The 131,301-nt window shown below is 42.7% G+C and overlaps 6 protein-coding genes across 13 annotated transcripts in view; 4 read left to right on the top strand and 2 right to left on the bottom strand.

Annotated features, from left to right (window-relative positions):
• The window catches only part of LOC133536009 (2-oxoglutarate dehydrogenase complex component E1-like), a 58,829-nt gene extending 53,508 nt beyond the window's left edge, over positions 1-5,321 (top strand). The window contains exons 19-24 of one of the 2 annotated variants that reach the window (XM_061876159.1): positions 1,608-1,679; positions 1,754-1,879; positions 1,946-2,018; positions 2,081-2,244; positions 2,312-2,466; positions 4,937-5,321. In XM_061876159.1, coding sequence (XP_061732143.1) covers positions 1,608-1,679; positions 1,754-1,879; positions 1,946-2,018; positions 2,081-2,244; positions 2,312-2,466; positions 4,937-5,060 — 714 coding nt within the window. In that variant the 3' untranslated portion in view covers positions 5,061-5,321. Of the gene's footprint in view, positions 1-1,588; positions 1,680-1,753; positions 1,880-1,945; positions 2,019-2,080; positions 2,245-2,311; positions 2,467-4,936 lie in introns of those variants that run through there. The other variant, XM_061876160.1, reaches the window with a different exon arrangement.
• A 6,844-nt stretch (positions 5,322-12,165) lies between these two features.
• On the top strand, positions 12,166-48,577 carry LOC133535998 (zinc finger MIZ domain-containing protein 2-like). Of its 4 annotated transcripts, none has more exons than XM_061876131.1 (19): positions 12,166-12,477; positions 30,427-30,509; positions 30,836-30,953; positions 31,446-31,645; positions 31,757-31,910; positions 33,756-33,971; positions 37,506-37,709; positions 37,774-37,857; positions 37,935-38,112; positions 38,175-38,316; positions 38,394-38,604; positions 38,679-38,784; positions 41,022-41,179; positions 41,249-41,316; positions 41,388-41,456; positions 41,526-41,767; positions 46,156-46,271; positions 47,554-47,745; positions 47,815-48,577. In XM_061876131.1, the coding sequence occupies exons 2-19, from the start codon at positions 30,460-30,462 to the stop codon at positions 47,920-47,922; spliced, it is 2,616 nt and encodes an 871-aa protein (XP_061732115.1). In that variant the 5' UTR covers positions 12,166-12,477; positions 30,427-30,459; the 3' UTR covers positions 47,923-48,577. The 4 variants fall into 4 exon arrangements, with proteins under 4 accessions (XP_061732115.1, XP_061732112.1, XP_061732114.1 ...); XM_061876128.1 differs by having other exon boundaries at positions 47,551-47,745; XM_061876130.1 differs by lacking the exon at positions 12,166-12,477 and adding an exon at positions 12,569-12,713 and having other exon boundaries at positions 47,551-47,745.
• Positions 48,217-81,820, bottom strand: LOC133536004 (dual specificity protein phosphatase 26-like). The gene is made up of 8 exons (XM_061876154.1): positions 81,637-81,820; positions 78,297-78,480; positions 73,405-73,616; positions 58,040-67,208; positions 54,963-55,010; positions 52,852-52,923; positions 49,081-49,205; positions 48,217-48,952 (listed from the first exon to the last, which is right to left on the bottom strand). Exons 2-4 carry the CDS (start codon positions 78,473-78,475, stop codon positions 66,997-66,999), a joined length of 603 nt encoding a protein of 200 aa, XP_061732138.1. The 5' UTR covers positions 78,476-78,480; positions 81,637-81,820; the 3' UTR covers positions 48,217-48,952; positions 49,081-49,205; positions 52,852-52,923; positions 54,963-55,010; positions 58,040-66,996.
• On the top strand, positions 49,885-58,645 carry LOC133536005 (peptidyl-prolyl cis-trans isomerase-like). Of its 2 annotated transcripts, none has more exons than XM_061876155.1 (5): positions 49,885-50,040; positions 50,136-50,166; positions 50,338-50,426; positions 58,052-58,224; positions 58,304-58,645. In XM_061876155.1, the coding sequence occupies exons 1-5, from the start codon at positions 49,972-49,974 to the stop codon at positions 58,437-58,439; spliced, it is 498 nt and encodes a 165-aa protein (XP_061732139.1). In that variant the 5' UTR covers positions 49,885-49,971; the 3' UTR covers positions 58,440-58,645. The 2 variants fall into 2 exon arrangements, with proteins under 2 accessions (XP_061732139.1, XP_061732140.1); XM_061876156.1 differs by having other exon boundaries at positions 49,890-50,040; positions 50,136-50,170.
• A 2,903-nt stretch (positions 81,821-84,723) lies between the features above and the next one.
• On the top strand, positions 84,724-115,289 carry LOC133535991 (G protein-coupled receptor kinase 6-like). 2 transcript variants are annotated; one of them, XM_061876114.1, is made up of 16 exons: positions 84,724-84,936; positions 85,227-85,316; positions 85,383-85,495; positions 96,056-96,133; positions 96,208-96,305; positions 96,387-96,479; positions 96,544-96,607; positions 111,153-111,293; positions 111,373-111,563; positions 111,629-111,666; positions 111,833-111,922; positions 113,201-113,409; positions 113,487-113,624; positions 113,690-113,827; positions 113,899-114,028; positions 114,094-115,289. In XM_061876114.1, the coding sequence occupies exons 1-16, from the start codon at positions 84,885-84,887 to the stop codon at positions 114,120-114,122; spliced, it is 1,692 nt and encodes a 563-aa protein (XP_061732098.1). In that variant the 5' UTR covers positions 84,724-84,884; the 3' UTR covers positions 114,123-115,289. The 2 variants fall into 2 exon arrangements, with proteins under 2 accessions (XP_061732098.1, XP_061732099.1); XM_061876115.1 differs by lacking the exons at positions 84,724-84,936; positions 85,227-85,316; positions 85,383-85,495; positions 96,056-96,133; positions 96,208-96,305 and having other exon boundaries at positions 96,434-96,479; positions 96,544-96,612.
• Positions 114,094-131,301, bottom strand: part of ash2l (ash2 like, histone lysine methyltransferase complex subunit) — a 43,534-nt gene continuing 26,326 nt past the window's right edge. For both annotated transcript variants that reach the window (XM_061876112.1, XM_061876113.1), the window contains 7 exons: positions 119,748-119,965; positions 119,501-119,668; positions 119,231-119,424; positions 119,082-119,174; positions 115,639-115,737; positions 115,510-115,569; positions 114,094-115,439 (listed from right to left, as the gene is read on the bottom strand). In XM_061876112.1, coding sequence (XP_061732096.1) covers positions 115,332-115,439; positions 115,510-115,569; positions 115,639-115,737; positions 119,082-119,174; positions 119,231-119,424; positions 119,501-119,668; positions 119,748-119,965 — 940 coding nt within the window. In that variant the 3' untranslated portion in view covers positions 114,094-115,331. The remainder of the gene's footprint in view (positions 115,440-115,509; positions 115,570-115,638; positions 115,738-119,081; positions 119,175-119,230; positions 119,425-119,500; positions 119,669-119,747; positions 119,966-131,301) is intronic.

Here is a 131,301-nt window from a genome sequence, read left to right as displayed (position 1 = left end):
ACAGGCGCATACTATATACCCGGCGGCAATTCAAGGAAATACGGTACCTTTTTACCCGCACGCTGCCTCCTGCTGTCGGTTGCATATTGCGATCGCCACAAACCATGTCCCCGACATCTACAGAACAATTAGCTACCTGCTGCCACCTACTGATATGGATGAGTATTACACGGTTACTCTGCTGAATTCCAGACAGCACCGACACCCAACAACGGCACGTTGTCTACGGATTATAATTACTTGTTTGCAAAAGAGATTTTGAGACTTAGACAAACTTAAAAGGCCTACTGAAATGAGATGTTCTTATTTAAACGGGGATAGCAGGTCCATTCTATGTGTCATACTTGATCATTCCGTGATATTGCCATATTTTTGCTGAAAGGATTTAGTAGAGAACATCCACGATAAAGTTTGCAACTTTTGGTCGCTAATAAAAAAGCCTTGCCTGTACCGGAAGTAGCAGACGATGTGCGCGTGACGTCACGGGTTGTGGAGCTCCTCACATCCTCACCTTCTTTATAATCATAGCCTCCAGCAGCAAGAGCTATTCAGACCGAGAAAGCGACAATTCCCCCATTAATTTGAGCGAGGATGAAAGATTCTTGGTTGAGTAAAGTTAGAGTGAGGCACTAAAAAAATTTTTTTTAAAAAAGCGACGACTCCGGGTGGCGGCAGTGATAGCGTTTCAGATGTAATTAGACACATTTACTTGGATAATTCTGGAAAATCCCTTATCGTGTTAATAGTATTTTAGTGAGATTAGTTGAGTAAAGTCATACCTAAAAGTCGGATGGCTGCGGTGAACGCCAGTGTCTCAGAGAGAAGCCAATGAGGAACCAAGATCACAGCTGCCTTTTTGACAGCTACAGTAGAAGTTCCTATAATCCACTGCAGTCTCCGGTAAGAGCCGACAATTTTCCCATGCAAAAACTAGCTGGTTTACGTGGAGAAACATGTTCGCTTGACCACTCCGTGTTAAAGCTTCACAACAAAAACAAAGAAACACTGGCTGTGTTTCGGTTGCTAAAGGCAGCTGCAATCCACCGCTTTCCACCTACAGCATTCTTCTTTGACGTCTCCATTATTCATTGAATAAATTGCAAAAGATTCAGCAACACAGATGTCCAAAATACTGTGTAATTATGCGATGAAAAGAGACGACTTTTAGCCGTAAGTGGTGCTGGGCTAAAATGTTCGCTCCAACCAATAATGTCACAAACACCAGTCATCATTCCGCGACGTTTTTAACAAAAAAGTCCACGGGAAATTTTAAATTGCATTTTAGTAAACTAAAAAGGCCGTATTGTCATGTGTTGCAATGTTAATATTTCATCATTGATATATAAACTATCAGACTGTGTGGTCGCTAGTAGTGGCTTTCAGTAGGCCTTTAAAGACTCACAAGGGAACATTTTGCACTCAGTACTCAGTTACAAAGGATGGAAAGGATTGTGCACACAAGGGCACAAAAAAGTGTAAAGTAGACCTAAAATGTACCAATTTTTAACCCAATTAGGTGAAATGAGATAATCTCCCACGGCACAGCGGTTGAAAAACACTGGTTTAGATGATGTGATTGCTTTCACAGCTAAGTGATTGTGGTTCAGGGTCCCGAGCATTCTTCCGCCCGCCCTGAGAGATTCCTCCAGATGTGCAACGACGACTCCGACGTCTTCCCGGTCAGTTTGGGTCTAACCTCCTGGTCTGGTTCCGTCCAAAGTTTCCCACCTTCATCCCGCTCACCTTTCCCCAGAACGTGCGCGAGGACTTTGCCGAGCGACAGCTGTACCACTGCAACTGGACCGTGGTCAACTGCTCCACGCCCGCCAACTACTTCCACGTCCTCCGCCGCCAGATGCTGCTGCCCTTCAGGAAGCCGGTGAGTGGCTCCGCCCCCCACACGCAAAAAGTGTCACACCTGAACGAGCGCTCTCCTCCGTTCCAGCTGATCGTGTTCACTCCCAAGTCGCTGCTGCGCCACCCTGAGGCCAAGTCCAGCTGGGACCTCATGCTGCCAGGTGAGCACAGCCGGGAGGGCGTCTTGTGCGGCGTGCCCGCTCACACGTGCTCCGCCCCGCAGGCACGCGCTTCCAGCGTCTGATCCCAGACGAGGGTCCACCCGCCGCCCTGCCCGCCGACGTGAAGAGGGTCATCTTCTGCTCCGGAAAGATCTACTACGATCTGGACCGCGAGCGCAAGAACCGAGCCATGGACGCCGCCGTGGCGGTGGTCCGCGTGGAGCAGGTAGCGCCAGTGTGACGCTGGGAAACATGTCGATGTGACTATTCAAACGTTCCGCTGCTCGCTCTAGCTGTCGCCGTTCCCCTTCGACCTGGCGAAGGTGGAGACTGAGCGCTACGCCAACGCGGAGGTGGTGTGGTGTCAGGAAGAGCACAAGAACCAGGGTTACTACGACTACGTCAAGCCCCGCCTCCAGACCACTGTCGGACCCAGCCGCCCCGTCTGGTGAGAGAGCGCTGCCTTGATTGGCCGTGTGTGTGTGTGTGTGTGTGTGTGTGTGTGTGTGTGTGTGTTCTTGTATTTCTACCCTTCTTGAGACATGAAGAAGGAAAAGTATCTTCCATATGAGGAGGTGTGAACAAGTGATGACATAAATCATGCTCCCAATAACATTGCATCTAATAGACAATGTCTCATTTGCACCCCTGCTGGTGACATCTAGCAACATGAGGGTGCTCCCAAAAAAGGACGGATTTGTCAAATTGACTGTGTCACTTTTAAAAGTGCGCCCCCTCTGGTCAACATATGAAATAACAAGTGTGTATAAGAAAATGCAATCAATCAATCAATCAATGTTTACTTATATAGCCCTAAATCACTAGTGTCTCAAAGGGCTGCACAAACCACCACGACATCCTCGGTAGGCCCACATAAGGGCAAGGAAAACTCACACCCAGTGGGACGTCGGTGACAATGATGACTATGAGAACCTTGGAGAGGACGAAAGCAATGGATGTCGAGCGGGTCTAACATGATACTGTGAAAGTTCAATCCATAATGGATCCAACACAGTCGCGAGAGTCCAGTCCAAAGCGGATCTAACACAGCAGCGAGAGTTCCGTTCACAGCGGAGCCAGCAGGAAACCATCCCAAGCGGAGGCGGACCAGCAGCGCAGAGATGTCCCCAGCCGATACACAAGGCAAGCAGTACATGGCCACCGGATCGGACCGGACCCCCTCCACAAGGGAGAGTGGGACATAGGAGAAAAAGAAAAGAAACGGCAGATCAACTGGTCTAAAATGGGAGTCTATTTAAAGGCTAGAGTATACAGATGAGTTTTAAGGTGAGACTTAAATGCTTCTACTGAGGTGGCATCTCGAACTGTTACCGGGAGGGCATTCCAGAGTACTGGAGCCCAAAATGAAAACGCTCTACAGCCCGCAGACTTTTTTTGGGCTTTGGGAATCACTAACAAGCCGTAGTCCTTTGAACGCAGATTTTTTGCCGGGACATATGGTACAATACAATCGGCAAGATAGGATGGAGCTAGACCGTGTAGTATTTTATACGTAAGTAGTAAAACCTTAAAGTCACATCTTAAGTGCACAGGAAGCCAGTGCAGGTGAGCCAGTACAGGTATATATGTATGTATATATGTATATAAAGGTATATACAGTACAGGTATATATGTATGTATATATGTATATAAAGGTATATACAGTACAGGTATATATGTATGTATATATGTATATAAAGGTATATACAGTATAGGTATATATGTATGTATATATGTATATAAAGGTATATACAGTACAGGCGTAATGTGATCAAACTTTCTTGTTCTTGTCAAAAGTCTAGCAGCCGCATTTTGTACCAACTGTAATCTTTTAATGCTAAAATGCGCCCCCTTTGGCTAAAATTAATAATAAAAAAAAATGTATATGGAGAAATTAACTTGAAGTAAATAATGAAGATTAAAAACCAGTTGCAAACTAAAAAATCCCCCCAAAAATCATTAACTAAAAGCTTATGTTTTTTTTTATATGTGCATAGTATGTATATACCGTATTTCCTTGAATTACCGCCGGGTATATAGTATGCGCCTGCCTAGAATTACTGCCGGGTCAAACTCGTTTCGCAAAATATTATTTTTATTAGCGCATGTCGAGAATTTCCGCCAGGTTTAACTCGTTTTGCCAAATAATTAGCATATGCCTAGAATTTCCACCGGGTCAAACTCGTCACGTCACGAGTGACACTTCACCTGTCATCATTTTCAAAATGGAGGAGGCTGATTTCAATCATTTGAAATCGTATAAAGGGAACAAAATTAAGAGCTATTCAGTCAGGTCCACGCTATTGAATATGCTAAAAAGAACAGTAAGCAGCTATGTTTCATTAATATACCGTAGCTGTGTGTGTCAAATATGAGTCATTAAATGACTCCCGCTTCCTGGTGGTAGAGGGCGCTAGTGATCCTTCTTGCTCGGCTGCATAAGAAGTGACAACAAGCAGCGATCGTTAATTTTTTCCTCTCACTTGCACTTTTAACATGGAGGATTACATATCTAAAATAAAACTGTTTTCTAAACTGGACTTCCAATGGAAGCAGGAGGTAATAAAGGAAGATCTCCATCGAGACAGAGCGACTTTTAAAACTGAAGAAAGATAAGGAAGACTTCTATAAACAAGTTATCGATGCTTTTGATCAGAAGGAGCTGCGCATGGACTTCATTTATAAGTAAAGTTAAGACCATGATAACGTTTTTTTTTATTAAATGTGCTTTTCATGATGGTATCCTTACATCACACTCAAATTTTTAAGCGCACGCGTTAATTTACCGCATGCCTTTGGTAAACGGTTTTAAATTAATTCGCGCCCCGGCAGCAATTCTAGGAAATACGGTATTATTAATGTTGTAAATACAAATGTAGATGTGTGTAAGGACTAGAAGAATGTGTGTGTGCTGACAGGTATGCCGGCCGCGGGCCCGCTGCTGCCCCCGCCACAGGTAACAAACACACACACCTGGCCGAGCTGCAGCGGCTACTCAACACCGCCTTCGACCTGCACGCCTTCGCGGGGAAGGACTCGTAGCGACCCAAGAGCACGCCGACCTCCTCGTCCGGCGAACATTACCGCAAGTGAAGATGCGTACTTAGAATGTAAAACGAGTAACTATTATTCTGTAACCATAGCAACAACAGCTCAGGTAACAGCACTCATGCCAGCACACCTTTGATCTGTTTATTAGAAGCTTATGTTTTTTTGTTTTTTTTATTATTTGAATTTTGATGTCATGGAACTGAATATTTTCCTGAATGTCATTTAAGACAAAATAAATGTAAAGACAAATAATGTCAGCTCCTTGAGATGAAATGTAAATATTAATGTTGATGTTTTATCGCCAACACCAGCCTCACCTCGGTAAACTTTAGTGTGAATTTTTTTGTGAATTATATTTATATAGCGCTTTTCTCAAGTGACTCAAAGCGCTTTACATAGTGAAACCCAATATCTAAGTTACATTTAAAGCAGTGTGGGTGGCACTGGGAGCAGGTGGGTAAAGTGTCTTGCCCAAGGACACAACGGCAGTAACTAGGATGGCACAAGCGGGAATCGAACCTGCAACCCTCAAGTTGCTGGCACGGCCACTCTACCAACCGAGCTATGCCGCCTTTACTGAAAGCCACTACTATGCAGTCTGATAGTTTATATATCAATGATGAAATATTAACATTGCAACACATGCCAATACGGCCTTTTTAGTTTACTAAATTGCAATTTTAAATTTCCCGCGAAGTGTCGTGTTGAAAACGTCGCGGTATGAAGATGCGGACGTGTTGTTCCAGCCCAAATCCAAGCTAAAAGTAGTCTGCTTTAATCGCATAATTACACAGTATTCTGGACATCTGTGTTACTGAATCTTTTGCAATTTCTTCAATGAATAATGGAGACGTCAAAGAAGAAAGATGTAGGTGGGAAGCCGGTGTTTCCTTGTTTACATTCCCGAAAGATGACGGTGAAGCTTTTTAAGGGACGGCGTGGCGCAGTGGGAGAGTGGCCGTGCGCAACGCGAGGGTCACTGGTTCAAATCCCACCTAGAACCAACCTCGTCACGACCGTTGTGTCCTGAGCAAGACACTTCACCCTTGCTCCTGATGGGTTCTGGTTGGCGCCTTGCATGGCAGCTCCCTCCATCAGTGTGTGAATGTGTGTGAATGGGTAAATGTGGAAGTAGTGTCAAAGCGCTTTGAATACCTTGAAGGTAGAAAAGCGCTATACAAGTACAACCCATTTAAGCTTTACTACTACTTTACACGGCTAGGGACGGCGTGGCGAAGTTGGTAGAGTGGCTGTGCCAGTAATCTGAGGGTTACTGGTTCAATCCCCACCCTCTACCATCCTAGTCACGTCCGTTGTGTCCTTAGGCAAGACACTTCACCCTTGCTCCTGATGGGACCTGGTGAGCGCCTTGCATGGCAGCTCCCGCCGTCAGTGTGTGAATGGGCGAATGTGGAAATACTGTCAAAGTGCTTTGGGCTCCTTAAAAAGTGCTATACAAGTAAAACACATTTACATTTACTATGGAACAGAGCGGTCAAGCTAACATGGTTCCCTACCACGTGTCAAACGGCAGGTTTCGGTGAGACAATTGTGGTAATAAGTCGGCTCTTACCGTAGACATGAGCGGATAACTTGCGTCGTTCCTCCTGCACCAGTCAAAGAGCGAAGTGAAGGCAAGTGAATTATATTTATATAGCACTTTATCTCTAGTGACTCAAAGCGCTTTACATAGTGAAACCCAATATCTAATTTTTACATTCAAACCAGTGTGGGTGGCACTGGGAGCAGGTGGGTAAAGTGTCTTGCCCAAGGACACAACGGCAGTGACTAGGATGGCTGAAGCGGGGATCGAACCTGCAACCCTCAAGTTGCCGGCACGGCCGCTCTACCAACCGAGCTATACCGCAACTGTGGACTCTCTTGCCTCCTCCGACCAGCCGCCCCCAAACATGGAATGCTTCCACCGTGGAGGAGGGGGAAAAAAGCTCAGCCTGGCGCCAACGGCTGCCTTCGCTTCGCCTCATCGAGAAACGTGGCTTCCCTCAGAGACTTTGGCGGTCACCACACCCGTGGCCACACTCCTCCGACTTTCAGGTACCATATAATCTCACTAAAACACTAGTAACACAATAAGCAGATAAGAGATTTTCCAGAATTATCCTAGTAAATGTGTCTAATAACATCTGAATCGCTCCCACTGCCGTATTTTTTTCCTTTTTTTTCTAGTCCTTCACTCTAACTTTCCTCATCCACAAATCTTTCATCCTCGCTCAAATTAATGGGGAAATCGTGGCTTTCTCGGACCAAATCGCTCTTGCTGCTGGTGGCCATGATTGTAAACAATGTTCAGATGTGAGGAGCTCCACAACCCGTGACATCACGCGCACATCGTCTGCTACTTCCGGTACAGGCAAGGCTTTTTTATTAGCGACCAAAAGTTGTGAACTTTATCGTGGATGTTCTCTACTAAATCCTGTCAGTAAAAATATGGCAATATGGCAAAATGATCAAGTATGACACATAGAATGGACCTACTAATCCCGTTTAAATAAGAACATCTCACTTTAGTAGGCCTTTAACGGACAGTTCTGCTTCCAGACGCCAGGGGGCAGCATGGAGCCAGAGCCAGCAGGAGGCTCAATGACAATGACATTTTCTGAGGTATAATATAATATTAAAATAACATCATGAGTGAAAACATAGTTTGTGGTGTTTTTTTAAATATAAATATTAACATCACGTGATACATAGTCTGGTGTTTTTGATAGGCTCCAGCACCCCCCACAACCCCGAAAGGAACAAGCAGTAGAAATAACTGGATGGAACATCATGTGATGCATTCTGGCCTTCACCTATTTATAAGGATGATCGACATTTCGCTCCGGGCTTCACGGTGGCAGAGGGGTTAGTGCGTCTGCCTCACAATACGAAGGTCCTGCGTAGTCCTGGGTTCAATCCCGGGCTCGGGATCTTTCTGTGTGGAGTTTGCATGTCCTCCCCGTGAATGCGTGGGTTCCCTCCGGGTACTCCGGCTTCCTCCCACCTCCAAAGACATGCACCTGGGGATAGGCCCCTCCCACCTCCAAAGACATGCACCTGGGGATAGGCCCCTCCCACTTCCAAAGGCATGCACCTGGGGATAGGCCCCTCCCACCTCCAAAGACATGCATCTGGGGATAGGCCCCTCCCACCTCCTAAAACATGCATCTGGGGATAGGCCCCTCCCACCTCCAAAGACATGCACCTGTTGATAGGCCCCTCCCACCTCCAAAGACATGCACCTGTTGATAGGCCCCTCCAACCTCCAAAGACATGCACCTGGGGATAGGCCCCTCCCACCTCCAAAGACATGCACCTGGAGATAGGCCCCTCCCACCTCCAAAGACATGCACCTGGGGATAGGCCCCTCCCACCTCCAAAGACATGCACCTGGGGATAGGCCCCTCCCACCTCCAAAGACATGCACCTGGGGATACGCCCCTCCCACCTCCAAAGACATGCACCTGGGGATAGGCCCCTCCCACTTTCAAAGACATGCACCTGGGGATAGGCCCCTCCCACCTCCTAAAACATGCACCTGGGGATAGGCCCCTCCCACCTCCTAAAACATGCATCTGGGGATAGGCCCCTCCCACCTCCAAAGACATGCACCTGGGGATACGCCCCTCCCACCTCCAAAGACATGCACCTGGGGATAGGCCCCTCCCACTTTCAAAGACATGCACCTGGGGATAGGCCCCTCCCACCTCCAAAGACATGCACCTGGGGATAGGCTCCTCCCACCTCCAAAGACATGCACCTGGGGATACACCCCTCCCACCTCCAAAGACATGCACCTGGGGATAGGCTCCTCCCACCTCCAAAGACATGCACCTGGGGATAGGCCCCTCCAACCTCCAAAGACATGCACCTGGGGATAGGCCCCTCCCACTTTCAAAGACATGCACCTGGGGATAGGCCCCTCCCACCTCCAAAGACATGCACCTGGGGATAGGCTCCTCCCACCTCCAAAGACATGCACCTGGGGATAGGCCCCTCCAACCTCCAAAGACATGCACCTGGGGATAGGCCCCTCCCACTTTCAAAGACATCTACCTGGGGATAGGCCCCTCCAACCTCAAAAGACATGCACCTGGGGATAGGCCCCTCCCACCTCCAAAGACATGCACCTGGGGATAGGCCCCTCCCACCTCCAAAGACATGCACCTGGGGATAGGCCCCTCCCACCTCCAAAGACATGCACCTGGGGATAGGCCCCTCCCACCTCCAAAGACATGCACCTGGGGATAGGCCCCTCCCACTTCCAAAGACATGCACCTGGGGATAGGCCCCTCCCACTTCCAAAGACATGCACCTGGGGATAGGTTGATTGGCAACACTAAATGGTCCCTCGTGTGTGAATGTTGTCTGTCTATCTGTGTTGGCTCTGTGATGAAGTGGCGACTTGTCCAGGGTGTACACCACCTTCCGCCAGATTGTAGCTGAGATAGGAACCAGCAACCCCAAAGGGAATAAGCGGTAGTAAATGGATGGATGGATGGATATTTCGCTCCTGTGTTTCCTCACTCCCTTCATCCATCCTTGTTTCCTAGCCCCTCCCCCCCCTACTTCCTCTCTCCTTCCCTCTGTTGCTCCCTCCCCCCGGCCCAATAAAAAAAAAAAAAAAAAAAAAGTCGTCGCCCCCACCCCCCAATGAAGCCGTGTGGCGTGTTATTCTAGGTCAGAGAGTTCCTTGGAATGCTGCGCACTCTCGCCAAAGTGCAGTGCGCACAATGTTGGTCGCCATGGCAACAGGCGGGCAAGACGCAATGTGTGCGTGGACGTGATCCATTTGTCATGTGACGAACATTTCAATTCGTCCCCAAATGTGCCCCACCCCCACCCGGCTGGAGGCTCAGCCCCAACAAGTCCAATAACAGCCTCCCACGCGCACGCGCACGCGCACTGGAAGTGACTCTGCTGTGACATTGTCGGATGACTGCAGTGTGTGTGTGTGTGTGTGTGTGTGTGTGTGTGTGTGTGTGTGTGTGTGTGTGAAGCTACTATGCGGCAGGTCGGGGGGGGGAGAGAGGAGGAATGCAGGGGGATGTGTAGTGAGGGGGGGGGGGGGGGGGGTTGATATGGATAATGTGGAGAAACATGAAGAAATAAAAAATCTCTGCATCTGTTTCCAGGGCAACCGAGGTGTGAAAAACACCAGCAGGGTCCCCCCCCCCCCCCCCTCACCCCCCCCCCCCCCCCCAGTGGAGAACACCACCCGACACATGAATGTAGTTGACGTGTTGGACAGCGGGCAAAGACTAGCTGATGTAAAAAGGATGTCTCACTCTGCTACAAATGTTTTATTTATCTTCATCTTCGAGTCACCTCGGCGCGAAGTGGCGGCAACGTGTGCGTTTTTGTTTTGTTTTTCTTAAATGTTTATGTATAAATTTCAACCTTAAAGGCCTAATGAAATTAGATCTTCTTAAACGGGGGATAGCAGGTCCATTCTAGGTGTCATACTTGATCATTTCGCCATATTGCCATATTTTTGCTGAAAGGATTTAGTAGAGAACATCCACGATAAAGTTTGCAACTTTTGGTCGCTAATAAAAAAGCCTCGCCTGTACCGGAAGTAGCAGACGATGTGCGCGTGACGTCACGGGTTGTGGAGCTCCTCACATCTGGACATTGTTTACAATCATGGCCACCAGCAGCTAGAGCGATTTGGACCGAGAAAGCGACAATTTAACCCATTAATTTGAGCGAGGATGAAAGATTCGTGGATGAGGAAAGTAAGAGTGAAGGACTAGAAGAAAAAAAAAAAAGAAAGACGAGGGAAGTGGGAGCGATTCAGATGTTATTAGACACATTTACTAGGATCATTCTGGAAAATCCCTTATCTGCTTATTGTGTTACTAGTGTTTTAGTGAAATTATATAGTCATACCTGAGGGGGGCCATTGAGGAGCCAAGAATGTCGCAGCTGCAGGAGGAACGACACAAGCTCCGCTCATGTTTACAGTAAGAGCCGACTTATTACCACAATTTTCTCACCGAAACCTGCCATGACATGTGGTAGAGAACCATGTTTGCGTGACCGCTCCGTTCCATAGTAAAGCTTCACAACAAACAAAGAAACACCGGCAGCTGCAATACACCGCTTTCCACCAACATCTTTCTTCTTTGACGTCTCCATTATTCATTGAACAAATTGCAAAAGATTCAGCAACACAGATGTCCAGAATACTGTGTAATTATGCGAGAAAAATAGACTACTCTTAGCCGTGATCGGTGCTAGTTGAACATGTCCGCTACCACCGGTGACGTCACGCGCACGCGTCATCATTCCGCGACGTTTTCAACAGGATACCTGGCGGGAAATTTAAAATTGCAATTTAGTAAACTAAAAAGGCCGTATTGGCGTGTGTTGCAATGTTAATATTTCATCATTGATATATAAACTATCAGACTGCATAGGAGTGGCTTTCAGTAGGTCTTTAACAAACAGAAGAGAAACAATAATCAAAATAGTTCAGCAACAGTATAAAACATTACAAAACATTATAAAAACAGTACAAAACAGCGTGAGGGGATTGTAAATTCAAAGTAACAAAAATCAAATATATAAAAAATAAATATATATATATTTAATAAACCAGGTGCAAAGCCATAGACTCCATCCCATCCATTTCCTACCGCTTATTCCCTTTCGGGGTCGCGGGGGGCGCTGTCGCCTATCTCAGCTACAATCGGGCGGAAGGCGGGGTACACCCTGGACAAGTCGCCACCTCATCGCATGGCCATAGACTCATTCATCTTCATTAAATAACTTAAATTTACAACACAGCATCATCGTTTTGACAGCTTTTTTGTTGTTAAAGGTAGAGAGCGTTTTAAAGTAAAGTTCAAAATCTTTTTTAAAGGCACAAAAAGACAGGTCGGGGTATTGAGAAACTTACATTTATGAATATAAGACTTAGCCAATAGAATAATGAGGTTGCAAAGGTAGAATTCCTCTTCAAAGTTGTGTTCATACGGCGTAAAACCAAAAATCACATCTTTTAAAGCAAAGCACCGCGCGCGTTTTTTTTTTACTACCTGATGGTTTCCTGCTGACGTCACCGTCACGTGACCTCGGCCGAGTGTGACTCGGGGAGGGCGGGGCTTGCGCGGTGACGTCACGTGTAGATGTCATTGTGCAATGGACGCCTAGGCCGAGTCGGCGTCTTTTTCCCCCTCAACGAGCGTCTTAATTGGCCTGGCTCGACATGACACCGGCCGGAAGTGGGGGCTTGATTTGAGACTTTTTAAAAAAGGCCGCTCGGCTCGCAAAGAGTCAAAGTTGACAGCTAGTCGCTGTTAGCTCACTGCGACACCACCTCGCTAGCTCGGCTAGGCTAGGCTAGGCTAACGCTAGTCTGGATTGGGACTCCGCGTGGACGCACGTGCACGCGCACGGGCAGGTAAGTGGCGTGTGTGTGTGAATGTCTCGCGCGCACGCTCCGGACGCGAGCACTCTCTGCTTACAAATTAGCAGCCGCGGTGCTAGCGAGGGCGCGCGCGCGCCTGGCGAGGCAGGTAGGCGGGTGCTCGTGGCGTGCACGCCGCTCGGTGCTTTGTTCTGTTGTTGGCGGGAAAAAGGAGCAGGTGCGTGCGCGTCGACGCTGACGGCGGCCGCGGCGCGTGCACACGCAGACAGGTAACCCTCTCACGCACGTTTCGGGGTCCCAGAACGGTCCGTGTTGTTGTGAAGCGGCGTGCGTGCGTGGCTCTCTTTGTGTTTGTCTTGTGCGTGCACGCGTGCGTGAGCACCTGTAGAACAATCTTGGACGCTTTAAGGAGATTTGTCATGTTTCTTTGTCATTTTGTTACCTAGAATATGTTTACATATCCCGCCATCGTGACTCCAATCATGTCCTCCCTGACAGATCACGTCCACGTTCACCCACGGGGAGATAGTCTAGTGTGACGTGGGGGATGATCTAATGTCACCTATTTGGGTTAAAAATATGTTTTGCAAACCAGTAATTATAGTCTGCAAATGATGTGTTGTTGTTCAGTAGATGTCAAACAGCGGGAGGCAGGGTGCAGGTAAAAAGGTGTCTAATGCTTAAACCAAAAATAAACAAAATGTGAGTGTCCCTAAGAAAAGGCATTGAAGCTTAGGAAGGCTATGCAGAACAAAACTAAAACTGAACAGGCTACTAAGTAAACAAAAACAGAATGCTGGACGACAGCAAAGACTTACTGTGGAGCAAAGATGGCGTCCACAATGTACATCCCAACATGACAATCAACAATGTCCCCACAAAGAAGGATAAAAACAACTGAAATATTCTTGATTGCTAAAACAAAGGCGTCACGGTGGCAGAGGGGTTAGTGCGTCTGCCTCACAATACGAAGGTACTGCAGTCCTGGGTTCAAATCCGGGCTCGGGATCTTTCTGTGTGGAGTTTGCATGTTCTCCCCGTGAACGCGTGGGTTCCCTCCGGGTACTCCGGCTTCGGCCCACTTCCAAAAACATGCACCTGGGGATAGGCCCCTCCCACTTCCAAAGACATGCACCTGGGGATAGGCCCCTCCCACTTCCAAAGACATGCACCTGGGGATAGGCCCCTCCCACTTCCAAAGACATGCACCTGGGGATAGGCCCCTCCCACTTCCAAAGACATGCACCTGGGGATAGGCCCCTCCCACTTCCAAAGACATGCACCTGGGGATAGGCCCCTCCCACTTCCAAAGACATGCACCTGGGGATAGGCCCCTCCCACTTCCAAAGACATGCACCTGGGGATAGGTTGATTGGCAACACTAAATTGGCCCTAGTGTGTGAATGTTGTCCGTCTATCTGTGTTGGCCCTGCGATGAGGTGGCGACTTGTCCAGGGTGTACCCTGCCTTCCGCCCAATTGTAGCTGAGATAGGCGCCAGCGCCCCCCGCGACCCCGTAAGGGAGAAAGCGGTAGAAAATGGATGGAAAAATACTGGCTAAAACAAAGTAGATGCGGGAAATATCATTCAAAGGAAGACATGAAAATGCTACAGGAAAATACCCCAAAAAAAGGAAGAAAAAGCCACCAAAATACGAGCGCAAGACAAGAACTCCAAAAAGTCCAAGTAAGTCAGGGCGTGATGTGACAATACACCTACTTTGAGACAAGAGCTATAGTCATGCATGCTTGGTTACAGCTGCACTTTGATAAATTGGCTGAAAATGAAAACAAGAGCCTTTAGTGTGTATTTTCCGGACCATAGGGTGCACCGAATTTTAAGTCGCACTGCCGATTAATCTATTTTTCATTTGTTTTCATATATAAGGTGCACCGGATTATAGGGTGCATTAAAGGAGTCATATTATTATAATTTTGTCTAAATGTAAAGGACTTCCTTGTGGTCTACGTAACATGTAACGGTGGTTCTTTGGTCAAAATGTTGCATTAATGATGTTTTACACATCATTTTCAAGTCGCTTTCTGACAGTCGCTTCAGGAGGCGCCGTTTTGTGGGCGGGGCTTATTTACGTGGCTCACCTCCGACAGCGTCTTCTCGCCGTCATCTTTGTTGTAGCCGTGTAGCGTGCAAGGACGGGAGTGGAAGAAGTGTCAAAAGATGGCGCTAACTGTTTTAATGACACCCAGACTTTACTTCAATCAATAACGGAGCAGCGTGTCCTCGTTCAATCCAATCCACTTTATTTATATAGCACATTTAAACAACACAATGTTTCCAAAGTGCTGCACAACAATGTTAAAAACAACATTCCAATACTATCCTGAGCTCCACCAATGACTGAATAAAAACAAAAAATAAAATATAATAATAAATAAATACATATACAAGCAATATAAAATAAATATGATTAAAAACGCTTTTAAGGGTGGAACCAATTAAAACAGTAAATAGAAAATCAAAATTTTAAAACACAGGGCAACAAGACCACACAACTCACGTAGTGTTAAAAGCCGGAGGGGGGGTGGTAGCGGGGTGTACAATGTAGCCCAGAATAGTCAGGGATGCATGGGATTCTGGGTATTTGTTCTGTTGTGTTTATGTTGTGTAACGGTGGGGATGTTTTCCGGAAATGTGGTTGTCATTCTTGTTTGGTGTGGGTTCACAGTGTGGCGCATATTAGTAGGAGTGTTATACGGGCACCCTCAGTGTGACCTGTATGGCTGTTGAACAAGTATGCCTTGCAGTCACTTGTGTGTGCCTGCAGAAGCCACATACTACATGTGACTGGGCCGGCCAGCTGTTCGTGCAGGTTGTTGAGGGTGTTTAGTGCAGTTCCCATCATAGCAAGCCTTTGTTTTGTTGTTTGGGTGAAATTCAGCAGACAATCGAGAGAATAATTGCTCTGAAATTCAGTAGACTTTGTCATGAATAAGTTGAGAATGGTAACTTTCCGATTGACTAAGGTCTGACATGTTTAGTAACTTTACCAGTGGCAGTGAATTGATTAAAGTGGACCCCGACTTAAACAAGTTGAAAAACGTATTCATTTAGTGGTCAATTGTACGGAATATGTACTGTACTGTGCAATCTACTAATAAAAGTCTCAATAAATCAATCAGTAGCCAGACCTGAACCCACGCAGTCACGGGGTGGACATGCAAACTCCACACAGAAAGATCCTGAGCCCGGGATTGAACCCTGACTACTCAGGACCTTTGTATAGTGAGGCAGACGCACTAACCCCTCTGCCACCGTGAAGCCCGAAGCGAAATGTCACATAATCTATTTCAAATTATTTTTTGAGGCTCCAATTACTTCATGTCAAAAAATCTATTTAAAATTTTTTTCGGGGTAATATATTGCATATTTTGTGTGCTTGCCATAAAAGCAAAGTTGGGTTTTTTTGGGACAAAAAAGGGCATAAAATAAACGAAGAAAATATCAAGAAATTACAAAAAATTATAATTGACATAAAGATCTGAAGTTGATCTTGGGCTTTAAAGGGGAACATTATCACAACTTCAAAAGGGTTAAAAACAATAAAAATCAGTTCCCAGTGGCTTGTTTTATTTTTCAAAGTTTTTTTCAAAATTTTACACCTCCCGGAATAACCCTAAAAAAAGCTTTAAAGTTCTTGATTTTCGCTATTTGCGATGCGACTGTCCATTTCCCTGTGACGTCATACAGTGCTGCCAACACAAAAACACATGGCGGTTACCACAGCAAGATATAGCGACATTAGCTCGGATTCAGACTCAGATTTCAGCGGTTTAAGCGATTCAACAGATTACGCATGTATTGAAACAGATGGTCGGAGTATGGAGGCAGATAGCGAAAACGAAATTGAAGAAGAAACTGAAGCTATTGAGCGAATAGCTATTGACGCTTTTCGGCCATAGCATAGGTGTACCTAATGAAGTGGCCCATAGCATGGCTGCCTTATTAGCATCACCGGTAAAATGTGCGGCCCAAACGATCAGGACTTTCGCATCTTGTGACACTGGAGCAACTTAAATATGTTGATTGGTAAGTGTTTGTTTCGCATTAAATGTGGGAATCTAGTTTCAAATGTACATACAGCTAGCATAAATAGCATGTCAGCATCGATTAGCAAGGCATGTTAGCATCGATTAGCTGGCAGTCATGCTGCGACCAAATATGTCTGATTAGCACATAAGTCAACAACATCAACAAAACTCACCTTTGTGATTTCGTTGACTTTATCGTTGCAAATGCATCTGCAGGTTATCCATACATCTCTGTGCCATGTCTGTCTTAGCATCGCCGGTCAAATGTGGAGACACTCTGGTACATTCAATGGGGGTCTGGCGGCAGATTTTCTTGCCAGTGGTGCAACTTGAATCCCTCCCTGTTAGTGTTGTTACACCCTCCGACAACACACCCACCAGGCATGATGTCTCCAAAGTTCCAAAAAATAGTCGAAAAAACGGAAAATAACAGAGTTGAGTCCCGGTGTTTGTAATGTGTTGAAAATGAAAATGGCGGGTGTGTTACCTTGGTGACGTCACATTCTGACGTCACCGCTAAAAGACCGATAAACAGAAAGGCGTTTAATTTGCCAAAATTCCCCCATTTAGAGTTCGGAAATCGGTTAAAAAAATACATGGTCTTTTTTCTGCACCATCAAGGTATATATTGACGCTTACATAGGTCTGCTGATAATGTTCCCCTTTAAGTGTTGAAAGTAAAAAAAGAGGTTGGTAGATGAGAATAAATCCAAAAGTTAGAATGTAGCGCAACCATTTGCAGGACACGTCTTGATTTACTCAATTTTATCTCGTGTCTCTATCCGTGTTGGCCCTGTGATGAGGTGGCGACTTGTCTAGGGTGTACCCCGCCTTCCGCCCCAATGCAGCTGAGATAGGCTCCAGCACCCTCCGCGACCCCGAAAGGAACAAGCGGTAGGAAATGAGCTCGCATGTCAGCACTATCTGCTGATAGAAATGTTCCTATTTTTCCCCTCAAAGGTGCTCACATGCCTGGAAATGATCAGCAAAATTCCCCCCAAAAGTGCAGTTTCCCCTTTAAGAAGCCAGAAAAACAACAATCACTATTGCATCCCAAAAGTCTCCTTTGGCAATGTTCTGTTTTGCTGTAATATTTATGACAATTTGTGGTGGATTTTACTTGTTTTAGTTATAATAATTAGTCCGGGGGTCAGCAACCCGCGGCTCGAGAGCCGTGCGGCCCTTTGCCGCCGCCCTAGTGGCTCCTTGTAGCTTTTTCAGAAATGTATTAAAAAAAATATTCTTTCTGTAGGAAGACAAACATGACACAAACCTTCCTGTTTGATATGTTTGTGTTAACACTTCACTGGTGAGAGTATTTGGAAAGGTCATTTCAGCGCTCATTGAATTTGCTGTGGTTGTGTGGACTGTAGGGGTGTAACGATGCGTGTGTTTGTATTGTGTTTGTATTGAACCGGTTCGGTACGCGGGGGTATCGAACGAGTTGGCTCTGCTTTCTGCCTCTGTCTGTCTGAGCAGTGAGCACCCAGCATTGTCCCGCCCACACAACCATCTGATTGGTTACATACAAAGCCAATCAGCAGTGGGTATTCATGCAGTCAGTGCTCCGACGTCGAGATGAGCGGACATCGTACTCTCCCCAAATTATACTAAACACTTCCCCGTCACAACTACTACTAACATCACTATGAGCCCGTTGACCTTCTAGAACAGGGGTCGGGAACTTCTTTGGCTGAGAGAGCCATACAAGCCAAATATTTTAAAAAGTATTTCCGTGAGAGCCATTTAATATTTTTTTGAGACTGAACACAAATAAATGCCTGCATTTTTAAGTAAAACCAACCTTTTTAGAGTATAATAAGTCTCTTATTCTTTTTAATAACACCGTTCATCTGAAGTGAACCAACAATACATTAATGTGACTTCTTAAACAGGTGTGGTAGAAACCAGATGGATGGATTAAAATGTTTTATATTTTGAACGTTATTTTTGACACAATGACTGCCAGCGGAATTATTTATTGCTTATCGTGTTAAGCATGAATTGATTAACGTGGACCCCGACTTAAACAAGTTGAAAAACTTATTGGGGTGTTACCATTTAGTGGTCAATTGTACGGAATATGTTCTGTACTGTGCAATCTACTAATAAAAGTTTCAATCAATCAATCAATCAAAGCAATGTCAGCTAAGATTTATCTGAAAGCCAGATGCAGTCATCAAAAGAGCCACATCTGGCTCTAGAGCCATAGGTTCCCTACCCCTGTTCTAGAAACTTAAACTGCAGCTCAGCTCGCTCATAGTTCTGGCTTGAGGTGAAGGCTAATTAGCTTTTAGCATTACGTTAGCTCATTTTGCTGTGTGTGTGTGTAATAAAAGTAAACTACAGGCTTTCCAAATGCTGTAATAAACTAAGCATGATGAGTTGACTTGAAACTGTTTAATGTTGCACTTTTTATATGTAGAGGAAAAGTTTTGTCATTTTATTTAATCCGAGCAACAACTTCAGGCAGTTTAATGTGGATTAACTTGGGCAGAATTATTAGTGTTCCCAATGTTAAAAGGATAAAGCCTTTGTTAACAAATTTGGTAAATAAATAACCAAAAAATGTATATTTTGTTGTTTTTTTAACTGTGCCGAAAATGAACCGAACCGTGACCTCTAAACCGAGGTATGTACCGAACCGAAATTTTTGTGTACCGTTACACCCTAGTGGACTGTGACGCAACAATTTGTTTACATGTATAACTTTGTCCGACGTTGCCACAGAAAGACGTTTCTTATGCCACTCCTTTGTCTAAATTTGTTCACCAAATGTTTTATTCTGTGCGTGAATGCACAACGGTGAGCTTTGTTGATGTTATTGACTTGTTGGAGTGCTAATCAGGCATATTTTAGCTAATTGATGCTAACATGCCATTTAGGCTAGCTGTAGGTATATTTGATCTTATTTAATTTCCTTTTCTTATGTCCTCTGTGTATTTAATACATATTTGCATGTCCCATGACACATTAACTGTATGTAACATTGGTTGCATTTGTGTGCCATGTTGTTCCAGACCACAGCAAACGTTACCGAGCTCGCAAAGATTGATAGAATCTATTAGAAAAAGACAGCCTGCCATTTCCTTACCTTGGACACACTATACATTCTGACTTTCTAAGCCAGTAATTTCCAGGAGTTCTCTCACCTTCTGAGAAGTTTCCATTTTACTAAAGTTTTCCAATGTTGTAAAAATGTGTACAATAAATATTACGGTAAATTTCACTATTTCTGTCAACAAAGATTTGCGTCAGCCTGCAACACACTAATGTAGACATTTAAATCACGTGTTGCCTTCACTATAACATTTATATAAGGCATTTAATTTTCTGGGGCTCCAGACAGATTTTTTTGTTGTATTCTTGGTTCAATATGCTTCAAAATGGCTCTTTAGTTACACACAGAGATGGTTGTTGAAACTGGCAAACACAACAAAACATGCCCTAATAATTCAGAAAAAGGTATTTTGCATGCTCATATTGTCATACAAATTCACTGGAGCAATAATACCAATCCTACTTTATTCCAGTCCAATGTTATGATGCTTCTGTTTCACTCGGGGAATTTCAACTTCACTTGCGATCACTACAATTTAAGGCTGCATGTAAATTTGGAAAGTATAGCAAACATGATGAACTGAAGAGTTCAAATATTAGGGGTGTAACGGTACACAAAAATTTCGGTTCGGTACGTACCTCGGTTTAGGGGTCACGGTTTGGTTCATTTTCGGTACAGTAAGAAAACAACAAAATATATATTTTTTGGTTATTTATTTACCAAATTTGTAAACAATGGCTTTATCCTTTTAACATTGGGAAGACTATAATAATTCTGCCCAAGTTAATCCACATTAAACTGCCTCAAGTTGTTGCTCGGATTAAATAAAATGACAAAACTTTTCTTCTCCATATAAAAAGTGCAACATTAAACAGTTTCAAGTCAAGTCATCATGCTTAATTTATTACAGCATTTTGGGAAGCCTGTATTTGATTTTTATTATGTAAATGTTATATTTTCTCAACATGTGATAGCAGGGACCCTGCCATTCAAAACTAAGCTGCTACATTACTAATGATTAATGTAACTATAGCTGAAAAAATTGTACAATACCAATAGGAGAGACTATTCATCCCTGAACACCATGGAGTTCAAGTGAAATAACTAACAGGGCTTTGCTGCCCCTAACACACACACAGCAAAATAAGATAACGTTACTCCAAAACCTATTTAGCCTTCACCTTAAGCCAGGACTGTGAGTCATCAAGTCATCAAGTCAAGTCATCATGCTTAATACAGCATTTGGGAAGCCTGTATTTGATTTTTATTATATAAATGTTATATTTTTCTCAACATGTGATAGCAGGGACCCTGCCATTCAAACTAAGCTGCTACATTACTAATGATTAATGTAACTATAGCTGAAAAAAAATAGTACAATACCAATAGGAGAGACTATTCATCCCTGAACACCATGGAGTTCAAGTGAAATAACTAACAGGGCTTTGCTGCCCCTAACACACACACAGCAAAATAAGATAACGTTACGCTAAAACCTAATTAGCCTTCACCTTAAGCCAGGACTGCGAGCAAGCTGAGCTGCAGTTTAAGTTTCTAGAACATGGGTGTCCAACTCTGGCCCGCGGGCCAAATTTGGCCCGCCGTGTAATTTCATTTGGCCCTTGAGGCAATATCAAATTAACATCAGAGCTGGCCCGCCGCTGTAACACCGCATTCACCGCTAATACTCACACTCGTCAACCCTCCCAATTTTCCCGGGAGACTCCCAAAGTTCAGTGCCCCTCCCGATTTCCACCCGGACAATAATAGTGGGGGCGGGCCTTAAAAGCACTGCTTTTGGCGTTCTCTACATGTCGCCACGTCCACTTTTCTTCAATAAAAACAGCGTGCCGGCCCACTCACATAATATGTGCGGCTCTTACACACAAGTGTATGCAAGGCATACTTGGTCAACAGCCATACACGTCACACTGAGAGTGGCTGTACTAACAATGTTAACACTGTTACAAATATGAGCCACACTATGAACCCACAGCAAACAAGAATGACAAACACATTTCGGAAGAACATCCGCACCGTACCACAACATAAACACAACCGGACAAATACCCAGAACCCCTTGCATCACTAACTCTTCCGGGACGCTACAATATACACCCCCGCTACCACTAAACCCCGCCCCAACTTAAACCTGCCGCCGAAAAAAGGCATTACATTTCTGTTTTTATATAATTTGATATGCTATTGATATTTTTTAATTATTATTATTTGAAACTGGATTTTGCATTTCACTATAAAGTTATATAAGCCTGGCTTGGTCAATATTCAATGCAAAACTTGTTTGGGTCCTTATTAAAGGGTTCATTTGTTCAACCTCGGCCCGCGGCTTCGTTCAGTTTTAAATTTTGGCCCACTCTGTATTTGAGTTTGACACCCTTGATCTAGAACGTCAACGACCTCATAGTGATGTTAGTAGTAGTTGACTGGGAGGTGTTTATTATCATTTGGGGAGAGTACGCTGCCTTATGCTCCCCTGCTAAACACCTTTCTGCTCGACGCTGAAGCATTGACTACATGGGTTCTGAATACGCACTCCATTCTGTCCACTAAAGACGCTGAGATCATTATCCATGCGTTTGTTACGTCTCGCCTCGATTACTGTAACGTATTATTTTGGGGTCTCCCCATGTCTAGCATTAAAAGATTACAGTTGGTACAAAATGCGGCTGCTAGACTTTTGACAAGAACAAGAAAGTTTGATCACATTACGCCTGTACTGTATATCTTGCCGATTGTATTGTACCATATGTCCCGGCAAGAAATCTGCGTTCAAAGGACTCCGGCTTATTAGTGATTCCTAGAGCCCAAAAAAAGTCTGCGGGCTATAGAGCGTTTTCCGTTCGGGCTCCAGTACTCTGGAATGCCCTCCCGGTAACAGTTCGAGATGCCACCTCAGTAGAAGCATTTAAGTCTCACCTTAAAACTCATCTGTATACTCTAGCCTTTAAATAGACTCCCTTTTTAGACCAGTTGATCTGCCGTTTCTTTTCTTTTTCTTCTATGTCCCACTCTCCCTTGTGGAGGGGGTCCGGTCCGATCCGGTGGCCATGTACTGCTTGCCTGTGTATCGGCTGGGGACATCTCTGCGCTGCTGATCCGCCTCCGCTTGGGATGGTTTCCTGCTGGCTCCGCTGTGAACGGGACTCTCGCTGCTGTGTTGGATCCGCTTTGGACTGGACTCTCGCGACTGTGTTGGATCCATTGTGGATTGAACTTTCACAGTATCATGTTAGACCCGCTCGACATCCATTGCTTTCCTCCTCTCCAAGGTTCTCATAGTCATCATTGTCACCGACGTCCCACTGGGTGTGAGTTTTCCTTGCCCTTATGTGGGCCTACCGAGGATGTCGTGGTGGTTTGTGCAGCCCTTTGAGACACTAGTGATTTAGGGCTATATAAGTAAACATTGATTGATTGATTGATTGCTGATTGGCTGTTACCGCTTTGTATGTACTCAATCAGATGGTTGTGTGGGTGGGACAATGCTGGGTGCTGAGACAGAGGCAGAAGCAAAGCAGCTTGTTAAGACTCTATGTTAGAAACTCGTTCGGTACACCCCCGTACCGAAAAGGTTCACTACAAATACACGTAGCGTTACACCCCTACTAAATATACAATCAGCGATAAAGCCTAAGTAAGTTTCCTGTTTGACATGTTGACAGAGAGACTTTTTACAGCCGTGCAGTGTGGGGACTATGATTGTAATACATTCATTCATCAAGATAGTACATATTGTACTTCACATGCATGTTGGTTTTCAAAGTAGTATTAGTACTTACTAACACTATTGTTGCCTGGACTTCACCAGAGAAACATATTTTTGGGGAGTGGCTTCGTAGCAAACGATGAGAACCAGTTACTATCTTGTACTATTCTGTGAGTCCCGTGAAAGAGCCGTTCAAAAAACTCAATCGTAAGGCCAGCCGATGGTCGGACATATTAGTGTCTCGCAGTTCTGGTAGCTCCCGAGCGAGCAGTTTGAGTACCGTGTACTTCCTGGGTGTAGAACTGTACATCAGTCTTTTTCAACCTTTTCTCAGCCAAGGCACATTTTTTTCATTGAAAAAATCCCGAGGCGCACCAGCAGCAGAAAACAATGAAACTCAGCAGCCGGTATCGACAGTTAAAGTCGTTCTCGCAAATGTTGGGTATGAATTCAAACCGTAACCAAGCATGCATCACCATAGCTCCTGTCTCAAAGTAGGTGTACTATCACCACCTGTAACATTGAGTTGTTCTGTGTGTGGTGTTGTATTTCTTGTCTTGCGCTCCTATTTTGGTGTTGTCATGTACGGGTGTGCTCCACACGCTGGAAGTCTTTGCTGTCGTCCAGCATTCTGTTTTTGTTTACTTCTCAGCCAGTTCAGTTTTAGTTTGGTTTTGCTGAGCTTCAATGCCTTTTTGTTTATTTTGGGTTTAAGAATTTGATTTTTTTTTTACCTGCACGCTGCCTCCCGCTGTCATCTGCATATTGTGAGCACGACAAAGCATGTTTCTGTCATCTACAAGGCAATTAGCTACCTGCTGATATGGAAGAGTATTACACGGTTAAAGGGGAAAATTATCACAATTTCAAAAGGGTTAAAAACAATAAAAATCCGTTCCCAGTGGCTTGTTGTTTTTTTCAAAATTTTACCGGTCTCGGAATATCCCTAAATAAAGCTTTAAAGTGCCTTATTTTCGTCTCTCTGCGAAGACACTGGCCATTTCCCTGTGACGTCACACAGTGCTGCCAATTTAAACAAACAATGGGAATACCACAGCAAGATATAGCGACATTAGCTTGGATTCAAACTCGGATTTCAGCGATTCAACAGATTACACAGGTATTGAAACAGATGGTTGGAGTATGAAAATATTGAAGAAGAAACTGAAGCTATTGAGCGAATAGCTATTGACGCTATTCATAGTCATAGCATGGCCGAATAGCTGCGTTAGCATCGCCGGTAAAATGTGCGGACCAAACCATCAGGACTTTCGCATCTTTTGACACTGGAGCAACTTAAATCCGTCGATTGGTAAGTGTTTGTTTCGCATTAAATGTGGGTGGAAGGAAACGTAATATAGTTGCAAATGCATCTACAGGTTATCCTTACATCTCTGTGCCATGTCTGCTTTAGCACCGCCGGTAAATAGCATGTTAGCATCGATTAGCGTAGCATGTTAGCATTGATTAGCTGGCAGTCCACATCAACAAAACTCACCTTTGTGATTTCGTTGACTATCGTTGCAAATGCATCTGCAGGTTATCCATACATCTCTGTGCCATGTCTACTTTAGCATCGCCGGTCAAATGTGGAGACACTCTGGCACATTCAATGAGGGTCTGGTGGCAGACACTTTGGCATCTTGGGGCCAGTGGTGCAACTTGAATCCCTCCCTGTTAGTGTTGTTACACCCTCCGACAACACGCCGACGAGGCATGATGTCTCCAAGGTTCCAAAAAATAGTAAAAAAAAGGGAAAATAACAGAGCTGAGACCCGGTGTTTGTAATGTGTTGAAAATGAAAATGGTGGGTGTGTTACCTCGGCGACGTCACATTCTGACGTCATCGCCTCCAGCGCGATAAACAGAAAGGCGTTTAATTCGCCAAAATTCACCCATTTAGAGTTCGGAAATCGGTTAAAAAAATAGATGGTCTTTTTTCTGCACCATCAAGGTATATATTGACGCTTACATAGGTCTGCTGATAATGTTCCCCTTTAAACTGCCAAGCTCTTGACAGCACAGACAATAATTACTGGTTTGCAAAAATACTTTTAACCCAATTAGGTGAAATTACATAATTTCCCACGGCACACCAAACAAAATCTCACGGTATACTAGTGTGCCGCGGCACAGTGGTTGAAAAACTCTGCTGCACATGACTGTCCTGTCCTTGTACATTTAATGGACGTGAACATCACATGTTTTACCTTCTTCTGTTTACCACATGCGTCCTTCCCTGCCGCCATTATTTTAGTCGGTTCCTCTCTTTCCGCTCGGTAGGCGAGATGGCGACCTTGGAAGTTTGTCCCTTTACTGTACACTCACCTTTTGGGGTTTTTGGAGTACAATATTTGGCAGTTTTACTTACATCTTAGCGTGAGTGCAGTTATATACTCCAAAGACTAAGTAAAAATGTGCCTCAAGGTTAAGCCTGCTCCTTCCCCTTCCAACTATCCTTTGCATTTTTACGTGCAACTCCAATAAATTCTAACTTTGCAAATGGGTGGCTTGTTCTCCCCGCACATCACTTGTGGTTTTGCACTCTTGCAAAGGCACCAAAACTATAAAAAAAACAGCGTTATAGACTAAGGAACTTCTCAGGTAAGAAAAATGTAATATGCAAATTAAAGCTGCAAGCAGCGAAGAACGGACCGACTTTTGCTGGTGTTTCCTGCCTTTACCCATTCAACATATCTTTACCTGCACATTACCTACCTTCCCTGCATCCTGGGGTCCTACTGGTGCTTCTTTCTTTCACCCATACACACTGGTGCTTCCTGCCATCACCCAGACAACATATCTTTACCTGCACAGTACCTACCTTCTCTGTATCCTGGTGTCAAACTGGTGCCTCCTTCTTTCACCCAGTCAACATATCTTTACCTGCACAGTACCTACCTTCTCTGTATCCTGGTGTCAAACTGGTGCCTCCTTCTTTCACTCAGTCAACATATCTTTACCTGCACATTACCTACCTTCTCTGTATCCTGGTGTCAAACTGGTGCCTCCTTCTTTCACTCAGTCAACATATCTTTACCTGCACAGTACCTACCTTCTCTGTATCCTGGTGTCAAACTGGTGCCTCCTTCTTTCACCCAGTCAACATATCTTTACCTGCACATTACCTACCTTCTCTGTATCCTGGTGTCAAACTGGTGCTTCCTTCTTTCACTCAGTCAACATATTTTTACCTGCACATTACCTACCTTCTCTGTATCCTGGTGTCAAACTGGTGCCTCCTTCTTTCACCCAGTCAACATATCTTTACATGCACATTACCTACCTTCTCTGCATTGTGTGGTCACGCTGGTGCTTCCTGCTTTTAAGCGGCCATCTTGAGACAGCAGCAGCGCAGCGGTTCTTTGAAGGCTCGTGAAATCAAAACTGGAGCAGTTCGAAAATCTCTTTGCGCAACTTTTAATCAGAAGGGGTTCAATCTCTTTCCTGTGCGAGTTTGAAGCTGACACAACAAACGCGCTCAGAGGAGATAATGTTTGAAAAATAGTGATGGTTTTTTTTTTACAAAGCTTTTGTTTTGAAGGGGTAATTGCCAACTGCCTGTTGATTTTTGCTGGAGGATGTCAATTAATGAAATGTAGGTCTAAGTGAGACCTACATAGAGGTTTTTGTTTCATGTCTCTTCGACATTCCTACCGGGAGTTACAAGCAGTTTTGTCTGTGTTTTCTTCCCAAGAGCAGTTTTGTCAGTGTTTTATTCCTAGGGGGCGCTAGAGTGCAATGTTGAGTTTTGGGGTTTAGTGTTTTTATTAAATCGCAATTTTCACCAGTACTGATGTGTGTGTCGAGTTTGAAGCATTTTAACAGGGTCAAATTACAGCTCAAAGAGGCAAAAATTACATTTTTTAGGAAACTTTTATTTTGAAGGGGTTCTTGCAACTTCCTGTTGATTTTTTATGAAGGATGTAAGTGTGTGAAATGTTAGTCTCAGTCAGACCTTCATAGAGGTTTTTGTTTCATGTCTCTACGACATTCCTAACGGAGGTTACAAGCAGTTTTGTCTGGTTTTTTTTTCAAGGGGGCGCTAGAGCGCAATTTTGAGTTTTTTTTTTTTTTTTTTTGATAAGATCGCAATTTTCGCCAGTCCTGATGTGTGTGTCGAGTTTGGTGAGTTTTGAAGCATGTTAAGGGGGTCAAATTACAGCTCAAAGATGCGGCGATATAATAATAATAATAAAATACCTGAGAAATACAATAGGGTCCTCCTGTCTCAAAGGGACATCGGTCTCTAATTAGAGCACTTCAGGGTTTCCCCTAATGCACATGAGCCACCACACCTTTTTAGGATTTGTTTATTTTATGTGAAAACTAAATAAAATAATATCATGCATTGTAGCATCCAGAAGAAGTCACACAGAGTCTGACGCTCTTTTTTAACTTTTATTGCCAATCTTAAGCTAACAACGGGCCCACTTCCATCAAGTATTTCCTCCCTAGCACACACATCCGCCTCTGTTTCATTCCTAGACACGCACTTCTTCATTCTCCACCGACAAGGTGTGCTGGCAGACCGTGGGGAAAATGAACATAATGACACACAAACACACACGTTAATATGAGCAGATAGTTACAGGATATATGTAGTTTATACCACCTACTCAGTGGTCTAGTGGTTAGAGTGTACGCCCTGAGATGGGTAGGTTGTGAGTTCCAACCCCGGCTGAGTCATACCAAAGACTGTAAAAAAATGGGAGCCATTACCTCCCTGCTTGGCACTCAGCATCAATGCTTGGAATTGGGGGTTAAATCACCACAAATGATTCCCGGGCGCTGCACTGCTGCTGCCCACTGAAATGTAGGTCTAAGTGAGACCTACATAGAGGTTTTTGTTTTATGTCTCTATGACATTCCTACTGGAAGTGATGGAGGGGATGGGTCAAATGCAAAAGACAAATTTCCTCACACATAGTGTGTGACGATCATTGGTACTTTAACTTTTTTAACTTAAGTTTTTTTTTTGCTCACTGTTGACTTGTGATGCACCAGAAATTTGGCTGAAAAAAGACTTCCTTTGATCCCCTGAACAGCGCTGCCGAAACCGGTTGTTGACGTAAGCCATACCTGCGGGGTTGTCTGGCTCTGAGGGGGCGTGTCTGCCATGAGGACGCACCTGAATATACTTCCTTGCAGCTCGCCGTTTGTCGCGGAAGTAAAGAGTCTCTCAACGCGAGTACAGTCTACAATAACACCAGAAAACAATGCTAGATTTGTTGTCAGTCCTTTTTGATTCAATGACTAAAAGAATTGGAGGAATCCCTACAAAAAAGAAATAGATATAAGTACGTTGTACATATATCAGCAACAAATAAATACCGTATGTCCTTGAATTGCCGCCGGGGCACTAATTAATTTAAAACCTCTTCTCACCCCGGCGCTTACCAAAGGCATGCGGTAAATATAGGCCTGCGCTTAAATTTGAGTGTGATGTAAGGATACCATCATGAAAAGCACATTTAATAAAAAAAAACGTTATCATGGTCTTACCTTTACTTATAAATGAAGTCCATGCGCAGCTCCTTCTGATCAAAAGCATCGATAACTTGTTTATAGAAGTCTTCCTTATCTTTCTTCAGTTTAAAAGTCTCTGTCTCGATGGAGATCTTCCTTTATTACCTCCTGCTTCGATTGAAAGTCCAGTTTAGAAAACTGTTTCATTTTAGATATGTAATCCTCCATGTTAAAAGTGCAAGCGAGAGGAAAAAATAAACACACGCTGCTCACTCTTGCTGCTTGTTGTCACAAGAAGGATCACTAGCGCCCTCTACCACCAGGAAGCCGGAGTCATTTAATAACTCATATTTGACACACGCAGCTACGGTATATTAATAAAACATAGCTGCTTACTGTTCTTTTTAGCATTTTCAATAGCTTGGACCTTAAATCCTACTGAATAGCTCTTAATCTCCTTCCCTTTATGCGATTTCAAACTATTGAAATCAGCCTCCTCCATTTTGAAAATGATGTCAAGGGAAGTGTCACTCGTGACGTGACGAGTTTGACCCGGGGGAAATTCTAGGCAGAAGCTAATTGTTTGGCAAAACGGGTTTGACCCGGCGGAAATTTTAGACATGCGCTAATAAAAATAATATTTTGTGAAACGAGTTTGACCTGGCGTTAACCCTGAGCCGGCGGTAATGCTACGCATTAGCATTAGCATAAGATAATTATTTTGCGAAACGAGTTAGACCCGGCAGTAATTCTAGGCAGGCGCATAAATATGGTATACCATCCACTTCTTCTCAGCATTGTCCTTCACACTCACGGGTGGCATAGCTCGGTTGGTAGAGTGGCCGTGCCAGCAACTTGAGGGTTGCAGGTTCGATTCCAGCTTGTGCCATCGTAGTTACTGCCGTTGTGTCCTTGGGCAAGACACTTTACCCACCTGCTCCCAGTGCCACCCACACTGGTTTGAATGTAAAAATTAGATATTGGGTTTCACTATGTAAAGCGCTTTGAGTCACTAGAGATAAAGTGCTATATAAATATAATTCACTTCACTTCACTCTTTGACTGGTGCAGGAGGAACGACGCAAGTTATCCGCTCATGTCTACGATAAGAGCCGACTTATTACCACAATTGTCTCACCGAAACCTGCCGTTTAACATGTGATAGAGAACCATGTTAGCTTGACCGCTCTGTTCCATAGTAACACCCACAGTGGTTTAAATGTAACTCAGATATTGGGTGTCACTATGTAAAGCGCTTTGAGTCACTTGAGAAAAGTGCTATATAAATATAATTCACTTCACTTCACTTTCTTCCCACATGTTGATTTGTCCGGCTAGCCATTAGCTAATGCTAGCGAGTGAGACGGTGGATGTTTTGTCGGGTTTGTTAAAGGTGACATTGGGGAAGTCGTCACCGCAACGTTTGAGTGTAACAATTATCTGGGAGACGGCGCATATCCCTGAAAAAACAACAACTTGTAAGCGGCAGTAACCGCCGTGTTAGCAAGGGAACACTTCAACTCCTTTTGTAATCAACAAGCTAAATTTAGCCCGCAGCCTCCCGACGCCCCCGTGAGGCTGTGAGGCGAGCGCTCGCCACGTCCACACACGTAAGCCGGCGCCACCATGGTGACCGTGACCACGTGACTGATCTTGTTTGTGCTTTGTCTTTTCAGGGGGGGCTCCCCGAGCAGCCCCATGTCCCCCCGATGAAACCTCTTAACTCCATGAAACGAGCCCTGCCTCCCACACCACAAAGGTACACACACACACACACACACACACTGATGGTTGTGCTCCTCTTACGTAATCAGATCTCCAACAGTACTATTTCATGATATCAAATAGAAGAACGAGTAAAAAAATAAAAGTAATTAGGTTAGCAATGAGCTGCTAAAGTGTTGTTACTTGCTGTCGTGACAAAGCAGGATGTGTGGTCATGTCTCCTTTATGTCGGTCAAATAAGTCCTAACAAGCGGCTGATTGCACTTAATCCGTAACGAGGACTACTGACGGGAGTGGTGTGTGCCGATTAAAGCTGGTGCCAAGTGCCTCGCTCTCAACGCCGCCCTCCTCTCTCCGCAGCGGTGACGGCGCCTTTCTAAATGAGCCAGTCTCCTGGCAACCAGGCACCAATCAGCACCCAGGATCTCTCTCTGTAGTGACCACCGTGTGGGGCGTGGCCAATCCCACGCACAGCCAGGTAATCAACGCACTTAATGCCTGTCCAAAAAACACCAATCTGTACGTATTTGACACTGCTGTTCTGCGTCTTGGGGTTAGTTCTTTGTAGCTTCACACCTTTGCTGTTGTGATGAAGAAAGCACCCTGGCCCTGTAACTGTGCTGGTGCAGCCAGTATGACTCCATCTTCTATTGTATCGCTGATCTGTGTGCCTAGGTACCCACCTGGACGTTAGCATTCGCCCTGGCCGGGATTTGAACCCCAGACCACTGTATTAAGAGCCAGCGCTGTTACACACTGAGCTACCCAGTCGCTCCTAACGTCTCTGTGCAGAAGAGCACAATACTGGGAACCGCTAAGATCCTGCACAGAACCCGAGCTTGAAGGAGATACCGCCCGGGTATATGCGCGTTTTACCTGTGTCCAGAATTGAGGGACACCCCGTTTCCTGTCATCTCTGTAAAGACACGCGTCTCTGGTCCGCCTGGCCTGACTACCGCTTGCTCTGCAGGTTATAGGAGCACCCATGGGTCCCAGCGAGAGCACGGGCGGGCACATGATGCCGGGCGGTGGCCCCGGCATGGCCGGCGCCATGGGCCCCCAATTTATGGGCCAGCAGGCTTACAGCGAGGCCATGTCTAAAGGCTACGGGCAGCCTGTCATGTACGGACGGCCCAACGCGGCGTACAATTCCTCAGCGTACGCCGGCAGGTATGTGACGTAGAAGTTGTATGCAACGATAAAAGTTACAAAGAACGTTACTTTTGTTGACATGTTGACATCGCTCCGTCATCATCACAAAGTCTCTCTCCCCTCCCGCAGTTACTCCGGTAACGGTGGTGGCCTGGTGCGCCCCTCCTCAGACTTCACAACCGCGGCCGCCGCTGCCGTAGCCGCCGCCACGGCAACAGCCACGGCCACGGCGACAGTTGCAGCGATCCAGGAGAAGCAGAACCAGGAATTGAACTACAGTCAGGTAATTAAAGTGTTGCGTGCGACCAGTCTTTACTCTCAGGGAATAAAACACACTGGTCGATCCCAATTTCTTTTAAATGACATACATGTTGAGTAAAAAAAGGACCACTGAGACAGAATAGTACTTGGCCAGATTTTACTAAAGCTGCAGGAGACCAGCCCTCACAACGCAACAATAGCATCACCTAGCAAGGTCTAAAAGTCAGACAAAAGAAGTTACCGTATTTTTCGGATTATAAATCGCTCCGGAGTATAAATCGCAACGGCCGAAAATGCATAATAAAGAAGGAAACAAACATATATATATGTCGCACTGGAGTATAAGTCGCATTTTTGGGAGAAATGTATTTGATAAAATCCAAAAGCAAGAATAGACATTTGAAAGAACATTTTAAATAAATAAAGAATAATGAACAACATGCTGAATAAGTGTACGTTATATGAGGCATAAATAACCAACTAAGAAGGAGCCTGCTATGTTAACGTAACATATTATGGTAAGAGTCATTCTAATAACTATAACATATAGAACATGCTATACAGTGGGGCAAAAAAGTATTTAGTCAGCCAGCGATTGTGCAAGTTCTCCCACGTAAAATGATGACAGAGGTCTGTTGTTTTCATCATAGGTACACTTCAACTGTGAGAGACAAAATGTGAAAAAATCCCGGAATTCACATTGTAGGAATTTTAAAGAATTTATTTGTAAATTATGGTGGAAAATAAGTATTTGGTCACTTCAAACAAGGAAGATCTCTGGCTCTCACAGACCTGTAACTTCTTCGTTAAGAAGCTCTTCTGTCCTCCACTCGTTACCTGTATTAATGGCACTTGTTTGAACTCGTTATCTGTATAAAAGACACCTGTCCACAGCCTCAAACAGTCAGACTCCAAACTCCACTATGGCCAAGACCAAAGAGCTGTCGAAGGACACCAGGAAAAGAATTGCAGACCTGCACCAGACTGGGAAAAGTGAATCTACAATAGGCAAGCAGCTTGATGTGAAAAAATCAACTGTGGGAGCATCCATCCATCTTCTTCCGCTTATCCGAGGTCGGGTCGCGGGGGCAGCAGCCTAAACAGGGAAGCCCAGACTCTCCTCTCCCCAGCCACTTCGTCCAGCTCTTCCCGGGGGATCCCGAGGCGTTCCCAGGCCAGCCGGGAGACATAGTCTTCCCAACGTGTCCTGGGTCTTCCCCGTGGCCTCCTACCGGTTAGACATGCCCTAAACACCTCCCTCGGGAGGCGTTCGGGTGGCATCCTGACCAGATACCCGAACCACCTCATCTGGCTCCTCTCCATGTGGAGGAGCAGCGGCTTTACTTTGAGTTCCTCCCGGATGACAGAGCTTCTCACCCTATCTCTAAGGGAGAGCCCTGCCACCCGGCGGAGGAAACTCATTTCGGCCGCTTGTACCCGTGATCTTGTCCTTTCGGTCATGACCCAAAGCTACCGCGACCCGATCTCTGATAAGCGGAAGATGATGGATGGAACAACAAATAAGTATACCGGCCGCACAAACATCTCCAGAGCGGAAAAGAACCAATAGCGTGATCACACAATACAATGTTATACTCAAGCATATCACAAATATGTGCATAATCCAGGGCAGCCATGTCTCACACAAACCAGAGCCGTGTACAGAGAGAGTGTGGCCAAGTTGGGAGCAAACATGGCGCCCTGTAGTCACAGGAGGGGCTTTTGACCAATCATTTGAGAGATCATCTGGCCATTCTCTCTCTGATTGAAGCCCCTCACATGACTACAGGGCGCCATGTTTGCTCCCAACTTTGAAACTGAGTTGGCCAACCCCCCTCACATAACCTTTCGCCCCACTTCCTGACAGATGGGCGGAGCCTCTGCCTACAGCACCCAGTTCCTGTCTCATTCAGGCCCTCGTGGACCCGGAGGGATGAGCACCAGCGGGATGGTCCCCACCAGGCCTGGACCACAACCACCCCCCGGCGGGAGCTTGTATCCCCCCCACCCTGGCCCCGCCCAGAAGATGCATGCAGGCTATCCTGGCGCTCAGCAAGGCCTCAAGCGGACCTTCCCCTCCGAGGTCAGTCAGTGTCATGTTCATGCTGAATGGCCTCTGACCTTTAAAGGGGAACTGCACTTTTTTTGGTACTCTTATTGTTCACAATCATTATGAGACACAAGACAAAAGGTTGTTTTTTTGCAGTCTAACAATGTAAAATTTTGACTCATTTTTGGTGGCTAGCAATGCAGCTAATGAGAGCAATCAATTCTACCTCTAAATCAATTTAAAATGTGTCCAAAAACCATCAATACTTGATTTAAGTTTAGTGACCTTTATAATAACCAAGTTGTAACGACATTGTTATTGTAAGAGTGAACACTGAGGAACTATTTTTCTAGTGTACTAACATTGGCGTGCTATGGTATTAGCTGTAAAAGCTAGCTACGGAAAGAGCACTGTGATAGGACACCAACATGAACAATCATTACAATATCTGTAAAGTATTATTTCATATTTAGTTTGTACACAGCTAGCCACACAACGTATGCATTGTAGTCGCAATAACACGCATGACGTGCTGCGTGTATCATGATCAATATTAAGTGAGACTCACTCCATGGTCCAGCAGGCCAGGGAATTTTTTCCGGTTTATTTTGGTAAGCACTCTATTTATGTGAAAATAGCACGTCTTCAAGTTCCACATTTTTCAGCTTGAAGTCACTTTCACTTCACTCTCTCGGCTTCCGTCTGCTCCAGCGTCTTCGTGCTGCCTTCTAGAAGCAGCAGTTCATCCTCCAAATATTCAGGTTCAAAATTATAAGGTTGTGAATCCTCATTTGTCCAAAATAGTTATTTTTCGTCTCTGTTACCGAACTTGCCATGATTAGAACACCTCGCGTTTGTTTCCAGAAGTAGGAACACACATTTGTTGCCAGAAGTAAGTGCGCTGCTGTGGAAACAGAGATAAATGTGCCGAGGAATTTGTTCTGGCAATGATTAAAATGACTAAAATACGGTAGATATTGTACATGTTGTTATGAAGGTGTCTGTTACTACAATTTTATATATATATATATATATATATATATATATACTTGCAGCATGTATATAAAATGTTAATGGAGGGTTTTGAAGTTGTTTTAGAGCAGGGGTCACCATAGCAGTGCCCGTAAGGACCAGATGAGTCGCCCACTGGCCTGTTCTAAAAATAGCTCAAATAGCAGCACTTACCAGTGAGCTGCCTCTATTTTTTAAATTTCATTTTTTTACTAGCAAGCTGGTCTCGCTTTGCTCGACATTTTTAATTCTAAGAGAGACAAAACTCATAGAATTTGAAAATCCAAGAAAATATTTTAAAGACTTGGTCTTCACTTGTTTAAATAAATTCATTTTTTTTAACTTTGCTTCTTATAACTTTCAGAAAGACAATTTTAGAGAAAAAACACAACCTTAAAAATGATTTTAGGATTTTTAAACACATATACCTTTTTACCTTTTAAATTCCTTCCTCTTCTTTCCTGACAATTTAAATCAATGTTCAAGTAAATTTATTTGTTTTATTGTAAAGAATAATTAATTTTAATTTAATTCTTCATTTTAGCTTCTGTTTTTTCGACGAAGAATATTTGTGAAATTTTTTTCAAACTTATTATAAATTAAAATTAAAAAAAATTATTCTGGCAAATCTAAAAAATCTGTAGAATCAAATTTAAATCTTATTTCAAAGTTTTTTGAATTTCTTTTAAACATTTTGTTCCGGATAATCTACTAATGATGTTCCATAAATTATTTTTTCAATATTTTCAAAAAGATTCGAATTAGCTAGTTTTTCCCTTCTTTTTTTCGGTTGAATTTTGAATTATAAAGAGTCAAAATTGAAGATAAACTATGTTTCAAAATTAAATGTTCTTTTTTTCCGTGTTTTCTCCTCTTTTAAACCGCTCAAGTAAGTGTTTTTTTAAATCATTTATTCTCTACAAAAAAACCTAGAAGGAAAAAAAATGTATGACGGAATGGCAGACAGAAATACCCATTATTTTTTTTTAAATATTTATCTGTTTCTATATATATTTATTGTGAGAAATCATAAAGATGATCAATGTTTCCACAAAGATAAATATAATTAATTATTAATAATAACATAGAGTTAAAGGTAAACTGAGCAAATTGGCTATTTCTGGCAATTTATTTAAGTGTGTATCAAACTGGTAGCCCTTCGCATTAATCAGTACCCAAGAAGTAGCTCTTTGTTTCAAAAAGGTTGGTGACCCCTGTTTTAGAGGCTTTCAAGGCTACAACGATGGCTGCCATTGGCCGCATCTTCCAAGCGTTTTTTTATTATATTTAAAAACCCAGAAAAAGATGTGTTCTGGTCTTTCATAAGGATTGTGAACTAGAGGCCAAACAAGTGCAGTTCTGGTCTTTCATAAGGATTGTGAACTATAGGCCAAACAAGTGCAGTTCTGGTCTTTCATAAGGATTGTGAACTATAGGCCAAACAAGTGCAGTTCTGGTCTTTCATAAGGATTGTGAACTAGAGGCCAAACAAGTGCAGTTCTGGTCTTTCATAAGGATTGTGAACTATAGGCCAAACAAGTGCAGTTCTGGTCTTTCATAAGGATTGTGAACTATAGGCCAAACAAGTGCAGTTCTGGTCTTTCATAAGGATTGTGAACTAGAGGCCAAACAAGTGCAGTTCTGGTCTTTCATAAGGATTGTGAACTAGAGGCCAAACAAGTGCAGTTCTGGTCTTTCATAAGGATTGTGAACTAGAGGCCAAACAAGTGCAGTTCTGGTCTTTCATAAGGATTGTGAACTATAGGTCAAACAAGTGCAGTTCTGGTCTTTCATAAGGATTGTGACCTATAGGCCAAACAAGTGCAGTTCTGGTCTTTCATAAGGATTGTGAACTAGAGGCCAAACAAGTGCAGTTCTGGTCTTTCATAAGGATTGTGAACTATAGGCCAAACAAGTGCAGTTCTGATCTTTAATAAGGATTGTGAACTATAGGCCAAACAAGTGCAGTTCTGGTCTTTAATAAGGATTGTGAACTATAGGCCAAACAAGTGCAGTTCTGGTCTTTAATAAGGATTGTGAACTATAGGCCAAACAAGTGCAGTTCTGGTCTTTAATAAGGATTGTGAACTATAGGCCAAACAAGTGCAGTTCTGGTCTTTCATAAGGATTGTGAACTATAGGCCAAACAAGTGCAGTTCTGGTCTTCCATAAGGACTGTGAACTATAGGCCAAACAAGTGCAGTTCTGGTCTTCCATAAAGATTGTGAACTATAGGCCAAACAAGTGCAGGTCTGGTCTTTAATAAGGATTGTGAGCTATAGGCCAAACAAGTGCAGTTCTGGTCTTCCATAAGGATTGTGAACTATAGGCCAAACAAGTGCAGTTCTGGTCTTTCATAAGGATTGTGAACTATAGGCCAAACAAGTGCAGTTCTGGTCTTTCATAAGGATTGTGAACTATAGGCCAAACAAGTGCAGTTCTGGTCTTTCATAAGGATTGTGAACTATAGGTCAAACAAGTGCAGTTCCCCTTGAAACTGAGCTTTGTGTTCAGAGACTCTGTCAAGTATGAATCAATGTTCTTGAACCTTTGCAGGGTTTTCCCGCCCAGCACTTTGGTCCTGGTGGGATGTCGCCGTACGCTCAGCAGCCTGTGCAGTACCCCCCCGGACCCCAGCAGCGATGCGCCCCCTCCCCCTCCAGCCGCCTGCCCCCCATCAGCCAGTACGGGTCGGGCTCACACAACCCGGCTCAGTTCCCACCCGGTGCCGGCCAGCCCAACCCACCCCAGTATTATAAGGTAAGTGGATGCCATCCTTCAGAGGCCACGCCCCCTTCTGATGCTTCCTGTTTGCGTTCTCCAGTCAGAACCGTTTAACGGCCAGAGTAGCCTGCCCCCTGGGGGCCCAGGAGGATACAACGCCTTCACGCAGGCGGCAGCCAGTGGGGTAAGTAAGACCTGTCGTCATGACGACCGTCAGGTTTTGAAGCATTAAAACATTGGCCGGTTGTCTCCGCCTCTCAGCCGGGGCGGGGTGGGGGGATGCCGGTGTATCCCAGCTCCCCCATGGGCGGGAACCCCACGCCTCCCATGACTCCTGGGACATCCATGCCACCCTACCTCTCTCCGGGACATGACACCAAACCCCACTACCTGCCCCCGGACCTCAAAAGCAGCATGGGCGGCCCCCAGCCCACGACAGGTGAGACAGCGTTAGACTGCCATAGAAGAAGAAGAAGCTGATGTGACCTTTAACCCCTCAAGGTAACCCCAGTGATGACCTCCGCCTGACCTTTCCCGTGCGGGACGGCGTGGTCTTGGAGCCGTTCAGGCTGGAACACAACTTGGCCGTCAGCAACCACGCCTTCCAGCTCAAAGACTCGGTCTACAAGACGCTCATGATGAGGTGGGCGGGGCTACTACTTATTCCGCACGCCGCCGCTCTGACGTCCTGTCTGAGCGCTGTGCTGTCGCCCTCCACAGGCCAGACCTGGAGCTGCAGTTCAAGTGTTATCACCACGAGGACCGCCAGATGAACACCAACTGGCCCGCCTCCGTGCAGGTGAGCGTCAACGCCACGCCGCTGTCCATCGAGCGCGGCGACAACAAGACCTCCCACAAGCCCTTGTACCTCAAACAAGTGTGCCACCCCGGACGCAACACCGTCCAGATCACAGTCACCGCCTGCTGCTGCGTGAGTTTTGCTGCCCACAGCCCAGGGAGCAGGTGAGCGACCGTGGGCGTGGCTGACGGTGTTCTCTTTTGCAGTCGCACCTGTTTGTGCTGCAGCTGGTCCATCGGCCCTCCGTCAGGTCGGTGCTGCAAGGCCTCATGAAGAAGAGGCTGCTGCCCGCCGAGCACTGCATCACTAAGAGTGAGACCTCACACTCCTTTGTCGCCCTGCATGTTGATCCGTGCTGTTATGTGACCGCAAGAGGCTGAGGGGTTCAGCCTTGTTTTTAGTGAACACTTAGGGCTACTATGATACTGTATTTTAATTTTGGTCTTTATTGCAGTACTTGGAGAGCCAAGTGTTTTCTGAGGTGGTACTTGAGAACTGCTGACCCTATTTATGTTAAAAATACCGTATTTCCTTGACTTGCCGCCGAGTATGCGCCTGCCTTGAATTACTGCCGGGTCAAACTCGTCACGTCACGAGTGACACTTCACCTGTCATCATTTTCAAAATGGAGGAAGCTGATTTCAATAATTTGAAATCACATAAAGGGAAGAAGATTAAAAGCTATTCCAGGGGTTGCGAACCTTTTTGGCTGAGAGAGCCATACAAGCTAAATATTTTTAAAAGTATTTCCGTGAGAGCCATTACATTTTTTTTATTTTTTTCAACACTGAATATATGCGTGCATTTTTAATAAAGACCAACATTTTTAGAGTATAATAAGTCTCTTATTCGTTTTAATAACGTTATTCTGAGGTTAACAAAAAATAAATAATTCTTGCCATTAATGCGATTTCTTGAACGGATGCGGTAGAAATCGGATGGATGGATGGAAATGCATGAGAATGTTTTATATTTTGAACGTTATTTTTGACACTGATTACCAGCGGAATTATTCATTACTTATCGTGTCAAGCAATGTCAGCTAAGATTTATCTGAAAGCCAGGTGCAGTCATCAAAAGAGCCACATCTGGCTCTAGAGCCGTAAGTTCCCTACCCCCGAGCTATTCCGTAGCATTTAAGGTCCAAGCTGTTGAATATGCTAAAAAGGACAGTAAGCAGCTATGTTTTATTAATATACCGTAGCTGCGTGTGTCAAATATGAGTCGTTAAATGACTCCCGCCTCCTGGTGGTAGAGGGCGCTAGTGATCCTTCTTGCGACTACTCTGCTGCAGAAGAAGTGACAACAAGCAGCAAGAGTGAGCAGCGATCGTTTATTTTTTCCTCTCGCTTGCACTTTTAACATGGAAGATTACATATCTAAAATAAAACCGTTTTCTAAACTGGACTTTCAATCAAAGCAGGAGGTAATAAAGGAAAATCTCCATCGAGACAGACAGGCTTTTAAAACTGAAGAAAGATAAGGAAGACTTCTATAAACAATTTATCGATGCTTTTGATCAGAAGGAGCTGCGCATGGACTTCATTTATAAGTAAAGGTAAGACCATAATAATGTTATTTTTATTAAATGTGCTTTTCCTGATGGTGTCCTTACATCACACTCAAATTTATAAGCGCATGCTTGCCTTTACCGTATGCCTTTGGTAAGCGCCGGAGTGAGAAGAGGTTTTAAATTATCGCCCCGGCCGGAGGTAATTCAGGGAAATACGGTATGTTAAAAATATACAAATTGAATCACAAGTTTGGAGATAAAAATCCCTGTTAGTTTTTTTTCTCAATGTTGTAGCCTGACTCCTTTGTCCAACTGGTATTGGCTGTGTTTAGGCAGTATTACCGCCTGTGCATGATTGTAGGCAATGTACCGTATTTTACTTGGCCAGGTTTTACTAAAGCTGCAGGAGACCAGCCCTCACAACGCAACAATAGCATCACCTAGCAAGGTCTAAAAGTCAGACAAAAGAACTTACTGTATTTTTCGGATTATAAATCGCTCCGGAGTTAAGTCGCACCTGCCGAAAATGCATAATAAAGAAGGAAAAAAATCATATATAAGTCGCATTTTTGGGGAAAATTTATTTGATAAAACCAACACTAAGTATAGAAATTTGAAAGGCAATTTAAAATAAATAAAGAATAGTGAACAACAGGCTGAATAAGTGTACGTTATATGAGGCATAAATAACCAACTGAGAAGGTGCCTGCTATGTTAACCTAACATATTATGGTAAGAGTCATTCAAATAACTATAACATATAGAACATGCTATTCGTTTACCAAACAATCTGTCACTCCTAATCGCTAAATCCCATGAAATCTTGTACGTCTAATCTCTTACGTGAATGAGCTAAATAATAATATTTGATATTTTACGGTAATGTGTTTAATAATTTCACACATAAGTCGCTCCTGAGTATAAGTCGCACCCCCGGCCAAACTATGAAAAAAACTGCAATTTATAGTCCGAAAAATACGGTAGTTGTGTGTTCTTGGTTGGGAAATGACTTGATGGTGAAAATGCTTTGTGTCAGTCAAGAGGAACTTCAGCAGCGGCACCATCCCCGGGACTCCCGGGCTCAACGGAGAGGACGGCGTGGAGCAAACGGCCATCAAAGTCTCGCTGAAATGTCCCATCACGTTCAGACGGATCCAGCTGCCGGCCAGAGGCCACGACTGCCGGCACATACAGGTGGGCCCCCGCGCTGGGAACCTAGAAGTCAGCGCACGCTAACCGAGTTCTCTTCACACGTGGTTGCAGTGTTTCGACCTGGAGTCATATTTGCAGCTGAATTGCGAGCGAGGAACGTGGCGGTGCCCCGTCTGCAAGTAGGTTCTCCGCCCACCCCTCAGAAGCCAGGTGGCGTGCACGTGTACCATGTGTGCTGCTCTCCCTACAGTAAGACCGCTTTGCTGGAAGGCCTGGAAGTGGACCAATACATGTTGGGGATTCTGGTCTACATTCAGAAGTAGGTCCACGGCACGGTCCACAACTTCCACTTTGCCCTTCTCTTACTTGAAATGTTCTTTTCCCCCAGTTCTGAATATGAGGAGATCACCATCGACCCACTTTGTGGCTGGCGGCCGGTTCCCATCAAACCCGACCTGCACATCAAGGAGGAGCCTGACGGGCCTCCGCTGAAACGCTGCCGCACCGTCAGCCCGAGTCACATGGTGCTGCCAAACGTGATGGAGATGATCGCTGCCCTGGGGCCCCCGGCCTCGCCGTACCCGGGTGGACCAGCAGGGGGCAGGAGCAGCCCGGACTACAACAGACCTGGTAAGGAGGGGAGTGTGGGGTCGTCATGACGACAAGGAATTGGGTATGGAAACTGGGTTTCATAATGCAGAAAAGTAGCTATCGGTAACTAATTTGTGTTAAAAGAACACATTTTTACAGAAGTGCAGCCATCCAGTTTTATTGTCCGTCAGTAGGTTTAATACATTTATCCTCACAACGTAACACTTGCTCATTACTCACATGCGGTATAGCTCGGTTGGTAGAGTGGCCGTGTCAGCAACTTGAGGGTTGCAGGTTCGATTCCCGCTTGTGCCATCCTGGTCACTGCCGTTGTGTCCTTGGGCAAGACACTTTACCCACCTGCTCCCAGTGCCACCCACACCGGTTTAAATGTAACTTAGATATTGGGTTTCACTATGTAAAGCGCTTTGAGTCACTAGAGAAAAGCGCTATATAAATATAATTCACAATTCACTTCACATGTACCAGACAAGGCAAGGAAGTTGCATTCACAAACCTCAACATTGTAAACTTCAACAGTAGGCAGGAAGTCTCATTTAAAGGCCTACTGAAATGAGATGTTCTTATTTAAACGGGGATAGCAGGTCCATTCTATGTGTCATACTTGATCATTTGGCGATATTGCCATATTTTTGCTGAAAGGATTTAGTAGAGAACATCCACGATAAAGTTCGCAACTTTTGTTCGCTAATAAAAAAGCTTTGCCTGTACCGGAAGTAGCAGACGATGTGCGCGTGATGTCACGGGTTGTGGAGCTCCTCACATCTGAACATTGTTTACAATCATGGCCACCAGCAGCGAGAGCGATTCGGACCGAGAAAGCGACGATTTCCCCATTAATTAGAGCGAGGGTAAAAGATTTGTGGATGAGGAAAGTGAGAGTGAAGGACTAGAAAGAAAAAAAAAACTAGACGGCAGAGCGATTTAGATATTAGACAAATTTAGTAGGATAATTCTGGAAAAACCCTTATCTGCTTATTGTGTTACTAGAGTTTTAATGAGACTATATGGTCGTACCTGTACAACCTGAAGGTCGGCCCCGCACCTTTCTTTAGCACCAGTCGACGGGTAGTGGCGATGCCCATCTCTGCTCTTCGCAAGGGACCCTCTTCGAAACACGATCTTTCGAAATGATCACTGCATAATACACTGTACTTTGTGTGTGTGGTCCAATCCAACCGTGTTTGCTTGACATCTCTGTTTCATAGTAAAGCTTCGCCGACATCTTTCAGGAATGTAAACAATGAAACACCGGCTGTGTTTGTGTTGCTAAAGGCGGCCGCAATACACCGCTTCCCACCTACAGCTTTCTTCTTTGACGTCTCCATTATTCTTTGAACAAATTGCAAAAGATTCAGCAACACAGACTTCCAGAATACTGTGGAATTATGCGATGAAAAGAGACGACTTATAGCTGTGAACAGTGCTGGAACAAAATGTCACGCGCACGCGTCATCATACCGCGACGTTTTAGCATGATACTTCCGTGCAAAATTTAAAATTGCAATTTAATAAACTAAAGCGGCCGTATTGGCATGTGTTGCAATGTTAATATTTCATCATTGATATATAAACTATCATCATCATTGGTAGTGGGGTTCAGTAGGCCTTTAAAACTCAGCAGCCATCAAAAGGCACTTCTAGCCTTCACAATAAAAGCACCGCGTACTTATGTATCTTACACAAGCATGTTTGTTTTGCACATTCGCTGTGTTCCATAGTTACTTTGGTTGTGCTGTAATAATTATGACAATAAGTTTTATACTATTGAATGTACTATTTATTTACATGATTAAAGTATTTAAAATACAATTTGAAAAAAAAAATATCTAAAAAAAATAGTTAAAGCACAAGCACTAGTAAGCCTGTGTGATCTTTTTTTTCCACCAAAAATTTGATATGATTTTTCCCCCCCATATTTTTTAAAGTAAGCAATGTATACAAAAAAAAGAAAAAGTTTTGCTTTTATTTGATTAAAAAACGAGTAGTTAGAAATGGCACTGCATACTCAGCATTTTCCTTTTTAGCAAACATATGTTTATAAATTGGACTAGTAGAAAATTATTTTCAAAAAACGAATTTACTGTGATGTTTTTGCTTATGTTAATCAATATGCATTGTCCTAATAAAATAGTTATTTAATATAGTGTCCTATGAAAGGAAAACTTCCATTTTTAATAAAATACTTAAGTAAACGATGCATACAATTAAAATACAACAGCTAAGATTTATTAAGTACAAACGTAAATTCTTGAATAAAATACTTGTGTGAATAAAAAAGTAGCTTTGAGAGGGCTCTTAATTTTAATGGGTGGATTAAAAAGGCTTTTGCACGGTTTAGCGATGTGCAGAATGACCAGCTTAGTGTAGTCCTCCTTTTATTCATTCATGGCACCTTGTGGACGTGAACTAGAGTTTGTTAGTTGATGTTCTTCTTGCATTTCCCCCAGGCTTGGGTTGCTGGTGCTGAAATAAGTTTGTTGTGCTTCTGCCTTTTTTATAGAAACTTAGCAGCGTGCAGTCATTTGCTCCACTCATGCTGCCGCAAATCTAAACCACCGACGACACTTTTCTTTGGAACCAACAACTTGCTCTCGTTTGCGTTAGCATTAGCCATGTTGGGGGCAAAAGCTCGCTGGGAAAAAAAAACAGATTTTTTTTCTAGTATCAGTAAAAATTTAAACTACTGTATTTCCTTGAATTGCTGCTGGGACACTTATTAATTTTAAAACCTCTTCTCACTCCGGCGCTTACCAAAGGCATGTGGTAAATTTAGGCCTGCGCTTAAAATTTTTAGTATTATGTAAGGATACTGTCATGAAAAGCACATTTAATTAAAAAAAAGGTGATCATGGTCTTACCTGGGCTTCACGGTGGCAGAGGGGTTAGTGCGTCTGCCTCACAATACGAAGTTCCTGCAGTCCTGGGTCCAAATCCAGGCTCGGGATCTTTCTGTGTGGAGTTTGCATGTTCTCCCCGTGAATGCGTGGGTTCCCTCCGGGTACTCCGGCTTCCTCCCACTTCCAAAGACATGCACCTGGGGATAGGTTGATTGGCAACACTAAAATTGGCCCTAGTGTGTGAATGTGAGTGTGAATGTTGTCTGTCTATCTGTGTTGGCCCTGCGATGAGGTGGCGACTTGTCCAGGGTGTACCCCGCCTTCCGCCCGATTGTAGCTGAGATAGGCGCCAGCGCCCCCCGCGACCCCGAAAGGGAATAAGTGGTAGAAAATGGATGGATGGATGGATGGTCTTACCTTTACTTATAAATGAAGTCCATGCGCAGCTCCTTCTGATCAAAAGCATCAATAACTTGTATAAATAAGTCTTCCTTATCTTTCTTCAGTTTTAAAAGTCTCTCTGTCTCGATGGAGATCTTCCTTTATTACCTCCTGTTTCGATCGAAAGTCCAGTTTAGAAAACTGTTTTATTTTAGATATATAATCCTCCATGTTAAAAGTGCAAGCGAAAGGAAAAAATAAACGATCGCTGCTCACTCTTTTGCGGTCCAGTTCGTGGTCGGTAGGTGTGTAGCCTAAGCGCGCTCTTGTTTGGGTTGCTCCCGACATGCAGACCGCTGCTATCAGTTAGCTCGGCTCCTTACGTGTAATGCAGGCGACAACATAATTATCCTCGGACAACTCCCCCTCTCGTTCTGCTCCGTGGGTGATCTCTTTATCCCACCGCTGCCACCATGAAATGTTATTGTATAAATAATACACTGGATATCTATGACTGGAACATGCTTTATTTCAGCCCGGTAGTTTACATAGCCAGCATAGGAGTAGTGGTGTTACATCCTAAAAGGTCCGTCGTGCACCACCGCGTGCACCACCGCGTCATATCCATTCCCAGCACATATCACGATACTTCTTGTCACTTCTTCTGCAGCCAAGTAGTCGCAAGAAAGATCTCTAGCGCCCTCTACCACCAGGAGGCGGGAGTCATTTAATGACTCATATTTTACACACGCAGCTACGGTATATTAATAAAACATAGCTGCTTACTGTTCTTTTTAGCATATTCAATAGCTTGGACCTTAAATCCTACTGAATAAATAGCTCTTAATCTTCTTCCCTTTATGCAATTTCAAATGATTGAAATCTGCCTCCATTTTGAAAAGGATGACAGGGGAAGTGTCACTCGTGACGTGACGAGTTTGACCCGGTGGTAATTCAAGGCAGGTGCATACTATATACCCAGCGGCAATTCAAGGAAATACGGTATATCCATTTCCGACACCCTTACCATAATAAACACAAATGTTAGATGGACACTAGAGGATTGCTAAACTTTGCCCCCCCCCCCCACATTGTCAATTGATGAATGATGTCATCGTAGAAAGTCACATGATTCATCCTTTCATGGCAAGTGACCCGTAACACACCGACATCTTTACTCCGCAGGGAGTCGAGGCTTCGTCAGCCAATCTGGATTCACGGAATTCCCCAACACTCCCGGGACACCGACCCTCGGAGAGTACCCTTCGTCTGGAGCGCCTCTGGCCTACCAGGCCGACCAGGTCAGAACCGCTCTTACGTAAACTAGCATGTGCCGTCAGTGATGCCTCAGTGGCCATCGAAAAGCATATCTTACGTAACAAGACACACTTTGTGTGTGTGTGTGAGAGATCTGCTCCTAGCTAGTCTTGACAAAACCGTCCACGAGGGAGCAAACACATCAAGATGGTGGTTATGACGTACGCCAACATTTTAAAATGTTTGCTTGAGCCTCAAAACTTCTTGACCAGGGGTGTCCAAAGTGCAAAATTAATAGTATTGCAAAAATTTTAAAAAATTTAATTTTTAAAAAGTGGAATGATGTGAAATCTAATGAGAAAAAGTGGCCATGTTGACAGTTTTTTTTTCTTCCTTTTGTCTTTTTAATTTTTTTCCTTTGCTCAAAAAAAAAGGACAAAAAAATGTATGTTATAATGAATTATTACCTAAAAATGATCACTTTAAAATGTTTTATGTGGAAAAAATATTGCATATGTTGTGTGGTTGCCATATAAAAACATCAAAGTTTTGACAAAAGAGCATAAAACAGACAAAATAATAGTTCAAACTTAAAATCGACAGATATATCGGAAGTTGATCTTGAAATGTAAGTGTTAAAAGTAAAAAAAAACTAATAAAATTGCATCACTTTAAGAGTGGGGAACCTTTTGGATCTCAAATATATTTTGTAGGATTTTATTTAAATTTTCACTGTGATTACTCAAAAATATTAAATAATTAAAATCAATGGTGTCCTGCATTATTGATCTTTGAGGGCTTTAATTGCTAAATAAAGGAACTCTCCTGAAGAAATCAATAAAGTACTATCTATTCATCTAAATACTGCATATTTCAGTTTTACTATAAAATACAAAGTTGTCTTTGACAGAAAAGGCATGAAACCTTTTTTGTTTTACTTTATATCAACCTCAAGTTGATATATAGAGAATTACTGTAAGCATTAAATAAAAAAATTGAATACAATTTTGACTTATTTTTAACATTTTCGACCCTAAGGATTAAAACAAAAAATCCATATATTTTGTTCTGGTTTGAAAATGAAAAATATCAAAATGACCCCGCATGCTTCAATTTTTCCGTGTGGCCCTCTGTGGAAAAAGTTTGGACACCCCTGATCTTGACTGTCTCCACCTGCTGCCTGGTCCGGGCACCTGAGAGGTGTTCCCGGAGCACAAGTACACACGAGGACTGTTGCCAGGTGCAGCTGCTCGCCAGCTGTCACATGCTGATGGCGCCACTCCCGTAAATGTCAAGCCCTTCTTCATGTTTGTGATGTCTCAGCAGGCCACACATCCTGGCCGCATGGAGCCCTCCCACACTTCCCTGCTCCCACAGCACGCCAACCACAGCCTCAGTGAGGCCGGCAGCCCGCTGCCGCAAAGGAGCATCGCTACCCACAATGCCCGGCTCCACGAAGGCTCTTTCGGCCTTGTAGGGCCGGGAGCAGCCGGAGAGGCGGCGGATCATTCGCTGGATGTGAGCGCCTCTTGGCTCTAGCTCGCCACCTGACCTGCCACATGTTTGTGACCGCTGCTTGTTTTTCAGCTTCTGCCCGAGCTGACCAACCCTGACGAGCTGCTGTCCTACCTTGGCCCCCCCGACCTGCCCAACAACAGCAGCGACGACCTGCTGTCGCTCTTCGAGAACAACTGACCGTCTTGTCAGGCCCCGCCCACTTGGTGAACGTGGGGCTGGAGGAAGAGTTCAATGCGTTTGTTGAGAAAGCTTCTAAACGACTGACAATGTCTACCAGGACACCAACACCTTGTCTGCTTGGCCGTGTGTCATGTTTGAGGTCACGTGGGCGGGGCCACCTGTACAAGTAAACCACTGTGACTCCTCCCACATTCCCATCACCTCGGAGCGGCCATGATTCTCATTGGAGAACTTTCACATTGTGTGTGCCACCTCATCATTGCCATCTGTGTCGACTTTTTCCGCAGCACGCAAACGATTCCACCTTTTCTAAAAGACTTTGAGGTCCAAAAAAGAAAAATGTTGAGCAACACGATAATGTTTCATTTGGAAAACAAACTATGTCATGGCAAATTTACTAGAAAAAGGTGTTTTTAAGATGTAAACTATTGCACATATTTTGTAACACATTTGAATTGCCATCGTTTTCTATTTATTTTGTAATCATAATTCTCATTGTATCGACTGTTTCTTCATCTGCTGGAACTTAAAAGGGGAATTAAAAACTAGTTGATTGGAAGCTTGTTGTTTCCAGAGTGTTCTACACATTCCCTTCATTTCAACTGAAAAACAAATGATGATAAATGAGGTCAAAATAAAATACTGACAATTACAGAGTGTCTGTTTTGATTCAAACACTTTAAAGGCCTACTGAAATGAGATGTTCTTATTTAAACGGGGATAGCAGCTCCATTCTATGTGTCATACTTCATCATTTGGCAATATTGCCATATTTTTGCTGAAAGGACTTAGTAGAGATCAACAAAGTTCGCAACTTTTAGTCGCTAATAAAAAAGCCTTGCCTGTACCGGAAGTAGCAGACGATGTGTGCGTGACGTCACGGGTTGTGGAGCTCCTCACATCTGGACATTGTTTACAATCATGGCCACCAGCAGCGAGAGTGATTCGAACCGAGAAAGCGACGATTTCCCTCATTAATTTGAGCGAGGATGAAAGATTCGTGGATGAGGAAAGTGAGGGTAAAGGACTAAAAAAAAAAGAAGACAAGGCAGTGAGAGCAATTCAAAAGTTATTAGACACATTTACTAGGATAATTCTGGAATATCCCTTATCTGCCTATTGTGTTACTAGTGTTTTAGTGAGATTATATGGTACCTGAAAGTCGGAGGGGTGTGGCCATGGGCGTGGTGACCACCAGTGTCTCTGAGGGAAGCCACGGAGGAGGTAGGAGTCGCAGCTGCCTCTTTTTACATGTAGAACGACGCAAGCTCTGCTCATGTCTACGGCGGGAGCCGACATATTACTACAATTTTCTCACCGAAACCTGCCGGGTTACATGTGGTCGGGAACCATGTTCGCTTGACCGCTCTGTTCCATAGTAAAGCTTCACCTTCAGGAATGTAAACAAGGAAACACCGGCTGTTTGTGTTGCTAAAGGCAGCTGCAGTACAACGCTTTCCACCTACATTGTTCTTCTTTGATGTCTCCATTATTAATTGAACAAATTGCAAAAGATTCAGCAACACAGATGTCCAGAATACTGTGTAATTATGCGATTAAAGCAGACGACTTAAAGCTGGGATCGGGCTGGAAAAAAATGTCCGCTACAATCCGTGACGTCACGCGCACGCGTCATAACGACATTTTCAACAGGATACTTAGCGCGAAATTTGAATTTGCAATTTAGTAAACTAAAAAGGCCGTATTGTCACGTGTTGCAATGTTAATATTTCATCATTGATATATAAACTATCAGACTGTGTGGTCGCTAGTAGTGGCTTTCAGTAGGCCTCTAAAGCTGCTTGTTCCGCATCCTCTGCATGTGTGGCCTGTCATTGTTACACCGACAAGAGCCCCACATCTTCCCCTCCAGCCCACCCGGCCTTCCCTCCTATTGGTCCCTTTTCTCAAAGGACAGGGCTCCGATTGGCCGGCCCAGCCTGTGACGTCAGAGGATGCGTTGCTATAAATAGCCCCAAACATACGACGACGCCACAAATTCATCCGCTTCCTAATTTAATGACGATAGCTGCTTTTTTGTAAACAATGGCAAACCCCAAAGTTTTCTTTGACATCACCATCGATGGCGCTAACGCAGGCAGGATCACGATGGAGGTAAAATGACATCCATTTGTGTTAATTTCCACTATCTAGTGTAAATGCCTAATTTAATTGTTGATTTAAATTGTTGGTATTTGGTCATTTTGCAGCTTCGAGCAGATGTGGTGCCAAAGACTGCTGGTAGGTAAGCTTCCAGCTGACAACGAACATTTGTTTTTTTCCTGACGTATGCAAATAGGTCATGTTTTGAGGTGTGGTACCAGTACTTACTCCTGATACTGGAAAATAATGTCAACAAAAGAGGATTTGACCTGCCAACTGCTTTAATGAACACCCTCTTTGATTGCACAGAGAACTTCCGGGCTCTTTGTACAGGAGAAAAAGGTTTTGGCTACAAGAACTCCACATTTCATCGCATCATTCCCAAGTTCATGTGTCAGGTATTTTCCTCTTTATTTACATTTAGCTGCTTACTAATTAATGACATAAAATTCAGACACTTTCTGATCTCAGCATGTAGCCACCATGTTGTTGCAGAGGAAACATCTCTTATTAAATAATTTGATGTAGTATACTAACCTGTTTCTTATAAATACTACTATGATGTAGTATCCTATCCTGTCTCTTACTAAATACTACTATGATGTAGTATCCTAACCTATCTCTTATTAAATACTACTATGATGTAGTATCCTAACCTGTCTCTTATTTAATACTATTATGAAGTAATATCCTAACCTATCTCTTATTAAATACTACTATGATGTAGTATCCTAACCTATCTCTTGTTAAATACTATTACGAAGTAATATCCTAACCTGTTTCTTATTAAATACTACTATAATGTAGTATCCTGTCTGTGGTTTAATACTATTATGAAGTAATATCCTAACCTGTCTCTTATTAAATACTACTATGATGTAGTATCCTAACCTATCTCTGCTTTAATACTATTATGAAGTAATATCCTAACCTATCTCTTATTAAATACTACTATGATGTAGTATCCTAACCTGTCTCTTATTAAATACTACTATGATGTAGTATCCTAACCTGTCTCTTGTTAAATACTATTACAAAGTAATATCCTAACCTGTCTCTTATTAAATACTACTATGATGTAGTATCCTAACCTGTCTCTTATTAAATACTAATATGATGTAGTATCCTAACCTGTCTCTTATTTAATACTAATATGATGTAGTATCCTAACCTATCTCTTGTTAAATACTACTATAATGTAGTATCCTGTCTGTGGTTTAATACTATTATGAAGTAATATCCTAACCTGTCTCTTATTAAATACTACTATGATGTAGTATCCTAACCTGTCTCTGGTTTAATACTATTATGAAGTAATATGCTATACTGTCTCTTATTAAATACTACTATGATGTAGTATCCTAACCTGTCTCTGGTTTAATACTATTATGAAGTAATATGCTATACTGTCTCTTATTAAATACTACTATGATGTAGTATCCTAACCTGTCTCTTATTAAATACTACTATGAAGTAGTATCCTAACCTGTCTTGTTATTACAGCTATTTTACCTCACTGGAGATAAAATACTTGCCTCAGCACTTCACTTTATCACTTTCAGCTGCAAAGAAAATACTCCATGTCCAGGTTAATAGAACATGTATGTGAGATCAGAACGTCAATAAAACATTATCCATTAGTGCCTCAAGTGGAGCGCTTAAGCGTTACAACAAGGCACATCTGCACCAATAGCATTACTGAGGGGCAACACTGGAAGTGGAAGTGACATTTTCAAAGTAAAAGGTTCCATATTACAACTTTGGGCAGATGGAACAACTGAAGTTATTTTTTTCCTCGGTTTGCTCGAATGTGACAACTGATAACTCTAAAAAAAAGCTACTCTTTAGTCATTAAGTTCATTTTTTTTCTACCTTCTTGTTGTGGGGTAGACTGGCTCGTACATGTACATGCATCCTCAAGTCTGATACAAAGTAGTGTGTAGTTCTAAACGGGGCTGGGCAATATGGCTGAAAACTGTATCACAATATTATTTTTTTGTATATTGGTCGATATCGATAATTATTTTAATGACCTATGGAAAATATAATAAATGTAAACAGTTTTATTTCAATGTATCCTGATTATAATTCCCTCAACTATCAAGGCAATGTCAACACTAGCATGGAAAAGACTCAAAACAATGCACACAAAATTCAAAAACCCCATTGAAGACTGATGTGCAAAAATAGGGAATATGTAGGGAATGCTTAATAAAGTGTAACAATACAGTGCCAAGTGTGAAAATATAAACATTTGTTTCGCAGATTTACTGCCAGGAAGTTACATTTGTGTAACATTTAATTTGGTCTGTTATTTTTATTTAAGTATGGAAATAAATGTAGCTTATGCAACAATTATTATTTAAAGGCCTACTGAAAGCCACTACTACCCACCATGCAGTCTGATAGTTTATATATCAATGATGAAATATTAACATTGCAACACATCCCAATACGGCCTTTTTAGTTTACTAAATTGCAATTTTAAATTTCCCGGAAGCTTCATCTTGAAAACGTTGTGTAATGATGACGTGAAAGCAAGACATCACGGGTTTTCAGCTAAATGTTGTCTGCTTTAACGGCATAATTACACAGTATTTTGGAGAACTATGTTGCTGAATCTTTTGCAATTTGTTCAATTAATATTGAAGAAGTCAAAGCTTTAGCCTTTAGCCACACAAACACACGGTGATTCCTTGTTTAAAATTCCCGGAGGTGAAAATTTACGATGGATCAGAGGGCGGTCAAGCGAACATGAAACTCGACGGAATGTCAACCAGCAGGTTTCGGTGAGAAAATTGTGGTTAAAAAGTTGCTTCTTACCGGAGAAAAGCTGAGCTTGGGCCGTCCATGAAGCTGCCGTCGACTCCCCTGAGACATTGTGCATCAACACACCTGTGGACACACACCTCCGACTATCAGGTTCTGTTTAACTCAGTAAAACACAAGAAACACAATAGAAACATAAAGGATTTCCCAGAATTATCCTAGTAAATGTCTCTAAAAACATCGGAATCCGTCCCAATGCAGTCGCGTTTTTTTTTTTTTTTACTCTTTTGTTTTTTCTAGTCCGTCCTCGCTCAAATTAATGGGGAAATTGTCGTTTTCTCGGTTCGAATAGCACTTTTTGTTGGAGGCTCCCATTAAAAACAATGTGAATATGTGAGGAGCCCCCACACTTGCGACGTCATCGTCTGCTACTTCCGGTACAGGCAGGGCTTTTCTCTTAACACCGAAAGTTGCGAACTTTATCGTGGATGTTCTCTACTAAATCCTTTCCGCAAAAATATGGCAATATCGCCAAATGATCAAGTATGACACATAGAATGGACCTGCTATACCCGTTTAAATAAGAACATCTCATTTCAGTAGGCCTTTAAATATTATTGGGCCAAATATTTTGAAGTATCACATTTGTTTCTGTACATCTAAATAGGGAACGGACGAGGGTTTGAAGAGAAAAGATGAAGACTACGTTCCAATTTAAAAAAAAATCCCCCTAAAAAACACCGTACTGTTTTATCGACAATTTATTTATTTTATTTATTTGCTCTCCTCAGCACTCGTTTCTCGCTCGAGGCAGAAAAAATGATGGCGCAACCAAACATGATTGTTGATACTCTTACGCAATTGGCTATTTAGCGTGTCTTTTCTATTGCTCACTGATCACTTCCTGCTTTGCTGGGTTACCAGACAGCAAGTGCCTTTGTTCATGCAACCAACCATGCTTCACTCTTTGGAAAAATTAAAATGTTTTCATATCTTTAACGCATTTTTATTAATATTAATTGTTTCTGTTGAGATATATAATTAGTCTGTAGTCAATCTATTTATTCTCTATGCTCTTGTTGTGGGGCAGACTGGCTCGTACATGCACATGCATATTCCGATGTTGCCTTTTTGAACACAAAGTAGCGTATAGTTTTAAATTATTTATGTCAGACTTGGGCAAATTAAGGCCCGGCGGCCCGTTAAGCTTTTCAATCTGGCCCGCTGGACATTCCCAAATATTTTTTTTTTTACATCTTTAGCATGGAAAGTGTCGCCGCCATTATGATGTGCACTCATGTTTTCTAATGACCGGAAGTCTTGAACTATACAAATTATTTCAATGCTTGGAATCTGCGCTTTTACATGATATACTGGTTACTATGGTCATCTAATTAGTTACTATGGTAATCTAATTAGTTACTATGGTCATCTAATTAGTTACCATGGTCATCTAATTAGTTACCATGGTCAACTAATTAGTTACTATGGTAATGTAAGTCACAGCAACTCAGACGAGGTACCAAGCAGTGTGGGTGGGGAGTGTTTCCACAGAGAGCCTGAAAATGCGGGTGTCAGATTTGTAAAACAAAGTTTTAAAGCTTGGTGATTTATCAGATTGTAGAAAGGATTTTTTTTTTTTACCCTTCGCGCATACTTGCCAACCTTGATACCTTTAAATTCGGGAGATATATATATATACATACATACATATATACAGTATATGTACATGTATATATACACATTTGTATATATATATATACACATATTTGTGTATATATATATACATATATACACATATATGTATACATACACACACATATATATATATACACACACACATATATGTATATATACACATATATATATGTATATATACACACATATATGTATATATACACACATATATATATACACACATATATATATATATATATATATATATATATATATATATATATATATGTGTGTATATTTATCATATTTTTCGGACTATAAGTCGCAGTTTTGTTTTTTTTATAGGTTGGCCAGGGGCAGACTAAGCAAAAAAAAAAAAAAATGTATGTGTATGTATATATATATATATATATATATACACACACACACACAAAATATTTGAATTTCAACTTATCTCCAAGGGGAGGCATGTAAATAAGACCACCCACAGTACGGCACATCTTGAAGAGAAGGTCAGAAAGCGGCCTGAAAACAGTCTGTAAAACAAAGTTCATGCAAACTTTTAAACAAAGAACCACCATTACATGTTATATAACCACAATGAAGTGTTTTAAAAGTAAAAGAAAAAAATCATGACTTCTTTAAAATGGCTGATTTAAGATACACCAGTTATGGGGTTAGGAGCTCTGTCGTGGAAACAGTTAAGATAGTACAACACATGTTAATACTCGTTTTACATGTTTGTGTAAAGATGTTTAGGTTTGTTTAAACGGAATATGTGTATCTTTGCGTGACATTAGAGCAGGGGTCAGCCCGTAAGGACCAGATGAGTCGCCCGCTGGCCTGTTCTAAAAATAGCACAAATAGCAGCACTTACCAGTGAGCTGCCCCTATTTTTTAAATTTTATTTATTTACTAGCAAGCTGGTCTTGCTTTGCTCGACATTTTTAATTCTAAGAGAGACCAAACTCAAATAGAATTTGAAAATCCAAGAAAATATTTTAAAGACTCGGTCTTCACTTATTTAAATAAATTATTATTTTTTTTTTACCTTGCTTCTTATAACTTTCAGAAATACAATTTTAGAGAAAAAATACAACCTTAAAAAAGATTTTAGGGTTTTTAAACACATACCTTTTAAATTCCTTCCTCTTCTTTCCTGATAATTTGAATCAATGTTCAAGTATTTTTTTATTTATTGTAAAGAATAATAAATTAATTCTCCATTTTAAATTCAGTTTTTTCAACAAAGAATATTTGTGAAATATTTATGCAAACTTATGATTAAAATTAAAAAAAAATATTCTGGCAAATCTAGAAAACCCGTAGAATCAAATTGAAATCTTATTTCAAAATCTTTTGAATTTCATTTAAATTCCAAAGACATGCACCTGATTGGCAACACTAAATTGGCCCAAGTGTGTGAATGTGAGTGTGAATGTTGTCTGTCTGTGTTGGCCCTGCGATGAGGTGGCGACTTGTCCAGGGTGTACCCCGCCTTCCGCCCGATTGTAGCTGAGTTAGGCGCCAGCGCCCTCCGCGACCCCAAAAGGGAATAAGCGGTAGGAAATGGATGGATTTAAATTTTTTGTTGTGGAAAATATAAAAATTATGATTTGTCTTTGTTAGAAATATAGCTTGGTCCAATTTGTTATATATTCTACCAAAGTGCAGATTGGATTTTAACCTATTTAAAACATGTCATCAAAATTCTAAAACTAATCTTAATAAGGAAAAATTACTAATGATGTTCCAATAAATTATTTTTTTTTTGCAAAAAGATTCGAATTAGCTAGCTTTTCCTCTTCATTTTTTCGGTTGAATTTTGATTCATCCATCCACTTTCTACCGCTTATTCCCATTCGGGGTTGCGGGGGGCGCTGGCGCCTATATCAGCTACAATCGGGCGGAAGGCGGAGTACACCCTGGACAAGTCGCCACCTCATCGCAGGGCCAACACAGATAGACAGACAACATTCACACACTAGGGCCAATTTAGTGTTGCCAATCAACCTATCCCCAGGTGCATGTCTTTGGAAGTGGGAGGAAGCCGGAGTACCCGGAGGGAACCCACACATTCACGGGGAGAACATGCAAACTCCACACAGAAAGATCCCGAGCCTGGATTTGAACCCAGGACTGCAGGACCTTCGTATTGTGAGGCAGACGCACTAACCCCTCTCCCACCGTGAAGCCCAGTTTTGATTCTTAAACAGTCGAAATTGAAGATAAACAATGATTCAAATTTTATCCATCCATCCATCCATCATCTTCCGCTTATCCGAGGTCGGGTCGCGGGGGCAGCAGCCTAAGCAGGGAAGCCCAGACTTCCCTATCTCCAGCCACTTCGTCTAGCTCTTCCCGGGGGATCCCGAGGCGTTCCCAGGCCAGCCGGGAGACATAGTCTTTCCAACGTGTCCTGGGTCTTCCCCGTGGCCTCCTACCGGTTGGACGTGCCCTAAACACATCCCTAGGGAGGCGTTCGGGTGGCATCCTGACCAGATGCCCGAACCACCTCATCTGGCTCCTCTCGATGTGGAAGAGCAGCGGCTTTACGTTGAGTTCCTCCTGGATGGCAGAGCTTCTCACCCTATCTCTAAGGGAGAGACCCGCCACCCGGCGGAGGAAACTCATTTCGGCCGCTTGTACCCGTGATCTTATCCTTTCGGTCATGACCCAAAGCTCATGACCATAGGTGAGGATGGGAACGTAGATCGACCGGTAAATTGAGAGCTTTGCCTTCCGGCTCAGCTCCTTCTTCACCACAACGGATCGATACAACGTCCGCATTACTGAAGACGCCGCACCGATCCGCCTGTCGATCTCACGATCCACTCTTCCCCCACTCGTGAACAAGACTCCTAGGTACTTGAACTCCTTCACTTGGGGCAGGGTCTCCTCCCCAACCCGGAGATGGCACTCCACCCTTTTCCGGGCGAGAACCATGGACTCGGACTTGGAGGTGCTGATTCTCATTCCGGTCGCTTCACACTCGGCTGCGAACCGATCCAGTGAGAGCTGAAGATCCCGGTCAGATGAAGCCCATCAGGACCACATCATCTGCAAAAAGCAGAGACCTAATCCCGTGGCCACCAAACCGGAACCCCTCAATGCCTTGACTGCTCCTAGAAATTCTGTCCATAAAAGTTATGAACAGAATCGGTGACAAAGGACAGCCTTCACTGGAAACGTGTCCGACTTACTGCCAGCAATGCGGACCAAGCTCTGACACTCAAATTTTAATTTTCTTTTTTTTCCTGTTTTCTCCTCTTTTAAACCGTTCAATTAAGAGTTTTTATTATAATTATTTTTTTACAAAAAACCTTCCGTAAAAGAAAAAAAATGTACGACGGAATGACGGACAGAAATACCCATTTTTTAATATATCTAGATTAGTTTAATAAAGGTAAATTGAGCAAATTGGCTATTTCTGGCAATGTATTTAAGTGTGTATCAAACTGGTAGCCCTTGGCATTAATCAGTAGCCAAGAAGTAGCTTTTGGTTTCAAAAATGTTGGTTAGCGGTTAGCCTAGCATGCTAACGGGAAGCGGGAAGGTCATTCACCTGTGGTCGCAGGGCGGAGACTTCACCAACCACAACGGCACAGGAGGAAAGTCCATCTACGGAGAGAAGTTCGCCGACGAGAACTTCCAGCTGAAGCACGGCGGCATGGGGACGCTGTCCATGGCCAACGCCGGGCCCGACACCAACGGCTCGCAGTTCTTCATGTGCACGGCGTCCACTGACTGGTGAGCCGCCATTAAAATGTCCTCTTTTCGTCGTCACCTGCTACAAAGTGTCTTCTTGACGTCTGGGCTTCGCGCGCAGGCTCAACGGGAAGCACGTGGTGTTCGGGAGCGTGGTGGACGGCGTCGACGTTCTGAAGAACATCGAGAAGCAAGGAACCAAGAGTGGAACCCCGAAGGTCAAAGTGGTCATCGCCGACTGCGGGGAGATCAAATAGAACCTTCCCGCCACTAAGCTAGCCCCGCCCCCTCCCCTCTGGTACAGTCAGAGGCACTTCTTCACCTCACCGCTAGAGGCCGCTGTTACGCACCCTTCTTCCTCCACCCCCCAGAGATTGTGTTCCAACTGTATTTGTGATTAACATTTATTAAAATCAGGCAGTTATACAAATTATTCACAATAAAAACACAAGGCTTCAATGTCTCCAAGTTCAAAATAATTTCTAAGAAACCAAAAAAAATGAGGGTAAGGCGTTATTAATCTAACCAATCACAGCACAAAACCACAAACATATTCTTTTACGGCAAATCACAGCCATACTTGCCAACCTTGAGACCTCCGAATTTGGTTGAGGTGGGCGTTTTTTTTTTTTATAGTAGCATCCCGGAAGAGTTAGTGCTGCAAGGGATTCTGGGTATATGTTCTGTTGATGTTACAGTGCGGAGTCCAGTCCATAGTAGATCTAAGATAATAGTGAAGTCCAGTCCATAGTAGATCTAGCATAATAGTGTGAGAGTCCAGTCCATAATGGACCTAACATAATAGTGAGAGTCCAGTCCATAGTAGATCTAATATAATAGTGAGAGTCCAGTCCGTAGTAGATCTAACATAATAGTGAGAGTCCAGTCCATAGTGGATCTAACATAATAGTGGAGTCCAGTCCATAGTAGATAACTTAATAGTGGAGTCCAGTCCATAGTGGATGTAGCATAATAGTGAGAGTCCAGTCCATAGTAGATCTAACATAATAGTGAGAGTCCAGTTCATAGTAGATCTAACATAATAGCGAGAGTCCAGTCCACAGCAGATCTAACATAATAGTGTGAGAGTCCAGTCCATAGTGGATCTAACATAATAGTGAGAGTCCAGTCCACAGTAGATCTAACATAATAGCAGAGAGTCCAGTCCATAGTAGATCTAACATAATAGTGGAGTCCAGTCCATAGTAAATCTAACATAATAGTGAGGGTCCAGTCCATAGCAAATCTAACATAATAGTGTGAGTCCAGTCCATAGTGGATCTAACATAATAGTGAGAGTCCAGTCCATAGTAGATCTAACATAATAGTGAGAGTCCAGTCCATAGTGGATCTAACATAATAGTGAGAGTCCAGTCCATAGTGGATCTAACATAATAGTGAGAGTCCAGTCCATAGTAGATCTAACATAATAGCGGAGAGTACAGTCCATAGTAGATCTAACATAATAGTGGAGCCAGTCCATAGTGGATCAAACATAATATTGGAGTCGAGTCCATAGTAGATCCAACATAATAGCGGAGAGTCCAGTCCACAGCAGATCTAACATAATAATGTGAGAGTCCAGTCCGTAGTGGATCTAACATAATAGTGAGAGTCCAGTCCATAGTAGATCTAACATAATAGCAGACTCCAGTCCATAGTAGAGCTAACATAATAGTGGAGCCAGTCCATAGTGGATCAAACATAATATTGGAGTCCAGCCCATAGTAGATCTAACATAATAGTGAGAGTCCAGTCCATAGTGGATCTAACATAATAGTGAGACTCCAGTCCATAGTGGATCTAACATAATAGTGAGAGTCCAGTCCGTAGTAGATCTAACATAATAGTTAGAGTCCAGTCCATAGTGGATCTAACATAATAGTGAGAGTCCAGTCCATAGTGGATCTAACATAATAGTGAGAGTCCAGTCCGTAGTAGATCTAACATAATAGTTAGAGTCCAGTCCATAGTGGATCTAACATAATAGTGAGAGTCCAGTCCATAGTGGATCTAACATAATAGTGAGAGTCCAGTCCATAGTAGATCTAACATAATAGTGAGTCCAGTCCATAGTAGATCTAACATAATAGCGGAGAGTCCAGTCCACAGCAGATCTAACATAATAGTGTGAGAGTCCAGTCCATAGTGGATCTAACATAATAGTGAGAGTCCAGTCCACAGTAGATCTAACATAATAGCAGAGAGTCCAGTCCATAGTAGATCTAACATAATAGTGGAGTCCAGTCCATAGTAAATCTAACATAATAGTGAGGGTCCAGTCCATAGCAAATCTAACATAATAGTGTGAGTCCAGTCCATAGTGGATCTAACATAATAGTGAGAGTCCAGTCCATAGTAGATCTAACATAATAGCGGAGAGTACAGTCCATAGTGGATCAAACATAATATTGGAGTCGAGTCCATAGTAGATCCAACATAATAGCGGAGAGTCCAGTCCACAGCAGATCTAACATAATAATGTGAGAGTCCAGTCCGTAGTGGATCTAACATAATAGTGAGAGTCCAGTCCATAGTAGATCTAACATAATAGCAGACTCCAGTCCATAGTAGAGCTAACATAATAGTGGAGCCAGTCCATAGTGGATCAAACATAATATTGGAGTCCAGCCCATAGTAGATCTAACATAATAGTGAGAGTCCAGTCCATAGTGGATCTAACATAATAGTGAGACTCCAGTCCATAGTGGATCTAACATAATAGTGAGAGTCCAGTCCGTAGTAGATCTAACATAATAGTTAGAGTCCAGTCCATAGTGGATCTAACATAATAGTGAGAGTCCAGTCCATAGTGGATCTAACATAATAGTGAGAGTCCAGTCCATAGTAGATCTAACATAATAGTGAGTCCAGTCCATAGTAGATCTAACATAATAGTGGAGTCCAGTCCATAGTAAATCTAACATAATAGTGAGGGTCCAGTCCATAGCAGATCTAACATAATAGTGTGAGTCCAGTCCATAGTGGATCTAACATAATAGTGAGAGTCCAGTCCATAGTAGATCTAACATAATAGCGGAGAGTACAGTCCATAGTAGATCTAACATAATAGTGGAGCCAGTCCATAGTGGATCAAACATAATATTGGAGTCGAGTCCATAGTAGATCTAACATAATAGTGAGAGTCCAGTCCATAGTGGATCTAACATAACAGTGAGAGTCCAGTCCATAGTAGATTTAACATAATAGTGTGAAAGTCCAGTCCGTAGTGGATCTATCATAATAGTGAGAGTCCAGTCCATAGTGGATCTAACATAATAGTGGAGTCCAGTCCATATTAGATCTAACATAATAGTGTGTGAGTCCAGTCCATAGTGGATCTAACATAATAGTGAGAGTCCAGTCCATAGTGGATCTAACATAATAGTGAGAGTCCAGTCCATAGTAGATCTAACATAATAGTGGAGTCCAGTCCATAGTGGATCTAACATAATAGTGGAGTCCAGTCCATAGTATATTTAACAAAATAGTGAGAGTCCAGTGGTGGGGGTGTACATTGTAGCGTCCCGGAAGAGTTAGTGCTGCAAGGGTTTCTGAGTATCTGTTCTGTTGTGTTTATGTTGTGTAACGATGCGGATATTCTCCCGAAATGTGTTTGTCATTCTTGTTAGGTGTGGGTTCACAGTGTGGCGCATATTTGCAACAGTGTTAAAGTTGTTTATACGGCCACCCTCAGTGTGACCTGTATGGCTGTTGACCAAGTATGCCTTGCATTCACTTATGTGTGCGTTAAAAAAAACACATTTTTTATGTGACTTAGCTGGCAGGCTGTTTATAGGGTGTAAAAGCGGACTTGACGTCCAGTTGTCCAGCAGGGGTAGGGAACCTATGGCTCTAGAGCCAGATGTGGCTCTTTTGATGACTGCATCTGGCTCTCGGATAAATCTGAGCTGACATTGCTTAACACGATAAGTAATGAATAATTCCACTTGTACTCAAAGTGTTAAAAATAACGTTCAAAATATTAAACATGCTCATGCATTTGAATCCATCCATCCTTTTTTCTACCGCACTGGTTCAAGAAGTTGCATTAAGGGTAAGAAGTGATTTATTTGTTATTGTTTAGTTTAGGGCTTGCCCTCCTGGAGGTTCTTCAGACCACCAAGCACCGACATGAGAGCCTGTTTCAGCGTTACGATATTTTTTAAAATTTTTCAATAAGTCTCTCAGTTGCTTTCCAGCAATTGTCTTTTCCTCTTTCGTTCTCGCTCGCGCTCTGGCTCCAGCCCCAACCCCGTCTCTCCTCCTGGCTGCTGCTTATCAACAGAGCGACAGGTGATTAGATAACAAGGCCCAGGTGGGCCCTCTACGCACCTGTCGCTGATTTCGAGGCCGGTCCTGGCAACACCCAGTTTCGCTGTAGGCCCGCAGGCCACGCCCCCTCCACAGTTAGCTTTCGAATAACAATGTTATTACAAAGAATAAGAGACCTATTATACTCTAGAAATGTTGGTCTTACTTAAAAATGCACGCGTTTAGTTGTGTTTAGTGTTAAAAAATATATATTATATGGCTTTTACGGAAATACATTTTAAATTAAAGCTGCAAGCAGCGATGGACGGGACCGACTTTTTTTGGTGTTTCCTGCCTTTACCCATTCAACATATCTTTACCTGCACATTACTTACCTTCTCTGCATTGTGTGGTCACGCTGGTGCTTCCTGCTTTTAAGCGGCCATCTTGAGACAGCAACAGAGCAGCAGCAGCAGCGGTTCTTTGAAGGTTCGTAAAATCCAAACCGGAGCAGTTAGACAAACTCTTCGCGCCTATTTTAATCAGAGGGTTCAATCTCTTTCCTGTGCGAGTTTGAAGACGACACAACAAACGCGCTCAGAGGAGATCTTGTTTGAAAAAAGGTGACAGGTTTTTACAAAACTTTTGTTTTGAAGGGGTAATTGCTAATTCCTGTTGATTTTTTCTGAAGAATGTCAATGAATGAAATGTAGGTCTGAGTGAGACCTACATAGAGGTTTTTGTTTAATGTCTCTACGACATTCCTACCGGAAGTTACAAGCAGTTTTGTCTGTGTTTTCTTCCCAAGAGCAGTTTTGTCAGTGTTTTATTCCTAGGGGGCGCTGGAGCGCAATTTAGAGTTTTTTATTTTATATTTTTTATTAGATCGCAATTATCACCAGTCCTGATGTGTGTGTCGAGTTTGATGAGTTTTGAAGCAGTTACAGGGGGTCAAATTACAGCTCAAAGAGGCAAAAATGACATTTTTTTAGGAAACTTTTGTTTTGAAGGGGTTGTTGCCAACTTCCTGTTGATTTTTTCTGAAGGATGTAAGAGTATGAAATGTAGGTCTAAGTCAGACCTACATAGAGGTTTTTGTTTCATTTCTGTACGACATTCCTACCGGAAGTTACAAGCAGTTTTGTCATTGTTTTATTCCTAGGGGGCGCTAGAGCGCAATTTTGAGTTTCGGGGTTTGTTTTTTATTAGATCGCAATTATCACCAGTCCTGATGTGTGTGTCGAGTTTGGTGAGTTTTGAAGCAGTTACAGGGGGTCAAATTACAGCTCAGAGGCAAAAATGAAATTTTTTAGGAAACTTTTGTTTTGAAGGGGTTTTTGCCAACTTCCTGTTGATTTTTGCTGAAGGATGTAAGCGTATGAAATGTAGTTCTAAGTCTGACCTACATAGAGGTTTTTGTTTCATTTCTCTGGGACATTCCTACCGGAAGTTACACACAGTTTTGTCTGTGTTTTCTTCCCAAGAGCAGTTTTGTCAGTGTTTTATTCCTAGGGGGCGCTGGAGTGCAATTTTGAGTTTTTTATTTTTTCATTAGATCGCAATTATCACCAGTCCTGATGCGTGTGTTGAGTTTGATGAGTTTTGAAGCAGTTACAGGGGGTCAAATTACAGCTCAAAGAGGCAAAAATGACATTTTTTTAGGAAACTTTTGTTTTGAAAGGTTTTTTGCCAACTTCCTGTTGATTTTTGCTGAAGGATGTAAGAGTATGAAATGTAGGTCTAAGTGAGACCTACATAGAAGTTTTTGTTTCATTTCTCTACGACATTCCTAACGGAAGTTACCAGCAGTTTTGTCTGTGTTTTATTCCCAAGAGCAGTTTTGTCAGTTTTTTATTCCTAGGGGGCGCTGGAGCGCAATTTTGAGTTTTGGTGTTTGTTTTTTTATTAGATTGCAATTATCACCAGTCTTGAAATTTGTGTCGAGTTCGGTGAGTTTTGAAGTAGTCACAGGGGGTCAAATTACAGCTCAAAGAGGCAAAAATGACATTTTTTTAGGAAACTTTTGTTTTGAAGGGGTTGTTGCCAACTTCCTGTTGATTTTTGCTGAAGGATGTAAGAGTATGAAATGTAGGTCTAAGTCAGACCTACATAGAGGTTTTTGTTTCATTTCTCTACGACATTCCTAACGGAAGTTACACGCAGTTTTGTCTGTGTTTTATCCCCAAGAGCAGTTTTGTCAGTGTTTTATTCCTAGGGGGCGCTGGAGTGCAATTTTGAGTTTTTTATTTTATTTTTTTATTAGATCGCAATTATCACCAGTCCTGATGTGTGTGTCGAGTTTGGTGAGTTTTGAAGCAATTACAGGGGGTCAAATTACAGCTCAAAGAGGCAAAAATGACATTTTTTTAGGAAACTTTTGTTTTGAAGGGGTTTTTGCCAACTTCCTGTTGATTTTTGCTGAAGGATGTAAGTGTATGAAATGTAGGTCTAAGTCAGACCTACATAGAGGTTTTTGTTTCATGTCTCTACGACATTCCTAACGGAAGTTACAAGCAGTTTTGTCTGTGTTTTCTTCCCAAGAGCAGTTTTGTCAGTGTTTTATTCCTGGAGCGCAATTTTTATTTAATTTTTTTGATTTTTTTTATTAAATCGCAATTATCACCAGTCCTGATGTGTGTGTCGAGTTTGGTGAGTTTTGAAGCAGTTACAGGGGGTCAAATTACAGCTCAGAGGCAAAAATGACATTTTTTAGGAAACTTTTGTTTTGAAGGGTTTTTTGCCAACTTCCTGTTGATTTTTGCTGAAGAATGTCAATGAATGAAATGTAGGTCTAAGTCAGACCTACATAGAGGTTTTTGTTTCATGTCTCTATGACATTCCTACCGGAGGTTACAAGCAGTTTTGTCTGTGTTTTCCCAAGAGCAGTTTTGTCGGTTTTATTCCTAGGGGGCGCTGGAGCGCAATTTAGAGTTTTGGGGTTTGTTTTTTTATTAAATCGCAATTATCACCAGTCCTGATGTGTGTGTCGAGTTTGGTGAGTTTTGAAGCAGTTACAGGGGGTCAAATTACAGATCAAACAGGCAAAAATGAAATTTTTTAGGAAACTTTTGTTTTGAAGGGGTAATTGCCAGTTCCTGTTGATTTTTTCTGAAGAATGTCAACGAATGAAATGTAGGTCTAAGTGAGACCTACATAGAGGTTTTTGTTTTATGTCTCTACGACATTCCTAACGGAAGTTACAAGCAGTTTTGTCAGTGTTTTATTCCTAGGGGGCGCTAGAGCGCAATTTTGAGTTTTTCTTTTTTTTTAAATAGATGGCAATTTTTGCCAGTCCTGATGTGTGTGTTACATTTGGTGAGTTTTGAAGCATGTTACGGGGGTCAGATTACAGCTCAAAGAGGCAAAAATTAAATTTTTTTAGGAAACTTTTGTTTGAAGGGGTTTTTACCAACTTTCTGTTGATTTTTGCTGAAGGATGTAAGAGTATGAAATTTAGGTCTAAGTCAGACCTACATAGAGGTTTTTGTTTCATTTCTCTACGACATTCCTAACGGAAGTTACCAGCAGTTTTGTCTGTGTTTTTTCCTAGGGGGCGCTAGAGCGCAATTTTGAGTTTTTCTTTTTTTTTAAATAGATGTAAATTTTCGCCTGTCCTGATGTGTGTGTTACATTTGGTGAGTTTTGAAGCATGTTACGGGGGTCAGATTACAGCTCAAAGAGGCGGCGGTATAATAATAATAATAAAACCTTAGAAATACAATAGAGTCCTCTGTTCAGAAGGGACATTCGGTCCCTAAATATTTGGCTTCTTGGCTCTCTCAGGCAAAAAGGTTCCCGACCCCTTTTGTAGAGGTCGCTAAAGGCAGTGCCTTTAAAGCAATATTGTCGTCCGGGTGGAAATTCGGGAGAATGGTTGCTTTTCGGCACTGAAATTCGGGACTCTCCCCGGGAAAATCGGGAGGGTTGGCAAGTATGATCCCAGCACAGAACCGCCAACACGTATTTATACTTACAAATAAAAGTGTGGACTTGATAGAAATATGCTGTAAACTGTGCTAGCATTGATGATGAGTCGATACATAACACTCTCACATGTTGGTCCCCGAGTGGCCAGCTAACAAAAACACTTGCTTGGAAACGTTGCAACCACACAAACTCATGTTCCGTGCGAGCTTTTAGTATTCATGTCGTCATCCAAAGTGACAACCGTGTTGGCTAATTTGGCAATTTAGGACGCAGAGCTGAGTTTGTGTCATGCTACCTTGATGCTACATTCCACTGCCAGCTAGCTCCATCAATTGATTAATTAACACCAATGTTAGAAATTCCGCTTGTTCTTAAATCCTGGCTAAGCTGAGTAGCTTCCGTGTACGCACGGAAGAAGTCATAAAAGGGTGTCAATAAAACGAGGCTGGAGTTACTCGGAATATTAAACAGCAGTTGTTAGCATTAGCAGTTAGCCCTGACTGAACTCTGCAGCCTGTCGTCAAAAAGGCAGTTAGTAGCTGATAAGAGATGGCAGGTCGGATGTTTCCGTACTTTCTGTCAACCGAATGTTGAATAAACCTGGAGTGCTTCCGGTTCCGGTTCCGGTTGGACTCAGATTTGAGGCGGGGCCCTGCGACTCTCCCTCAGGATGCCGTCCAGGCCGTTGAGCTGGCGTAGGAAGCCCCGGTTGGGGGTGACGCCGCGGTGGTCCTTCACCGTCTTGATGGCCTCCACCAGCGTCAGGTTCTGTCGGATCATCAAGTAGGCCAGAACCAGCGTGGCGGAGCGGCTCACTCCCACGGTGCAGTGGACCAGAACCTTGCCTGCCGGCAAACGAAAAGGTATTAGTAATCGGACGCTAGTGGACTACTTCCTGTTTCTGGAAGTCCATGATGGAAACACCAGCTTTCACATTCATGTTAGGAATAGTTCCTTCCTAACATGACCGTTATGTACACCTGTGTCGCTAATCTATTGACTCAATGTCGACCTTTTTCCATGAATTATGTTGCCATGGTTACACGGAACGATACAAAATTAATACGATGGTGGAATAAGACAAAATAGTAAGTATGAGGAATAATAAGATGCCAGGATAAGATACACAATTAAGTAGGACAAAATAAGATAAAATAATAGGTATGATGAAAAATAAGATGTGAAGTGAATTATATTTATATAGCGCTTTTCTCTAGTGACTCAAAGCGCTTTTACATAGTGAAAGCCAATATCTAAGTGACATTCAAAGCAGTGTGGGTAAAGTGTCTTGCCCAAGGACACAACGGCAGTGACTAGGATGGAGGAAGCGGGGATCGAACTTGGAACCCTCAAGTTGCTGGCAGAGCCGCTCTACCAACAGAGCTATACGGCCCCCCGGAATTACATAAAACTAACTATATGGAATATTTATGTTGTTTTTTTTAAAAGTAAGAAATAATAAGATGGTGGAATAAGATAAAATAGGTATGAGGTATAATAAGATGGTGGAAAACAATAACATGATAAGTGTAAGAAATAAAATGGTGGAATAAGATAAAAATAATGAAAACGTATAAGGAATAATAAGAGGGTTGAATAAGTTAAAGGAATAATGGAATAAGATCAAATAATAGATAAGGAGGAGGAATAATAAGACGGTGGTAAAAGATATAACAAGAAATAAGTGTGAAGAATAATGAGTTGGTGGAACAAAATTAAATAATAAATAAGTATGGGGACTAATAAGATGGCACAATAGGTTAGTATGAGGATATATAACATAAGATAATAAATAAGTATGACGAATAATAATATGGCGGGATTAAATAAAAATACAGACTAAGAATAAAGAATATTAAGATGGCGTAATAAGATAGGATACGTATGAGGTATAATAAGATGGTGGAAAACAATAAAATAATAAGTATAAGAAAAAAGATGGTGAAATAAGATAAAAATAATGAAAACGTATAAGGAATTATAAAAGGGTTGAATGAGTTAAAAGAATAATGGAATAAGATCAAATAATAGATAAGGAGGAGGAATAATAAGACGGTGGTAAAAGATATAACAAGAAATAAGTGTGAAGAATAATGAGTTGGTGGAACAAAATTAAATAATAAATAAGTATGGGGACTAATAAGATGGCACAATAGGTTAGTATGAGGATTTATAACATAAAATAATACATAAGTATGACAAATAATAATATGGCGGAATTAAATATAAAAATAATGACAAAGAATAAAGAATATTAAGATGGTGGAATAAGATAAAATAAGTATGAGGTATAATAAAATGGTGGCAAGGTGTTAGGTGTACATAATAGTCTTGTTATGAAGGAACTTTTTCTGTGTCGCTAATCTATTGACTCAATGTTGACCATTTTCATGAATTATGTTGCCATGGTTACACGGAATAATACAAAAATATTACGATGGGGGAATAAGACAAAATAATAGGTATGAGGAACAAGATACAAAATTAAATAAAATGATAAATAAGTATGACAAATAATAATATGGCGGAATTAAATAAAAATAATGACTAAGAATAAAGAATAATAAAATGGTGGAATAAGATAAAATAGGTATGAGGTATAATAAGATGGTGGAAAACAATAAGTATAAGAAATAAGATGGTGGAATAAGGTAAAGATAATGAAAATGTATAAGGAATAATAAGAGGGTTGAATAAGTTAAAATAATAAATAAGTTGGAGGAATAATGGAATAAGATCGAATAATAAATAAGGAGGAGGAATAATAAGACGTGGAAAAAGATATAACAAAAAAAGTATGAAGAATAATAAGTTAGCAGAATAGGTTAGTATGAGGATTTATAACATAAAATAATAAATAAGTATGACAAATAATAATATGGCAGAATTAAATAAAAATAATGACTAAGAATAAAGAATAATAAGATGGTGGAATAAGATAAAATAGGTATGAGGAATGATAAGATGGTGGAAAACAATAAAATAATTATAACACGTTGGTGGAATAAGATACAAATAATGAAAACGTATAAGGAATAATAAGAGGGTTAAATAAGTTAAAATAATAAATAAGTTGGAGGAATAATGGAATAAGATCAAATAATAGATAAGGAGGAGGAATAAGAAGACGGAGGTAAAAGATATAACAAGAAATAAGTATGAAGAATAATGAGTTGGTGGAACAAAATTAAATCAGAAATAAGTATGGGGAATAATAAGATGGCAGAATAGGTTAGTATGAGGATATATAACATAAAATAATAAATAAGTTTGACGAATAATAATATGGCGGAATTAAATAAAAATAATGACTAAGAATAAAGAATAATAAAATGGTGGAATAAGATTAAAAAGGTATGAGGTATAATAAGATGGTGGTTAACAATAACATAACAGTATAAGAAATAGGATGGTGGAATAAAATAAAAATAAGGAATAATAAGAGAGTTGAATAAGTTAAAATACTAAATAAGTTGGATGAATAATGGAATAAGATCAACTAATAGATAAGGAGGAGGAATAATAAGACAATGGTAAAATATATTACAAGAAATAAGAGAAGAATAATGAGTTTGTGGAATAGGTTAATATGAGGATTTACAACATAAAATAATAAATAGGTATGAAACTCATAGACTTTTTTTTTTTTTTTGCAAATAATCATTAACTTTAGAATTTGATGCCAGCAACACAAGACAAAGAAGTTGGGAAAGGTAGCAATAAATACTGATAAAGCTGAGTAATGCTCATCAAACACTTATTTGGAACATCCCACAGATGTGCAGACTAATTGAGAACAGGTGGGTGCCATGATTGGGTATAAAAGCAGCTTCCATGAAATGCTAAGTCATTCCCAAACAAGGATGGGGTGAGGGTCACCACTTTGTAAGCAAATTGAGGAACAGTTTTAGAACAACATTTCTCAACGAGCTATTGCAAGGAATTTAGGGATTTTACCATCTACGGTCCATAAAAATCATCAAATGGTTCAAAGAATCTGGAGAAATCACTGCATGTAAGCGATGATATTACGGAACTTTGATCCCTCAGGCGGTACTGCATCAAAATCTGACATCAGTGTGTAAAGGATATCACCACATGGGCTCAGGAACACTTCATAAAGCCACTATCAGTAACTACAGTTGGTCGCTACATCTGTAAGTGCAAGTTAAAACTCTACTATACAAAGCAAAAGCCATTTATCAACAACACCCAGGATCCCCGCCGGCTTCGCTGAGCCCGAGCTCATCTAAGATGGACTGATGCAAAGTGGTAAAGTGTTCTGTGGTCTGACGAGTCCACATTTCAAATTATATGTGGAAACCGTGGACGTGGTGTCCTCCGGGACAAAGAGGAAAATAACCATTCGGATTGTTATAGGTGCAAAGTTCAAAAGCCAGCATCTGTGATGGTATGGGGGTGTATTAGTGCCCAAGGCATGGGTAACTTACACATCTGTGAAGGCACCATTAATGCTGAATGGTCCATACAGGTTTTGGAGCAACACATGTTGTCATCCAAGCAACGTTATCATGGACGCCCCTGCTTATTTCAGGAAGACATTTCCTAGCCACGTGTTTCAACAGCGTGGCTTCGTAGAAAAAAAGTGCGGGTACTTTCCTGGCCCGCCTGCAGTCCAGACCTCTCTCCCATGGAAAATGTGTGGTGCATTATGAAGTGTAAAATACGACAGCAGAGTTGAAGGACTGAAGCTCTACATAAAACAAGAATGGGAAATAATTCCACTTTCAAAGCTTCAACAATTAGTTTCCTCAGTTCCCAAACGTTTATGGAGTGTTGTTAAAAGAAAAGGTGATGTAACACAGTGGTGAACATGCCCTTTCCCAACTACTTTGGCACGTATTGCAGCCATGAAATTCTAAGTTAATGATTATTTGCAAAAAAAAAAAGTTTATGAGTTTGAACATCAAATATGTTGTCTTTGTAGCATATTCAACTGAATATGGGTTGAAAAGGATTTGCAAATCATTGTATTCTGTTTATATTTACATCTAACACAATTTCCCAACTCATATGGAAACGGGGTTTGTGTATGTGTATTGTAGTGTGTATAATGTAGTGTGTAGTGTACATTACCATGAATTGATTAACGTGGACCCCGACTTAAACAAGTTAAAAACTTATTGGGGTGTTACTATTTAGTGGTCAATTGTACGGAATATGTACTGTACTGTGCAATCTAGTCATTAAAGTTCCAATCAATCAAAAATCAATACAGTTTATAATGTATTGTACTGTCTATGTGTGTATGGAATTGTGTATGTACTGTACTTAAGCAGGTCTTTGAAATATCACATCTATAAGTCTATTTGTGGCTGTAAAATGATAATTACAAGTCATGTGACTTGGTTGTCATGTTGAGGAAGTGATCATGTAGACAGGAAGTGTTTTTTGCTTTTTCTTTTCAAGTTGGAACAGCCTTGAACAACATTTTAAGATAAACTTGACTTTCCTGAACTGTCAGTCATGACTTTGTCTGACAAAAACACACACACACACACACACACACATACACACACACACACAAACACACACGCACACACACAGACACACACGCACACACACACACACGCACACACACACACACGCACACACACACACACGCACGCGCACACACACTGACACACTCACGCACGCACACACACACACACCACGCACGCACACACACACGGACACACACACACACACGGACACACTCACGCACGCACACACACACAGAAACACACACACACACACACACACAGTCACGCACGCACACACACACACACACACGGACACACTCACGCACGCACACACACACACACACGCACTCACGCACGCACGCACGCACGCACACACACACAGACAGACACACACACACACGCACTCACGCACGCACACACGGACACACTCACGCACGCACGCACACACACACAGACAGACACACACACACACACGCACACACACACGGACACACTCACGCACACACACAAACACAGACACACACATACACACACACAGACACACTCAGGCACACATACACACACACAGACGCACACACACACACAGACACACACATACACACACACAGACACACACACGCACACATACACACACAGACAGACACACACACACACGGACACACTCACGCACGCACACACACACACACACGCACGCACACACACACACACACAGAACCACACATACACACACACACGCACACATACACACACACAGACGCACACACACACAGACAGACACACACACACACGCACACACACACGGACACACTCAAGCACGCACACACACACATACACACACACACAGACACACACACACGCAGACACACACATACACACACAGACACACACACACACACAGACACACAAACGCACACACAGACACACACACACACGCACACACAGACACTCACACGCACACACAGACAGACACACACACACGCACACACACACGGACACACTCACGCACGCACACACACACACACACACACACACACACACAGACACACACATACACACACACACGCACACATACACACACACAGACGCACACACACACAGACAGACACACACACACACGCACACACACACGGACACACTCAAGCACGCACACACACACATACACACACACAGACACACACACACGCAGACACACACATACACACACACACACACACACACAGACACACAAACGCACACACAGACACACACACACACGCACACACAGACACTCACACGCACACACAGACACACACACACACACACACACACAGACGGACACACACACACACAGACACGCACACACACACACACAGACACACACACACGCGCACACACACGCACTCACTCACGCACACACTCACGCACACACTCACGCACGCACACACACACACACGCACACACACAGACACACGCACAAACAGACACAGACACACACACGCACACACACACAGACACACACAGACACACACAGACACAAACACACACACAGACAGACACACACACACACACACACACTCACCTCCCCGGGTGAGAGCCTTGTGTATGAAGTCCGAGGCCGGGTAGAAGTTGACGCTCATGTCGAAGGCGGGCGAGTCGTGGGCCTCGATGCCGTGGTAGACCACCTGCATGCCCTGGTAGTACTCTGCACCACCGCGCCACTTACTCTGGGCACAGTTGAGGATGTGAGTGATGCCCAGCCTGGACAACTCCCGGCGGTCTGATGCCATGTCTCTGCCACACAAACACATCCAGGACATCATTCAAGTACTAACACTGATTACACACCTCATTATTAGTCAGAGTGAGACCTCCTCTCCTTACAACTTGACTCATCATCCCAACATCTTTGTATCCACACATGTTGGGGACACAAAGATGTTAGGATGTCTCACTCTGACATGTGGATACAAAGATGTTAGGATGTCTCACTCTGACATGTGGACACAAAGATGTTAGGATGTCTCACTCTGACATGTGGACACAAAGATGTTAGGATGTCTCACTCTGACATGTGGACACAAAGATGTTAGGATGTCTCACTCGGACATGTGGACACAAAGATGTTAGGATGTCTCACTCTGACATGTGGATACAAAGATGTTAGGATGTCTCACTCTGACATGTGGACACAAAGATGTTAGGATGTCTCACTCTGACATGTGGACACAAAGATGTTAGGATGTCTTACTCTGACATGTGGACACAAAGATGTTAGGATGTCTCACTCTGACATGTGGACACAAAGATGTTAGGATGTCTCACTCGGACATGTGGACACAAAGATGTTAGGATGTCTCACTCGGACATGTGGACACAAAGATGTTAGGATGTCTCACTCTGACATGTGGACACAAAGATGTTAGGATGTCTCACTCTGACATGTGGACACAAAGATGTTAGGATGTCTCACTCGGACATGTGGACACAAAGATGTTAGGATGTCTCACTCTGACATGTGGACACAAAGATGTTAGGATGTCTCACTCGGACATGTGGACACAAAGATGTTAGGATGTCTCACTCTGACATGTGGACACAAAGATGTTAGGATGTCTCACTCTGACATGTGGACACAAAGATGTTAGGATGTCTCACTCGGACATGTGGACACAAAGATGTTAGGATGTCTCACTCTGACATGTGGACACAAAGATGTTAGGATGTCTCACTCTGACATGTGGAAACAAAGATGTTAAGATGTCTCACTCGGACATGTGGATACAAAGATGTTAGGATGTCTCACTCGGACATGTGGACACAAATAAGTTAGGATGTCTCACTCGGACATGTCGACACAAAGATGTTAGGATGTCTCACTCGGACATGTGGACACAAAGATGTTAGGATGTCTCACTCTGACATGTGGACACAAAGATGTTAGGATGTCTCACTCGGACATGTGGACACAAAGATGTTAGGATGTCTCACTCTGACATGTGGACACAAAGATGTTAGGATGTCTCACTCTGACATGTGGACACAAAGATGTTAGGATGTCTCACTCTGACATGTGGAAACAAAGATGTTAAGATGTCTCACTCGGACATGTGGATACAAAGATGTTAGGATGTCTCACTCGGACATGTGGATACAAAGATGTTAGGATGTCTCACTCGGACATGTGGACACAAAAAAGTTAGGATGTCTCACTCGGACATGTGGACACAAAGATGTTAGGATGTCTCACTCTGACATGTGGACACAAAGATGTTAGGATGTCTCACTCTGACATGTGGACACAAAGATGTTAGGATGTCTCACTCGGACATGTGGACACAAATATGTTAGGATGTCTCACTCGGACATGTGGACACAAAGATGTTAGGATATCTCACTCGGACATGTGGACACAAAGATAGTAGGATGTCTCACACGGACATGTGGACACAAAGATGTTAGGATGTCTCACTCTGACATGTGGACACAAAGATGTTAGGATGTCTCACTCTGACATGTGGACACAAAGATGTTAGGATGTCTCACTCTGACATGTGGACACAAAGATGTTAGGATGTCTCACTCTGACATGTGGACACAAAGATGTTAGGATGTCTCACTCGGACATGTGGACACAAAGATAGTAGGATGTCTCACACGGACATGTGGACACAAAGATGTTAGGATGTCTCACTCTGACATGTGGACACAAAGATGTTAGGATGTCTCACTCTGACATGTGGACACAAAGATGTTAGGATGTCTCACTCTGACATGTGGACACAAAGATGTTAGGATGTCTCACTCTGACATGTGGACACAAAGATGTTAGGATGTCTCACTCTGACATGTGGACACAAAGATGTTAGGATGTCTCACTCTGACATGTGGACACAAAGATGTTAGGATGTCTCACTCTGACATGTGGACACAAAGATGTTAGGATGTCTCACTCTTACATGTGGACACAAAGATGTTAGGATGTCTCACTCTTACACGTGGACACAAAGATGTTAGGATGTCTCACTCTGACATGTGGACACAAAGATGTTAGGATGTCTCACTCTGACATGTGGACACAAAGATGTTAGGATGTCTCACTCTGACATGTGGAAACAAAGATGTTAAGATGTCTCACTCGGACATGTGGATACAAAGATGTTAGGATGTCTCACTCGGACATGTGGACACAAATAAGTTAGGATGTCTCACTCGGACATGTGGACACAAAGATGTTAGGATGTCTCACTCTGACATGTGGACACAAAGATGTTAGGATGTCTCACTCTGACATGTGGACACAAAGATGTTAGGATGTCTCACTCGGACATGTGGACACAAATATGTTAGGATGTCTCACTCGGACATGTGGACACAAAGATAGTAGGATGTCTCACACGGACATGTGGACACAAAGATGTTAGGATGTCTCACTCGGACATGTGGACACAAAGATGTTAGGATATCTCACTCGGACATGTGGACACAAAGATAGTAGGATGTCTCACACGGACATGTGGACACAAAGATGTTAGGATGTCTCACTCTGACATGTGGACACAAAGATGTTAGGATGTCTCACTCGGACATGTGGACACAAAGATGTTAGGATGTCTCACTCTGACATGTGGACACAAAGATGTTAGGATGTCTCACTCGGACATGTGGACACAAAGATGTTAGGATGTCTCACTCTGACATGTGGACACAAAGATGTTAGGATGTCTCACTCTGACATGTGGACACAAAGATGTTAGGATGTCTCACTCTTACATGTGGACACAAAGATGTTAGGATGTCTCACTCTGACATGTGGACACAAAGATGTTAGGATGTCTCACTCTTACATGTGGACACAAAGATGTTAGGATGTCTCACTCTGACATGTGGACACAAAGATGTTAGGATGTCTCACTCTGACATGTGGACACAAAGATGTTAGGATGTCTCACTCGGACATGTGGACACAAAGATGTTAGGATGTCTCACTCTGACATGTGGACACAAAGATGTTAGGATGTCTCACTCTGACATGTGGACACAAAGATGTTAGGATGTCTCACTCGGACATGTGGACACAAATAAGTTAGGATGTCTCACTCTGACATGTGGACACAAATAAGTTAGGATGTCTCACTCTGACATGTGGACACAAAGATGTTAGGATGTCTCACTCGGACATGTGGACACAAATAAGTTAGGATGTCTCACTCTGACATGTGGACACAAAGATGTTAGGATGTCTCACTCGGACATGTGGACACAAATAAGTTAGGATGTCTCACTCTGACATGTGGACACAAAGATGTTAGGATGTCTCACTCTTACATGTGGACACAAAGATGTTAGGATGTCTCACTCTGACATGTGGACACAAAGATGTTAGGATGTCTCACTCTGACATGTGGACACAAAGATGTTAGGATGTCTCACTCGGACATGTGGACACAAAGATGTTAGGATGTCTCACTCGGACATGTGGACACAAAGATGTTAGGATGTCTCACTCGGACATGTGGACACAAAGATGTTAGGATATCTCACTCTGACATGTGGACACAAAGATGTTAGGATGTCTCACTCTGACATGTGGACACAAAGATGTTAAGATGTCTCACTCGGACATGTGGATACAAAGATGTTAGGATGTCTCACTCTGACATGTGGACACAAAGATGTTAGGATGTCTCACTCGGACATGTGGACACAAAGATGTTAGGATGTCTCACTCGGACATGTGGACACAAAGATGTTAGGATGTCTCACTCGGACATGTGGACACAAAGATGTTAGGATGTCTCACTCGGACATGTGGACACAAAGATGTTAGGATGTCTCACTCGGACATGTGGACACAAAGATGTTAGGATATCTCACTCTGACATATAGACACAAAGATGTTAGGATATCTCACTCTGACATGTGGACACAAAGATGTTAGGATGTCTCACTCGGACATGTGGACACAAAGATGTTAGGATGTCTCACTCGGACATGTGGACACAAAGATGTTAGGATATCTCACTCTGACATGTGGACACAAAGATGTTAGGATGTCTCACTCGGACATGTGGACACAAAGATGTTAGGATATCTCACTCTGACATGTGGACACAAAGATGTTAGGATGTCTCACTCGGACATGTGGACACAAAGATGTTAAGATGTCTCACTCGGACATGTGGACACAAGATAGTAGGATGTCTCACTCGGACATGTAGATACAAAGATGTCTCACTCTGACATGTGGACACAAATATGTTAGGATGTCTCACTCGGACATGTGGACACAAAGATGTTAGGATGTCTCACTCTTACATGTGGACACAAGGATGTCAGAATGAGACGTTTTAGTGTTTTCATGTCTCTGACATCCCACGGTCCAGTGAGACACGTCAACTGCTTGGACATCCGAGTGAGACATCAGCTGCGTGCAACAATCTGCGAGTGTGATGCGGTTCTGTCCCAACTCACTGGTCTCCCACATAAAGTCCAGGCCAGACTTCATCGGCGTGGTTGCAGGCCGTCTTGCCGCTACAAAGAAGTCTCTCCAACTCGGACACGGTCAAGGTGGGAGAAATGCGCTCCGAGTCTTTGCGACTCGGAGACCTGGAGCTGCTCCGGGACCGGGAGAACCGGGACATGAACGCCATTTGCACTGAAACACACATTAATAATGACTAGAAAATTCCCACAGAAATTTTGATGGGCCTTCTATTTGCCACAGAGCTTGTCTAAAACAGTAGCATGTTTACATAAAAATGCTAAAACTTAGCATGTGTGCTAACGATAGCATGATAACAGTCAGCATGTTTCATATAAGTTAGATGACTCAAAGGTGCGGAAATAAAATAAAATTAAAAAAAGTAAAATTAGATTGAAAAAGTTAGCAGGCTTAAGTTAGCTTGCTAGCATGCTATCGTAAACATGCAAACAGTTAACAAGTGTCACTTACCAAGTTTTATGACTCTGGGCTAAATGGTTGCAAAACTAGCTCAAAAAGTTAGCATGATAATGTTAGCATGCAAGCAAGCTAACGTGACCATGAGAGTAGTTAGCTTGTGTCACATAAGTTATATGACTCTAAAGGTATAAGGCTGGGGAATCAGTGAAAGGAAAAAGAGTACAATTAGTAAAAGTTAGCACTTTAATGTTAGCATGCTAAAATTAGCATGCTAGCAGATAACAAGTGCCACATACCTACTTATACGACTCTAAGGTAAACGGCTGCAAAATTAGACCAAAAACCTAGCACTTCAATGTTAGCATGCTAACGTAAATATGCATACAGTTAGCATGTTTCAAATACCAATTTATATGACTGTAATGTGTATGGCTGCGGCATTAGAAAAAAAAAGTGTAAAAATAGAAAAAATAAATAAATAAAAGTTAGCACTTTGTTAGCATGCAAGTATGCTAATGTAAACATGCATAAGTTAGCATGTTTGAAATATCAAGTTATATGACTGTAATGTGTATGGCTGCGACATTAGAGGAAAAGAGTGTAAAAAAATAATAACGGTTAGCACTTTGTTCTTGTGCTACCATGCTAATGTAAACATGCATACAGTTAGCATGTTTCAAATACCAAGTTATATGACTGTAATGTGTATGGCTGCGACATTAAAGAAAAAAAGTGTAAAAATTTAAAAAATAGATAAAAGTTAGCACTGTGTTAGCGTGCTAACATGCTAACATAAACATGCATACAGTTAGCATGTTCAAATACCAAGTCATATGACTGTAATGTTTATGGCTGCGGAATTAGAGAAAAAAAGTGTAAAAATTGGAAAAAAATAAAAGTGAGCACTTTGTTTGCGTGCAAGCATGCTAACGTAAACATGCATACAGTTAGCATGTTTCAAATATCAAGTTATATGACTGTAATGTGTATGGCTGCGACATTAAAGAAAAAAGTGTAAAAATGGGAAAAAACGTTAGCACTTTGTTAGCGTGCTACTGTTAACACACCAACAGTTAGCATCTGTCATAAGAATTATAATATTAAAAGTTGAAGTATGAGCAATAATAATAATAACTAACTAAAGCTGCAAGCAGCGATGGACCTGACCGACTTTTGCTGGTGTTTCCTGCCTTTACCCATTCAACATATCTTTACTTGCACATTACCTACCTTCCCTGCATCCTGGGGTCACACTGGTGCTTCTTTCTGTCACCCATAATGTTTGAAAAAAGGTGACGGGTTTTTACAAAACTTTTGTTTTGAAGGGGTATTTGCCAACTTCCTGTTGATTTTTGCTGAAGGATGTCAATTAATGAAATGTAGGTCTAAGTGAGACCTACATAGAGGTTTTTGTTTTGTATGTGTTTTTTCCTAGTGGGAGTGGGACTACAACTAGAACAGAAGTGGGGCTACAACTAGGACAGGAGTGGGAGTGGGACTACAACTACAACAGGAGTGGGACTACAACTAGAACAGGAGTGGGACTACAACTAGAACAGGAGTAGGAGTGGGACTACAACTAGAACAGGAGTGGGACTACAACTACAACAGGAATGGGACTACAACTACCACAGGAGTGGGACTACAACTACAACAGGTGCAGGAGTGGGACTACAAATAAACAGGAGTGGGACTACAACTAGTACAGAGGTGGGAGTGGGACTACAACTAGGACAGGAGTGGGACTACAACTAGAACAGGAGTGGGACTACAACTAGAACAGGAGTAGGAGTGGGACTACAACTAGAACAGGAGTGGGACTACAACTAGAACAGGAGTAGGAGTGGGACTACAACTACAACAGGAATGGGACTACAACTACCACAGGAGTGAGACTACAACTAGTACAGGTGTAGGAGTGGGACTACAACTACAACAGGAGAGGGACTACAACTAGAACAGGAGTGGGAGTGGGACTACAACAGGAGTGGGACTACAACTACAACAGGAGTGGGACTACAACTGGGACAGGAGTAGGAGTGGGACTACAACTAAAACAGGAGTGGGACTACAACTAGGACAGGAGTAGGAGTGGGACTACAACTAGTACAGGAGTGGGACTACAACTAGAACAGGAGTGGGAGTGGGACTACAACTAAAACAGGAGTGGGACTACAACTACTACAGGAGTGGGACTACAACTACAACAGGAGAGGGACTACAACTAGAACAGGAGTGGGAGTGGGACTACAACTAGTACAGGAGTGGGACTACAACTAGAACAGGAGTGGTAGTGGGACTAAAACTAGAACAGGAGTGGGACTACAACTAGAACAGGTGCAGGAGTGGGACTACAACTAGGACAGGTGTAGGAGTGGGACTACAACTAGCACAGGAGTGCGACTACAACTAGTACAGGAGTAGGAGTGGGACTACAGCTAGAACAGGAGTGGGACTACAACTAGAACAGGTGTAGGAGTGGGACTGCAACTACAACAGGAGTGGGACTACAACTAGTACAGGACTGGGAGTGGGCCCCTAATGATGATGAAATTGTGATGTTCTTCTTTCAAAAATATGGCAATGATAGTCAAAAATACCATTAAAATTTATAATTGTATGTAAAATAGCATCAAAAAATGTTGCCGCTGTGTTGGGGGCCCTCTAAAGATTCTTTTCATGGGGCCCAAAATCCTTAGCGCCGCCCCTGACTACAACTACGATAACGCTGAATACAAGTAAATGGAATCCAGTGTGGGCGTGTCCTGGAAGCGTGGACCAGCAGCGCGTCATTTGACACGCATCGTCCACGCAGGCCGTGTCCGACACATCAAAGCAACCTGTGACCCCGCCCCCACTCCCCCCAAAAAAAGCCCAACACAACAGAGTTGACGTGCGTGTGCGTGTTACCTGCGTGGAGATTTGACGCGCGGGATGTGGACGGCCGGCCTCGTGACTCACGGAGCCGCGCGTGGAGGCTTCATCCTCCTCGCGCTCGGCACAGCATCACGAGCGCGCGTGACGTCACCTACTGCAGTCTGCCGCCACCTGGCGGCCACCGGGGTGTCCTCGGCAAGTGCCTGAATCAAAACAAACCGAGTAGAAAAGAGTTGCGGGGGGAAAACAAGGCGGAACTGCAGACATCTTCCTGTCTACTGGTGCTGACGAGACGCGGGGCCGCCATCTTGGAGTGGTGATCCGCTCTACTCGGTGCAATCCATTTGTCACTGTCAGCACATTTCATTCAGTTTACCTCACTGAATGCCACTCATTTTCACACACTTTTTTTGTCATACCTATAGCTATGATAAAGGACACATGTTTTGGCGTGTTTCATTATTTACAGTTTGATGAACAGTAATAAAATATTCTTATATACTATGACTCAGTGGTCCCCAACCTTTTTGTAGCGCTTGATAATTTGTCAAGCGGCCCTACGGGGGGTGGGATTTATTTGTTTTTTTTTGTCATGAAAAAGGGAGTTTTTTGGGGGGGTTGGTGCATTAATTGTAAGTGTATCTCGTGTTTTTTATGTTGATTTAATTAAAAAAAAGAAAAAAAAAGAGGAAATTAATAAAAAATTATTTTGCGGCCCGGTACCTATCAAGCCCGCTGGTTGGGGACCACTGCTATAAATCACTGAACACCCGAGATCAAAACTGGGAATATAATCCCAGAGAAGGGGGGAAAAACGGTCCGTTATTTTTAAATCGAAGAAACAATATGATTAGGTTATAAATACATGCATATATCCTACATGAACAATGTATGAATACATCTATAGACTATAGTTTATTCTGTCTTGACACTTTGTATTAATATTTTGTATTACATTCTTCCCTTAAATGATCAAGTTTACAGTGATTGTTTTATATGTATTTTTTATGTAGGTCGCTTTGGATAAAAGCGTCTGCCAAATACTTAAACATATATAAACACCTGAAAGTCTTTATATCAGCTAAAACCACCAATATGTTTCACTGGATTCAGAATAAAAGCAAATTCTGTTTTAATTCTGTTAAGACATTACTGCCTTAAACTTTGCATAAAATGAGCACGGGACAACTTTGTGGTAATATTCTTTTCACAAAATACAACCAATAGTATGTTAATGTTAAATCTTACTTGTGAAAAGTAATCCCCCGATTCCTATTTTCAACACTTCGCTCATTTAAGCAGGAAAACGCTGAACACCATCTTTGTTTTCTACCTGTCAACTGTCCGTTTAGGCTCTTCATCACCACTTCAAGATGGCGGCCCAATTTCTCGCATCACAGCAGCCAATGCCACGTCTACTTATAAGATGTCTGTGGGTGTAGCCACGTCAAGTCTACTGCCCCCTGGTGGCACAAGGGAGCGCCTGCAGATTGGTATTCACTACGAGACCTGTTCATTTATATAAATAAACTATGCTAGTATTTCTTACTATACAAAAGTAATAGGATTACAAATATTACACAACATAGATGAGTCTGCAGGTATTAGATTAGTGTGTTTGCTCGCCATCAACCGGTTCTACAGCAGGGGTCACCAACCTTTTTGAAACCAAGAGCTACTTCTTGGGTACTGATTAATGTGAAGGGCTACCAGTTTGATACACACACAAATAAATTGCCAGAAATAGCCAATTTGCACAATTAACCTTTAATAAATAAATATATGTATATATAAAAAATGGGTATTTCTGTCTGTCATTCCATCGTACATTTTTTTTCCTTTTACGGAAGATTTTTTGTAGAGGATAAATGATGGAAAAAATACTTAATTAAACGGTTTAAAAGAGGAAAAAACACGAAAAAAATGAAAATAAAATTTTGAAACATAGTTTATATTCAATTTTGACTCTTTAAAATTCCAAATTCAACTGAAAAAAATAAAGAGAAAAACTAACTAATGTGAATCTTTTGGAAAAAATAAAAAAAATAATTTATGGAACATCATTAGGCATTTTTCCTGATTAAGATTGATTTTAGAATTTTGATGACATGTTTTTTAGAATATATAACAAATTGGACCAAGTTATATTTCTAACAAAGACAAATCATTATTTCTTCTAGATTTTCCAGAACAAAAATTCAAAAGACTTTGAAATAAGATTTAAATTTGATTCGAAAGATTTTCTACATTTGCCAGAATACATTTTTTGAATTTGAATCATAACAAGTTTGAAAAAATATTTCACAAATATTCTTTGTCGAAAAGACAGAAGCTAAAATTAAGAATTAAATTAAAATGTATTTATTATTGATTTAAATTGTCAGGAAAGAAGAGGAATGAATTTAAAAGGTAAAAAGGTATATGTGTTTAAAAATCCTAAAATCCTTTTTAAGGTTGTATTTTTTCTCTAAAATTGTCTTTCTGAAAGTTATAAGCAGCAAAGTAAAAAAAAAAATGAATTTATTTAAACAAGTGAAGACCAAGTCTTTAAAATATTTTCTTGGATTTTCAAATTCTATTTGAGTTTTGTCCCTCTTAGAATTAAAAATGTTAAGCAAAGCAAGACCAGCTTGCTAGTAAATAAATACAATTTAAAAAATAGAGGCAGCTCACTGGTAAGTGCTGCTATTTGAGCTATTTTTAGAACAGGCCAGCGGCCGACTCATCTGGTCCTTACGGGCACCACGTTGGTGACCCCTGTTCTACAGAATAAAAAAAAGAAAAAGACAATCAAGGAGGAAATGAATTCCAGTTGTATTTTTTCATTGTCGTGCGTAGGATTTTTTCTATTCTGACTGTAACACAAATTCCTAAGAAAGTGTGTCAATTAGGGTGTGATCTAAGCATGTTTATCCTATTCAAGAAAAGACTGTGGGGGTTTTTTTTGTGGTTTTTCCTCCTCCTCCCAGCAATTGTTGCGTAAATTACCGCAGTGTATTTTACTGTTGCACCACCAATGGCATGGATTCGTGACGTGGATGACACAAACGTGTGTTTATATTTGGGTCCGACATGCACATCCGGTATTTGAGCGACGATAAGATCAGGTCGGAAGGAACAATATTCCATTGTGCTTACGGGTGCGAGCATGTGGGCGTGGCTTAACTAGACCACACCCCCTCAAGTGGAGGTGTTTGACTATTTGCATAGGCCGGTGCGCTGTTAGTCAAGTGTCTCCCACACACACACACACACACACACACACACACACACATGAAGGCATGGATGTTGTGAACTTTCTGGAGAACGTGGAGCTAGTGAGAGCCTGGGAAGGTAAGACTCTTTAACTGCTGTTTTTACGATTATAAATGATTCTATTCCATTTTCTGTGGATATTCTTTGGCAAGTCTTTTGCATGGTCCTCACAATGTCCGAACTGGACCACAAGTGTGTTTGTTGTGTTAGAAATAAACATGTGTTTGCTATACGCGCTCACTGTACTGCCTGCTTAAGTGCAGACATGACATCACAGCAATGTGGTCCCACTGGCTCACCTGCTCGCGCACTGCTATTAATAGTATATTTACACACGCTGACAGGTGTGTGTGTGTGTGTGTGGATAGGAGGCCGCGATAATGGACGGATCAACAAGTGGCGGGAGAAGTTCTGCTTCCCCAACATCAGCCTCTGCCGCGACATGGCCGCCAGCATCGGTACGTTTGCGTGGGCCGCCCTGGCCGCACCGAGGCTAACGTCACATGTCGCTTTGGTCCCGTCAGAGCGGGACTACACCGACCTGTGCGTCAAGCAGCCCATCGGCAGGAAACTCTTCGAGCTCTTCTGTCGGACGCGGGTGGACCTCCGGAACCACGTGGCCTTCCACCATGAGCTGGTACTGGACCACACGTCACCCAACACAACCCTTTTGGCGAGAAAGTCACATACAGTACAGGTCAAAAGTTTGGACGCCTTCTCATTCCTGTTTTGCACACTCTTGGCATTCTCTCGATGAGCTTCAAGAGGCAGTTTTCAGGTCACAGGAGTCAGTTTCGATGCCTCCAGTGACAATCTACAATGGAAATAGCCATGAAAATAAAGAAAACGCACTGATATGAGAAGAAGTGTCCAATATTTTGGCCTTTACTGTACATTTACACTTTAATCATCTCTAATAATGAAAGTAAATATTATTATATCATCATACAGAGAACTTGCACAATCGGTGGCTGACTTAATACTTTTTTGCCCCACTGTATATATAAATATATATATACACACACACACACAGTATATATATTTAAACATACATACACACACATATATATATATATATATACATAAATTTATATTTACACATACACACACATATATATAGATATATACATTATATAAATACACAACTATATATACACATTTTTACATACACACATATATATAGATATATATACATTATATACATACACACCTATATATACACACATACATACACACACATTTATATATATACGTACACATACATATATAGATATATACATTATAGAAATACACACCTATATATACACATACATATATATATACACATATATATATACATACACATATATATAGATATATATACAGTATATACATACATACATATATATACACACACATTTATATATACACACACATATATATATTTATATACATACACACCTATATATACACATACATATATATATACACACATACACACACATTTATATATACACACACATATATATTTATATACATTATATACATACACACCTATATATACACATGCATATATATATACACACATACATACACACACATTTATATATACACACACATATATATTTATATACATTATATACATACACACCTATATATACACATGCATATATATACACACATACATACACACACATTTATATATACACACACATATATATTTATATACATTATATACATACACACCTATATTTACACATGCATATATATATACACACATTTATATATACACACACACACATATATGTATATATATACATTATACACATACAAATATATACACACACACACACATATATCATATATATATACATATATTTATATACATACACACCTATATATATATATATACACACATACATACACACACATTTATATACAAACACACACACATATATATATATTTATATACATTATATACATACACACCTATATATACACATACATATATATATACACACATTTATATATACACATACACACACACACATATATGTATATATATACATTATACACATACATATATATATACACACATACACACACACACACACACATATATATACATATATTTATATACATTATATACATACACACCTATATATACACACATACACACACACACATTTATATATACACATACATACACACACATTTATATATACACATACATACACACACACACACACATATATATACATATATTTATATACATTATATACATACACACCTATATATACACACATACATACACACACATTTATATATACACATACATTCACACACATTTATATATACACATACATACATACACACACACACATACATACATATACATACATACATACATACATATATATATATATATATATATATATATATATATATATATATATATATATATATAGCTGCACGCTCGCCCGACACTGCGGTGCAAGTGCGATGATGTCACTTTATCGATGGGAAAATGCAACTTTAGACAATATGATCTGCATGAGCAGCTGGGAGACACAGAGAGTAACAAGCGGTAGAAAATGGATTAGAAACGACAGATGTCCAAAAATAATATTTTTGTATTTTTTTTTTTTTTAAACTTGGGACTTCATGCGGGATTAATTTAGGACGCTGGCGGGCCACATCTGGCCCTCTGAGGGCAAGCATAAGTCAATGAAAACGGGCGTGACACGCCTGTGCTAAATGTTGCAGATATCATGTAAAAACAACATTTAATGAGGTTAGAGCCGCGTCTTGTGCACAAACGCAGAGTTTCCAAAACACAAGGAGCCTGGAAAAAGCAGCCAGAGCTGACTTGGTGGCATCAGACCTCTGTTGTTGCAATGTTTATTTGACATGTACTGTATCTTTAAAACCAGCTCGGGGAACATTATCAATCTTTTTTTTTTTTAAGTGTTTCAAGCGCACATACTCTGCTGCTGAAACCCAACACTCATGGAATGTAAACATGTTTAATCATCAATATAGTGATATAATACATGTCATATATTACCATGAACTGATTAACGTGGACCCAGACTTAAACAAGTTGAAGAATTTACCATTTAGTGGTCAATTGTACGGACTAAGTACTGTACTGTGCAATCTACTAATAAACCTTTCAATCAATCAATCAATAGTGCAAAAGCGCAGATTGCAAGCATTGAAATACTTTGTGAAGTTGAAGACTTGCGGTCATTTGAAAACATGACTGCACACCATGAGGGCGACTATAGTTTCCATCTTGAAGATCTAAGAAAAAATATTTGGGAATATCCGGCAGGCCAGATTGAAAAGCCCCCGGGCCTTAATTTGCCCAAGTCTGATCTACACAAACAGAACCAACGTGATGTAACGACCTGCTGGGGCTGATGTGAAACCTTTCAATCCGGTTTCAGGGCAAATCACTCGACTGAGACAGCCCTCGCAAAAATGACTAATGATGAATTGCTAACGATGGACTCTGATGCGTCATCTATGTTGCTGCTCCTCCATCTTAGCGCTGCTTTCGATACCGCCAATCATAATATTTTATTAGAACGTATCAAAACACGAATTGGTATGTCAGACTTAGCCCTGTCTTGGTTTAACTCTTATCTTACTGATAGGATGCAGTGTGTCTCCCATAACAATGTGACCTCGGACTAGGTTAAGGTAACGTGTGTAGTTCCCCAGGGTTCGGTCCTTGGCCCTGCACTCTTTAGCATCTACATGCTGCCGCTAGGTGACATCATACGCAAATACGGTGTTAGCTTTCACTGCTATGCTGATGACACCCAACTCTACATGCCCCTAAAGCTGACCAACACGCCGGACTGTAGTCAGATGGAGGCGTGTCTTAATGAAATTAAACAATGGATGTCCGCTAACTTTTTGCAACTCAACGCCCAAAAAACGGAAATGCTGATTATCGGTCCTGCTAGACACCGACCTCTTTTTAATAATACAACTCTAACATTTGATAACCAAACAATTAAACAAGGCGACTCGGTAAAGAATCTGGGTATTATCTTCGACCCAACTCTCTCCTTTGAGTCACACATTAAAAGCGTTACTAAAACGGCCTTCTTTCATCTCCGTAATATCGCTAAAATTCGCTCCATTTTGTCCACTAAAGACGCTGAGATCATTATCCATGTGTTTGTTACGTCTCGTCTCGATTATTTTGGGGTCTCCCCATGTCTAGCATTAAAAGATTACAGTTGGTATGAGTTTTCCTTGCCCTTATGTGGGCCTACCGAGGATGTGGTAGTGGCTTGTGCAGCCCTTTGAGACACTAGTGATTTAGGGCTATATAAGTAAACATTGATTGATGTTGTGTTCCTGAGTGGGTGATAACCAGAGCTCCCATGGTCGATGTCCTTGTTCATAAACACATGAACAAGGACCATTAAAACAAGTACAAAACAGTACAATACAGCACCCGGGGTTGTTAATTCAATAAAGTAATTATAGTACAATGTAAAATATATACAAACTCCATATAAGTTGGGAAATTGTGTTAGATGTAAATATAAACAGAATACAATGATTTGCAAATCCTTTTCAACCCATATTCAGTTGAATATGCTACAAAGACAACATACCGGCGCTAATTAATTTAAAACTTACCAAAGGCATGCGGTAAAAGTAAGCATGCGCTAATTATTTTAAAACCTCTTCTCACTCCGGCACTTACCAAAGGTATGCAGTACAAATTTGAGTGTGATGTAAGCCTGGACCTTAAATCCTACTGAATAGCTCTTAATCTTCTTCCCTTTATGCGATTTCAAATGATTGAAATCAGCCTCCTCCATTTTGAAAATGATGACAGGGGAAGTGTCACTCGTGACGTGACGAGTTTGAGCCGGCGGTAATTCAAGGCATGCGCTAATTATTTTGGGAAGCGAGTTTGACCCGGCAGTAATTCAAGGCAGCCGCTATATGGTGGGCGGCATAGCTCAGTTGGTAGAGTGGCCGTGCCAGCGACTTGAGGGTTGCAGGTTCGATTCCCGCTTCCGCCATCCTAGTCACTGCCGTTGTGTCCTTGGGCAAGACACTTTACCCACCTGCTCCCAGTGCCACCCACACTGGTTTAAATGTAACTTAGATATTGGGTTTCACTATGTAAAGCGCTTTGAGTCACTCGAGAAAAGCGCTATATAAATATAATTCACAAAAATTCACACTATATGCCTTGCGGCATCCATCCATCCATCTTCTTCCGCTTATCCGAGGTCGGGTCGCGGGGGCAGCAGCCTAAGCAGGGAAACCCAGACTTCCCTTTCCCCAGCCACTTCGTCCAGCTCTTCCCGGGGGATCCCGAGGCGTTCCCAGGCCAGCTGGGAGACATAATCGTCCCAACGTGTCCTGGGTCTTCCCCGTGGCCTCCTACCGGTTGGATGTGCCCTAAACACCTCCCTAGGGAGGCGTTCGGGTGGCATCCTGACCAGATGCCCGAACCACCTCATCTGGCTCCTCTCCTCCTCTTGCGGCAATTCAAGGAAATATGGTATTTGACGTTCAAACTCATAAACATTTTTTTTTTTGCAAATAATCATTAACTTTACAATTTGATGCCAGCAACACGTGACAAAGATTGTAAATATCTGCATGTTTATTAGGGCTGTGAATCTTTGGGTGTCCCACGACTCGATTCAATATCGATTTTTGATGTCACGATTCGATAATATATCGATTTTTTCGATTCAACAACGATATTTTTCTGATTCAAAACGTTTCTGTATTCATTCAATACATAGGATTTCAGCAGGATCTACCAGTCTGCTGACATGCTCGCAGACTAGTAGATTTTTTTTAAAAAGCTTTTATATTTGATAACAAAAGCTTACAATTCAGAAATTATCGATAAAACTGTTTTATGTGTGTATAAGTGTTTGTTGAATATGAAATTATACTCAACCTCATATATTAAAACAAAATGAGAGAAGGAAGGAGGGATAACTAACAATGGAAATATCAAGGGACTTGTACCAGCTCCCCCAAGTGGAGGGACTTTGGCTGGAAGAGTTTAATCAGATTTTTCATTCCACCTTCTCAGAAGTCTCACTCTGATAACTCCCCTGCCTGCTGGAGAAGTTGTGGGAATTCAAACGCAAACCACTACCATGTTTTCTGGGACCGCTCTACCATAAAGGACTATTGGAAAGAGATACACCAAGCTTTACAGGATATTTTTAAACGAGAAATACCCCTTGAAAGTAAAACTTTGTTTTTTGGATTTCTCAAGATTGGCTGAAGAAAGATCAATCAATCAATCAATCAATCAATGTTTACTTATGTAGCCCTAAATCACTAATGTCTCAAAGGGCTGCACAAACCACTACGACATCCTCGGTAGGCCCACATAAGGGGAAGGAAAACTCACACCCAGTGGGACATCGGTGACAATGATGACTATGAGAACCTTGGAGAGGAGGAAAGCAATGGATGTCGAGCGGGTCTAACATGATGCTGTGAAAGTTCAATCCATATTGGATCCAACACAGTCGCAAGAGTCCAGTCCAAAGCGGATCCAACACCGCAGCGAGAGTCCCGTTCACAGCGGAGCCAGCAGGAAACCATCCCAAACGGAGGCGGATCAGCAGCGCAGAGATGCCCCCAGCCGATACACGGGCGAGCAGTACATGGCCACCGGATCGGACCGGACCCCCTCCACAAGAGAGAGTGGGACATAGGAGAAAAAGAAAACAAACGGCAGATCAACTGGTCTAAAAATGGAGTCTATTTAAAGGCTAGAGTATACAAATGAGTTTTAAGGTGAGACTTAAATGCTTCTACTGAGGTGGCATCTCGAACTGTTACCGGGAGGGCATTCCAGAGTACTGGAGCCCGAAATGAAAACGCTCTATAGCCCGCAGACTTTTTTTGGGCTTTGGGAATCACTAATAAGCCGGAGTCCTTTGAACGCAGATTTCTTGCCGGGACATATGGTACAATACAATCGGCAAGATAGGATGGAGCTAGACCGTGTAGTATTTTATACGTAAGTAGTAAAACCTTAAAGTCACATCTTAAGTGCACAGGAAGCCAGTGCAGGTGAGCCAGTATAGGTATGTATGTATGTATATATGTATATAAAGGTATATACAGTATAGGTATATATGTATGTATATATGTATATAAAGGTATATACAGTACAGGCGTAATGTGATCAAACTTTCTTGTTCTTGTCAAAAGTCTAGCAGCCGCATTTTGTACCAACTGTAATCTTTTAATGCTAGACATGGGGAGACCCCAAAATAATACGTTACAGTAGTCGAGACGAGACGTAACAAACGCATGGATAATGATCTCAGCGTCTTTAGTGGACAGAATGGAGCGAATTTTAGCGATATTACGGAGATGAAAGAAGGCCGTTTTAGTAACGCTTTTAATATGTGACTCAAAGGAGAGAGTTGGGTCGAAGATAACACCCAGATTCTTTACCGAGTCGCCTTGTTTAATTGTTTGGTTGTCAAATGTTAGAGTTGTATTATTAAATAGAGGTCGGTGTCTAGCAGGACCGATAATCAGCATTTCCGTTTTTTTGGCGTTGAGTTGCAAAAAGTTAGCTAAATACTTAATGAATATCCTACTGGTGGCTTGTAAAAAGACCATCACTAGGAAATGGATATCGCAGGAGAGCCCAACTTTGAAGCAATGGATGGAAACCACAATGGACATATATACAATGGAGAAGATAACTGCCTTCATTAATTATAAATTGGAGCAATTTACCTCATACTGGGAAAATGGGTCAATTATGTCACGCCCCATAAGCCTGACTTAAATCTCTGGAATTAGTGTACTGGTTTAAAAAACAAAAACAAAAAAAAGATTACTCCCTATATGTGTATATATATCCAATCCAATCCACTTTATTTATATAGCACATTTAAACAACAATAACGTTTCCAAAGTGCTGCAAGGCCATGTTAAAAACAATTGTAAAAAAAAAAATAATAATAAAAATATATATATATATATTATGCTCCACCAATGACTGAATAAAAACAAAAAATAAATAAATATAAAACCAATAAAAACAAATATGATTAAAAACTATTTTAAAGGGTAAAATCAATGAAAACAGTAAAATAGAAATCAAAGTGTATCAATCAATCAATCAATCAATGTTTACTTATATAGCCCTAAATCACTAGTGTCTCAAAGGACTGCACAAACCACCACGACATCCTCGGTAGGCCCACATAAGGGCAAGGAAAACTCACACCCAGTGGGACATCGGTGACAATTATGACTATGAGAACCTTGGAGAGGAGGAAAGCAATGGATGAAAAATGTATAAAAACCACAGAGGACAGAGGACCACACAACTCACGTAGTGTTAAAAGCCAAAGAATAAAAGTGGGTCTTAAGACCAGACTTAAAACACTCCACTGTGGAAGCAGTTTGAAAATGGAGGGGCAGAGTGTTCCAGACCACAGAGAAGGTCCTGTCTCCCCTGGTTTTAAGTCTGGTCTTGGGCACCATGAGCTGGAACTGGCTCTCGGACCTCAGAGCGTGCAGGAATGTAAATTTGGATGAGGTCCGAGATATATTAAGGTGCCAGTCCATGTAAAGATTTAAAAACAAACAGCAATGTTTTTAAATCAATTCTAAAATGAACAGGGAGCCAGTGCAAACTCTGAAGAATTGGGGTTCTATGCTGGTGTTTCCTGGCCCCTGTTAAAAGTCCTGCTGCCGCGTTCTGGACTAACTGCAACCGGGAGAGAGCTTTTTGGCTAATGCCAGCATAAAGTGCACTGCAGTAGTCCAGGTCACTTGGAATAAAAGCATGTACCACTTCTTCAAAAAGGTTAAAAGATAAAAACGGTTTATCCATCCATCCATCATCTTCCGCTTATCCGAGGTCGGGTCGCGGGGGCAACAGCCTAAGCAGGGAAACCCAGACTTCCCTCTCCCCAGCCACTTCGTCCAGCTCTTCCCGGGGGATCCCGAGGCGTTCCCAGGCCAGCCGGGAGACATAGTCTTCCCAACGTGTCCTGGGTCTTCCCCGTGGCCTCCTACCGGTTGGACGTGCTCTAAACACCTCACTAGGGAGGCGTTCGGGTGGCATCCGGACCAGATGCCCGAACCACCTCATCTGGCTCCTCTCCATGTGAAGGAGCAGCGGCTTTACTTTGAGTTCCTCCCGGATGGCAGAGCTTCTCACCCTATCTCTAAGGGAGAGAGGAAACTCATTTGGGCCGCTTGTACCCGTGATCTTATCCTTTCGGTCATGACCCAAAGCTCATGACCATAGGTGAGGATGGGAACGTAGATCGACCGGTAAATTGAGAGCTTTGCCTTCCGGCTCAGCTCCTTCTTCACCACAACGGATCGGTACAACTTCCGCATTACTGAAGACGCCGCACCGATCCGCCTGTCGATCTCACGATCCACTCTTCCCTCACTCGTGAACAAGACTCCTAGGTACTTGAACTCCTCCACTTGGGGCAGGGTCTCCTCCCCAACCCGGAGATAGCACTCCACCCTTTTCCGGGCGAGAACCATGGACTCGGACTTGGAGGTGCTGATTCTCATTCCGGTCGCTTCACACTCGGCTGCGAAACGATCCAGTGAGAGCTGAAGATCCCGGCCAGATGAAGCCATCAGGACCACATCATCTGCAAAAAGCAGAGACCTAATCCTGCGGCCACCAAACCGGAACCCCTCAACGCCTTGACTGCACCTAGAAATTCTGTCCATAAAAGTTATGAACAGAATGGGTGACAAAGGACAGCCTTGGCGGAGTCCAACCCTCACTGGAAATGTGTTCGACTTACTGCCGGCAATGCGGACCAAGTTCTGACACTGATCGTACAGGGAACGGACCGCCACAATAAGACAGTCCGATACCCCATACTCTCTGAGCACTCCCCACAGGACTTCCCGAGGGACACGGTCGAATGCCTTCTCCAAGTCCACAAAGCACATGTAGACTAGTTGGGCAAACTCCCATGCACCCTCAAGAACCCTGCCTAGAGTATAGAGCTGGTCCACAGTAATGCTAGACTTAGTTGTAGCAAACCATATTATAGGACAGTAATGAAGATGACAGAAAACCAAGGACTGTATAACTTGACCCATTGTTGAGGATGTCAAGAAGGTGGAGCACTTTCTGACCATGGCTGAACCTCTTCCCATTTTCATTAAAATACTAACGATAAGATCGGACCATCAGAATCAGCACCTCCAAGTCCGAGTCCATGGTCCTCGCCCGGAAAAGGGTGGAATGCCATCTCCGGGTTGGGGAGGAGACCCTGCCCCAAGTGGAGGAGTTCAAGTACCTCGGAGTCTTGTTCACGAGTGAGGGAAGAGTGGATGGTGAGATCGACAGGCGGATCGGTGCAGCGTCTTCAGTAATGCGGACGTTGTATCGATCCGTTGTGGTGAAGAAGGAGCTGAGCCGGAAGGCAAAGCTTTCAATTTACCGGTCGATCTACGTTCCCATCCTCACCTATGGTCATGAGCTTTGGGTCATGACCGAAAGGACAAGATCACGGGTACAAGCGGCCGAAATGAATTTGGGTCCCTCCCTTAGAGATAGGGTGAGAAGCTCTGCCATCCGGGAGGAACTCAAAGTAAAGCCGCTGCTCCTTCACATTGAGAGGAGCCAGATGAGGTGGTTCGGGCATCTGGTCAGGACGCCACCCGAACGCCTCCCTAGGGAGGTGTTTAGGGCACGTCCAACTGGTAGGAGGCCACGGGGAAGACCCAGGACACGTTGGGAAGACTATGTCTCCCGGCTGGCCTGGGAACGCCTCGGGATCCCCCGGGAAGAGCTGGACGAAGTGGCTGGGGAGAGGGAAGTCTGGGTTTCCCTGCTTAGGCTGCTGCCCCCGCTACCCGACCTCGGATAAGCGGAAGATGATGGATGGATGGATGGATACTGCAATAAATATTTCAAAAAGATTAATTGCTCTTCCTTTTTGCTTCTACCAGTATCTGTTTAGAAGTCTGCAGTAAAAAAGTGCACAAGTAGGCCAAATGCATGAGTTAATTTCAGGCGGTTAATCAAAGATCCATACAACATAATCTGATGTGAGTACTATTTATGTATTTTTTATGATGAATAAGTGCTCAAAATATTTTTGCTTGCGCGCTTTGCACGCTCACATGAATTATTTGTGCCCCAGTACAGTATTAGGTCTAGTGACGCCCCTGGTCTTGTCTTCAGGATCAGTTCGAGAAAGAGCATGGCGAGGAAAGGCGCATTTCTGGAGTCTACATCATTGAATCCTTCTTCACCAACCAGGTAGTACCACGCTGCCTCAAAGTGTGTGTGTGTGTGTTGTCTTCACTGGAGTGTGTGTGTGTGTGTCTTCTCAGTCTACACGTCACATCCCTGCCATGTCCAAACACAAACATAGATGCATTGAGTACCTGGCGTCGGATCCTGACGAAGACGTCTTCCAACGCTGCCTGGCGTAAGTCCTCCCAGCATGCACTGTTGTGTGAGAAGGCGGACAGTTAGGAGAAGGGACTGACGCTCTTGTTGACATGTTCAGAGAATCGCACGCGTACCTCAGCGGGGAACCTTTCCAGCAGTACCAGGGGAGCATGTACTTTGACCGCTTCCTTCAGTGGAAGATGCTGGAAAGGTCAGTCAGCCATTTTAGTGATTGTTGTGCTGCTCTTCTGACTTTCATCCAACTTGTCCTCCAGGAGACCCATCAACAAGAACATGTTTCGACAGTACCGACTTCTAGGCAAAGGAGGCTTTGGAGAGGTAAGGTGATTGTTCTTCTTTCTCAATAACACCGGGCTAGTAGGTTTGTACCGTATTTTTCGGGGTAGAAGTCGCTCCGGAGTATAAGTCGCACCGGCCGGAAATGCATAATGAAGGAGGAAAACAAATCAAGATGCAGGTGATGGAATTCCTGCTGGGCATTGTTGGCTGACGCACCTCCAGTGCCCTTTGACAGGTGTGCTGTGACACCCGACTGAACACCTTTGTGGGCATAAACGGGTCATGGTGGTGGAGCCATGGCAGGGAGACAGCTCATGCCCTAGGTCAGGGGTCGGGAACCTTTTTGGCTGAGAGAGCCATGAAAGCCAAATATTTCAAAATGTATTTCCGTGAGAGCCATATCATATTTTTTAACACTGAATACAACTAAATGTGTGCATTTTTAAGTAAGACCAACATTTTTAGAGTATATTAAGTCTCTTATTCTTTTTAATAACATTGTTATTCTGAAGCTAACCAATAATAGATAAATTGTCATGTCTGTTGATCATGTTTTTGCTGTTTGTTCTTTGGACTCTTTAAGTTCCTGTTTTTTTCCACTCCATTGTCTGGTTTCCCCGGTTACTCATTTTGTCCACCTGTCTCTGTTGGACAAAATGCCCGCTCACCTGTTTCCCGAGCACTAATCAGAGGCAGTATTTAAGCTCGTCTTTGCCAGTCAGTCGCCCTGTGCTGACTTGTTTCATGCCTAGCCATAGTTTCGTGCTTCCTGCCATGCCAAGTAGGTTTTGTTTGATTTATGTTCTCAGTCTGTTTATGCGTTAGCTTTGTTTTTTAGCCCAAGTTGTGCCTCCGCTGTGAGCGATTTTTGTTTGTATATTTTTTTAGTTAAAATTAAATCAGGTTTTTAGCTAAATGCAATGTCCCGAGTAGTCCGTCTGCCTTCCTGGGAGAACGACCCCGCGGCCTGCTGCAACCCCCCCCCATCGTGACATAAAATACTTCCTACCATTAATGCGACTTCTTGAACAGATGCAGTAGAAAACGGATGGATGGATTTAAATGCATGAGAATTTTTTGAATTTTGCACGTTACTTTTAGCACTGTGATTACCAGCGAAATTATTCATAATTATCGCGTTAAGCAATGTCAGCTAAGATTTATCTGAGAGCCAGATGCAGTCATCAAAAGAGCCACATCTAGCTCTAGAGCCATAGGTTCCCTACCCCTGCCCTTGGTGTTTGCACCCCAACTCTTATCCTTCCTCCTTAGCCACAGTAGGAAGCTGCCTTTGCCCGCCCCCTCCGCCAGCTCTTTCATGGCTTTCCGATGCCCCGCTCCTGTGCATCCAATGTCTCGGAGAAGGCGGGCAGTTGAGGAACCAACGAATCCCCTACACTCCACTTCCACAGGGCAGATGACGACTTTCCAGCCAGCCTCCCTGCACTCTGCTGCCAGGTCAGAGTACTTGGCTCGCTTCCGCTCATAAGCAGCCTCCAACCCTCCCTCCCATGGGACAGTGAGCTCGACCAAAGGAACCGTCTTGCAAGCCTCCGACCCTCCCTCCCATGGGACAGTGAGCTCGACCAAAGGAACGGTCTTGCAAGCCTCCAACCCTCCCTCCCATGGGACAGTGAGCTCGACCAGAGGAACCGTCTTGCAAGCCTCCAACCCTCCCTCCCATGGGACAGTGAGCTCGACCAACAGAACCGTCTTGCAAGCCTCCAACCCTCCCTCCCATGGGACAGTGAGCTCGACCAGAGGAACCGTCTTGCAAGCCTCCAACCCTCCCTCCCATGGGACAGTGAGCTCGACCAAAAGAACCGTCTTGCAAGCCTCCAACCCTCCCTCCCATGGGACAGTGAGCTCGACCAAAGGAACCGTCTTGCAAGCCTCCAACCCTCCCTCCCATGGGACAGTGAGCTCGACCAAAGGAACCGTCTCGCAAGCCTCCAACCCTCCCTCCCATGGGACAGTGAGCTCGACCAAAGGAACCGTCTTGCAAGCCTCCAACCCTCCCTCCCATGGGACAGTGAGCTCGACCAAAAGAACAGTCTTTCAAGCCTCCAACCCTCCCTCCCATGGGACAGTGAGCTTGACCAGAGGAACCGTCTTGCAAGCCTCCAACCCTCCCTCCCATGGGACAGTGAGCTCGACCAAAAGAACCGTCTTGCAAGCCTCCAACCCTCCCTCCCATGGGACAGTGAGCTCGACCAAAGGAACCGTCTTGCAAGCCTCCAACCCTCCCTCCCATGGGACAGTGAGCTTGACCAAAAGAATCGTCTTGCAAGCCTCCAACCCTCCCTCCCATGGGACAGTGAGCTCGACCAGAGGAACCGTCTTGCAAGCCTCTAACCCTCCATCCCATGGGACAGTGAGCTCGACCAACAGAACCGTCTTGCAAGCCTCCAGCCCTCCCTCCCATGGGACAGTGAGCTCGACCAGAGGAACCGTCTTGCAAGCCTCCAACCCTCCCTCCCATGGGACAGTGAGCTCGACCAAAAGAACCGTCTTGCAAACCTCCAACCCTCCCTCCCATGGGACAGTGAGCTCGACCAAAAGAACCGTCTTGCAAGCCTCCAACCCTCCCTCCCATGGGACAGTGAGCTCGACCAAAAGAACCGTCTTGCAAGCCTCCAACCCTCCCTCCCATGGGACAGTGAGCTCGACCAAAGGAACAGTCTTGCAAGCCTCCAACCCTCCCTCCCATGGGACAGTGAGCTCGACCAAAGGAACGGTCTTGCAAGCCTCCAACCCTCCCTCCCATGGGACAGTGAGCTCGACCAAAGGAAGTCTTGCAAGCCTCTGACCAGATGACCAGGTCTGGCCGTAGCGATGTTTCGACGATCTCCCTGGGGAACTGGAGCTGCTTGCCTAGGTCGACCCTCACGCTCCAGTCATTTCCTGGTGAGAGGAGTCTCGCTGTAGATGTCTGGCGGGGGGAGGATTTGGCACCCTCTCCAGCCCTCGCGAACTGGATTGGATGTCTGGCTGGAGCGGAAGGTCTGCTATTCGCCTCCTGTTTGCAGGTCTCTGACACCTCTGCCAGCTTCCTCAAGACTTGGTGGTGTCATGCAGCCTGACAGGATGTGCTGGAGGCTTGCATTGATGGTGTTGCAGAGGGGACAGGTCTCCTCGGCCCCAAACCATTGGTGGAGGTTTCGGGGACAAGGCAAAGCGTCATACGTTGCTCTGATCAGGAAGCTCAGCCTGGCTTGGGGGATCTTCCACAGGTCTGACCAGGTCATAGACCTGTCTGTGAGACCTTCCCACGATGTCCAATGACCTTGGACATATATAGGTATATATGAAGAGTTCATACGCAAAAACCGATAAACGCCATTTTGATAAAGTTTAGCCCAGCCTCGGTAATATATAGTCCGCCACTTCTATTGTGGTATACCAAAATCTATTTGTTTGCAAATGCGGACAAATGCCGCTTTTAACGTCATTTAGTTCAGCGATTTATTGCAACGGCCGATAAGCGCCATGGATCATCTACCACAAAAGCCGATATATCCGTTTGCCCAATCAGCGCTGCAGTACGGGATCACGTGACAAACAAAATGGGGTCGCGCACGGACTCACTCGGTGTTGTTATCCACGCATGAATAATTTGGAAGTTTCTCCTGTCAACAAAACTGTTAAACCAGCGAAAAAAACTTACGTGTTGAAGTTATTATTTGATGTTGGCGCTAGCACGCGTGTCCGTGAGTTTTACACCGCTGCGTTAAACGATGTTGGCGAGCATGGAGCTAATGTCGATAGCGATGGTGAGTCAGCTGTTATCTGCACAGGAGTGTTTTTCATAGGCAAACCAGGTTGAGCATTTGCGGTTGTTTTATTAATAAAACCTTGTCTTCTTTGCAACACTGTTTTTTTTGTTTTTTTATTTTTTGCAGGAAGCACAAGGTAAATATGTGAGGTCACAGTTCCAAAAAAGCATGTCCGGTTAGCAAATACGAAAAAACAATGTTCGCAGGGACAGCTAGATTTATGCGTACCAAGGGATCGAAACTGTTAAATAATGAAGTAAAGAAATGTGAACAGTTACGTTGAAATGTGGCTTTCGATACATTTCACGTTCTGTTTTTCTCTCTATCTTTATCTTGAATATTATGCGAAATAACGACCGCAAAGAAAACGATTTTGGAGATATCTGTTTTTGCGACATATCATAATTTGGATATATCTGCTTTTGACGTAAAACCACTCATTACATCAGCATTTCTTAAATGTTTAGGCTTTCATGACTTGCGTATGTTGATATTAAATAAACCATTGCACGCTTGTACATGTACCGACAACACCAGCAGGCAGAAAATCGTTAATATACAGAATCGGTCAAAATGGATTTATCTGCTTTTGCATATGAACTCTTCATATATAAGTCGCACTGGAGTATAAGTCGCATTTTTGGGGGAATTTTTTTTGATAAAACCCAACACCAAGAATAGACATTTGAAAGGCAATTCAAAACAAATAAAGAATAGTGAACAACAGGCTGAATAAGTGTACGTTATATGAGGCATAAATAACCAACTGAGAAGGTGCCTGCTATGTTAACCTAACATATTATGGTAAGAGTCATTCAAATAACTATAACATATAGAACATGCTATACCTTTACCAAACAATCTGTCACTCCTAATTGCTGAATCCCATGAAATCTTGTACGTCTAGTCTTTTACGTGAATGAGATACATAATATGAGTATGGGGTATCGGACTGTCTTATTGTGGTGGTCCGTTCCCTGTACGATCAGTGCCAGAGCTTGGTCCGCATTGCCGGCAGTAAGTCGAACACATTTCCAGTGATGGTTGGACTCCGCCAAGGCTGTCCTTTGTCACCGATTCTGTTCATAACTTTTATGGACAGAATTTCTAGGCGCAGTCAAGGCGTTGAGGGGTTCCGGTTTGGTAACCGCAGGATTAGGTCTCTGCTTTTTGCAGATGATGTGGTCCTGATGGCTTCATCTGACCGGGATCTTCAGCTCTCGCTGGATCGGTTCGCAGCCGAGTGTGAAGCGACCGGAATGAGAATCAGCACCTCCAAGTCCGAGTCCATGGTTCTCGCCCGGAAAAGGGTGGAATGCCATCTCCGGGTTGGAGAGGAGACCTTGCCCCAAGTGGAGAAGTTCAAGTACCTAGGAGTCTTGTTCACGAGTGAGGGAAGAGTGGATCGTGAGATCGACAGACGGATCGGTGCGGCGTCTTCAGTAATGCGGACGTTGTACCGATCCGTTGTGGTGAAGAAGGAGCTGAGCCAGAAGGCAAAGCTCTCAATTTACCGGTCGATCTACGTTCCCATCCTCACCTATGGTCATGAGCTTTGGGTCATGACCGAAAGGATAAGATCACGGGTACAAGCGGCCCAAATGAGTTTTCTCCGCCGTGTGGCGGGTCTCTCCCTTAGAGATAGGGTGAGAAGCTCTGCCATCCGGGAGGAACTCAAAGTAAAGCCGCTGCTCCTCCACATGGAGAGGAGCCAGATGAGGTGGTTCGGGCATCTGGTCAGGATGCCACCCGAACGCCTCCCTAGGGAGGTGTTTAGGGCACGTCCAACCGGTAGGAGGCCACGGGGAAGACCCAGGACACGTTGGGAAGACTATGTCTCCCGGCTGGCCTGGGAACGCCTCGGGATCCCCTGGGAAGAGCTAGACGAAGTGGCTGGGGAGAGGGAAGTCTGGGTTTCCCTGCTTAGGCTGTTGCCCCCGCGACCCGACCTCGGATAAGCGGAAGATGATGGATGGATGGATGGATGGATTTGATATTTTACGGTAATGTGTTAATAATTTCACACATAAGTCGCTCCAGAGTATAAGTCGCAGTTTAAAAAAAACTGCGACCTATAGTCCGAAAAATACGGTAGTCATGTATTTGAGGTCATTTACAAGGCACCACTTTTTCCACATTTTGTTATGTTATTCCCAAATGTAATAACTAGAGATGTCCGATAATGGCTTTTTTGCCGATATTCCGGTATTGTCCAACTCTTAATTACCGATTCCGATATCAACCGATACCGATATATACAGTTGTGGAATGAACACACTATTATGCCTCATTTTGTTGTTATTCCCGCTGGATGCATTAAACAATGCTAACAAGGTTTTCCAAAATAAATCAACTCAAGTTATGGTAAATGGTTGTACTTGTATAGCGCTTTTCTACCACTTATTAAGGAGCCCAATGCGCTTTGACACTATTTCCGCATTTGCCCATTCACACACTGATGGAGGGAGCTGCCATGCGAGGCGCTCACCATGACCCATCAGGAGCAAGGGTGAAGTGTCTTGCTCAAGGACACAACGGACGTGACTAGGATGGTAGAAGGTGGGGATTGAACCAGTAACCCTCAGATTGCTGGCACAGCCACTCTACCAACTTCGCCACGCCGTCCCGTTATGGAAAAAAAATGCCAACATGTTATTGAAGTCACAAAGTGCATTTCGCAGGGACATGCTCTCCCTGCGAAAGCATGAGGAGGTTGAGGTGGGCGGGGCTGGGGTGTATAATGTAGCGTCCCGGAAGTTAGTGCTGCAAGGGGTTCTGGGTATTTGTTCTGTTGTGTTACGGTGCGGATGTTCTCCCGAAATGTGTTTGTCATTCTTGTTTGGTGTTGGTTAACAGTGTGGCGCATATTTGTAACAGTGTTAAAGTTGTTTATACGGCCACCCTCAGTGTGACCCGTATGGCTGTTGACCAAGTATGCTTTGCATTCACTATAGATATTATGTGATTGGGCCGGCACGCAAAGGCAGTGTCTTTAAGGTTTATTGGCGCTCTGTACTTCTCCCTACATCCATGTACCACTCTGTACAACAGCGTTTTAAAAAGTCATACATTTTACTTTTTGAAACAGATACCTATAATTTCACCGATATCACATTTTAAAGCATTTATCGGCCGATAATATCGGACTGCAGATATTATCGGACATCTCTATAGCTAAGATTGGTAGAGCGGCCGTGCCAGCAACTTGAGGGTTCCAGGTTTGATCCCCGCTTCCGCCATCCTAATCACTGCCGTTGTGTCCTTGGGCAAGACACTTCACCCAGCTGATCCCAGTGCCACCCACACTGATTTTAATGTCACTTAGATATTGGGTTTCACTATGTAAAGCGCTTTGAGTCACTAGAGAAAAGGGCTATATAAATATAATTCACTTGACTCTAGTAACAACCTCATTTTGTTCTAAAACTCTGGAAATTTCCCATAATGACAATGTAAAAATGTTTTTTTGATTTAGCAAATCTATTAAAAAAAACAAAAACATAAATCACATATACAGTAGAGGTCAAAATTTTGACACACCTCATTCAATGGGTTTTCTTTATTTTCATGACTATTTACATTATAGATTGTCACTGAAGGCATCCAAACTATGATTGAACACATGTGGACTTATGTACGCAACCAAAAAAAGGTGAAATAACTGAAAACATGTTTTATATTCTAGTTTCTTTAAAATAGCTAACCTTTGCTCCGATTACTGTTTTGCACACTCTAGGCATTCTCTTGATGAGCTTCAAGAGGTAGTGACGGAGATAGATATCTACATATATCCATATTTAAGAGTTATTTCTTCATATTCATAGTCATATTTGAAAACAGCTAGTGTTTTTCCATTTGTTCTCTTTCTGTTTGTCCGCAAGTAAACTGTTTGTGTTAACCTTGAAGCTTTGAAATGTAGGAAGTTGGAGTACTCCCAAAATATCTTATCTTTAGTTGAACAATCAACCTGTATGTCCCATCTGGAGAGGGTGGGGGCTGTTTGCGGATTCAAGAAGTAGTCTCTTCCCGTTTGAATGTTAGACCAACGAGGCGACGCGATTTGAATGTGTTGTTTTTAGGTTGGTCTCTCCAAAGCTTTGGAATAAATTGCAAAATACCTATTCTGTTCCGGGTGATCATTTAAACTCAGCTTATGTGTCATCGAAAGAACTTGGCATTGACCAGCAACTTAAATTCCCTTTGAGGAACATCTGGTCGGAGCGCAACAGTAGTCACCTGAAAGGGTTTTCACTTCACAGGTGTCATTGTTTTGATGCCTTCAGGGACAATCTACAAGTCAAGGAAATAAAATAAAAACGCATTAAAATGAGAAGGTGTGTCCAAACTTTTGGCCTGTACTGTATGTACATGAGTGTTTGCAGGCTTTGCTCAATAATTTGTTGACACACCTTTGGCAGCGACAACAACCATCTCTGCAGCCAACTACCAGTTAGGCTTGCATGACTTTCTGAGAAAGTTTGCGAACATGCACACTCTCAGACCATGAGAAACAAAATTATTTGGTCTGAGGAGACAAAGATTGAAGTCTTTGGCATGGATGTCAGGCGTCATGTTTGGAGGAAACCCCCCGTCCATCCATTTTCTCCCGCTTGTCCCCTTTGGGATCCCGGGGGGTGCTGGAGCCTCTCTTAGACACGGCCAATACTATCCCTACAGTGAAGCATGGTGGTGGCAGCACCATGCCGTGAACCGGAAGATTAGTCATGATAGAGGGAAAGATGAATTCAGCAATGTACAGAGACATCCTGGATGAAAACCAACGCTTCCACATCCAACACAATGGAGCTGAACGGTCGATGCAAAGAGGAATGGACAAAACTGCCCAAAGATAGACCAGCCAAGCTTGTGGCTTCCTGTGCACTTAAGATGTGACTTTAAGGTTTTACTACTTACGTATAAAATACTACACGGTCTAGCTCCATCCTATCTTGCCGATTGTATTGTACCATATGTCCCAGGAAGAAATCTGCGTTCAAAGGACTCCGGCTTGTTAGTGATTCCCAAAGCCCAAAAAAAGTCTGCGGGCTATAGAGCGTTTTCCGTTCGGGCTCCAGTACTCTGGAATGCCCTCCCGGTAACAGTTCGAGATGCTACCTCAGTAGAAGCATTTAAGTCTCACCTTAAAACTCATTTGTATACTCTAGCCTTTAAATAGACTCCCTTTTTAGACCAGTTGATCTGCCGTTTCTTTTCTTTTTCTTCTATGTCCCACTCTCCCTTGTGGAGGGGGTCCGGTCCGATCCGGTGGCCATGTACTGCTTGCCTGTGTATCGGCTGGGGACTTCTCTGCGATGCTGATCCGCCTCCGCTTGGGATGGTTTCCTGCTGGCTCCGCTGTGAACGGGACTCTCGCTGCTGTGTTGGATCCGCTTTGGACTGGACTCTCGCGACTGTGTTGGATCCATTGTGGATTGAACTTTCACAGTATCATGTTAGACCCGCTCGACATCCATTGCGTTCCTCCTCTCCAAGGTTCTCATAGTCATCATTGTCACCGACGTCCCACTGGGTGTGAGTTTTCCTTGCCCCTATGTGGGCCTACCGAGGATGTCGTGGTGGTTTGTGCAGCCCTTTGAGACACTGGTGATTTAGGGCTATATAAGTAAACATTGATTGATTGATTGATATTCAAAAAGACTTGAGGCTGTAATTGCTGTCAAAGGTGTGTCAACAAAGTGTTGAGCAAAAGCTGTGAATACTTATTTGTTTATTTGCAAGTTCTCCCACTTAGAAATTAGGGAGAGGTCTAAAATTTTTAGAGACATAATCTAAAAAGAAAAATCCAGAAATCTCATTGTTTGATTTATTTGTACGTTACTGGGGTTCATAAGTACTTGCACACATGATAATCAGCAAGAATTATGACTCTCAAAGAGTTGTCAGTCTACCTTAAAAAAAAAGTCCACCTTTACCCAACAACTAATCACCCACCCACCACCCCTTTGAGCTCATTAAAGTCACCCTTGCAGCCCAGTCAGTCAAGGTCCAACTGCTACCAAGGGCAAGACCAAAGACAAAATTGTAGAGCTCCACAAAGCTAGAAAAGGCTATGGGACAAACGGGAAGCAGCTTGTTGAGAATAAATCAACTGTTGCAGCAATTGTTAGAAAATGAAGAGGCGAAACATGACTGATAATCTACGTCGGACTGGGGCTCCATGAAAGATCTCTCCTCGTGGGGCGTCAGTCATGATAAGAAAAGTGAGGAATCAGCCCAGAACTCCACGGCAGGAGCTGGTGAAAGACCTGAAGAGAGCCGGGACCACTGTTTCCAGGGCTACTATCAGTAAAACACTACGACGGAGTGCTTTAAAAATCATGCATCGTACGGAAGGTCTCCCTGCTAAAGTTAGCCCGTCTGAAGTTTGCCAATGGCCATCTGGATGATCCAGGGGGGTTATGGGAGAAAGTCATGTGGTCATAGGGGTGGAAACATCATGCTTCGGGGGTGCATTTCCGTAAAGGGGACAGGACGACTGAACTTTATCACGGAGAGGATGAACATGTATTGAGATTTTGGCCAAAAACATCCTTCCCTCAGTCAGATCATTGACGATGGGCCGTGGCTGGGTCTTCCAACATGAAGCACACAGCCAGGATAAGCAAGGAGTGACTCCATACCAAGCATATCAAGGTTCTGGAGCAGTCTAGCCAGTCTCCAGACCTAAATCCAATAGAAAATCTTTGGAGGGAGCTGAAACTTTGTGTTGATCGGCGACAGCCCCGAAACCTGACAGATCTAGAGATTTGTGTTGAGGAGTGGTCCAAAATTCCTGCTGTCGTGTGAACAAACCTGGTGAAGAACTATAGGAAAAGTTTGACCTCTGTAATTGCAAACAAAGGCTTTTGCAGTAAATATTAACACTGATGTTCTCAAATGTGCAAATACTTAGAAACCCCAGTAACATACAAATAAATCATTTAAAAAAAATCATACAACGTGACGTCCGGATTTTTTGGGGGATTATAGATGGGTAGATAGATAGGTCTTTATTGTCATTGCATACGTACAACGAAACTTTGTTTTCAGCACAAAACCCGTTCAAGATTAGACTAACATTGTACAGGATTACACAACTGGAACGCTAATGGATCGCCACAAGGCTAAAAGATGGGGATGAAGGTAAAATGCTGGGAAAAGGATGAGTAAAAAAATACAATCTAGACTGGACTCCCTAAGGGGGCCCAGGCTGGAGTGGGAAAAAAAACTCCATAGCAAAACACATGTAGATATTACAAGGTACATCTCGAGGGAAAGGAGTACGGGGTTATTGTGGTGAGCCGCAGCTCTCAGGCGCTGACCATCACACCTATGGGATTAACGTCGAGGGCATTGGATTGGGGGTCGTGGTGTATGTATGTGTGTCGTATATTTTTGCGGATGCATGTGTGTGTAAGCCTGCAGTGTGTCTGTGTTCCGTGGCCTTGATCTTGTGCAGTCGCTAGTCCAGAGTCAACCACAACAGGTGTGTGTCCATGAGAGACAAGAAGGGAGTTTGTTGTGTCTTTGCCGCACTGTCCTTCGGGAGAGTCTCCAAGCCAAGGAAACAATCCAAGTTAAAATGTTTTGTATGCGAGTGAAAATAAAATTTGCTTTTCACTCTAAATTGTCTATGACTGGTCCTCAAAATCCTGCGGGGCAGACAGTCCGATGTGATCCAAAATCACCACAGTGTCCACAGTTCTTCCCGCGTCCTCCAATCATTTGTGGCAGCTTCGGGTTACTTTGAAGACTGCCAGCAACTTCCAATTTGTCGATAAAAACCACAGCAACGCTTACTATAATTAGCAGATGTCATGTTGTCGTAATTCCGAATATGTGGATATCTTCACGTCCTCGACTGAAAGGGTCGCCTCCTTCTTCTCCCCAGAGTCCGTCGTGTGTCCAGCAACAACTGCTCTGTCACGACAAGCAAGTGTAAACCAGGGGTCGGCAACCTTTGCCACTCAAAGAGCCATTTTGACCCGTTTCACAAAATAAAGAAAACTATGGGAGCCACAAGACTCTTTTGAAATTTAAAATGAAATAACACAGCATGCAAAGTTTTTTTTTTTGCTTTGTGCTATGTATAAACCAGGGGTCTCAGACAGTTTAATATGAAAATGTAATATTAGCGCAGCCCGCGAGTTTTATTTGAATGCTGCTTGACAACATCACATTTGACAACCATCTCAATAATTCCGGGAGACTACAGAGTCTCAGACCAACTATTCTCTCGACTGTCTGCTGGTTTTCACCCAAACAATAATAATAAGGGCGTGCAATGATGACAATGCGTTTAACGCCCTCTAAAACCGTAACAAACAGCTTACCAACCCATTCACATGTTGTATGAGGCTTCTGCAGACACACACAGGGGGTCCGGTCCGATGACCATGGATGAAGTACTGGCTGTCCAGGGTCGAGACCCAGGATGGACCGCTCGTCGGGACCCAGGATGGACCGCTCGCCTGTATCGGTTGGGGACATCTCTAAGCTGCTGATCCGCTTGAGATGGTTTCCTGTGGACGGGACTCTCGCTGCTGTCTTGGATCCGCTTGAACTGAACTCTCGCGGCTGTGTTGGAGCCACTATGGATTGAACTTTCACAGTATCATGTTAGACCCGCTCGACATCCATTGCTTTCGGTCCCCTAGAGAGGGGGGGTTGCCCACATCTGAGGTCCTCTCCAAGGTTTCTCATAGTCAGCATTGTCACTGACGTCCCACTGGATGTGAATTCTCTCTGCCCACTTGGTGTGAGTTTTCCTTGCCCTTTTGTGGGTTCTTCCGAGGATGTTGTAGTCGTAATGATTTGTGCAGTCCTTTGAGACATTTGTGATTTGGCGCTATATAAATAAACATTGATTGATTGATTGACATAAGCAACTTCAAGGCATACTTGTTCAACAGCCATACAGGTTACACTGAGGGTTGTGATATAAACAACTTTGACACTCGTACTAATAACCACACAAAAGAATGAAAAACACATTTTGGGAGAACATCCGCACTGTAACACAACAGAACAAATACCCAGAATCCCATGTATCCCTAACTTTTCCGGGCTACATTATACATCCCCGCTACCACCAAACCCCCCCCACCTCAACCGACGCACGGAAGGGGGGGAAGGGGTGTATAATGTAGCCCGGAATAGTTAGGGATACATGGGATTCTGGGTATTTGTTCTGTTGTGTTTATGTTGTGTTACAGTGCGGATGTTCTCCCGAAATGTGTTTGTCATTCTTGTTTGGTGTGGGTTCACAGTTTGGAGCATATTAGTAGGAGTGTTAAAGTTGTTTATATCACAACCCTCAGTGTAACCTGTATGGCTGTTGAACAAGTATGGCTTGCAGTCGCTTGTGCGTTGAGTCAGCAGCCGCACACTAGATGTGGCCGGCCAGCACTCAGATAGCATAGCATTAAGGCGGACGTGACGTCATGGTCGAGAGGACGTTTAAGGCATTGCCATCACGGCACTCCCTCAATATTGTTGTCCGGGTGAAAATCTGAGAATGTTATCCCAGGGAGATTTCTGGGAGAGGCACTGAAATCCGGAAAAGCACCCGGAAAAATGGGGGGGGGGTCGGCAAGTATGCAGCTGAGCCACATCAAAGTGATCCAAGAGCCGCGGGTTGCCGACCCCTGCCCTAAACCCAAGATTTTGTCAATTTCGTTGAGGCCAGTTAAATAGTTCCAGTGTTGGTTTGGAGAGCAGTGCAAAAAGAGGCAACAAAAAAGTTGAGACAAGACAAGACAAATAAGCGAGCAGGAGAGTTAAGGGAGAGGAAAGGGGAGCGTCCACCCTCGATGAGTGCCAGAGAGAAAGGGCTCTAACAGTAGAGACCTTTTTTTCTAATTTTTCTAATTTCCAAATGGGAGAACTTGCAAAATTTCAGGGTGTGCAAATACTTGTGGACTTCACTGTATATATATATTGTATTTTGGAATAAAGCTAACATAAAATGCGGCGTCTTCAGTAATGCGGACGATGTATCGATCCGTTGTGGTGAAGAAGGAGCCGAGCCGGAAGGCAAAGCTCTTAATTTACCGGTCGATCTACGTTCCCATCCTCACCTATGGTCATGAGCTTTGGGTCATGACCGAAAGGATAAGATCACGGGTACAAGCGGCCGAAATGAGTTTCCTCCGCCGGGTGGCGGGTCTCTCCCTTAGAGATAGGGTGAGAAGCTCTGCCATCCGGGAGGAACTCAAAGTAAAGCCGCTGCTCCTTCACATTGAGAGGAGCCAGATGAGGTGGTTCCCGAACGCCTCCCTAGGGAGGTGTTTAGGGCACGTCCAACCGGTAGGAGGCCACGGGGAAGACCCAGGACACGTTGGGAAGACTATGTCTCCCGGCTGGCCTGGGAACGCCTCGGGATCCCCCGGGAAGAGCTAGACGAAGTGGCTGGGGAGAGGGAAGTCTGGGTTTCCCTGCTTAGGCTGTTGCCCCCGCGACCCGACCTCGGATAAGCGGAAGATGATGGATGGATGGATGGGCTAACATAAAATGTGGAAATAGTGAAGCACTGTGAATACTTTCCGGATGCACCATACACAATTCTAAGATGGCAAAACTAGATGTAGTTATTAGAGTACAGAGCCCTACATGTCATTAGAAGCGTGAGAGAAAGGGTAAAACTGTTAGCAGGATTACTGAAGTTCTGCCGAAATGTAAATAAGGACCAAGAACGGAGCACTGGAGAATTCCAGACGCCATTAGTGTGAGAGGACATTCACGTTATTTTCTATCCAGTTAGCTGCAGGTGAGTACTTAGTAGCTCAAGCAAAGTTTGTCTGGTTCAGGTGTGGGCGTGCAAGGTCTGCGCCACGGGAATGATGTACGCCTGCAAGAAGATAGAGAAGAAGCTCTTGAAGAAAAGGCGATGCGAGGCACTGGTGCTCAACGAGAAGCAGATTCTTGAGAGTGTGGAGAGTCGCTTTATGGTGAGCCTGACCAACCATCGACATTTTCTATCTAGGAAGTTTTCATCTAAAAAATAGGGCGCTGCTCCTCCGCCTGCAGGTGAACTTGGCGTACGCCTACGAGACCAAGCACACTCTGTGCATGGTTATGACCATGATGAGCGGCGGCGACTTGAAGTTCCATATACACAAAATAGGTGCAGCCGGGTTGTCTGAAGACCGAGTGCGCTTCTATGCCGCCGAGGTCTGCTGCGGCCTCATGCACCTGCACGCCAACTCCATCCTTTACAGGTGAGTGCTGCTTGCAGGCCTTACACCGCACCCTGTTTCACCTGAACACTGTGTTTGTCTGGCAGGGATTTAAAACCAGAGAACATCCTTCTGGACAAGGATGGTATGTAGAACAGCTACTTTTAGCTTTCCAAAAATAGACTCAATGTGTCGACAAGGCGTGGCTGCAGGCATGTTCAGTTATACCTAAACCACCATACTCAGCACTAATTGGTGGGAGTGTAAGACAAGAAAGGAAACTTACAGCGACAAACACTTTTTTTTTTCAGGACACATCAGAATCTCCGACTTGGGCCTGGCGGTCAGGGTCGCCGAGGGTGCCAAGGCGAAAGGCCGCGTGGGCACTCTGGGTTACATGGGTCAGTACCACCTGCCTTATTTCCCCACAGTGGGATAAAGGACAGGCTATCCCAGGGGTCTGATACACGTTATTTTGCGGCCCGCACCTTGATGTGAAAATTTAATGTTGGCGCGGCCCGCAAGTTTTATATGAATGGCGTTTTAAAGCGTCATGTTTGTATAACCTGAATTTTTCCGGGAGACTCCCAATTTTCAGTGCCCCTCCAGAGGTGATCGAACTCCCGGAATTTCACCCAAACGGCATTATTAAGGGGGAACCATGGAGACACTGCCTTTGGCGTCCTCTGCAATTTGTACAAACAGCGTGCCAGCCCAATCGCATGTTGTATTTGGCCTCTGTAGACGCAGTAAGCGACTGCAAGACATAGTTGATCAACAGCCACACAGGTCACACTGAGGGTGGCCGTATAAACAACTTTATCACTGTTACAAATATGAACCCACACCAAACAAGAATGACAAACACATTTTGGGAGAACATCCGTACCATAACACAACAGAAAAAATACCCAGAATCCCATGCAGCCCTGACTCTTCCGGGCTACAATATACACGCCCCGCACCCCCAACCCCATTGTAGCCCAGAAGAGTTGGGGCTGCATTGGATTCTGGGTATTTGTTCTGTTGTGTTACGGTGCGGATGTTCTCCCAAAATGTGTTGGTCAATCTTGTTTGGTGTGGGTTCACAGTGTGGCGCATATTTGTAACAGTGATAACGTTGTTTATACGGCCACCCTCAGTGTGACCTGTATGGCTGTTGATCAAGTATGTCTTGCAGTCACTTCCGTGGGTTTGCAGAAGCCTCACACAATGTGTGACTGGTCTAGCAGACTTTCTGTATGGTTGAAACCTGGACGACACAGCAGGTTGTAGAGGACGCTAAAGGCAGGGCCATCACGGCACGCCCTTAACATTGTTTTCAGGGTGAAAACCGGTAGAATGATTGCCCCTTGAGATCGTCGGGAGGGACACTAATATCCGGGTGTTTCCCGGAAAGATCGCGAGAGTTAGCAAGTATGTTGCTAGGGCGGGAAAGCCATTCAAAGAAGGGGAATTCATTAAAAAGTACATGTTAGATTTTTTTAAGAAATTCTTTCCCGCGGCCCAGCCTCACCCAGTTTCTACATCCAGTGGCCCCCAGGTAATTTGAGTTTGAGACCCCTGGTCTATCCTATCTCAATGGTCCCAATGACAAAAGGATATGTGCATTGGGGATGGGGAGTGAGAACAGGGCTCTACCCCGGTCTCCTGCTGATGGAGACACTTCCTGCGTGCAGCTCCGGAGGTGATCGTCCACAAGTACTACGGGGTGAGCGTGGACTGGTGGGGCTTGGGCTGTCTCATCTACGAGATGACGTCGGGACAGAAGCTCTTCGGGACGCGGGGCAAACACATCAGCAGGGATGAGTTGGAGCGCCAGATCCAGATGGAGCAGGAGGAGTACAGCGAACTGTTCAGCGAGGCGGCCAAGGACATCTGCTCCCAGGTCCCGTCAGGCGTGCCTCAATGTCAGGGTTGTCATGGAAGCCAACCAATTAAAAATGACCACGCTGTGTCTTCCAGCTGCTCATCAAAGACCCCATAAACAGGCTGGGCTGCAGGAGAGCAGGGGGGAGAGAAATTCAGTCGCACCCTTTCTTTCAAGAAGTCAACTTCCGGATGCTGGAGGCGGGGCTTGTGACGCCTCCTTTCAGACCTGACGCAAGTACTCAGTCAATTTGTTCAGAGTCAGACCTCAGTCAGGTGACGGTGGTGTATGTGTGCAGCCCAAACTGGTGTACTGCAGCGACGTGCAGGACATCGACGACTTCCCCACCGTCAAGGGGGTCAAACTGGACAATAGCGACTCAGACTTCTACGCCAGGTTCAACACGGGCAGCGTTCCTATAGCGTGGCAGAACGAGGTTGCCTTAAGTTATCCTAAAAACGAGACGCTGCGTTGTGGCGTTGAACTAAAAGGCTTTTCTTGACACAGATGATCGAGACAGAGTGTTTCACTGAGCTGAATGTTTTCGGCCCCCGTGGTGGTCGATCTCCAGACCTGATTCCGAATCCAGAGCCCACTTTACCGACGTCCCGACTTCAACACTTTTTCCAAAAAAATTGTGAGTTGACTCTTGAGCCTTGACATGAGTGTGTTAACTTGCTGATGGTGTCTTCTGTCCCACAGCTGCCAGCGGACGGCGAGGACAAACCTGAGAGAACCCTCTGCAACACAAAATAATCGATACTCAAGATGTACCATATGTTCCGGCAAGAAATCTGCGTTCAAAGGACTCCGGCTTATTAGTGATTCCCAAAGCCCAAAAAAAGTCTGCGGGCTATAGAGCGTTTTCCATTCGGGCTCCAGTACTCTGGAATACCCTCCCGGTAACAGTTCGCGATGCCACCTTAGTAGAAGCATTTAAGTCTCACCTTAAAACTCATTTGTATACTCTAGCCTTTAAATAGACTCCCTTTTTAGACCAGTTGATCTGCCGTTTCTTTTCTTTTTCTTCTATGTCCCACTCTCCCGTGTGGAGGGGGTCCGGTCCGATCCGGTGGCCATGTACTGCTCGCCTGTGTATCGGCTGGGGACATCTCTGCGCTGCTGGTCCGCCTACGCTTGGGATGGTTTCCTGCTGGCTCCGCTGTGAACGGGACTCTCGCTGCTGTGTCTTGGATCCTCTTTGGAGTGGACTCTCGCGACTGTGTTGTATCCATTGTGGATTGAACTTTCACAGTATCATGTTAGACCCGCTCGACATCCATTGCTTTCCTCCTCTCTAAGGTTCTCATAGTCATCATTGTCACCGACGTCCCACTGGGTGTTGAGTTTTCCTTGCCCTTATGTGGGCCTACCGAGGATGTCGTGATGGTTTGTGCAGCCCTTTGAGACACTAGTGATTTAGGGCTATATAAGTAAACATTGATTGATTGATTGATTGATACTTCTGTGACGTGTGGCGGACGGCTACACGCTGCGTGTTCTGTCACTTTGCTATTTTTGTATTGGACGCCTCTCTTGCATTTACAGCTTTTTAAGTAAACCGTTTTAGGAAAGTCAAGAGTACAACAAAACTCCTTCAGCTTTATGTGGTTCGGCTTGGAAAAGGTGCAAGCTAAACTCTACTGGTAAACAAAATGTAGCATATTTTTATTTGCGTCCGTTAAAAAAAAAACACAGCGAGAAGACGGCGGGAGCAGCAAGACTTAAACAGGAAACACAACCCTAAGTGGACTGCATGTTGACCACGGATGCTAAATCAAATAGTTGAGGAATGTTTTCTCAGGTCACGCTAATTCAGTTTCCCCCTTGAATTTGTTGTAAATAAAAATGAACCAGCTGAGTGTAAATATTTCTAATAAAGTGAAAGCCTGTTTTTACGGCTGTGTGCGCATGCGTATTGGCCTTTCTCCTGCAGGCGCTCATCCCTCCCACGGCGGGCTGCGTCGGCCGTCCACGTCGGTCTCCACATGGTAGAGCGTGTCCGCCAGCGTGTGCTCGATGACGGCGCCCCAGCCCATGTCGCTCATCTGGGGAAGGGGGAGAAAGTGTTGAAGGAATGAAGATGGGTGAAAGCCCCCAGTCATGGCGAGCTCCTACCGGCTTGTAACGGACGTCTTTGGGCGGGTGTTTGAAATGCGGCCCGAAGTTGACGGACACCTGAAAAGAGAAAAAAATCAAGTCGGGTACGTAAAGGACGGATCTTGTTTTAGAGGAGGAGGAACTGACCGTGCAGCTCTTGTAAAGAGAGATAGCAGGGAAGTAGATTCCTTCAAACAGGTTCTCAAAGGCAACGCCTTGACTCACACCGTTTTTATAGAACACCATCTGCCAAAGTACACAGTCAGCATAATCAGCAACGTCCCCGTGGACTTCAATGATTTACAAACCCCGTTTCCATATGAGTTGGAAAATTATATTGGATGTGAATATAAACGGAATACAACTCATATTCAATTGAATGCACTACAAAGACAACATATTTGATGTTCAAACTCAAACTATTTATTTTGGCAAATAATAATAGAATTTCATGGCTGCAACACGTGCCAAAGTAGTTGGGAAAGGGCATGTTCACCACTGTGTTACATCACCTTTTCTTTTAACAACACTCAATAAGTGTTTTGGAACTGAGGAAACTAATTGTTGAAGCTTTGAAAGTGGAATTCTTTCCCATTCTTGTTTTATGTAGAGCTTCAGTCATTCAACAGTCGTGTTTTACGCTTCATAATGCACCACACATCTTCCATGGGAGACAGGTCTGGACTGCAGGCGGGCCAGGAAAGTACCCGCACTATTTTTTTACGAAGCCACGCTGTTGTAACACTTGTCTTACTGAAATAAGCAGGGGCGTCCATGATAAAGTTGCTTGGATGACAACATATGTTGCTCCAAAACCTGTGTGGACCTTTCAGCATTAATGGTACCTTCACAGATGTGTAAGTTACCCATGCATTGGGCACTAATACACCCCCATACCATCACAAATGCTGGCTTTTAAACTATTAACAATCCGAATGGTTATTGCCCTCTTTGTTCTACAGGACACCACTTCCTCTGTTTCCAAATATAATTTCAAATGTCAGACCACAGAACTCCCGTCCAAAGGCAAAACCTAGTAACTCACTTCTAGCTGATTTTGAGAAAACAAAGGAAAACCAATCTTTCTTGATGCTGTCTTACAAAGATATACAAAGTCATCAAAGGTATAGATGTTTTCTTGAGCTTTCATTTTCTTGCCGATTGAGCCATGGATTGAATCTGCTCTCATGAACGTGTGCCCTTTCTCCAGATATTTTATCACAATCTCGGGTGGGCCCCATTCGGCGTTTGCACATTGGCCAAGAGCCGTGTACAGCGTCCAGTTTTTATTTTGACCTCCACAGTTATCTGCCCAAAAGAGTATGCAAGGGGAAGAATCAAGAACAATACATTTAATGAAGGTGCTTGCAACGTCCTGGGCCAATCTTCCAAATATCCCCTCGTGCCATAATATCACATAATCAGGTTGACCGTCGGCCCCCATTCGTGCAAATGTCTCATTAAAGACAATAAGGCGACTGACAAAGAAGCTCCGATTGGTCCCTTGAGATACTAGGTTTTTCTGTTGTATCTACGCGGTTATGTGGTAGTTGCTAGGTCCTGCCATGCGCGTAACAGCTTACTTACGGAACAAATTACAATATCGCATACACTAATGTAAAGCATATCACCTAGGAACTCCAAAACTATTATCAGCTCAGTTTTGACCAAAATGGAGTTACTGGGTTTTGCCTTTGGACGGGAGAGAACACCTTTCCACTTTGCATCAGTCCATCTTAGATGAGCTCGGCCCCAGCCAAGCCGGCGGCGTTTCAGGATATTGTTGATAAATGGGTTTTGCTTTGCATAGTAGAGTTTTAACTTGCACTTACAGATGTAGCGACCAACTGTAGTTACTGACAGGGGTTTTATGAAGTGTTCCTGAGCCCATGTGGTGATATCCTTTACACGCTAATGTCAGTTTTTGGTGCAGTACCGCCTGAAGCATCAAAAGTCCGTAATATCGCTTACGTGCAGTGATTTCTCCAGATTCTCTGAACTTTTTGATGATTTTATGGACCGTAGATGGTAAAATCCCCAAATTCCTTGCAATAGCTCGTAGAGAAATGTTCTAAAACTGTTCGACGATGTGCTTACAAAGTGGTGACCCTCACCCCATCCTTGTTTGTGAATTACTTAACATTTCATGGAAGCTGCTTTTATACCCAATCATGGCACCCACCTGTTCCCAATTAGCCTGCCCACCTGTGGGATGTTCCATATAAGTCAGGGGTGTCAAACTCAAATACAGAGTGGGCCAAAATTCTAAACTGAACAAAGCCGCGGGCCAAAGTTGAACAACTTAACCTTTTAATAGGGACCCAAACAAGTTTTGCATTGAATATTGAACAGGAAAGGCTTATTTAACTTTATAGTGACATGCAAAATCGAGTTTTGTTGGTAGCGGGGGTGTATATTGTAGCGTCCCGGAAGAGTTAGTGCTGCAAGGGGTTCAGGGTATTTGTTCTGTTGTGTTTATGCTGTGTTACGGTGCGGACGTCATTCTTGTTTGGTGTGGGTTCACAGTGTGGTGTAACAGTGTTAAAGTTGTCTATACAGCCACCCTCAGTGTGACCTGTATGGCTGTTGACCAAGTATGCCTTGCATTCACTTGTGTGTGTGTAGAAGCCGCATATATTACGTGACTGGGCTGGCACGCTGTTTGTATGGAGGAAAAGCGGACGTGACGACAGGTTGTAGAGGATGCTAAAAGCAGTACCTTTAAGGCACGCCCCCAATATTGTTGTCCGGGTGGAAATTCGGGAGAATGGTTGCCCCGGGAGATTTTTGGCGACGGGGGGGGGGGGGGGGTCACTGAAATTCGGGATTCTCCTGGAAAAATCGGGAGGGTTGGCAAGTATGAGAATTAGCATTGAATGCGGTGATACAGCGGCACTGCCACTGTATAACACCGGCGGGCCAGCTCTAATGTTAATTTATTATTGCCTCAAGGGCCAAATGAAATTGCACGGCGGGCCAAGTTTGACACTCATGATATAAGTGGATCTGCCTCCACTTGGGATGGTTTCCTGCTGGTCCCACTTTGGACGGGACTCTCACTATTGTGTTGGATCCACTTTGGACTGGACTCTCACGGTTATGTTAGATCCAGTATGGATTGAACTTTCACAGTATCATGTTAGACCCGCTCGACATCCATTGCTTTGGTCCCCTGGGGGGGAGGATCCTCTCTAAGGTTTCTCATAGTCATGATTGTCACCGACGTCCCACTGGCGTGAGTTTTTCCTTGCCCTTTTGTGGTCTCTACCGAGGATGTCGTTGTGGTTTGTGCAGCCCTTTGAGACACTGGTGATTTAGGGCTATATAAATGAACATTAATTGATTGATTGATATTGCCACCTTTCCCAACTTCTTTGTCACGTGCTGCTAGCATCAAATTCTAAAGTTAATGATTATTTGCAACAACAAAAAGAAGGTTTATCAGTTTGAACATCAAATATGTTGTCTTTGTAGCATATTCAACTGAATACGGGTTGAAAAGGATTTGCAAATCATTGTATTCTATTTATATTTACATCTAACACAATTTCCCAACTCATACGGAAACGGGGTTTGTTCTTTGCTCTCACCCTGCTGGGGCTCATGGCTTTCAGGCTCTTCTCCGCTTTGTCCACATAATCCTTCTCTTCGAAATACAGGTAGCTCTTGAACTTGATGAGCGCCTACAAAACAAAAACCGTCAGTTAGGGCGGAGGTGCACAGTGGGACCGAGCGTCACCTTGTCCTTGTAGGTGTCCGGGAGCGCCCTGGCTGTCTCCGTGTCATCTGGCAGCTGGATGAAAAAGCCCAGCGTGTCTCCTTGACCGTATCCTGAGGAGTAATGTTTCCCGATGGACTGATGGAAGCGCGTGCCCTTCTTGCTACGCCACGAGTAGCTGAACTTGTCGTAGCCCAGCGGCGCCTGCAGGTTACCTTGGAATCAACACACGCAGCCTTAGCGGGCAAAGAAAGTCTCTGAGAGCAAGTTAGCGCGGGGGTGCCAACTAACCGAGCGGCTGAGACCAGCCCAGACGGGCCGCCGTCTCGGGAGGCATGTCGTCCACGGACACCTCAAAGTACCAGGCGCCTTTCCGGATGCCGTGAGAGGCTCGCACCATGGAGTAGCCCTTCTCGCCCGTCACGGTCAGGCGGTCGTCCGAAATCTTCAGCTGCGGCGCTGGAACGTGAACACGCGTTCATGCCCGTCTTGCCAAAAATCGAGCTTTCGGGGTTGAACTTGAGACGTTTGCACTGACCTCGGTCGTGTAAAGCCAGCAGCACCCTCTCGTACAGACACGCCCGGTACAGATCACCGGGGATGGGCTTCCCGGCCCAGCAGTCCAGCTCCAGTTTCTCCGGGTCGGGAGCGTGGGGGTCCGGTTCTGCTAATATGTAACGGTAGCCGTCTTTGTTGAAAGGGTGCTCGAGTGGGTACCCATGGGGGGGAAGACGCTGGGCTGAGAATAGCGGGTCACTGCGGAGGCAAAGCGGTACAACATCATTTGTTTGACATAATACAGCAGGGGCGCACACACTTTTTCTGCAGGTGAGCTACTTTTCAATTGACCAAGTCGAGGAGATCTACCTCATTCCTATTCATAATTTATATTTATTTATTTATGAAAGAGACATTTTTGTTAACAAGTTAATGGTGTTTAATGATAATACAAGCATGTTTAACACACATAGATTCCTTTCTTTCATGAAGACAAGAATATAAGTTGGTGTATTACCTGATTCTGATGACTTGCATTGATTGGAATTAGACAGTGGTGCTGATAACGTCCGCATTTTCAAATGGAGGAAAAAAAAAAAAGTCCTCCTTTCTGTCCAATACCACATGAAAGTGGTTGGATTTGGCATCTCATTTGTCCAACTTGCATACTCGTTTTTAAACACTTTGTTATGAGAGTAGCATATGTGTGTGGCCCTTTAATGTCTGGCAGCAGGTGAGTGACGTCAGTGAGTGTGCGGGTGGGCAAGCAAGTGAGAAAGCGGTCGCTGAGGGCGGGGGAGAAATATATTGGCATCAAACTCCGTAGCTTGCTAGCTTGTGCACGCTAGCTTTCTGAGACTCTTATTTTGTTAGATAGATAGATAGATAGATAGTACTTTGATTCCTTCAGGAAAATTTAAATTAAAAAAGTAAAAAGTAAATAATGGGGGTTTAAAAGGAAACAAAATAGAGAAATATTACAAAAAGAATAAAAACAATGGGAATAACAATATAACAGTAAAATAAGAATATAACAAGACAAAGTAGTTATGAAAACGTATTGCACTGTTAATGTTTTGCATCCGCTGTCATCCTAGTACCCCCCGTCCCAGAGAGGAGTTGTACAGTCTAATGGCGTGTGGGACAAAGGAGTTTTTGAGTCTATTAGTCCTGCACTTGGGATGAAGCAGTCTAGAACTGAACAGGCTCCTCTGACTACTGATGAGACTATGCAGAGGGTGACTGGCATCATCCAGGATGCTCACTAGTTTGTCAACAGTCCTCTTCTCTGCCACCGTCCCCAGTGAGTCCAGTTTCATTCCCATTGTAGAACCGGCCCGCCTGATCAGTTTCTCAAGTCTGGAGCTGTCCTTCTTAGATGTACTGCCCCCCCCAGCACACTACCATGTAGAACAGAACACTGGCAACCACAGACTGGTAGTACATCCACAGGAGTTTTCTACAAATGTTGAAGGAGTGCAGTCTCCTCTCCTCTGTCCTTTCTTGTACTGGTGGTCCGTGTTAACAGTCCAGTCCGGCTTATTGTCCACCCAAACCCCGAGGTACTTGAATGAGTCCACGGTCTGTACCTCAACTCCCTCGATCACAATAGGTTGTGACCGTGGACTCGACCTCCCAAAGTCAATGACCAGCTCCTTGGTCTTTGACGGATTGAGCTGCAAGACGTTCGTGTGGCACCAGACAACAAAGTCCCTCACCAGGTTCCGAAACTCCTCCTCTCTGCCGTCCCTGATGCACCCGACGATGGCTGTGTCATCCGCGTACTTCTGGATGTGACACAGCTCTGAGTTGTAGCAGAAGTCACAGGCAGAATGAAACAGGTCTTTTATGGTGAAGACAGGAACCGAGCAGTCGGTCTTTAGAGTTTTGACAGTAGGTACGGAGTCTCTAGAAATAAAATGTGTTTCTCTGCGTCCGCCCTGTTAGTGATTTTTTTCTTAAATATGAGCTGGCAGCAGCCAGCGTCATCTCACAAGATCCTCGGGTGCCGAGAATGTCAAACAACTGACGAAAGTGAAGTCTTGGTATGATCAAGTCGCGATCGACTGGACGTAATGGGCACCCCTGTAATACAGGAACCTCTGACCTAAAATATCTCAGTTTGGTGTAGGGTTGCACGGTATATCCATGCGTTTGTTACGTCTCGTCTCGATTACTGTAACGTATTATTTTCGGGTCTCCCCATGTCTAGCATTAAAAGATTACAGTTGGTACAAAATGCGGCTGCTAGACTTTTGACAAGAACAAGTTTGATCACATTACGCCTGTACTGTATATACCTTTATATACATATATACATACATATATACCTATACTGTATATACCTTTATATACATATATACATACATATATACCTATACTGTATATACCTTTATATACATATATACATACATATATACCTATACTGTATATACCTTTATATACATATATACATACATATATACCTATACTGTATATACCTTTATATACATATATACATACATATATACCTATATTGTATATACCTTTATATACATATATACATACATATATACCTATACTGTATATACCTTTATATACATATATACATACATATATACCTATACTGTATATACCTTTATATACATATATACATACATATATACCTATACTGTATATACCTTTATATACATATATACATACATATATACCTATACTGTATATACCTTTATATACATATATACATACATATATACCTATACTGTATATACCTTTATATACATATATACATACATATATACCTGTACTGGCTCACCTGCACTGGCTTCCTGTGCACTTAAGATGTGACTTTAAGGTATAAAATTCTACACGGTCTAGCTCCATCCTATCTTGCCGATTGTATTGTACCATATGTCCCGGCAAGAAATCTGCGTTCAAAAGACTCCGGCTTATTAGTGATTCCTAGAGCCCAAAAAAAGTCTGCGGGCTATAGAGCGTTTTCTGTTCGGGCTCCAGTACTCTGGAATGCCCTCCCGGTAACAGTTCGAGATGCTAACTCAGTAGAAGCATTTAAGTCTCACCTTAAAACTCATCTGTATACTCTAGCCTTTAAATAGACCTCCTTTTTAGACCAGTTGATCTGTCGCTTCTTTTCCTTCTCCTATGTCCGGTCCGATAACCATGGATGAAGTACTGGCTGTCCAGAGTCGAGACCCAGGATGGACCGCTCTTCGGGACCCAGGATGGACCGCTCCCCTGTATCGGTTGGGGACATCTCTACGCTTCTGATCCGCTTGAGATGGTTTCCTGTGGACGGGACTCTCGCTGCTGTCTTGGATCCGCTTGAACTGAACTCTCGCGGCTGTGTTGGAGCCACTATGGATTGAACTTTCACAGTATCATGTTAGACCCGCTCGACATCCATTGCTTTCGGTCCCCTAGAGGGGGGGGGGGGTTGCCCACATCTGAGGTCCTCTCCAAGGTTTCTCATAGTCAGCATTGTCACTGGCGTCCCACTGGGTGTGAGTTTTCCTTGCCCTTTTGTGGGTTCTTCCGAGGATGTTGTAGTCGTAATGATTTGTGCAGTCCTTTGAGACATTTGTGATTTGGGGCTGTATAAATAAACATTGATTGATTGATTGATATGATTGATGATTGCTCATTTTTATGTCTATTTTTTAATGCCCGGCTTGAGATCGACTGACACACCCTCCGAGATCGACCAGTCGATCGCGATCGACGTAATGGGCACCCCTGTAATACAGGAACCTCCGACCTAAAATATCTCAGTTTGGTGTAGGGTTGCACGGTATACCGATGCTAATAAATCACCACGCTACTAATGAATTAAAACAGTTACTTTACTACCTTTGAAAAATACCGTATCTACTTGAATTGCCGCAGGGCATGTAGTATGCGCCCCTGCCTTGAATTACCGCCGGGTCAAACTTGTGACGTCACGAGTGACACGTCCCCTGTCATCATTTTCAAAATGGAGGAGGCTGATTTCAATACCGCTGATTTGAAATCGCATAAAGGGAAGAAGATTAAGAGCTATTCAGTAGGATTTAAGGTCCAAGCTTACATCACACTCAAATTTTTACTGCATGCCTTTGGTAAGTGCCGGAGTGTGAAGAGGTTTTAAAATAATTAGCGCATGCTTACTTTTACCGCAAGCCTTTGGTAAGCGCAGGAGTGAGAAGAGGTTTTAAATTAATTAGCACCCCTGCGGCAATTCTAGGAAATACATGTACTTTTTTTAATGCCATATGCAATGTACAAACCCCGTTTCCATATGAGTTGGGAAATTGTGTTGGATGTAAATATAAACAGAATACAATGATTTGCAAATCCTTTTCAACCCATATTCAGTTGAATATGCTACAAAGACAACATATTTGATGTTCAAACTGATAAACATTTTTTTTTTGCAAATAATCGTTAACTTTAGAATTTGATGCCAGCAACACGTGACAAAGAAGTTGGGAAAGGTGGCAATAAATACTGAGAAAGTTGAGGAATGCTCATCAAACACTTATTTGGAACATCTTACAGGTGTGCAGGCTAATTGGGAACAGGTGGGTGCCATGATTGGGTATAAAAACAGCTTCCCAAAAAATGCTCAGTCTTTCACAAGAAAGGATGGGGCGAGGTACACCCCTTTGTCCACAACTGCGTGAGCAAATAGTCAAACAGTTTAAGAACAACATTTCTTAAAGTGCAATTGCAAGAAATTTAGAGATTTCAACATCTACGCTCCATATCATCATCAAAAGGTTTAGAGAATCTGGAGAAATCACTCCACGTTAGGGCATGGCCGGAAACAACATTGAATGACTGTGACCTTCGATTCCCCAGACGGCCCTGTATCAAAAACCAACATCAATCGCTAAAGGATATCACCACATGGGCTCAGGGACACTTCAGAAAACCACTGTCACTAAATACAGTTGGTCGCTACATCTGTAAGTGCAAGTTAAAGCTCTACTATGCAAAGCGAAAGCCAGCTATCAACAACATCCAGAAACGCCGCCGGCTTCTCTGGGCCCGAGATCATCTAAGATGGACTGATGCAAAGTGGAAAAGTGTTCTGTGGTCTGACGAATTCACATTTCAAATTGTTTTTGGAAATATTCGACATCGTGTCATCCGGACCAAAGGGGAAGCGAACCATCCAGACTGTTATTGACGCAAAGTTCAAAAGCCAGCATCTGTGATGGTATGGGGGTGCATTAGTGCCCAAGGCATGGGTAACTTACACATCTGTGAAGGCACCATTAATGCTGAAAGGTACATGCAGGTTTTGGAACAACATATGCTGCCATCTAAGCAGCGTCTTTTTCATGGACGCCCCTGCTTATTTCAGCAAGACAATGCCAAGCCACATTCAGCACGTGTTACAACAGCGTGGCTTTGTAAAAAAAGAGTGCGGGTACTTTACTGGCCCGCCTGCAGTCCAGACCTGTCTCCCATCAAAAATGTGTGGCGCATTATGAAGCGTAAAATACGACAGCAGAGACCCCGGACTGTTGAAGGACTGAAGCTCTACATAAAACAAGAATGGGAAAGAATTCCACTTTCAAAGCTTCAACAATTAGTTTCCTCAGTTCCCAAACGTTTATTGAGTGTTGTTAAAAGAAAAGGTAATGTAACACAGTGGTGAACATGCCCTTTCCCAACTACTTTGGCACGCTTAGCAGCCATGAAATTCTGAGTTAATTATTATTTGCAAAAAAAAATAAAGTTTATGAGTTTGAACATCAAATATCTTGTCTTTGTAGTGCATTCAACTGAATATGGGTTGAAAAGGATTTGCAAATCATTGTATTCTGTTTATATTTACATCTAACACAATTTCCCAACTCATATGGAAACGGGGTTTGTACTTTGTGGAGATTATGTTGAGTATCTAGAGACTTGTATTTACTTTTTGTTTCATTTAAAACAATTAGCAACAAATCTAGCATCTTTCCAGGTCTAAAATCTGATCAATCTTTGTCTATGAGCAGGAACTGATGAAGCCGACTCGGCCGAGGGATGAAACATCTTCCAAAACAAACCAAACAGTCCAGTTGCGATTGATTGAATGTCCTGAGATTTTCTTTAGATCTGCTTTCGGCAGTTAGTATTTTTTTCGGTACATCCCTTGTCAATAGTGCGCAAATAATAGGCTATAAATATCAATTCAAGTTGCTGTTAATGGTTTATAGTCATGTGGTTTGGATTTGATGTCAGTTTTTCCCATGTTTGCAAACACAATGTGCGTGCCTGAAAGGTAACTGGCGGAGAATGAGGACGTGTCGCCGTGTATCAGGGGAAGCGCGGGCTTTCACGGGAGGTAAAACCTGTTGGAAGTTGGGCTGTTTTGTTGTACTAAGATTGGTGATGAAATGGAAAAATAGCATCGGCCTTTGTGTGATTTCTTCTGAGGGCTAGAACATATTATACTACTTGAACTCACTTCCCACTATAAAAAAACTACATATTTTTAAGGTGTGGCGGTAATGAAAATGGCGTGTAGGCGCGCAACTTATAATTACATTAAGGAGGAACTCTGTAATTGCCTCCATTAAAGCAGATGGACGGCTTTTCTTTGTGTCTCAAGTGTCATTATCAAATATCAAGGTCAATGGCGGATGTTGCTGAACTTATTACACACTGGAATAAGAAATGACCGTAGTTTTAAATATTGGGTTGATATTGGTAAACTGTTAATAGCACTAACCATAAATAAATGGAAAAATGTACAGTTGATACATGTGATTGGTATCAGCTGATGATGAGTATCGGAATGGGCAAAATAAAACCTTGAATTGAACATTCCTAATAATATATATATTTTTTGTACATGAATAAACAAAACCTTTCAGCAAATTAGAGAAATACAATACAGGTACAAATTTCCTCTTATTTTAAAATTGTACTTTTTTGCAACTTAACGCCAAGAAAACGGAAATGCTGATTATCGGTCCTGCTGGACACCGACCTCTATTTAATAATACAATTTTAACATTTGACAACCAAATAATAAAACAAGGTGACTCGGTAAAAAATCTGGGTATTATCTTCGACCCAACTCTCTCCTTTGAGCCACACATTAAAAGCGTTACTAAAACGGCCTTCTTTCATCTCCGTAATATCACTAAAATTCGCTCCATTTTGTCCACTAAAGACGCAGAGATCATTATCCATGCGTTTGTTACGTCTCGTCTCGATTACTGTAACGTATTATTTTCGGGTCTCCCCATGTCTAGCATTAAAAGATTACAGTTGGTACAAAATGCGGCTGCTAGACTTTTGACAAGAACAAGAAAGTTTGATCACATTACGCCTGTACTGTATATACCTTTATATACATATATACATACATATATACCTATACTGTATATACCTTTATATACATATATACATACATATATACCTATACTGTATATACCTTTATATACATATATACATACATATATACCTGTACTGGCTCACCTGCACTGGCTTCCTGTGCACTTAAGATGTGACTTTAAGGTTTTACTACTTACGTATAAAATACTACACGGTCTAGCTCCATCCTATCTTGCCGATTGTATTGTACCATATGTCCCGGCAAGAAATCTGTGTTCAAAAGACTCCGGCTTATTAGTGATTCCTAGAGCCCAAAAAAAGTCTGCGGGCTATGGAGCGTTTTCCGTTCGGGCTCCAGTACTCTGGAATGCCCTCCCGGTAACAGTTCGAGATGCTACCTCAGTAGAAGCATTTAAGTCTCACCTTAAAACTCATCTGTATACTCTAGCCTTTAAATAGACCTCCTTTTTAGACCAGTTGATCTGCCGCTTCTTTTCTTTTTTCTCCTATGTCCACCCCTCCCTTGTGGAGGGGGTCCGGTCCGATGACCTTGGATGAAGTACTGGCTGTCCAGAGTCGGGACCCAGGATGGACCGCTCGCCTGTGTATCGGTTGGGGACATCTCTACGCTGCTGATCCGCCTCCGCTTGAGATGGTTTCCTGTGGACGGGACTCTCGCTGCTGTCTTGGATCCGCTTGAACTGAACTCTCGGGGGGGTTGCCCACATCTGAGGTCCTCTCCAAGGTTTCTCATAGTTAGCATTGTCACTGGCGTCCCACTAGATGTGAATTCTCCCTGCCCACTGGGTGTGAGTTTTCCTTGCCCTTTTGTGGGTTCTTCCGAGGATGTCGTAGTCGTAATGATTTGTGCAGTCCTTTGAGACATTTGTGATTTAGGGCTTTATAAATAAACATTGATTGATACTTTTGAGAATTTAAAAAAAGTTTGAACCGTCCAAAGGTTTATCATAGCGACGAGAAAAAAAAAACGATTGTATTTTGCAACAGATTTAAGACATTTTCAATATTTAGTTGTAGATTGAATCAAATCATGATGAATCAATCTTATAAATCGAAATGGGTTTGAGAAATTGGTCATAATATTTAGGCTTATGCATGATTGCGTAGAGCAGTGGTTCTCAACCTTTTTTCAGTGAACATTTTTTTTAATTCAAGTACCCCCTAATCAGAGCAAAGCATTTTTGGTTGAAAAAAATAGATAAAGAAGTAAAATACAGCACTATGTCATCAGTTTCTGATTTATTAAATTGTATAACAGTGCAAAAATATTGCTCATTTGCCGTGGTCTTTCTTGAACTATTTGGAAAAAAATATATGAAAATAACTAAAAACCTGTTGAAAAATAAACAAGTGATTCAATTATAAATAAAGATTTCTACACATAGAAGTAATCATCAACTTAAAGTGCCCTCTTTGGGGATTGTAATAGAGATCCATCTGGATTCAGGAACTTAATTCTAAACATTTCTTCACAAAAAAAGACATCTTTAACATCAATATTTATGGAACATGTCTACAAAAAATCTAGCTGTCAACACTGAATATTGCATTGTTGCATTTCTTTTCACAGTTTATGAACTTACATTCATATTTTGTTGAAATATTATTCAAAGGATTTTTGAATTGTTGCTATTTTTTTAGAATATTCCACCCAAAAATCTCCCGTACCCCTTGGCAGACCTTCAAATACCCTCAGGGGTACGCGTACCCCCATTTGAGACCCACATGCGTAGAGGGCATCGCAGGTTAGCATCAGCATGAGCTAGCAGGCTAACATCTACAATGCTAAGTATATCCTGTGGTGTAACCCAGGGATTAATACTAGGACCAAAATTGGTATTATTCGCGGATGATACAACAGAGTTTTGTTCAAGAGATTGATTGAGACTTTTTTTTAGTATATTGCACAGTACAGTACATATTCCGTACAATTGACCACTAAATGGTAACACCCCAATAAGTTTTTCAACGTGAATCAATTCATGGTAGAGAGAACACACAGAAGCTAATACAAATAACAGAAGAAATGAACCAATTAAAAAGTTTGTGTTATCATATCTAAATTATAGTGCAGAAATATGGGGAAATAACTACAAAAGTACTACAAAAAAAATCAGTTAGAATAAAACAGAATGTTGGATATAGAGAACATTCAAACCCTTTATTTACTGAATCGAAAATACTGAAATTCCACAACAAAGTGAAATTGAAAACGTATTTTACGTAAACATAGCAGGCACCTTCTCAGTTGGTTATTTATGCCTCACTTATTCAGCCTGTTGTTCACTATTCTTTATTTTAAATTGCCTTTCAAATGTCTATTCTTGGGGTTGGGTTTTATCAAATAAATTTCCCCCAAAAATGCGACTTATACTCCAGTGTGACTAATATGTGTTTTTTTCCTTCTTTGTTATGCATTTTTGGCAGGTGCGACTTATACTCTGAAAAAAACAGTAGATTAGTATGTGGAATTAAATTATGGCATGGATTACGCTCATAAATCAAACAGTGTATTCAAGAAACTCTTCAAAGTTAAAGTGTTTACAAACTACAAATAATAATAATAATAATGGATTAGTTTTTATATCGCGCGCTTACAAGAAGAAATATAAAATATTCTGAATTTATTTCATCCATTCATTCATTTTTCTAGATAATTTCATTCATCTCACCATATAAAATATAACATATTTATTTATGTATTTTCAATGTTATTACTTATGGAGTACATCCATGGAAACATATATATTATATTTATTATATAACATATTTATTATATTTTATATCATAAATATGTTATATAAAATATAACATATTTATTTATGTATTTTCAATATTATTACTTATGGAGTACATCCATGGAAACATATATATTATATTTATTATATAACATATTTATTATATTTTATATCATAAATATGTTATATAAAATATAACATATTTATTTATGTATTTTCAATATTATTACTTATGGAGTATATCCATAGATGCATGGATATACTCCATAAGTAATAACATTAAAAATACATTAATAAATATGTTAGATTTTATATGGTGAGAAAAATTAAATCTAGAAAATTATCCATCATTTTTTAAATTATATTATTCATCCCACCATATAAAATATAACATATTTATGTATTTTACATAAATATATATGTTAGATTTTATATGGTAAGAAAAATAAAATTATCAAGAAAATTATCTTACAATTTCTAAATTATATTATTTATCTCACCATATAAAATATAACATATTTATGTATTTTACATAAATATGTATGTTAGATTTTATATGGTGAGAAAAACAAAATTATCTAGAACATTTTTCTAATTATATTATTTATCTCACCATATAAAATATAACATATTTTATGTATTTTACATAAATATGTATGTTAGATTTTATATGGTGAGAAAAATAAAATTATCTAGAAAATGTTTCTAGATTATTTATCTCACCATATAAAATATAACATATTTATGTATTTTACATAAATATATATGTTAGATTTTATATGGTGAGAGAAATAAAATTATCTAGAAAATTATCTATCATTTTCTAAATAATATTATTTATCTCACCATATAAAATATAACATATTTAAGTATTTTTAATGTTATTACTTATGGAGTATATCCATCCATCCATGGATATACTCCATAAGTAATAACATTAAAAATACATAAATAAATATGTTAGATTTTATATGGTGAGAAAAATTAAATTATCTAGAAAATTATCTATCATTTTCTAAATTATATTATTTATCTCACCATATAAAATATAACATATTTATGTATTTTACATAAATATATGTTAGATTTTATATGGTGAGAAAAATAAAATTATCTAGAAAATTATCTTACAATTTCTAAATTATATTATTTATCTCACCATATAAAATATAACATATTTATGTATTTTACATAAATATGTTATATTTTATATGGTGAGAAAAATAAAATTATCTAGAAAATTATCATTTTCTAAGTAATATTATTTATCTCACCATATAAAATATAACATTTATGTATTTTTAATGTTATTACTTATGGAGTATATCCATCCATCCATGGATATACTCCATAAGTAATAACATTAAAAATACATAAATAAATATGTTAGATTTTATATGGTGAGAAAAATTAAATTATCTAGAAAATTATCCATCATTTTCCAAATTATATTATTTATCTCACCACATAAAATATAACATATTTATGTATTTTACATAAATATATATGTTAGATTTTATA

Source organism: Nerophis ophidion, linkage group LG17, assembly GCF_033978795.1.
Source record: "Nerophis ophidion isolate RoL-2023_Sa linkage group LG17, RoL_Noph_v1.0, whole genome shotgun sequence".
Classification (NCBI taxonomy): domain Eukaryota; kingdom Metazoa; phylum Chordata; class Actinopteri; order Syngnathiformes; family Syngnathidae; genus Nerophis; species Nerophis ophidion.
This window is presented reverse-complemented; position numbering and strand designations above follow the sequence as displayed.

Excerpts from the sequence above, each read along its gene's own strand:
- LOC133535998 (XM_061876128.1), top strand. The coding sequence starts at position 30,460 with ATGAAACCTCTTAACTCCATGAAACGAGCCCTGCCTCCCACACCACAA. Across the intron at positions 37,858-37,934 it reads CGCAGGCGGCAGCCAGTGGG|CCGGGGCGGGGTGGGGGGAT; the intron begins GTAAGTAAGACC and ends TCCGCCTCTCAG. Across the intron at positions 41,317-41,387 it reads TGGCGGTGCCCCGTCTGCAA|TAAGACCGCTTTGCTGGAAG; the intron begins GTAGGTTCTCCG and ends CTCTCCCTACAG.
- LOC133536005 (XM_061876155.1), top strand. The coding sequence starts at position 49,972 with ATGGCAAACCCCAAAGTTTTCTTTGACATCACCATCGATGGCGCTAAC. Across the intron at positions 50,167-50,337 it reads TGTGGTGCCAAAGACTGCTG|AGAACTTCCGGGCTCTTTGT; the intron begins GTAGGTAAGCTT and ends TTGATTGCACAG. Across the intron at positions 50,427-58,051 it reads TTCCCAAGTTCATGTGTCAG|GGCGGAGACTTCACCAACCA; the intron begins GTATTTTCCTCT and ends CTGTGGTCGCAG.
- LOC133536004 (XM_061876154.1), bottom strand. The coding sequence starts at position 78,475 with ATGGCGTTCATGTCCCGGTTCTCCCGGTCCCGGAGCAGCTCCAGGTCT. Across the intron at positions 73,617-78,296 it reads GGACTTTATGTGGGAGACCA|AGACATGGCATCAGACCGCC; the intron begins GTGAGTTGGGAC and ends TTTGTGTGGCAG. Across the intron at positions 67,209-73,404 it reads CAAGGCTCTCACCCGGGGAG|GCAAGGTTCTGGTCCACTGC; the intron begins GTGAGTGTGTGT and ends GTTTGCCGGCAG.
- LOC133535991 (XM_061876114.1), top strand. The coding sequence starts at position 84,885 with ATGGATGTTGTGAACTTTCTGGAGAACGTGGAGCTAGTGAGAGCCTGG. Across the intron at positions 96,480-96,543 it reads CAGTGGAAGATGCTGGAAAG|GAGACCCATCAACAAGAACA; the intron begins GTCAGTCAGCCA and ends CTTGTCCTCCAG. Across the intron at positions 96,608-111,152 it reads GCAAAGGAGGCTTTGGAGAG|GTGTGGGCGTGCAAGGTCTG; the intron begins GTAAGGTGATTG and ends TGTCTGGTTCAG.